Raw genomic sequence first — 141,923 nt, forward strand, 5'->3', positions numbered from 1 at the left:
TCCATAAAAGAAATTCAGATGGCCAAAATGCATATGAAAAGATGCTCCACATTGCTAATCATCAGAGAAATGCAAATTAAAACCACAATGAGATATCACCTCACACCAGTTAGGATGACCAACACCCAAAACACAAACAACAACAGATGTTGGCGAGCATGTGGAGAAAGGGGAACCCTCCTACACTGCTGGTGGGAATGTAAATTAGTTCAACCATTGTGGAAAGCAGTATGGAGGTTCCTCAAAAAACTCAAAATAGAAATACCATTTGACCCAGGAATTCCACTTCTAGGAATTTTCCCTAAGAATGCAGGAGCACTGTTTGAAAAAGACATATTCACCCCATGTTTATCGCAGTACTATTTATAATAGCCAAGATATGGAAGCAACCTAAGTGTCCATCAGTAGATGAATGGATAAAGAAGATGTGGCACATATGCACAATGGAATATTATTCAGCCATAAGTAGAAAACAAATCCTACCATTTGCAACAACATGGATAGAGCTAGAGTGCTTTATGCTCAGTGAAATAAGCCAGGCAGAGAAAGACAAGTACCAAATGATTTCACTCATCTGTGGATATAAGAACAAAGAAAAAAACGGAAGGAACAAAATGGCAGCAGACTCACAGAACCCAAGAATGGACTAACAGTTACCAAAGGGAAAGGGTCTGGGGAGGATGGGGGGAAGGGAGGGATAGGGGAAAAAAATGGGGGGCATTACTATTAGCAGATATAATGTAGGGGGGCCGCATGGGGAGGGTTGTACAACACAGAGAAGACAAGTAATGATTCTATAGCATCTTACTACACTGATGGACAGTGACTGTAATGGGGTATGTGTTGGGGACTTGATAATGGGGGGAGTCTGGTAACCATTATGTTGTTCATTAATGATAGCAAAATAATAAAAAAATATATGTCCATTTAAAAAAAGTATTAAAGATAATGAAACTGAGATGTGGAGAAGGGAAAACAACTTGTCCAAGGTCACACAGTTACATAGCAGGACATGGGGACACTCACACACTCTAACTAGACAAATGGTCAAGTCGTAAGGGATTCTGGGTAACTTCAGAATTGATTTTCTCATATTATATGATGGTATACACCACTTACAAGAGTGGCAGAAAAACTATGAGGAATTCTTTTATATATACAGAGGACTATGTATAATGTGTATTGCATCAAGAATGATATAGCAAAGATCACACATGGGACATTTATTCAGAAATGATGAAAATTTACTTGGAGTACATTTGTTTGAAATCTCATTTACAATGGTTTTTTAAGTTGATAGAAATTTATTGATAGAAATTTATTGAATATGTGTGATGTAAACCAGTAGATACTAAACTTTTTCACCTTTAATGGGCCTTTGGGTCTATATATATGTGCTTGGAATGATTATGTTAACCTTAAGAAAATTTTAGCAAATGCATTTCTGATCAAAACCAAAAGCAGACATTTCAGAATCACTTTCTTTTAGGAAACTGAATTTTTTGTTCATGTAATTAATTAATTAAAAATTTAAAAAACAACTGATCATATTGAATTGCAATCCCTTCTATGGGAGCTATCAAGGAAGGGTCAGAGGTGTGTATCACTGCCCATGGCATTTCAAAGGTAGCTACACTGCTCAGTTTGTATGTTTATATTGATCCCTTTGCTTAACTATTAAATATCTTCATATTTGAGTTCTGTTTTATTTCTAAGAAATAAGCATAGTCTCTAAAGGATTTCCTCATCAGAGTAAATCTTGAGTAAAAAAATTATAGGACTGTTATTTGGTCTATTTATCTTTTTTCCCCTACCTTTCCTGATAAATAATTGACCTTTTTTTTCTACTCAGCTAATCCTTAGGTTTGGAGCTTGAAAATATACAAACCTATAAATTGGTTTAATTTTTTCTGAAAACATGGAAGTACCATATATAGCATACAATAAACTTTCAGAAATTAATTTAAAGCAAAAGAACCCTGTGTCCTTGGTTTAACGGTGTATTTCCCATCAATTTCTATCATAAGGTTAGAACATTCTAATTGCTGCTCAATGCATCTTGTTAGGAAAGACTTTTTAATAAAGAAAATTAATGTTAAAAGTAATGTTTCAGTTCACTTGTAAGTTTTCCACACTTCTGACTCCAGGATTGTGTATTTTAAGTCTTTACCAGGAATATTCCAAAGTGGAATCTTCCATACTCTGCTTTAGATGTAACAATTATGTAAGATAAATTTTAGCCAAAATAAGCAGGTGAAGAGAGGCAACAAAGAGCCAGGTAGTTTATTTGAGTGCAACTCCTGGGTGATGTTCCGCGGACTGGATATTACAGGCCGGGGAAGTCGCACTCGGTCAGGGAGGTGGGGGCTTATAAGGGATTAGGAGGGGGAGGAGTGGGCAAGCTATCCTAGGGGGCGTGGAGAGGTATGATTGGCTATAGGTGACATAATAGACAACTAGAAACTTTTTTCCTTCCAAGAGGGAGGAGGCTGACATCCGGGTCTTAGTTGGCACATCAGAAGGATAGAATTCAGGAAAAGCTGTCCTCTTTCCATAAGGCATGGATCTTGGGGTCTGGTCTGTTCTCCCCCTATGGCATCTCTCTGTTCTGTTTGCAGGTCCTTGTTTTTCCTTCCTCCAGCCTAACAAATTACAGTTGAACTGCCACTAATTTTGAAGTAACATTAAAGCTGCTGCTTTAGCGAGTCTCAGTCCAGTACCACCTCCCATCAGCGAGAAAGCCCCAAACCCACTTCCTGTGTGGAGCTATTGGTCTGTCAGTGGCTCCTGGGAGTGATAAAGCCTATCAATGCCCAGTAGCATCCCAAAGCCCGCCTCCACTGCATTACCATTGGCTAATCTTAATGCCTGTCAGGGGTCTGGAGGGTAGAGTGGCTCCTCACAGACTGCTGCTGCGGTCTAGAGGAACCAATATTTGGGTTCCTTGAGTCCACCCTGTGGGGCGACAAGCTAAATCTCAGTCTGTCCTTCAGTGAAATGTGTATGCGGTCATGTCTTTCGAAATGGGTGGCAGAGAGGGAGGCAGTGTGACGGGGTCTAGAGTGGATCCAAGATTCCTTAAGGATGTGCTCCTGTCCTGCACCATTGTTCAGTTTGTCAAACTTGAATTTCTGGAGCTCTCACTCCTCTTTCCCTAGGGTTACAATTAACTGAAACCTCAGTTTGCTCAGCTGTAAAATGGGCTGCATTATAACAGAACGCGGCAAACACTTAAGAGTTTGTACAAAGATCAAGGACAAAGAAAGAGTTTTAAAGGCAGCTAGAGAGAAAAAGGTCACCTATAAAGTGAAACCCATCAGGCTAACATCAGACTTCTCGACAGAAACCCTACAGGCCAGAAGAGAATGGCATGATATATTTAATACAATGAAACAGAAGGGCCTTGAACCAAGGATACTGTATCCAGCACGACTATCATTCAAATATGACGGTGGGATTAAACAATTCCCAGACAAACAAAAGCTGAGGGAATTTGCTTCCCACAAACCACTTCTACAGAACATCTTACAGGGACTGCTCTAGATGGGAGCACTCCTAGAAAGAGCACAGCACAAAACACCCAACATATGAAGAATCGAGGAGGAGGAATAAGAAGGGAGAGAAGAAAAGAATCTCTAGACAGTGTATATAACAGTTCAATAAGCGAGCTAAGTTAGGCAGTAAGATACTAAAGAGGCTAACCTTGAACCTTTGGTAACCACAGATTTAAAGCCTGCAATGGCAATAAGTACATATCTTTCAATAGTCACCCTAAATGTTAATGGACTGAAAGCACCAATCAAAAGACATAGAGTAATAGAATGGATAAAAAAGCAAGATCCATCTATATGCTGCTTACAAGAAACTCACCTCAAACCCAAAGACATGTACAGACTAAAAGTCAAGGGATGGAAAAACATATTTCAAGCAAACAACAGCAAGAAGAAAGCAGGGGTTGCAGTACTAATATCAGACAAAATAGACTTCAAAACAAAGAAAGTAACAAGAGATAAAGAAGGACACTACATAATGATAAAGGGCTCAGTCCAAAAAGAGGATATAACCATTCTAAATATATATGCACCCAACACAGGAGCACCAGCATATGTGAAACAAATACTAACAGAACTAAAGGGGGAAATAGACTGCAATGCATTCATTCTAGGAGACTTCAACACAGCACTCACACCAAAGGATAGACCCACTGGGCAGAAAATAAGTAAGGACACGGAAGCACTGAACAACACAGTAGAGCAGATGGACCTAATAGACATCTATAGAGCTCTACATCCAAAAGCAACAGGATATACATTCTTCTCAAGTGCACATGGAACATTCTCCAGAATAGACCACATACTGGGCCACAAAAAGAGCCTCAGAAAATTCCAAAAGATTGAAATCCTACCAACCAACTTTTCAGACCACAAAGGCATAAAACTAGAAATAAACTGTACAAAGAAAGCAAAGAGGCTCACAAACACATGGAGGCTTAACAACATGCTCCTAAATAATCAATGGATCAATGACCAAATCAAAATGGAGATCCAGCAATATATGGAAACAAATGACAACAACAACACTAAGCCCCAACTTCTGTGCGACGCAGCAAAAGCAGTCTTAAGAGGAGGGTATATAGCAATCCAAGCATATTTAAAATGGAAGAACAATCCCAAATGAATGATCTAATGTCACAATTATCGAAATTGGAAAAAAAAGAACAAATGAGGCCTAAGGTCAGCAGAAGGAGGGACATAATAAAGATCAGAGAAGAAATAAATAAAATTGAGAAGAATAAAACAATAGCAAAAATCAATGAAACCAAAAGCTGGTTCTTCAAGAAAATAAACAAAATAGACAAGCCTCTAGCCAGAATTATTAAGAAGAAAAGAGAGTCAACACAAATCAATAGTATCAGAAACGAGAAAGGAAAAATCACGACAGATCCCACAGAAATACAAAGAATTATTAGAGAATACTATGAAAACCTATAAGCTAACAAGCTGGGAAACCTAGGAGAAATGGATAACTTCCTAGAAAAATACAACCTTCCACGACTGACCCAGAAAGAAACAGAAAATCTAAACAGACCAATTACCAGCAACGAAATTGAAGGGGTAATCAAAAAACTACCAAAGAACAAAACCCCCGGGCCAGAAGGATTTACCTCGGAATTTTATCAGACATACAGGGAAGACATAATACCAATTCTCCTTAGAGTTTTCCAAAAAATAGAGGAGGAGGGGATACTCCCAAACTCATTCTATGAAGCTAACATCACCCTAATATCAAAACCAGGCAAAGACCCCACCAAAAAAGAAAACTACAGACCAATATCCCTGATGAACGTAGATGCAAAAATACTCAACAAAATATTAGCAAACCGAATTCAAAAATACATCAAAAGGATCATACACCATGACCAAGTGGGATTCCTCCCAGGGATGCAAGGATGGTACAACATTCAAAAGTCCATCAACATCATCCACCACATCAACAAAAAGAAAGACAAAAACCACATGATAATCTCCATAGATGCTGAAAAGGCATTTGACAAAGTTCAACATCCATTCATGATAAAAACTCTCAGCAAAATGGGAATAGAGGGCAAGTACCTCAACATAATAAAGGCCATCTATGATAAACCCACAGCCAACATTATATTGAACAGCGAGAAGCTGAAAGCATTTCCTCTGAGATCGGGAACTAGACAGGGATGCCCACTCTCTCCACTGTTATTTAACATAGTACTGGAGGTCCTAGCCTCGGCAATCAGACAAAACAAAGAAATACAAGGAATCCAGATTGGTAAAGAAGAAGTTAAACTGTCACTATTTGCAGATGACATGATACTGTACATAAAAAACCCTAAAGACTCCACCCCAAAACTACTAGAACTGATATCGGAAAACAGCAAAGTTGCAGGATACAAAATCAACACACAGAAATCTGTGGCTTTCCTATACACTAACAATGAACCAACAGAAAGAGAAATCAGGAAAACAACTCCATTCACAAATGCAACAAAAAAAATAAAATACCTAGGAATAAACCTAACCAAGGAAGTGAAAGACTTATACTCTGAAAACTACAAGTCACTCTTAAGAGAAATTAAAGGGGACACTAACAGATGGAAACTCATCCCATGCTCATGGCTAGGAAGAATTAATACCGTCAAAATGTCCATCCTGCCCAAAGCAATATACAGATTTGATGCAATCACTATGAAACTACCAGCAACATTCTTCAATGAACTGGAACAAATAATTCAAAAATTCATATGGAAACACCAAAGACCCCGAATAGCCAAAGCAATCTTGAGAAAGAAGAATAAAGTAGGGGGGATCTCACTCCCCAACTTCAAGCTCTACTATAAAGCCATAGAAATCAAGACAATTTGGTACTGGCACAAGAGCAGAGCCACAGACCAATGGAACAGACTAGAGAATCCAGACATTAACCCAGACATATATGGTCAATTAATATTTGATAAAGGAGCCATGGACATACAATGGCGAAATGACAGTCTCTTCAACAGATGGTGCTGGCAAAACTGGACAGCTACATGTAGGAGAATGAAACTGGACCATTGTCTAACCCCATATACAAAAGTAAACTCAAAATGGATCAAAGACCTGAATGTAAGTCATGAAACCATTAAACTCTTGGAAGAAAACATAGGCAAAAAGCTCTTAGACATAAACACGAGTGACCTCTTCTTGAACATATCTCCCCGGGCAAGGAAAACAACAGCAAAAATGAATAAGTGGGACTATATTAAGCTGAAACGCTTCTGTACAGCAAAAGACACCATCAATAGAACAAAAAGGAACCCTACAGAATGGGAGAATATATTTGAAAATGACACATCCGATAAAGGCTTGACATCCAGAATATATAAAGAGCTCACATGCCTCAACAAACAAAAAACAAATAACCCAATTAAAAAATGGGCAGGGGAACTGAACAGACAGTTCTCCAAAAAGGAAATACAGATGGCCAACAGACACATGAAAAGATGCTCCACATCGCTAATTATCAGAGAAATGCAAATTAAAACTACAATGAGGTATCACCTCACACCAGTAAGGATGGCTGCCATCCAAAAGACAGAGAACAACAAATGTTGGCAAGGCTGTGGAGAAAGGGGAACCCTCCTACACTGCTGGTGGGAATGTAAGTTAGTTCAACCATTGTGGAAAGCAGTATGGAGGTACATCAAAATGCTCAAAACAGACCTACCATTTGACCCAGGAATTGCACTCCTAGGAATTTACCCTAAGAATGCAGCAATCAAGTATGAGAAAGATCAGTGCACCCCTATGTTTATCGCAGCACTATTTACAATAGCCAAGAATTGGAAGCAACCTAAATGTCGATCGATAGATGAATGGATAAAGAAGATGTGGTACATATACACAATGGAATACTACTCAGCCATAAGAAAAGGGCAAATCCAACCATTTGCAGCAACATGGATGGAGCTGGAGGGTATTATGCTCAGTGAAACAAGCCAAGTGGAGAAAGAGAAATACCAAATGATTTCACTTATCTGTGGAATATAAGAACAAAGGAAAAACTGAAGGAACAAAACAGCACCAGAATCACAGAACTCAAGAATGGACTTACAGGTACCAAAGGGAAAGGGACTGGGGAGGATGGGTGGGTAGGGAGGGATAAGGGGGAGGAAAAGTAGGGGGATATTAAGATTAACATGCATGGGGGGGTAGGACAAAAAGGGAGGGCTGTACAACACAGAGAAGGCAAGTAGGGATTCTACAACATTTTGCTATGCTGATGGACAGTGACTGTAAAGGGGTTTATAGGGGGGACCTTGTATAGGGGAGAGCCTAGTAAACATAATATTTGTCATGTAAGTGTAGATTAGTGATACCAAAAAAAAAAAAAGGGCAGTTCCTGTGTGGTAACCTCCAATGAGTTCTACACAAGGGTATAAAGGGCATATAAAAGTGTAGGCAAAGGGTCTGTTTGTGTTTATACAGAGGATCAAAGCCTAATTGGGCTACCCCGAAAATGAACTAAGATACGATATGAAAAAGAACTTCAAACATCAGCACTCTCTGGAAGACTCATGCGAGAAGATGATCATCAAAAAACCCCAACAAAGATCCACGCACTGCTACAGCTGTAGATGCACTCAACCCACCAGTTCCTGGACTTGCCATGGGAATGAGGAAGGAGATATCTAAGTTGGCCTGTGCATACAGTAAAACAACAAATTTGACTGGATCTATACTGTTGGAACTCAACCAAGAATTAGGAGAAGTGCAAATTGTAGCGCTCCAAAGTATTACAACTACAGACTATTTACTGTTAAAAGAACATATGGCATGTGAACAGCCCCCAGGAATGGGTTGTTTTAATTTGTCTGATTTCTCTCAGACTGTTCAAGTTCAGTTGGACAATATCCACCATATCATAGATAAGTTTTCACAAATGCCTAAGGTGCCTAACTGGTTTTCTTGGTTTCACTGGAGATGGCTGGTAATTACAGGTATGCTTTGGTTATGTAACTATACTCCTATTATGTTAATGTGTGTGCGCAATTTAAGTAGTAGCTTAAAACCTATACATGCTGAAGTTACTCTACAAGAAGATATGTCAAAAAATAACCAATCTTCCCATGTTTTCTGCCATCTGCTACTTTATAGCTTTTCTTCTTCCTTCCTAATTACAACTCTTAAATAGAAATCGTGCCTCATATCAAATTTACCGAGTATCATAATTCTTCCAAGTGGTAAAGTTACCTCAAGACAAATGCTGGGCATAGAAGCTACAGGGCATAAATATGCAAAGAAATAAAAAGCCAACCATTTCAAACAATAAGGCTTCTCTCTCACTTACCAACTTTACATTTCCCTGTATGGCCCCGGAAGATGACTGGTTAGCCAGAGACGGGTAAGATTCCTCAAGGGAGGAACAACCTAAGACAGGCACAGTCGCAGGGGGGTCATCAGGTGAGAAATTGGGGATCAACAGAGGTGAGGCTTAGAACCTCACCCCCCCTGTTCTGAGAGAAATCTTCTGCATACGTGGATGTTTTATTGCCCTTGCCTAGCTTGGATTAACACATAGTCTACAGGCACACACCTGATCATCTACATTTGCTCTCTTACAACACTAAACTATGTTTTCCACCTTTATCTTGTATCTACCTACCACTTCAGCATTTTATTAAAAATAATAATAATAGAGAAATGTGGTATCCACATATAAATCAAGTATAAAAATCAAATGTGTATTCATATTTGAACCGACTGTTTATAGTTCATAATGCATGAGCAAAACCGAAGGTTTTTGTGATGGCTGCCCTTGTACTCTTCACCATGTAAGAACTTATTCACTATGTAAGAATTTGTTCTCCATGTAAGAACTTGTTTGTTATGCCTCAGAAGATTGGAGACTGATGAAAATTAGGCTTGGGGTGGATTAATGATTGTGCATTGAGCATTGACCCCCCCATACAGAATTTTATTGTTGTTAACAACCATTTGATCAATAAATATGAGAGATGCCCTCACAAACAACAACAAAAAAAAAAGTACACACTTCCAATGGTAAAATAATAAGTAACCGGGATGTAATGAATATAGTCAAGATATTGTAACAGCTTGGTATGGTGATAGCTGGTACCTAGAATTGTCATGTATATAAATTTTTAATCACTATGTTGTACACCTCAAACTAATGTAATGTAATACTGTGTGTCAACTACCCTTCAATAAAAAAATAATTATCTATCTAAAAAAAAAAAAAGAGTTTGTATTTTTTTTCATTCCTGTTTCTAAGAATTTGAAGTCAGCAATAAAAAAAAACCAACAGCCACTTAAAAAATCTCTTAAAATTTCTAGGTGGATAATTTTGAGGGGGAGGTCAGAAAACCATAACCAGCTAGTTCGGGTTTTAATTTTTGTTGTAATACATGGTGCTTCTGATACATGGTTTTAGCGTGATGATGATGATAAAAACCCAAATCACTTTAAAGACCATCAGGGCTTGTCAGGTACCTGTTAGGTTCTTGGCTCAGGACATGCCAGTTGAGATGGGTTTGGAGTCAATCTGAGTCTTTGGGAGAGAAAGGATTGCCCTTGAGTGGGCAGCAACCTGCCCTCCGTCCCGTCTCTTCCCTGCACAGTACATGTGCAGTGAGTTTACACGAGGATTTTACCCTTTCTGTAAATGTTGTGAAAAGCAGCCAGAACTCTTGTCTTCAAACACTGCCTAGAAATTAAGGTTTTGAAAGTAAATTAAATAATATTTAGAGGAATTGAAATTAAAAATGCACTCCCCCCCACCCTTGAAATTATTCTTGTGAGCGGGCATTTTGGAGCTCACGGAGCTCCAGCAGTAGTTATTTCTGACCCCATGTGGCACTGAGGATACCACCAGGGCTCCTGCACTGAGAAATGAGGTTGCGGGGTCCAAGGATTCAATTTCAGAAGATAATTTTTAAAAATTTATCTAACCAGTAAGAATATGTCAAAATATTTAGAATTATGTTTCTAGCCATTTCTTTTTTGAGAGAGCATCTCTCATATTTATTGATCATATGGTTGTTAACAACAATAAAATTCCTTATAGGGGACTCAATGCACAATCATTAATCAACCCTAAGCCTAATTCTCAACAGTCTCCAATCTTCTGAAGCATAACGAACAAGTTTTTACATGGTGAACAAGTTCTTACATAGTGAATTAGTTCTTACATGGTGAACAGTGCAAGGGCAGTCATATCACAGAAACTTTCGGTTTTGATCACGCATCATGAACTATAAACAATCAGGTCAAATATGATTATTCGTTTGATTTTTATACTTGATTTATATGTGAATCCCACATTTCTCCCTTATTATTATTATTATTATTATTTTCAATAAAATGCTGAAGTGGTAGGTAGATGCAAGATAAACGTGGAAAACATAGTTTAGTGCTGTAAGAGTGAAAATGTAGATGATCAGGCGTGTGCCTATAGACTAAGTATTAATCCAAGCTAGACAGGGGCAACAAAACATCCACGGATGCAGAAGATTTCTCTCAAAACAGGGGGGTGAGGTTCTAAGCCTCACCTCTGTTGATCCCCAATTTCTCACCTGATGACCCCCCTGCGACTGTGCCTGTCTTAGGTTGTTCCTCCCTTGAGGAATCTTACCCATCTCTGGCTAACCAGTCATCTTCCGGGGCCATACAGGGAAATGTAAAGTTGGTAAGTGATAGAGAAGCAATATTGTTTGAAAAGGTTAGCTTTTTACTTCTTTGCAGATTTATGCCCTGTGGCTTTTATGCCCAGCATTTGTCTTGAGGTATCTTTACCACTTGGTCGAATTATGATACACGGTAATTTCGATATGAGGCACGAATTCTACTTAAGGGTTGTAATTAGGAAGGAAGAAGAAAAGCTATAGAAGTAGCAGATGGAAGAAAACATGGGAAGATTGATTATTTCTTTGACATATCTTCTTGTAGTGTAACATAAGCATGTATAGGTTTTAAACTACTAATTAAATTGCGTGCACTCATTAACATAATAGGAAAACAGCTACATAACCAAAGCAGACCTACAATTACCAGCCATATCCAGTGAAACCAAGAAAACCAGTTCGGCACCCTAGGCATTTGTGAAAACTTATCAATGATATGATGGATATTGTCTAACTGAATTTGAATAGTTTGAGAAAAATCAGACAAATTAAAACAACACATTCCTGGGAACTGTTCCCACCCCATGTATTCTTTTAACAGTAGCTAGTCTATAGTCGCAAGATTTTGGAGCACTGCAACTTGCACTTCTCCTAATTCTTGGTTGAATTCCGACAGTAGAGATCCAGTCAAATTTGTTGTTTTACTGTATGCACAGGCCAGCTTAGATATCTCCTTCTTCATTCCAATGGCAAGTCCAGGAACCGGTGGGATGAATGCAGCTACAACTGCAACAGCGCCAGGATCTTTGTTGAAGTTTTTTGATGATCATCTTCTGGAATGACTCTTCCAGAGGATGTTGATGTTGGAAGTTCTTCTTCATATCGTATCTTAACTCGTTTTCTGGGTAGCCAAATTAGGCTTTGATCCTCTGTATAAACACAAACAAACCCTTTGCCCACACTTCGATATGCCCTTTATACCATCGTGAAGAACTTATTGGAGATCACCACACAGGAACTGCTTTTTTTTTTAAGAGAAAGGAATATTATCAGAAAAATGTACTTCCATAGCTGATCATCTGACACTCTTTAAATGATCAAAATTAAGGTTATTTAAAGCATGCATTAATTGGTGATTTGCAGTTAGTTTTATCCTATCAGGGAATAATCCCCCTTTACTTTCTTTTTTTTTGTTATCATTAATCTACAATTACATGAAGAATATTATGTTTACTAGGCTCTCCCCTATACCAGGTACCCCCCACAAACCGCTTTACAGTCACTGTCAATCAGCATAGCAAAATGTTGTAGAATCACTACTTGTCTTCTCTGTGTTGTACAGCACTCCCCTTTCTCACACCCCCCCATTATGCACGCTAATCATAATACCCCTTTTCTTCTTCACCCCCCTTATCCCTCCCTACCCAACCATCCTCCCCAGTCCCTTTCCCTTTGGTACCTGTTAGTCCATTCTTGGGTTCTGTGATTCTGGTGCTGTTTTGTTCCTTCAGTTTTTCCTTTGTTCTTATACTCCACAGATGAGTGAAATCATTTGGTATTTGACTTTCTCCGCTTGGCTTATTTCACTGAGCATAATACCCTCTAGCTCCATCCATGTTGTTGCAAATGGTAGGATTTGTTTTCTTCTTATGGCTGAATAAAATTCCATTGTGTATATGTACCACATCTTCTTTATCCATTCATCTACTGATGGACACTTAGGTTGCTTCCATTTCTTGGCTATTGTAAATAGTGCTGCGATAAACATAGGGGTGCATCTGTCTTTTTCAAACTTGAGTGCTCCGTTCTTAGGGTAAATTCCTAGGAGAAGAATTCCTGGGTCAAATGGTAAGACTATTTTGAGCATTTTGAGGAACCTCCATACTGCTTTCCACAGTGGTTGAACTAATTTACATTCCCACCAGCAGTGTAGGAGGGTTCTCCTTTCTCCACATCCTTGCCAACATTTGTTGTTGTTTGTGTTTTGGATGATAGCCATCCTTACTGGTGTGAGGTGATATCTCATTGTGGTTTTAATTTGCATTTTCTGATAGTTAGCGATGCGCAGCATCTTTTCATGTGTCTGTTTTTCATCTGTGTTTCTTTTTTGGAGAACTGTCTGTTCAGTTCCTCGGCAAATTTTTAAACTGGATTATTTGTTTTTTGTTTGTTGAGGTGGGTGAGCTCTTTATATATTTTGGATGTCAAGCCTTTATTGGATCTGTCATTTACAAATATATTCTCCCATACTGTAGGGTTCCTTTTTGTTCTATTGATGGTGTCTTTTGCTGTACAGAAGCTTTTCAGCTTAATATAGTCCAACTTGTTCATTTTTGCTATTGTTTTCCTTGCCCGGGGAGAAATGTTCAAGAAGAGGTCACTCATGTTTATGTCTAAGAGATTTTTGCCTATGTTTTTTTCTAAGAGTTTTATGGTTTCATGACTTACATTCAGGTCTTTGATCCATTTTGAATTTACTTTTGTATATGGGGTTAGACAATGGTCCAGTTTCATTCTCCTACATGTAGCTGTCCAGTTTTGCCAGCACCATCTGTTGAAGAGACTGTCATTTCGCCATTGTATGTCCATGGCTCCTTTATCAAATATTAATTGACCATATATGTTTGGTTTAATGTCTGGAGTCTCTAATCTGTTCCACTGGTCTGTGGCTCTGTTCTTGTGTCAGTACCAAATTGTCTTGATTACTATGGTTTTGTAGTAGAGCTTGAAGTTGGGGAGTGAGATCCCCCCTACTTTATTCTTCTTTCTCAGGATTGCTTTGGCTATTCAGGGTCTTTGGTGTTTCCATATGAATTTTTGAACTATTTGTTCCAGTTCGTTGAAGAATGTTGCTGGTAATTTGATAGTGATTGCAACAAATCTGTATATTGCTTTGGGCAGGATGGCCATTTTGACTATATTAATTCTTCCAAGCCACCAACATGGGATGAGTTTCCATTTGTTTGTGTCCCCTTTAATTTCTCTTAAGAGTGACTTGTAGTTTTCAGAGTATAAGTCTTTCACTTCCTTGGTTAGGTTTATTGCTAGGTATTTTATTTTTTTTGTTGCATTTGTGAATGGAGTTGTTTTCCTGATTTCTCTTTCTGTTGGTTCATTGTTAGTGTATAGGAAAGCCACAGATTTCTGTGTGTTAATTTTGTATCCTACAACTTTGCTGTATTCTGATATCAGTTCTAGTAGTTTTGGAGTGGAGTCTTCAGGGTTTTTTTATGTACAATATCATGTCGTCTGCAAATAGTGACAGTTTGACTTCTTCTTTACCAATCTGGATTCCTTGTATTTGTTTGTTTTGTCTGATTGCCATGGCTAGGACTTCCAGTACTATGTTAAATAACAGTGGGGAGAGTGGGCATCACTGTCTTGTTCCCGATCTCAGAGGAAAAGCTTTCAGCTTCTCGCTGTTCAGTATGATGTTGGCTGTGGGTTAATCATATATGGCCTTTATTATATTGAGGTACTTGCCCTCTATACCCATTTTGCTGAGAGTTTTTATCATGAATGGATGTTGAATTTTGTCAAATGCTTTTTCAGCATCTATGGAGACGATCATGTGGTTTTTGTCTTTCTTTTTGTTGATGTGGTGGATTATGTTGATGGATTTTCTAATGTTGTACCATCCTGGCATCCCTGGGATGAATCCCATTTGGTCATGGTGTATGATTGTTTTGATATATTTTTGAATTCGGTTTGCTAATATTTTATTGATTATTTTTGCTTCTACATTCATCAGGCATATTGGTCTGTAATTTTATTTTTTGGTGGGGTCTTTGCCTGGTTTTGGTATTAGGGTGATGTTGGCTCCATAGAATGAGTTTGGGAGTATTCCCTCCTCTTCTATTTTTTGGAAAACTTTAAGGAGAATGTGTATTATGTCTTCTCTGTGTGTCTGATAAAATTCCAAGGTAAATCCGTCTGGCCTGGGGGTTTTGTTCTTGGGTAGTTTTTTGATTACCGTTTCAATTTCTTTCCTCGTAATTGGTTTGTTTAACTTTTGTGTTTCTTCCTTGGTCTGTCTTGGAAGGTTGTATTTTTATAGGAAGTTGTCCATTTCTTCTAGTTTTTCCAGCTTGTTGGCATATAGGTTTTCATAGTAGTCTTTAATAGTTCTTTGTATTTCTGTGGAGTCTGTCGTGATTTTTCCATTCTCATTTCTGATTCTATTGATTTGTGTTGATTCTCTTTTTCTCTTAATAAGTTTTGCTAGAGGCTTATTTATTTTGTTTATTTTCTCAGAGAACCAGCTTTGGTTTCATTGATTTTTGCTATTGTTTTATTCTTCTCAATTTTATTTCTTCTCTGATCTTTATTATGTCCCTCCTTCTGCTGACTTTAGGCCTCATTTGTTCTTCTTTTTCAAGTTTCGATAATTGTGATGTTAGACTATTCATTTGGGATTGTTCTTCCTTCTTCAAGTGTGCCTGGATCACTATATACTTTCCTCTTAAGATTGCTTTCGCTGTGTTCCACAGAAGTTGGGGTTTTGTGTTGTTGTAGTCATTTGTTTCCATATATTCCTTGATCTCTATTTTAATTTGTTCGTTGATCCATTGATTATTTAGGAGCATGTTGTTAAGCCTCCATGTGTTTGTGGGCCTTTTTGTTTTCTTTGTAGAATTTATTTCTAGTTGAATACCTCTGTGGTCTGAAAAGTTGGTTGGTAGGATTTCAATCTTTTGGAATTTTCTGAGGCTCTTTTTGTGAGCTAGTATGTGGTCTATTCTGGAGAATGTTCCATGTGCACTTGAGAAGAATGTATATCCTGTTGCTTTTGGATGTAGATTTCTATAGATGTCTATTAGGTCCATCTGCTCTACTGTGTTGTTCAGTGCTTCCTTGTCCTTACTTATTTTCTGCCCAGTAGATCTATCCTTTGGGGTGAGTGGCGTGTTGAAGTCTCGTAAAAAGAATGCATTGCAGTCTATTTCCTCCTTTAGTTCTGTTAGTATTTGTTTCACATATGTTGGTGCTCCCGTGTTGGGTGCATATATATTTAGAGTGGTTATATCCTCTTGTTGGACTGAGCTGTTTATCATTATGTAATGTCCTTCTTTATCTCTTGTTACTTTCTTTGTTTTGAAGTCTATTTTGTCTGATATTAGTACTGCAACCCCTGCTTTCTTCTCTCTGTTGTTTGCCTGAAATATGTTTTTCCATCCCTTGACTTTTAGTCTGTGCATCTCTTTGGGTTTGAGGTGAGTTTCTTGTAAGCAGCATATAGATGGGCCTTGCTTTTTTATCCATTCTATTACTCTGTGTCTTTTGATTGGTGCATTCAGTCCATTTACATTTAGGGTGACTATTGAAAGATATGTACTTAGTGCCATTGCAGGCTTTAGATTCGTGGTTACCAAAGGTTCAAAGTTAGCCTCTTTAGTATCTTACTGCCTAACGTAGCTCGCTTATTGAGCTGTTATATACACTGTCTGGAGATTCTTTCCTTCTCTCCCTTCTTATTCCTCCTCCTTCATTCTTTATATGTTAGTTGTTTTATTCTGTGCTCTTTCGTGTTTCCTTTAACTGCTTTTAGTGGGTAGTTGATTTTATTTTTTTTGCCTTTAGTTAGTATTTGGTTGGTCTGCTTTCTTTGCTGTGATTTTATTTTCTCTGGTGACATCTGTTTAGTTTTAGGAGTTCTCCTGTCTAGAACAGTCCCTCTAAAATACCCTGTAGAGGTCGTTTGTGGGAGGCAAATTCCCTCAACTTTGGCTTGTCTGGGAATTGTTTAATCCCTCCATCATATTTAAATGATAATCGTGCTGGATACAGTATCATTGGTTCAAGGCCTTCTGTTTCATTGCATTAAATATGTCATGCCATTCTCTTCTGGCCTGTAAGGTTTCTGTCAAGAAGTCTGATGATAGCCTGATGGATTTTCCTTTATAGGTGACCTTTTTCTCTCTAGCTGCCTGTAAAACTCTTTCCTTGTCCTTGATCTTTGCCATTTTAATTATTATGTGTCTTGGTGTTGTCCTCCTTGGATCCTTTGTGTTGGGGGTTCTGTGTATTTCCGTGGTCTGTTCGATTATTTCCTCCCCCATTTTGGGGAAGTTTTCAGCAATTATTTCTTCAAAGACACTTTCTGTCCCTTTTTCTCTCTTCTTCTTCTCCTGGTACCCCTATAATATGGATATTGTTCCTTTTGGATTGGTCACACAGTTCTCTTAGTATTGTTTTATTCCTGGAGATCCTTTTATCTCTCTCTATGTCAGCTTCAATGTGTTCCTGTTCTCTGGTTTGTAGTCCATCAATGGCCTCTTGCGTCTTATCCATTCTGCTCATAAATCCTTCCAGAGTTTGTTTCACTTCTGTAATGTCCTTCCGTGCACCTGTAATCTCCCTCTGGACTTCATCCCTTAGCTCTTGTATATTTCTCTGCATCTCCGTCAGCATGTTTATGATTTTTATTTTGCATTCTTTTTCAGGATGACTGGTTAGGTCTGTCTCCTTCTCAGGTGTTGTCTCTGTGATCTTTGTCTGCCTCTAATTTTGCCTTTTCATGGTGATGGAGAGAGTTTGCAGAGCTGGCACGAGTGACGGCTGGAAGAGCTTTCCTTCTTGTTGGTTTGTGGCCTTCCTCTCCTGGGAGAGCAGCGACCTCTAGTGGTTTGTGCTGGGCAGCTGCGCGCAGACAGGGCTTCTGATTCCTGCCCTGCTGCTATGGATTTTATCTCCGCTGTTGCTGTGGGCGTGGCTTGCCTCGGGCCTCTGTTCTGATATGGTGGAGCTGCGTTGGAGGGGGAGCGGCCGGGAGGCTATTTATCTCTGTGAGGTTCCTCCGTGCTCCCTGCTGCCCAGGGGGTTAGAGTGCCCAGAGTTCCCCCGATTCCCTGCTGCTCTACTAAGTGTCGCAGGATGTTTCCGTCCGGTTTTGGGGTCCCTGTCCCTTTAAGACTTCCAAATAGCACTCGCAAAAAAAAAAAAAAAAAGCCGCTAGCTTTCCTTTGTCCCCGAGTGCCGGCCTCAGGGACCCGCTCACAGGCCTTGCTGTCCTGTTTCCCTAGTATCCAGGACCCCACGCATGCACTGTGTCTGTGCTCTTGTGTGGATGGCTGGGGCTGGGTGTTTAGCAGTCCTGGGCTCCCTCTCCCTCCCCGCTCTGGCTCCTCTCCTTCTGCTGGGAGCTGGGGTGAAGGGTGCTTGGGTCTCGCCTGGCTGGGGCTTGTATCTTACCCCCTTCGCAGGGTGCTGGTTTCTTGCAGGTGTGGATGTGGTCTGAATGTTGTCCTGTGTCCTCTGCTCTCTATTCTAGGAAGAGTTGTCTTTTGATATTTTCATAAATATATGTGGTTTTGGGAGGAGATTTCCGGTGCTCTACTCACGCCGCTATCTTGGCTCCACCCCCCTGTAGCCATTTTTTTGCCATGCATTTTTTATTGAGGCATATTGCAACATATAATGAAATGTACCCATTTTCAGTATAGAGTTCAATGTGTTTTGACAAATGCATACCGAACAGTTCAACCACCTCTAAAAGTTCCTTCATGTCCTTTCCATTCTCCCCAAGACAACAACTAGTCTGATTTCCTTCACTATAGATTAGTTTTGCCTGGCTTAGAATATCTTTCAAATGGAATAATGCAGTATTTCTCTTTTGTCGGGCTTCTTTCACTCAACTTATGTCTATGGGATTCATAGATATATTATGTAGTTTGTCCCCTTTCATTACTGAGTATTATTCCATGATCCCACTGTTGTTTGTGTCAATTCTTCTCTTGTTGCACACCTGGACTCAACATTTACCAGCACCCCATTGGACATACGTTTTCATTTCTTTGGAGTAAATACCTAGGAGTGAGATTGCTGAATTTAGCTTGGTATGTCTATGTTTATATGAAACTGCCAAACTGTTTCCAAAGTGATTGTACCATTTTACACCCCCAATAGCAATGCATGAAAGTTCCAGTTGTTCCACAGTCTCATCAATGTGTGATATTTATTGTCAGTCTTGAGTTTTAACCATTGAATGAAGATGAAACAGGGCAATGTGAAATGGAGGTTATATGACAGCCCAGAAGGCAGAAATTTTGTCTTTCTCCTAGGCAGAGAAGGCACTTAATAAACATGAGTTGAAGCATGTTGAGTCTTCACCGCCCTCCCCGTCCCCGTCCCCCCGCCCACCTCAGTTAGTGAACTTTCTCTGATCTTTCCCGCTTCATCACAGAAGGATGCTGAGGCTCCAAACAGGGGAATGTAGTCATTTCAAACACAACAAGCTGTTCATACTGTTGGGGCAATAATTAAAAATAAAATCTTCTGTCAACCCAGTGAATCCTCTCCACAAAGGTAGGAAAAAATGAAATAGTTTTATTATCAAATAAGCATTAAATCCAACTCTGATGCCATCACGAGGAATTTGCTAAAGAAATTGCAAAAGACAGAAAAAAACCTCATCATTTTTTATAGCCAGGCAGATACAACCCATTACATACATGTTCTCAAGAAAGATGATAAGTTGTCTTCAAGTAAGAGAACTTGACAGCACCATTTGCTACATATAGTTCCGTCTCAAATTCACCTGGTAATTGGGGTACCCTTCCACCTTTATCCAAAGTAAAAATAAGACACTTAATCTGTAGCATCTTACTACACTGATGGACAGTGACTGCATTGGGGTATGAGTGGGGACTTGATAATATGGGTAAATGTAGTAACCATATTGTTTCTTCATGTGAAACCTTCATAAGAGTGTATATCAATAATACCTTAATAAAAAATTAAAAAAATAAGACACTTGGAGGGGGCGGAAGATGGCGGCGTGAGTAGAGCAGCGGAAATCTCCTCCCAAAACAACATATATCTATGAAAATATAACAAAGACAACCCTTCCTAGAATAAAGACCAGAGGACACAGGACAATATCCAGACCACATCCACACCTGAGAGAACCCAGCGCCTCGCGAAGGGGGTAAGATACAAGCCCCGGCCCCGCGGGAGCCGAGCGCCCCTCCCCCCAGCTCCCGGCGGGAGAAGAGCAGGCAGAGCGGGAGGGAGACGGAGCCCAGGGCTGCCGAACACCCAGCCCCAGCCATCCGGGCCAGAGTGTAGGGCCCTCGATACTGGGAAAACAGGGCAGCAAGAACAGTGAGCAGGCACTGGAGGCTGGGCGACAGAGGACATAAGAAAAGCGCGCGACCATTTTTTTTTTTTTTTGCTTTTTTGCTGCTTTGTTTTGGCGAGCGCTGTTTGGAAGTCTTAAAGGGACAGGGACCCCAATATTAGGGAAACAGGGCAGAAAGACCGGTGAGCAGAGGCCTGAGGCTGGCACCGGAGAATAAAGAAAAACGAACGACCACCTTTTTTTTTTTAAATAAAAATTTTTTTTTTTTTTTTAATTAAAAAAATTTTTTTTCTTGTTTTTTTTTGTGGTCGTTGTTTTGTTTTGGCGGGTGCTTTTTGGAAGTCTTAAAGGGGCAGGGCGGGCCACTTAATCCAGAGGTAGGGAATCCGGGATCTCTGGGCACCCTAACCCCTGGGCTGCAGGGAGCAGGGAGGCCCCTTACGGAGATAAATAGCCTCCCAGCAGCTCCTGCTCCAACGCGACTCCACCATTTTGGAGTAGCTGCCCGAGCCAGGCCACGCCCACAGCAACAGCGGAGATTAACTCCATAGCAGCCGGGCAGGAAGCAGAAACCCTGTCTGCGCGCAGCTGCGCAGCACAAGCCACTAGAGGCCGCTGTTCTCCCAGGAGAGGAGGGCCACAAACCAACAAGAAAGGAAGTCCTTCCAGCCGTCACTCGTCCCAGTTCTGCAGACTATTCCTATCACCATGAAAAGGCAAAGCTACAGGCAGACAAAGATCACAGAGACAACACCAGAGAAGGAGACAGACCTAACCAGTCTTCCTGACAAAGAATTCAAAATAAGAATCATAAACATGCTGACAGAGATGCAGAGAAATACGCAAGAAAAATGGGATGAAGTCCGGAAAGAGATCACAGATGCCAGAAAGGAGATTGCAGAAATGAAACAAACTCTGGAAGGGTTTATAAGCAGAATGGATAGAATGCAAGAGGCCATTGATGGAATTGAAATCAGAGAACAGGAACGCATGGAAGCTGACATAGAGAGAGACAAAAGGATCTCCAGGAATGAAACAATATTAAGAGAACTGTGTGACCAATCTAAAAGGAGCAATATCCGTATTATAGGGGTCCCAGAAGAAGAAGAGAGAGGCAAAGAGATGGAAAGTATCTTAGAAGAAATAATTGCTGAAAACTTCCCCACACTGGGGGAGGAAGTAATCAAACAGACCACGGAAATACACAGAACCCCCAACAGAAAGGATCCAAGAAGGGCAACACCAAGACACATAATAATTAAAATGGCAAAGATCAAGGACAAGGAAAGAGTGTTAAAGGCAGCTAGAGAGAAAAAGGTCACCTATAAAGGGAAACCCATCAGGCTAACGTCAGATTTCTCAACAGAAACCCTACAAGCCAGAAGAGAATGGCATGATATATTTAATACAATGAAACAGAAGGGCCTTGAACCAAGGATACTGTATCCAGCACGACTATCATTCAAATATGACGGTGGGATTAAACAATTCCCAGACAAACAAAAGCTGAGGGAATTTGCTTTCCACAAACCACCTCTACAGAACATCTTACAGGGACTGCTCTAGATGGGAGCACTCCTAGAAGGAGCACAGCACAAAACACCCAACATATGAAGAATCGAGGAGGAGGAACAAGAAGGGAGAGAAGAAAAGAATCTCCAGATAGTGTATATAACAGCTCAATAAGCAAGCTAAGTTAGGCAGTAAGATACTAAAGAGGCTAACCTTGAACCTTTGGTAACCACGAATTTAAAGCCTGCAATGGCAATAAGTACATATCTTTCAATAGTCACCCTAAATGTTAATGGGTTGAATGCACCAATGAAAAGACACAGAGTAACAGAATGGATAAAAAAGCAAGACCCATCTATATGCTGCTTACAAGAAACTCACCTCAAACCCAAAGACATGTACAGACTAAAAGTCAAGGGATGGAAAAACATATTTCAAGCAAACAACAGTGAGAAGAAAGCAGGGGTTGCAGTACTAATATCAGACAAAATAGACTTCAAAACAAAGAAAGTAACAAGAGATAAAGAAGGACACTACATAATGATAAAGGGCTCAGTCAAACAAGAGGATATAACCATTCTAAATATATATGCACCCAACACAGGAGCACCAGCATATGTGAAACAAATACTAACAGAACTAAAGGGGGATATAGACTGCAATGCATTCATTCTAGGAGACTTCAACACACCACTCACCCCAAAGGATAGATCCACTGGGCAGAAAATAAGTAAGGACACGGAAGCACTGAACAACACAGTAGAGCAGATGGACCTAATAGACATCTATAGAACTCTACATCCAAAAGCAGCGGGATATACATTCTTCTCAAGTGCACATGGAACATTCTCCAGAATAGACCACATACTAGGCCACAAAAAGAGCCTCAGAAAATTCCAAAAGATTGAAATCCTACCAACCAACTTTTCAGACCACAAAGGCATAAAACTAGAAATAAACTGTACAAAGAAAGCAAAGAGGCTCACGAACACATGGAGGCTTAACAACACGCTCCTAAATAATCAATGGATCAATGACCAAATCAAAATGGAGATCCAGCAATATATGGAAACAAATGACAACAACAACACTAAGCCCCAACTTCTGTGGGACACAGCAAAAGCAGTCTTAAGAGGAAAGTATATAGCAATCCAAGCATATTTAAAAAAGGAAGAGCAATCCCAAATGAATGGTCTAATGTCACAATTATCGAAATTGGAAAAAGAAGAACAGATGAGGCCTAAGGTCAGCAGAAGGAGGGACATAATAAAGATCAGAGAAGAAATAAATAAAATTGAGAAGAATAAAACAATAGCAAAAATCAATGAAACCAAGAGCTGGTTCTTCGAGAAAATAAACAAAATAGATAAGCCTCTAGCCAGACTTATTAAGAAGAAAAGAGTGTCAACACAAATCAACAGTATCAGAAACGAGAAAGGAAAAATCACGACGGACCCCACGGAAATGCAAAGAATTATTGGAGAATACTATGAAAACCTATATGCTAACAAGCTGGGAAACCTAGGAGAAATGGACAACTTCCTAGAAAAATATAACCTTCCAAGATTGACCCAGGAAGAAACAGAAAATCTAAACAGACCAATTACCAGCAATGAAATTGAAGAGGTAATCAAAAAACTACCAAAGAACAAAACCCCCGGGCCAGATGGATTTACCTCGGAATTTTATCAGACATACAGGGAAGACATAATACCCATTCTCCTTAAAGTCTTCCAAAAAATAGAGGAGGAGGGGATACTCCCAAACTCATTCTATGAAGCTAACATCACCCTAATACCAAAACCAGGCAAAGACCCCACCAAAAAAGAAAACTACAGACCAATATCCCTGATGAACGTAGATGCAAAAATACTCAACAAAATATTAGCAAACCGAATTCAAAAATACATCAAAAGGATCATACACCATGACCAAGTGGGATTCATCCCAGGGATGCAAGGATGGTACAACATTCGAAAGTCCATCAACATCATCCACCACATCAACAAAAAGAAAGACAAAAACCACATGATCATCTCCATAGATGCTGAAAAAGCATTTGACAAAGTTCAACATCCATTCATGTTAAAAACTCTCAGCAAAATGGGAATAGAGGGCAAGTACCTCAACATAATAAAGGCCATCTATGATAAACCCACAGCCAACATTATATTGAACAGCGAGAAGCTGAAAGCATTTCCTCTGAGATCGGGAACTAGACAGGGATGCCCACTCTCTCCACTGTTATTTAACATAGTACTGGAGGTCCTAGCCACGGCAATCAGACAAAATAAAGAAATACAAGGAATCCAGATTGGTAAAGAAGAAGTTAAACTGTCACTATTTGCAGATGACATGATACTGTACATAAAAAACCCTAAAGACTCCACCCCAAAACTACTAGAACTGATATCGGAATACAGCAAAGTTGCAGGATACAAAATCAACACACAGAAATCTGTGGCTTTCCTATATACTAACAATGAACCAACAGAAAGAGAAATCAGGAAAACAACTCCATTCACAATTGCATCAAAAAAAATAAAATACCTAGGAATAAACCTAACCAAAGAAGTGAAAGACTTATACTCTGAAAACTACAAGTCACTCTTAAGAGAAATTAAAGGGGACACTAACAGATGGAAACTCATCCCATGCTCGTGGCTAGGAAGAATTAATATCGTTAAAATGGCCATCCTGCCCAAAGCAATATACAGATTTGATGCAATCCCTATGAAACTACCAGCAACATTCTTCAATGAACTGGAACAAATAATTCAAAAATTCATATGGAAACACCAAAGACCCCGAATAGCCAAAGCAATCCTGAGAAAGAAGAATAAAGTAGGGGGGATCTCACTCCCCAACTTCAAGCTCTACTATAAAGCCATAGTAATCAAGACAATTTGGTACTGGCACAAGAGCAGAGCCACAGACCAATGGAACAGACTAGAGAATCCAGACATTAACCCAGACATATATGGTCAATTAATATTTGATAAAGGAGCCATGGACATACAATGGCGAAATGACAGTCTCTTCAACAGGTGGTGCTGGCAAAACTGGACAGCTACATGTAGGAGAATGAAACTGGACCATTGTCTAACCCCATATACAAAAGTAAACTCAAAATGGATCAAAGACCTGAATGTAAGCCATGAAACCATTAAACTCCTGGAAGAAAACATAGGAGAAAACCTCTTAGACATAAACATGAGTGACCTCTTCTTGAACATATCTCCCCGGGCAAGGAAAACAACAGCAAAAATGAGTAAGTGGGACTATATTAAGCTGAAAAGCTTCTGTACAGCAAAAGACACCATCAATAGAACAAGAAGGATCCCTACAGTATGGGAGAATATATTTGAAAATGACACATCCGATAAAGGCTTGACGTCCAGAATATATAAGGAGCTCTCACGCCTCAACAAACAAAAAACAAATAATGCAATTAAAAAATGGGCAGAGGAACTGAACAGACAGTTCTCCAAAAAAGAAATACAGATGGCCAACAGACACATGAAAAGATGCTCCACATCGCTAATTATCAGAGAAATGCAAATTAAAACTACAATGAGGTATCACCTCACACCAGTAAGGATGGCTGCCATCCAAAAGACAAACAACAACAAATGTTGGCAAGGCTGTGGAGAAAGGGGAACCCTCCTACACTGCTGGTGGGAATGTAAGTTAGTTCAACCATTGTGGAAAGCAGTATGGAGGTACATCAAAATGCTCAAAACAGACTTACCATTTGACCCAGGAATTGCACTCCTAGGAATTTACCCTAAGAATGCAGCAATCAAGTTTGAGAAAGACAGATGCACCCCTATGTTTATTGCAGCACTATTTACAATAGCCAAGAATTGGAAGCAACCTAAATGTCCATCAATAGATGAATGGATAAAGAAGATGTGGTACATATACACAATGGAATACTACTCAGCTATAAGAAAAGGGCAAATCCAATCATTTGCAGCAACATGGATGGAGCTGGAGGGTATTATGCTCAGTGAAACAAGCCAAGCGGAGAAAGAGAAATACCAAATGATTTCACTTATCTGTGGAATATAAGAACAAAGGAAAAACTGAAGGAACAAAACAGCAGCAGAATCACAGAACTCAAGAATGGACTAACAGGTACCAAAGGGAAAGGGACTGGGGAGGATGGGTGGGTAGGGAGGGATAAGGGGGGGAGAAGTAGGGGGGTATTAAGATTAACATGCATGGGGGGGTAGGAGAAAAGGGAGGGCTGTACAACACAGAGAAGGCAAGTAGTGATTCTACAACATTTTGCTATGCTGATGGACACTGACTGTAAAGGGGTTTATAGGGGAGACCTGGTATAGGGGAGAGCCTAGTAAACATAATATTCGTCATGTAAGTGTAGATTAGTGATAGCAAAAAAAAAAAAAAAAAAAAAAAAAGGGCAGTTCCTGTGTGGTAACCTCCAACGAGTTCTACACAAGGGTATAAAGGGCATATAAAAGTGTAGGCAAAGGGTCTGTTTGTGTTTATACAGAGGATCAAAGCCTAATTGGGCTACCCCGAAAATGAACTAAGATATGATATGAAAAAGAACTTCCAACATCTGCACCCTCTGGAAGACTCATGCCAGAAGATGATCATCAAAAAACCCCAACAAAGATCCACGCACTGCTACAGCTGTAGATGCACTCATCCCACCAGTTCCTGGACCTGCCATGGGAATGAGGAAGGAGATATCTAAGCTGGCCTGTGCATACAGTAAAACAACAAAATTGGACTGGATCTATACTGTTGGAACTCAACCAAGAATTTGGAGAAGTGCAAATTGTAGCGCTCCAAAGTCTTACAACTACAAACTATTTATTGTTAAAAGAACATATGGCATGTGAACAGTCCCCAGGAATGGGTTGTTTTAATTTGTCTGATTTCTCTCAGACTGTTCAAGTTCATTTGGACAATATCCACCATATCATAGATAAGTTTTCACAAATGCCTAAGGTGCCTAACTGGTTTTCTTGGTTTCACTGCAGATGGCTGGTAATTACAGATATGCTTTGGTTATGTAACTATACTCCTATTATGTTAATGTGTGTGTGCAATTTAAGTATTAGCTTAAAACCTATACATGCTGAAGTTACTCTACAAGAAGATATATCAAAGAAATAATCAATCTTCCCATGTTTTCTTCCGCCTGCTACTTCTATAGCTTTTCTTCTTCCTTCCTAATTACAACCCTTAAATAGAATTCGTGCCTCATATCAAATTTACCGAGTATCATAATTCTTCCAAGTGGTAAAGATACCTCAAGACAAATGCTGGGCATAGAAGCCACAGGGCATAAATATGCAAAGAAGTAAAAAGCTAACTTTTTCAAACAATAAGGCTTCTCTCTCACTTACCAACTTCACATTTCCCTGTATGGCCCCGGAAGATGACTGGTTAGCCAGAGACGGGTAAGATTCCTCAAGGGAGGAACAACCTAAGACAGGCACAGTCGCAGGGGGGCATCAGGTGAGAAATTGGGGATCAACAGAGGTGAGGCTTAGAACCTCACCCCCCCGTTCTGAGAGAAATCTTCTGCATACGTGGATGTTTTATTGCCCTAGTCTAGCTTGGATTAACACATAGTCTACAGGCACACACCTGATCATCTACATGTGCTCTCTTACAACACTAAACTATGTTTTCTACCTTTATCTTGTATCTACCTACCACTTCAGCATTTTATTAAAAATAATAATAATAAAGAGAGAAATGTGGTATCCACATATAAATCAAGTATAAAAACCAAATGAGTATTCATATTTGAACTGACTGTTTAGAGTTCATAATGCATGAGCAAAACCAAAAGTTTCTGTGATGACTGCCCTTGTACTGTTCACTATGTAACTTATTCATTATGTAAGAATTTGTTCTACATGTAAAAACTTGTTTGTTATGCCTCAGAAGATTGGAGACTGACAAAAATTAGGCTTGGGGTGGAATAATGATTGTGCATTGAGCATTGACTTCCCTATACAGAATTTTATTGTCGTTAACAACCATTTGATCAATAAATATGAGAGATGCCCTCACAAAAAAAAAAAAAAAAAGGACAGACTTCCAATGGTAAAATAAATTAGTAACCGGGATGTAATGTATAGCATAAGGAATATAGTCAAGATATTGTAACAGCCTGGTAGGGTGATAGCTGGAACCTAGAATTATGTATATAAATGTTCTACCACTGTGTTGTACACTTGAAACTCATGTAATGTAATACTGTGTGTCAACTACCCTTCAATAAAAAATAATTATTAAAAAAAAAAAAAAAAAAAAAATAAGACACTTATCTCTGACAAGTGGCTAATAACTTGGAGGCAGTTCAGGTTGCCTAGGTCAAATTCCAATGGTGACTTGGAGACAGGGGTGTTATTTTCCTTCATCGATGCATTTCAAAGAGATGGCTCCAATGCCCTTATGAACAACATTCCTGTGTTGTAAAACTGTCAGGAAGCCTATTTCAGTTTTTTAAAAAATTACATACATCTCAAAGGGACAGAGACAAAAATTTACAATTACAACCTTTCTGAAAGAAATGCTCTAGACCCAGTAATTCCACTCCTAGGAATTTACCAGAAAAAAACAAAATCTCTGATTCAAAAAGATACATGCACCCCTATGTTTATTGCTGCACTGTTTGCAATAGCCAAGATATAAAAGCAACGTAAGTGTTCATCAATAGATGTCTGGATAAAGAAGAGGTGGTACATATACACAATGCAATATTATTCAGCCATAAAAAGAAAAGAAATCCTGTCATTTGCGACAACATGGATGGGTCTAGAGGGTATTATGCTCAGTGAAGTAAGCCAGGCGAAGGAAGACAAATACCAAATGATTTCACTTATTTGTGAAATATAAAAACAAAGCAAAACAGAAGGAACAAAACAACATTAAACTCATTGACACTGAGAAGTGACTAGTGGTTGCCAAGGGGGAGGGGAGTGAGCAGCAGCAGGGGGAGAGGGTGTGGGAATGTTGAACTACTGTGATGTACATTTGATTAAAAAAAATTGAAATCCCACCACACACACACAGAAACAACATGACAGTGAATAACTATGTATATGTCATTTAGTGTATGAGTAAACCTCTAGGATAAATTCCTAAAAACAGAATTGCTAGGCTAACAGGTATGGAAATTTTAAATTTAATGAATGGTGCCAAAGTCTTTTGTGTGTAGAGTTGCATTAGTTTATATTCATATGAACAATTTATGAGACTGCTCATTTTCTGACATAAATTCTGACAGTGGATTGTCAAACTTTGTGATTTTTGTTAATCAGATGGGGAAAATGATATCTCATTTCACTTAAGCGTGAAATTGAGCATCTTTTTAAACCTTTAAGAGCTATTTGTTTTTCTTCCTCTGTGAATGATCCTTTTTGCCCATTTTCCCACTAAGTTGTTCATCTTTTTTTTTTTCAATTTGTCAGAACACTGTGATTAGTCCAAATTATCCCAATGTCTTGTGGCATTTAATTTAGTAAGGTAATTTTTAGCCATAAAGATTGTTTTAAACATTTTTATGTTGTCAAATTTATTTCTTTCATTTTAGGACATTTGGCTTTGTCTCATTATTAAAAATGTCTTCGATAGTCTGAAGTTATAAAGGACTTAAAAAAGAAAAGAAATGCTCTAAGAAAAGGGGGGAGTGAGGTGGAAAGTCTCTTTCACTTTTGGCACCAGGGAAAATTCAACTTCTAACAAAATTAACCCTACAATATTTATACATTTCCCTGCACTGTGCTCTGTTCCAGGTCCACACTTCCCTCCCCTCTTCACCCGGCCATCTACGACTGGTCTTTCAAAATCCTTATCTACTTCATTCCTAACGGAAGCGTTCCAGAACAGCAGGCAGCCCCTCCTAGGGCCAGACCCTCCATCCCTGGCCACACTAGAGACCCAAGGTTATCAAAGGCTATGACTAATCTCTTAGAATTGGGAAACGTTGCTGATGTCTGGATTCCAACCCATTTCAGAGACGGTAAAATTGAGACACAGGAAAATGGATTCTTAGAGCTTTGGGTCACTGGCCCAGAGAGGGCTCTTAAGGACTCCCCGCCCGGATTCAGGAACCCTTAAAGTCAGCCCCTAAGTAACCGAAAAACAGCCCAGTTTCACTCTGTCACGGCATTATTGGAGTTAAAGCCCACGGCACGCAGGTCTATTCCCGACTGCGCCTGCGCGAGCCTGGCTGTGCGAATTTGCCCCAAACCCTGACGTTTCGGGCAGCCCCTCCGGATCCGGAACACGACCCACATTCCGCCGGTCTTGCCTTGACAGGCATGACTCCAATCCAATAAGGATGGAGGGCTGAGTCCGGCAGAGCCAATGGCGACAGTCTTGAGAGACAGTGGAGGCAGACTCTGGAAGGAAACTAGAAGACGGGCCCAAGATGGAGGCAGCGGCGGCCGTAGCGGTGTGACAGGTGAGGGCGGGCCCGGCAGGTTTAGGTTTCTGGAGCGACCGCCAGGCACCAGCAGGAAGCCGGGACCGAAAACTCACCTCCAGGATGGCTGCGCCTGGACCCCGGCGCCCCCCGCCCGGAACCGGAGGAGTGGTTTGACCTGGGGCGAGACCATCGTCGACAGTTTGTGGGGGGGAGGGTTGGTGGATAGGACTAGGGGTGCAAAGTTGTGGGGGATGGTTTCGCCCGCTGTGTGTGGCCGCGCGCCGGCGCAGAGCTGGCTCTCCGTAGGCGGGGCTAGGCGGAATGGGGCCTGGATTGGGGTGTGTTGTGCCGGGATTCCCTCCTAACCTCCCTGGGGTATCTGATGACACTCCCTTACCAGCAACGGGGAGTGTGTGGAGACGTGGCTCACTCTGTGTTTTCCTTATTCTGGATCAGTGTTTGGCCCACTTAGGGGAATGTTTGAGCATCCTCCTTTACCCTCATTAACCGTCCCCAGCCTCCTTCCGTTATCACCAGTGATGTCTGTGACCCCTTCCGTTAGTTGTTAAGGAGGATTTCAGAATCTTCCCCAACCCCGCTTTACCCTCAATTATCTCAGCAGTGTAGGGTAATGCATCATGAGCCTCCCTTTTCCCACGACAATGTCTGGTGACCCCTATTATCCACTCTTACCATTAGAATCTCTTTGGCATAGGGCCTGCTGAGTCCCTGTAAACTCCCCATCACAAGTCTAGTGACTGCCATTAGCCACCTAACGAGTGTCTGTGAGCCTACCGTCTTTACAGTCCAGGGATTAGGGGTGCCCACAGTGCCCTTAAGAACACTGGTGCAATTCCCATTTACTCCAGTAATGGGGTAACAGACTGAAGGCAGTATCTGATGATCTGCCGTTTGCTCCCCATCACCCTGTCTGTGACTCCTCCCTCGCCACAGTATCTGGTAACCTCCCTTCTCCATTAAATTCCAGGACAGCCTGTTCATGTCCATATGTACCTGACACACCCCAGTGCAGTGTGTCCTGACTTCCCCCTTATCCCGCAGCACAGAGACTTGTGTGCTGCCTCTCATTGTATTGTTCCCCACCTCCCATCCCCACCCATGCAGTGAATCCTAGACGGCATTTAAGAGTCCAACAAACATGAGGAGGGTCTGAGCAGAGGAGGGACTGGATGACTTCAAAGTGTTAACAGGATCCCTGGGGCTGTTGTGTGGAAATTAGGCTGCAGGGGGTGATGTTGGAGCCTGGAGACTAAAGTTTTTTTGTCTCCTGCCACTTTTTTTCCAAACTATCGTTATTGGGCCTCTGAATTCCTCCTTTGTCTTCTAGGAGCCCCATGGCACCTGCTCAGCCCCGCCTCAGCCCGTCTTGACAACGTCCTAGGCTCCATGGAGCCACTACGGGGCCCCCCTGCTAACGGGGCCGAGCCGTCCCGAGCAGTGGGCACCGTCAAAGTGTACCTGCCCAACAAGCAACGCACAGTGGTGAGTCTGACGGGGCAAAATTGGCAGGGGAGGCAATGGTCCCAGTTGCAAGTTTTAGATAAAAAAGGCTGGGAGGAGTCTTTCGCAGGGGGATGGGAGAGTCAGCTGGGGCCCACGTTGGGCAGTGACCCCTGTATCTGCACATGCACACACACACACAGGTGACTGTCCGGGATGGCATGAGTGTCTATGACTCTCTAGACAAGGCCCTCAAGGTACGGGGTCTCAATCAGGATTGCTGCGTGGTCTACCGGCTCATCAAGGGGTAAGTGTGCCCCCTCCCCCCATGCTGAGTACTCAGCTTACCATCCCCTCCCCAGAATCATCTGACTCTTTCTTCACTCTGTAATAGAGTTTCCATTAGTCTTCCCTTCCTTCAGTGATTCCATGAGTCTGCCCATCTTTTGCTTCATTACTTCTTTAATTCATTGACCTGTCGGGTTATCAACTCATTCTGTCCCTGGCCCACAAGTCTTCACCTTCATCTCCCAGAGTTCATCAATTTTGTTCTTTCACTGTTTCACCAATTTGTCATCTCACTTCTTCCTCTGTTTCCCCATTCTCGGTTGAGTTAGGCCTTGCTGACCTTCCATTGTTCCACTGTTCTGGGGTTCCTTAATTTTTTATTCAGTTCACACATGCTTTTGATTTGTTTCAGGGCCTCATCAGCCACTTTTTTAGGGGCTTGCTTAGCACTTCTGAGATTTAGTTGTTTATTCACTGTCTCATTTGCTCCTCACCTTGTGGTTAAGAACATGGACTCTTCACACTGTCCTGCCACTCACAGTCCCTGTGGCTTTGGGCAAGTCATTTTTTCCCTCTGAGCCTCAGTTTCCCCATCTGTAAAATGGTGGTGAGGATAGAAACTAGTTCCTAGAGTTGCCATGATGATAATTAAACATGCCAGATATGACTCCATGGATAGTAGGCTTGGAGGGACTTATGGGGATTCCCTGCCTCCCCATGGTCCCTGTCCACCCTTCCACTCACACCCTTCCATGCCTCCTGCAGGCGAAAGACAGTCACTGCCTGGGACACAGCCATTGCCCCCCTGGATGGCGAGGAGCTCATTGTGGAGGTCCTTGAAGATGTCCCACTAACCATGCACAATTTTGTGAGTGCAGGTTGGATAGCGGGGGTAGACCCTGGGGATGGGGTGGGGGTTCTTGACCAGGCCTTAACCTCCATGCTCTGTGGTCTTAGGTACGGAAGACATTCTTCAGCCTGGTGTTCTGTGACTTTTGCCTTAAGTTTCTGTTCCATGGCTTCCGCTGCCAAACCTGTGGCTACAAGTTCCACCAGCATTGTTCCTCCAAGGTCCCCACCGTCTGTGTTGACATGAGTACCAACCGCCGACAGTGAGCCTGGCCTGGAGTGGGTGGGGGTATGGGGACGTCAGAGGCCACCAGGCTCTTACAGACAGCTGATCCATGTTTCCTTGCTTTACACCCTTAATTCCCTCAAGGTTCTATCACAGTGTCCAGGATTTGTCCGGAGGCTCCAGACAGCATGAGGCTCCATCAAACCGGCCCCTGAATGAGCCGCTAACCCCTCAGGGTCCCAGGTAGGGATGCCACAGCTGAAGGGCTGCTGTCAGGTGAAAAAAATCTAGATGCCCTTGTGGACGACAAGCCGTATTTCATTTGTTTACTTGACAACATTTATTGAGCACCTACAAGTGTGACTAAGGGCATGGAGCTGTGGTATCTTGGGCAAGTTACCTAATCTCTGAGCCTTAGTTTTTTGATCTGTAAAGAGGGAATAGTAATACTTTTTACCATATAGGGTTCTGGTGAGGATTGAATGAGTTTAAGACATGTCTAGTGCTTAAAACAAGATCTGGTATAGAATAAGTCCTCCTTATTAATTGCAAATATAAATATATATAAAAGCATCTATAATACATGTATAAGCATCTAACTACTTTGTTAATTATTCCAATATAACTATTTTGAAATACCTACTAGTTTATCATAAATTTCCTTTTAAGTTTTCTTTATGTTAAATATTATAATAATGTAGTTCCACATTAAAATATAGTATTGTTCTAATATAAATGTATAAAATATGCATTTTATATGTCATATATTTTATAATGTCTGTATACATTAATAGAGCATGTGTTATATTTGTAATATTTTTATAGAATGTAGAACATCATTTTTATATAATATGTAAAGTAGTAAACTTAAGGCATTATGTTATTTTTAATTATGGGTATATGTAGATGAATTACCTATGAATTTAATTTCTAGATAGTGAAGGGAACATTACTATTTTTGTAACATATTATATATAACATGCCATATGTATAACATGCACATATATGTATAATATATAACATACATGATCATATGTATTTCAAAACATTGCCATTTTAATATAGACATGTTGTATATTGTACAGTATATTTGAATAGTACATACAGTTATAAAATATATTACTCTTTCCCTTACTATCTGTGTTGCTTACTGTTCCTGTGAAGTCTTTGCTTAAATGTCAGCTCCTCAGAGAAGCCTTTCCTGACATCACCAGTGACACTTTCCGTCTACTTCTGTTTCTTTATTTTTTTTCTTTATTGCTCTGATAGTATTCTTTGTTTTTTTATTGTTCTCTTTCTCTACTGGAACATTGGCCCCACGAGGACAAGAACTTTTATTTTTTTGGCCCCCAGTTTTATTTGTACTACCTAGAATGGTTATATGGTACATGGCAGGCACTCAATAATAAATGTTTCTTGAAGAAATGAATAGTAAGAATAACAGTGGAGCTAAATGTACATGTATGATGGGGAGCCAGTTCTCACCTTCGTTCCACAGTGATTTCATAGCTTTCCCCCTGCCAGCTCCTGCACCCAGCGCTGTGACCCTGAGCATTTCCCCTTCCCTGCCCCGGCCAATGTCCCCCTCCAGCGCATCCGCTCCACATCCACCCCCAACGTCCACATGGTTAGCACCACAGCGCCCATGGACTCTGGTCTCATGCAGGTTGGTGTCAAGGGGGGGCAGTCACGGGGGAGCACCAGGCCAAGGGCAGAGCCATGTCTTCTCTCTGACTCCTGTCCCTCTTCTTCCAGCTCACTACCCAGAGTTTTGGCACTGACGGTGAGCCTGCCCCTGTGCCCTGGCCCAGCCCCCGACCCTGCCCCACTTGCCTCCACTCACATCCTCTCCACAACTGCAGCTGCTGGGGGTAGAGGTGGTGATGCAGCCTCCCGGGGGAGCCCCAGCCTAGCCAGCGTGTCCTCGGGGAGGAAGTCCCCACATTCCAAGTCCCCGTCAGAGCAGCGGGAGCGGAAGTCCTTGGCTGATGACAAGAAGAAAGTGGTAAGCTCCAGGGGGGCACCTTTGGTGGGGGTACCACAGGCTGAGTGATAAGGGATGCAGGCAGGCCCCTGAGATGCTGCACATGTGGCCCACAGAAGAATCTAGGGTACCGGGACTCAGGCTATTACTGGGAGGTGCCACCCAGTGAGGTGCAGCTGCTGAAGAGGATTGGGACAGGCTCATTCGGCACCGTGTTTCGAGGGCGGTGGCATGGCGATGTGGCTGTGAAGGTGCTCAAGGTGGCCCAACCCACAGCTGAGCAGGCCCAGGCCTTCAAGAATGAGATGCAGGTGCTCAGGTGAGAAGGCACGTTTGTGTGGATGGGGTGGGGGCAGGGCCATGGGCACCTCTCGGGGGAAGGGCCATGCCTGGGGCATTTTGTTCACGTCACTTGTTTTTGTGTTGTGTTATAACCACAATTGAAAGTTGTTTCTCTATCATACAAAGGATGTTCCTTTCCCATCTGGGAAATAGGTATGTTTAGAGGACCTCTGATGATGTTATTGTTTGGGTCTGGGTTAATATTGATATTAATTAACAGGTCTGCCTCCAAAGCGTGGGTCTTCTTGTTTGCCTGCTGTGAAATGGGGATGGTTGTACGACGTCACTGATGTCATTGTGTGCATGTACATTAATGGCATAACATTAGTTAACTACATTGCAGGAAGGCTTGTGTCCATCTTCCCCTCTGTTTATAGTACATTGTTAGTATTACATTAATGGTGGTGCATTCTTCTTGGTTATAATAAGGCCATAATTTTAAAAACAGTATTACCTGTAATCATAATTGTTCTCCATAATCTGCCATTAATACTGTATCAATTCATTCTTGCTGGGAAACCCCAGTGTTTCCTTAGGGCCACTCTAGCTATTACCACTCCTGGGGTTGCTGGTGTGGGCTCTCCCCTCTGACAAATGGGCACAATTGTGCTGGAGTTTATGTTACCATAATTCCCTATGCTGTTTTAACATTTATCCTCTTAATCGATGCCACAGTAAGAAAACTTTATTCTCTGTTCCTCCGTGAATTGGTGATGATTTGAACATGCTATGAATTTGCATTATATGTTAATGTTTTAACCATAATCTGACCACTGTGATGCTCATGTGCTGTTACTCTGACGTGAGCAAAACTGAAGAGCATTGTTGATGTTGTTTGCATGTGTGTTTACTGTTACAGCTGTAGTTAATACAGTTATGTATAAGGGATGAAAGTTTTCTTCTGCATTAGGGCAGACCTCTTCATACTTGCCAGAGTTTCTGTGAGGTAGACCCCAGTACCCACTAGCAGTAACAACAAGGACAGTGAGGTTTACAGAGAGCTTACTTGTGTCCGGCACTGTTCTAAGCACCTTACAAGTTAATCACTCACTTGTTTCTCCCAACGTCGCTATAAGGTAGCTAATATGATTGTCAGTTTTACAGCTGAGGAAAATGAGGCATAGAGAGGTTTAGTATCCTTCTCGAGGTTGCACAGTGAGTACTTGGGCAAGCCTGGATTTGGAACACAGTCTAACTTGAGTCCAAACCCCAAGCTCTTAACCTCTAAGCCCTTGGTGATTAACAGGATATAATCACACATCTCCAATATCTTTACCAACATTTATCAATATTATGCTGGTATATCAATGAAGAAGATTAACATCCCATTTTCTTGTCTGTAAAATGATCACAGGCAGGTCATGGTCAGGGTCAGAGATATGTCAGGTATTGGTGAGTAAGACACTACTGGTTGATAGAGGGTTGGGGGCGGTAATGCCTCCCTCTTGCCTTTTTTGGAAGACTCAGTTGAGAAAGGTCAGGACGTGAGCCCCCAGCATGGACTTGTAGCCCAGCAAACATCTCTCTCAAACCCATTGACTCTGGCTATAGTCTGGCCCTGAACCTTCTGAAAGACCGGGTAGAAATAGTGAAAGTAAGTGTCAGGGAACAGGGCCATTCCAGATGCTCAAAAAGTGAGTGACATTTACTGTTTTTCCTTCCTGCCCCGATATCACCCTCCCTGCATGCAGGAAGACACGTCACGTCAACATCTTGCTGTTCATGGGCTTCATGACCCGGCCGGGATTTGCCATCATTACACAGTGGTGTGAGGGCTCCAGCCTCTACCACCACCTACATGTGGCTGACACACGCTTTGACATGGTCCAGCTCATTGACGTGGCCCGGCAGACTGCCCAGGGCATGGAGTGAGCCTCCCGGCCTGGGGAGTAGGGATGAGTCTGAAGGCCTGGGGGTGGGGAGATGAGGTAGGTAGCCCCCAGCCAATTTACTACCTGCTTCTACCCCCACAGCTACCTCCATGCCAAGAACATCATTCACCGAGATCTCAAGTCTAACAGTATCTACCTGTCCCTGTCTAAGGGTTGGGGTGGGGTGAGGGCTTAGAGGGATGTCTCTTATTGGGGACCTTCTGTAGATGAATAGTGAGGGGCACATGTCACATGACCCCTTGCCAGGTGGCAGAGCTGTGGCTGGTGAGGGACCTTTAAAGGGGGTCTCTTGGTTAGGACTCAAAATAGTGGCTGGTTTAGGTGCTAGTCTTGGGGAAACTAGTTAGGGTCTGAGGTATGGCAGTTTGGAGGGCATTACAATGAGTTCCTGATCAGGGTCACAGGCATGGCAGATAAGGTGGCCATTAGAGGGGCATCCTGGTAAGGAGTCACAGGGGGCGCAAATATAGGGGACATTAATTGGAGCTCCCCACCCAAGTTAAGGTTGTGGGGGTTTATGTGACATTGGGGGGCTTCTGGTCAGGGTCAGAGGCATGAGTGGTATGGTGGCATTAATGGGAGCCTCCCAGTCAGGGTGAGAGACATGGCTGTTGGGAGTTCCTGTAGTGGCCCTTGACCGCGGCGGACATCTTCCTACACGAGGGGCTCACAGTGAAGATTGGTGACTTCGGCCTGGCCACAGTGAAGACAAGGTGGAGCGGGGCCCAGCCCTTGGAGCAGCCCTCGGGCTCTGTGCTATGGATGGTGAGTTGGGCCAGGCTGGACCAGGGGGCATATAGGGATATGGGCTGCTGGACTAGGACATGGGGGACTGAATGGGGATGGGGATACCTGTGTCAGGTGTGGGTATCTGGACTGCTCATGTTTCACTTGATGTGGGTGGCTCTGATTCATACCCTATGTGTCTAGTGGGATCTGGGACTGTAGGCCAGCTATTTGCTGACCTCCACTGTCCCCCTGCTTGGTCTGGCCTATCAAAGGCAGCTGAGGTGATCCGTATGCAGGACCCAAACCCCTACAGCTTCCAGTCTGATGTCTATGCCTATGGAGTTGTGCTCTATGAGCTCATGACCGGCTCGCTGCCTTACAGTCACATTGGCAGCCGTGACCAGGTGAGTCCCACACCTCACAATTTCCCAGGGTAAGGGATCCCCAAAACCCAAATTCCTTCTTTGCACAGACCAAGAATGCCATACTTTGCCCAGAAACCCTCTCCAGAATCCTCTGGGTCTTCCATACCTAGAATCCCTTCCTTCCCCCATATCCATAGTCCTCTGGTCCTCAAAGTCCAGAATTTTCTGACTCTCCTGTACCCAGAATCCCTTGTAGGCCCCCAAACACCCAGAAGCCCTCTGGACCCCTAGATACCTGCAGCCCCCACCTCCCCAAGTCCCCAGAGTCCAGAATTCCATTTATTCCAGCAGCAGAATCCCTTTGTACTTCTGGAATATGCAGATACCCACAATCACTCAGGCCTTGGGTATGTGGCAGGCTTTGGGGCCCTGGCACCCATGATTCTCTGGGCCCCAGACTCTCACAGTTCTCTGGGTTCAAGTTCCAGAATATCTCAGGCCTTCAGAAGCCCAGGATCCTTTAGGCTCCAAATAGCAATAGTTTTAAGCCCTGAACATTCACAATCCTCCAAGCCACATGGATCCATAGACCTCTAGTCCCCAGACCTCCACAGAAATACAAGTTCCTGAGAGCTAGACTCCTTAGCTCCCTCCAAACCCAGAACATGTTTCCCCCAACTCAGTACCTTCCAGGCACCTAAGTCCCCTAGAAACCTGTGGGCCCATAATCCTCTGAGCCCCAGAAACCTACAATCCTCGACTTCCCCCAAGCTTAAATCCCTCTATTCTATAAGCAGAGAATCCTTCCAAGTCCTCAGAGGCCCTGCACCCTTGGAGCCACAAGATACCCACAATCCTCTGGGCCCCAATAGTTCTCCATAAAGGAGCCTCCTAAGTCCTAGAAGACCCAGAATTCCCTCGGCTCCTAGCCCAGATCCCCAGATCACCCCATTCCTGCTTCCTTCCCCCGCAGATTATCTTTATGGTGGGCCGTGGCTATCTGTCCCCGGACCTCAGCAAAATCTCCAACAACTGCCCCAAGGCCATGCGGCGCCTGCTGTCTGACTGCCTCAAGTTCCAGCGTGAGGAGAGGCCCCTCTTCCCCCAGGTAGGATGGGTAGGAGGGCTAGACACCCTGAGGAGGGGGACTCTGAGAAAGAGGAAGACTCCGAGGTGTGAATGTGGACTGTGCCTGTTCAAGGCTCAGAGGTGTACGTGTGTGTGTGCATGTGCGCTTCCCTTCTAGGCTGGGGTCTGGGGGTGATGGGGTGCCCATGCAGCTCTGGACACCACTCCTCACCTGCCCCTGCCCCCAGATCCTGGCCACGATTGAGCTGCTGCAGCGGTCACTCCCCAAGATTGAGCGGAGTGCCTCCGAACCCTCCTTGCACCGAACCCAGGCTGATGAGTTGCCTGCCTGCCTCCTCAGCGCAGCCCGCCTTGTGCCTTAGGCCCCACCCCCAGCCACCAGGGAGCCAATCTCAGCCTGCCACGCCAAGGAGCCCTGGCCACCGACCAATCAATGTTCTGTCTCTGTCCTGATACTGCCTCAGGATCCCCCATCCCTACCCTGGGAGATGAGGGGGTCACCCTGTACTTTGCAAGTTCCACTGGAATTGTGGGGTCCCCCAAAGACCGAGACCCTTGCTTCCTCTATAACTTGGTTTCCTCTTGGCATTGGGGATACTTCTAAATTTGGGAGCTCCTCCATCTCCAATGGCTGGGATTTGTGGCAGGGATTCCACTTGGAACCTCTCTGGAGTTTGTGCCTGATGTGCCTTCCACTGGATTTTGGGGTCCCCAGCACCCCACGTGGATTTGGGGGCCCCTCTGCCTTCCCTGCAATTCAAGGGCCCCCTCTTCACCAAGAAGCACAGAATTCTGCTGGGCCTTTGCTTGTTTATTTTGCTTCCTGACTCCTCTCATGGGGTTCAGAGCCACTGAGGGGAGAGGGTGAGTCCAGGCAAGGAATGGAGGGTGGGGGGTAGGTGCGGACCACACAAACAGCGCCACTGCACGCATCACCACAGGCGGCACTATGAACGAGGACCACATATGCCAAGCACGGCACGAGAGGAGGCCATGTCAGTCACAGATACAGACATCACAGCAAAGGTGGGGATGTGGGGGACCACTGGTCTTCCATGTGCAAAGGATTCTGGGAGGATGGGTGGAGTTTGCATATTTAAAGATAGCTGTCAGAGGCAGGAAAGGGGTGGGGTCCCTGGGGAACTAAGGGGGTCCCGGCATAGAGAGGAGCTCCCAGTATGTTGAATGGGGTTGGCTGGAGGTGAAAGGAAATCCCGTGGGGCTGGGTGGTAGCATTTGAAGAGGGGGGTCTTCAGAGATGTGAGATCATGGAAAGAGGCCTATGGCAGGGGTTTCTTAAAGATTTGAGCAATTTTGATGGGGAACAAGGTGAACTTGAGAGATCTGGGACCAGGAGGAGGGTTTTCTAGGAATTTCAGGGCTCTAGGAGGAGACACAGTGGTGTTAAGGCCAGAACGAATTGCCTGGCGTTTGGGAGATTCTGGGCAGGAAAACACACTCGGCGGGGGGCTTCAGGAGTGGGAATTTGGGAATTAGGGAATTTGGAGGTTCTAAAACTGAGAGGGTCTTGAGGTAACTGGGAGTGGGATTTTAAAAGGACATGGGAATTCCAAACATGAGAACTGGATTTAGGACCAGGAGTGAGGTTTCCCCAGGGACTTGGGCATTCTGAGGTGTGAGAAGAGGGATCTTGGTGAACCAGGAGAGGGCTTCTCGAGGGATCTGGAGATTCCAAAAGTGAGAAATGGATTCAGGGCCCAGAGAGGGGTTGCCCAAAGACTTGGGGGTTCTCAGGGTGGGGTGTCAGTCGGAGAAGAGGCTGGCGAAAGACTTCCTCAGGCTGCGGATGGTCTCAGCTTTCACCTCGTCCTGGCTAAGGCTGGGCCTGGGCGGGGCTGGCTCTGGAAGGTTGAAGGCATTGGTCAGAGACTGGGATTTGCTAGAGAAAGACAAGTTGGAGGCATGGGAGGAAGGGGGGAAGAGGAAGGGAGGAAGGGGAGAGAAACACAATGTTACCCCAGGCCGGCCCCAGCCCTGCCTCTCTGGTTCTGGGGCTGTACCTGTGACTCTCCCGCCCACCAGCATGGGACTGGCCTGAAAGATTGTCAGGTGGAGGTGGAAGCCCTGGGCCAGGCTGGGAGGACTTAGATCTAAGGTGCAGAAGTCTGGGATTAATGGGCAGAGTCCTCTCCAAATTCTAAGCTAGCATGGGAGGAGTTTGATGTAAAGGTTAAGGTGGACAGGGAGGTTGCCAGTCTGAGGTGTGCAGAGTCCTGGAGGGAGGTGGGAGTGAGGGGCTTGGACCAAGGGAAGGCTGGGAGGACAGTTGGGTGGGGCAGGGAGGGACTTTTGAGCTAAGTTTGAGGGAGGTCTGGAATGGACCCGAAGAAAGGTGTGATGATCTGGGAAGAGACGGAGAGGGACCAGAAGGATTTGAGGATGGACCAGGAAGGAGTCTAGACTGTAGGATGAATATGAGAATGACTGGGCAGAGTACAAAGTGACATGGGAGGACTTCAAATTCTGGGATGCAGACTGGGGGTTTGGTTGGGAGGAGTCAGGTTGGGCAGGAGGAGGATGGGTTTGGCAGGGAAGGTTCCACGATGAGCTGCGAGGAGGATTTGGTGGGTGGGGAGGTACTGAAGGAGGTACAGTGAGGTGCCTGGGGTGGGTAAGAAGGGCTGGGGGAGAAGACTTGCCAATGGCATACTGGGAGGACTCTGAAATGGAAGTTGGGTTTCTTTGGGATTCTGGCACCAAATCTCGGGATGGAGGGAAAGGATCTGGAAAGGAGGACAGGAGCCTGTGTGAACAAGGAGGGCTGGCAGCCTGGGGGAGAGGTCTGGCTCCGATGGGAGCGAGCTCTCGGGATCCCTGTATAGGACCCAGGTCTGAGAAGCCTGGGAGCTGGGGCTGCCCTCCTGTTGTGGAGCCTGTTTCGTGAGCAGTAAGGCTGCTGTGGGGTCCTCTTACTTGAGCTGGGGGTGTGGGGGTCCCCCGGCAGTGGCGGTGGTGGGTGGTGGCACATCCTGGCTGGGTTTCTGGGCCAACTGTGGCTTGGTAGGACGTCCAGCAGGGCCCGGGCCGCTGGGCCGCGGCTGCTGCGTGGTGGGTGGCCCAGTGCGGGGCATGGGACCCACCTGGCTGGCCTGGCGTATGGGGCCTGAGGGACCTGGGGGTTTCTGGGGTGGGCCCTGGCGCTGCTGACCACCCGGTGGAGCTCCCGAGGCCTTTGGCGGAGCCTGACCGGAGACAGATGTCTGACGGGTAGTCTGTGAGGGGCCCGCCTGGCGCTGGGGAGATGGGGAAGCTGGTGGGCGGGCTGCTGGAGGTGCCCCAGGTCCTCCCGCCACTGGCCGGGATTGGCGGCCTTGACCCTGGGTCTGCGGTGGGACCTGGGACACAGGCTGCTGGGGTGCTGATGTAGGACTTGGTAGTCGCTGGGGTAGTGGGCTGCCAGCTGGGGGTCCAAGGCCTGAAAGGTGCTGCTGGCCCTGCGGGGGCGGGCGCTGCTGCAACGGGGGGCCCTGGCGTTGGGGGCCTGGGCCTGGCTGTGGAGGGCCGCCTGAGGGACAGAGAGAAAGAGTGTACAGGTGAGAGCAAGCAAGAGGAGGGGGGTTGCTGGGATGGTAGCGATCCAGGAAGTGTACCCCTCACTTACCTTGTGGCGGAGGTCGTTGCTGAGCCGGGGGTCCGGAGGGCTGCTGGGAGGTCTGGCGGCCCAAGGGCAGGGACCCTGGGGATGGAGTCTGCAGCAGAGGAGTGGAGCAGGAGAGGTTAAAAACAGTTACCAGCTGGAGGAGCATCAGCCAGTCAGAATGACATGGGTTCCCTGTGTGCCAGGTGTTACCACATCTGTGGCTGAGCTGAAGGGACCTCAGGTTGTGGGGGGGGCGAGGAACTGTTCCCAGGAGAGGGGTGGGGAGGCACTCAGGGAAGTCAGGGTAGCAACTGTATCCATTTTTAAAACCATTGGTAAATGCCGCTGATGCCCTTAACCTGCTGATTATCAGCTCTGTGACACAGCTTGACCAAGGGCTGGCCTGCTCCCCACTAGCCCCTGCGGGCCCACTTGGCCCTCACTCAGTGCCAGGGGCCTGACCTGGCTGTGGGAGGCCCTGCCGGGGGAGGCATCCCGCTGCCGCTGTCGGGGCAGGGCCTGGGCCATCTTGTTAACCACAAGCTCTACGATGAGTTGCTTGTCCTCATCCTGGTGGTCACCAATGAGCGGCATGGAGGAGCCCACCACCTGGGGGAGGAAAAGAGATCCAGTGAGATGAGACGCAGAGGCAGGAAGTGCATGTGAGGGTGACTGACAGTGCTTTAAGCTTGGAAAAGGCACTAATGCTGCCAAGAAAATGAGCTTCAGTCTGAGAGGCACTGATTGGAAGCATGAGGAAGGCCTGTCTTTGACAAGGTATTTTACAGCTAATGAGGTACCTCAAGTACAGGTCTACTTAAAAAAAAAAAGGTTTCATTTTCATGACAGGTGAAAATTACATGCAATTTAAATCTCTGTGTCCATTAACCAAGTTTTATGGGAACACAGCCAACTTATTTTTTAACATTGTGTATGACTGCTTTTGCAGAGTTAAGTAGCTGCAAAAGAGATGGTCCATAAAGCCTAAAATACACACTGAACCTTGACAGAAAACATTGGCCAATCCCTGCTTTATAGTTAAAAGTTTAATGGTTTAAAGGTGCTTTGTCCTTTACAAAAAACTTTGTGGTTTACGTGGTACTTTACAGTATACAATGCTCTTTGCCCTTTGTGAAGGACTATGGGATATGGGGTATGTTTAGACTTTAAAACTGCTTTGTAAAGGGCACTACTGTTTACAAAATGCTTTACCATGTATAAAGTGCTACTGTTTACCAAGCACTGAATTTTCAAGGCATTTTACTGTTTACAAATTGCTTCACAGTTTTACCAGGGGCACCACTTGTTACAAAGAGCTTTAGAATTTCGAAAGTGCTTTGCTTTAATAGCAAGGACTTCCAAGTTTAAAGCTCCTTTTTTATAGTTTTATAAAGCACTTCACTGTTCACCAAGCACTTCCTAACTCATAAGGTACTTTACAGTTTATAGAGTGCTTTAGTATCAGTCACCAGTCTTTATAACTTCTTTATAGTCTACAAAGTGCTTTTCTGTTTCCCAAGGTTATCTGCCAGTTCACAGAACACATTAAAGGTTACTAAGTGCTTTGCCATTTGTCAAGATGTCTCAGCTCATAGAGTGCTTTGTAGTTTAACAAATGTTTTGTGGGGGTCCAAGTTCACAGAGCAGTTTAGAGTTTACTAAGTATTTGGCCATTTTCCAGGATGTCCCAGTTCACAAGGCACTTCACAGTTTATTAAACATTTTGCCATTTGCTGAGGACCTTCTAGCCAAGGAGTGCTTCACAGTTTATGAAGTGTTGCTGCTTGGTGTGTACCTGATCCTTCCTCTGTGCCCCCACCAATCCCTGGATGCTCCCACCTCAATGATGTGATCTCTTCCGTCCTTGCCATGCAGCGCTTCCACTGCACAGATGTCCAGTCCCCCAAAAATCTCTGAGCATGTATCCACCCAAAGCTTGTACCTGCCGAGATGTGGGGCAAGGAAGCCTGTCAGTGCCTTGCCTGGGCAGCCAGATTTCCACCCTTACTTCCCCTCCCCTCTGTGTTCAGGCCCCCCACCTGTCAGACATGGCGATCTGTTCCAGCATCGCAGAGCCAGTGTTGGTTTTCCAGTTTCCTGATACTGATGTCCTCCTGGGGTACAAAAGGAGACAAGAGAGAGTCTCAGGGGGGCCTGGGCTGCACAGGGCATGGCAGGAGACCCCTGCCTAGGTCTTGGTCTCTACACTCACATGTAGGCCTTGTAGTTCTGCCCAATCTTCTGGACACGCACATCATATTTGGCATCAATGAAGGGCTCGGCAGTGGCATAGGTCTTGGTCAGTGCCACAACACTTGCGATGTCCTGGAAGTCATGCTGGTTGTCTACCTTGACCTGGGTTAGGGCAGGGAGGGTGTCAGCCTGGTGAGGATGGGACAGCAGTGGGCAGTGGGGGTGCCTTTGGGTGAAGGCCTGCATGCAAATGACACAGGTGAGCTGAGTACACAAAAGCCTGGTGGGCACACCAAGGCACTCAAGTATGCACAATTCTGGGTGGCTTGGTTTTTACATGTACACACAGAGACAAGGTTGGGTGTATACAACTCTGTGAACATACTGAAAATGAACTGTCTGCTTTAAATGAGTAAGCTGTATGTGAATTATATCAATAAAGCTGTGGAAAAATGGTGTGTATATACACTATATACATATTGGCACCCAGACACAAAATCAATGTATGTACTATATACAAACACACAGAAGCACAGACACTCAAAAGTACAAGTCTGCTTTCTGTGTACACAGAGACAAAAACTCGATGGATGGAAAGCATACAGGACTGCAAGACCCTTGAATGTAAAAGATTATGTACTGTGTGTTCAACTAAGAGACATGTATATACACAGACACAATGCTGGGAACACTAACAAAAGGACCGGTATAACTGACTGAATGCATAATCAAAAACTGGGCCCACAAAATCTAAGAATGTGAGGGGAAAACACAAGTAAAGACTCCCAGGACACAATTATACAGAATTACTGGTGTGCACTGAATACATATTAGACATCTACAAATGTATACACAATGCCAGGAACAGGCACCATTCACACACACACACGTATGCACCCCCCAACCCGCTGGCCCCGGGACTCACCTTGCCCATCCCAGAGTGTGCATGTCCCATCTTCACAACCACAGGGTATGTTGTGCTGCTGAGCTGGTAGGGTAGAACGGGAGAGCATGGTCAGGGCGTGAGGGCCAGTCACCAGGGGCAGGAGTGGTGCTGAGGGGAGCCCAGAGGGAGACACATGGAAGCATCTTCCAGAAGAGGTGGGGCAGAGACAAGAGAGCCGCTGGGGCTCACAGAGCACCCCAAGCCCAGAATTGAACTCACAGCCCTGCCTGCCTCTGTCCCTCCCTCCACCCTCCCCCATGTTCCAGACTCCCCGCCTCTGCTTTCCCGGGCAGAGGCCTGGGCTAAGGGTGGGGGACTTTTCCGGAAAAGGGAAAGTTTGTTTTTACAGTGAATGGATGATAGAGAAGTGAGTGTACATGTGTGTGCATGGGGGTGTGGTGGTGATCATGTAGCAACTGGGCCCCTCTGCCAGGCCTTCTCTGTATGTAAGCTTCATCCACACACTTAAACAACCTAGACACATACAAACCTTCAGAACTCAGATCTAATAGCCAAACCCAGAGATTCATGTTGAGGTCCATGAGAAGCAAGGACCCATAACCAACACAGGCTCCAGAACACCCCTTGATCTCCAGTTGCACAGAAACCACATGGCCAATCAGCCAGCCAGATGCCCTTGGTGTGCGGTGTGTGGCAGGAGCTGGTCGTCCCTGGCTAGCCTCCTTGCCCAGCAGCACACAACACAGCTGCTCTCTTCTTGCCCAACCGCACAGAACAGTTACAGGGTCACATGCAGTAGAACGCTGAAGCACAGTCACAGAATGCAGAGGCACCCACAAAAGAACGAGGTGCATATTCAACACACACGTGCAATACTCCTGGACATGCATACAACAAACAGAAGGACCCAGAGCGCACAGAAATGCACACGCTTCCAGGTAGTCACAAAACCACTGAGATCCAGGACACAGAGACCCACACTGCACTCCAGGGCACACAAGAAGTCTATCTAGAGACACACACAACATGCCTTGTCATCTATACAGATAGAGAGGCACACACAACCAGAGAGACCCACAACTCTCCTAAGTAAACAGACGATTCTGGATGTGTGCTTGCTCACACACACACACACACCTCCTCCTCCTCCTACTACACACCTGGGGATATCTCAAGACTCCCTTGACTCTGGGCAGGGTAGAGAGGACTGGGTTGGCTGACCCCAGCCCCACCAAAGCCAGGATGCAGGCCACCAGGCCTCCGCTGTGCAGACAGCTGACCCGCAGGGCAGAGATGGCATTCCTGGAGGGACTGCAGGGGCGGCTGTGGTTCCCGAAAGGCACAGGAAGCCCGCAGGCTCAGGGTGACCGATTGACCTTCAGGCCTCGCCCTCCCTCTGCATGCCCCAACCTCCCTCATTTCCCAAATGACTGGCATCATTCTGGGGCACTGAGAGGCACCGTGCTGGGGACAGGGGCTACAGGAATCCTTTAGTTACCATTCCAGGGAAGCAATGCAGAGGCGGCGCATGACGTACAACTCAGGCATACATGCAGCTCATGGAAGTGAACAACACATCCACAATTACATGTGCAACCTAGACCTGCTTTGCACAGGCAGACATACAATTCCAAGCAGCAGCACAAAACACACAGGGCTAGCCCAGATGCAACCCCCACACACAGAGGAGCACACACAACTCTCAGAGGTAGAGAAACAGCAGTGAGCTGCATGCACCCCCCCACACCCCTGCCCCATACTTTCTCTGCCCCTTTTTATAAACTCTCCTTGCTTCCTTTGGACCTGAGCCTGTACACAACCCTGTGTGTATGTGTATGTGTGTGCCCACACATGTGTGCATACAGGTCACTTTGCACTCTTGGATCCTCTGGAGAGCCCTAGGTTTGAATCCTAGCCTCTCCTCTTCCTAAGGCCATGTGGGACCCCAGGCAGGTCACTTAACCCCCTCTAGGCCTCAGTTTCCTGATCTGTACAAAAGGTGCAATCAGGCCAAAGCACATGGTGTTTTGTGGGGACTGTCTGGCGTCCACTCTGCACCCCCAGCTCGGTCCCATAGCCTCCACATCCATCCAGCTCCCCTGAGGGGCACACCCCCAGGCACCCCTCTGTGAAATCCCACCAGTTTCAAACCCTGCACAATGACCCGGATGAACAGAATCCCTTGCACATAGACAGTTGGCAGAAGTCTGTGCTGATTCAGGTTTGAGAGTCACAGCGCTGGCGTGAGAACTGGGTCAGCGAGGGGCCGCAGCAGGACTTTCCCTTCCTGCTTTTCTCCTTCTGGCCCCGCAGACTTACTAAGCCCGTCCAGCTCAGGCGCTCTCAACTCTTCACTTTCACAATCAGCTTCCCCAAATTCCTGCCTTCCTTCCCTTTCCCCCCTTTCTCTCCCTGCAAGTCATTTCTGCACTCTCATTCCTGGGCAGTTCACTCAACCCTGGCATGTGTCTCAGTTTCCTCATCTGTATAATGAGTTGTGAGCAGTGTCTAACTGGCAGCGATGTTGTGTGGAACTGATTAGTTATTTTGGGAAAAACGCAGTATCAGGCACATGGGAAACCTCCATCCTCAAAAAGTGTTGATACGTTTATTATATTGGTTTAACATCCCTTGGTTAGCCAACATTAGTTAACAAGGAGGTCCTTGGGACTGAGAGAGAAAGTACTTAAAAAAATTTTCAAGCAGCTCTTGATACCCAGTAAATGCTCCATAAATGCTGGCCATAGCATAAGAAGAAAAGAAATCCTACCATTTGCAACAACATGGATGGAGCCAGAGGGTATTATGCTCAGTGAAATAAGCCAGGCAGAGAAAGACAAGTACCAAATGATTTCACTCATCTGTGGAGAATAACAACAAAGCAAAACTAAAGGAACAAAACAGCAGCAGACTCACAGAATCCAAGGGACTAGCAGTTGCCAAAGGGAAAGGAACTTGGGAGAGTGGGTGGGAAGGGAGAGAGAAGGGGATTAAGGGGTATAATGATTTGTGCACATAATACAGGGGGGACACAGGGAACGAAGTATAGCACAGAGAAGACAAGTAGTGACTCTATAGCATCTTACTATGCTGATGGACAGTGACTGTGATGGGGTATGTGGTGGGGACTTGATAATAGGGGGGAATGTAGTAACCACAATGTTGCTCATGTGAAACCTGAGCATAAGATTGTAGATCAATGATACCTTAATAAAAAAAAATGCTGGCCATAGTTTTTGGTGGTGGTGGTGGTGGTGGTGATTGGGCTAACCTCCTGGAGTTTACCAAGCTTCAATAGCAAGGAGGTAACAGAGATTGAGTGGGAGAATTTATACAAAGGCTTTAGGGCACAGTAAGTGCTCAAAAAGTGGCTGCTATCATCACTACCATCATTATTATTGGTCTGTCCTCCCTGAATGAACAACAATGAAGTATGTGAATCAGCCCCCAGAGCCCTTTCCCAAGACTCCAGAGAAGATTCAGGCAGCATCTGAAGCTGGTGGGCAGGGATTGCCTCACCTCACCCTACCCTAGACCCCTCCCCATGGGAGTGGGAGGGTGGCAGGATGGGAGGGGATCAGTTTTCTACTGACTCACGGGCCTCTTTCACCACCCTGGAGCTCCCCCCAACCCCAATGCTCATGAATTCACCGGTGCCATCCCTGCTTTCCAGGACTGTACCACCACGCCTGGAGAAAGATCCTGGCGCCAGTTCTCCTAGGTTCAATTCCCAGCCATGCCCTGTGATCCTGGAAAAGTTCTTCCATCCCTTTAAGCCTCGTATTTCCTCATCTGTAAAATGGGAATAATACCAGTACCCATCTCAGGAACTTATTGTGAGGTTTAAGAGAGATACATTATGCAGAGCACCTGGTACACAGTTGGTGGTATATAAATGCTGACTATTTGCCAGTGTGTTTTGAAAGGGCTTAGCCTCAGGCTCTGGCTCCAGGCCACCTGAGTTCAAATCCCAGGTCTGCCACTTATTAACTGTGCTCTTGTATAAGTTACCTAACCATTCTGTGCCTCAGTTTTCCCACCTTGAATTCCTCCTCCATTTACCAGCCTTATCTCCCTCCACTTCTTCTACTTGCTTTGTTTTTTATCTGCTTCCCCAACCCTTCATTGGAATGTCAAATCTATCAGGAGAGGGATTTTTGTGTGTGCCTGGCACACAGCAAGGTGCGCAAGAAATGTTTATTGAAGAAATGAACTAATTGGGGCTTCAGCCCTGGGAAGTTTGGGTGACGTGAATGATGGGATAGACTTTGGACAGTTTGGAGACTTCAGGGAATTGCACTGGGGGTAATCCCTCCTATCAGCCCTCCATTGAAGCCCCCTGGAAGGACTGGTGCCTGACATGAAGATGGGGAATGGCGGTGGCCAGGGAGAGGCCAGGGGGAGGGTATATCTCTTCGGCAGGCCCTCAGCCTGCCCCTTGGCCTCCACTGATGGTGGGCGGATGAGTAATGCATCCAGGAAGCCTGGAGGCCTGCGGTTTCCGCACCACTGCCACCCCGCCCCTCCCGTGGACATTTATCCTCCGCGCTCCGACCCTGGCTCACACTGCTGCCACCACCGCAGACCCAACACCTAGAAGGCTACAACCAGAGGTAGGCAGCGGCCCTAACAGCCCTCAGGGTCTGGAGGTGGGTTGGAACTTCCCTGCTGAATGCTTGGCTGCTCTGTCTGTCTGGCGGGTTCTAGCACTCTGGGCCTGTCCAGGAGAGGAGGGTGGGGGATTGGAGCTGCTCCCTCAGTTGGGACACTCCCAACTCCTTCGAACCTCTGAATCCATCCCCAACCCCCCAAACCCATGTGCCTCTAATATCACAGATGCCTTCCAAGCCTTTGCTTCCCCTAAATTCCCTCATTGCCTCCAAATCCCTCATCCATACCCCTAAAGCCCTGAACTCCCCTCAACCCCTAAATTCCCCACTCCCTAAGCCTCAAAACTTTGTTCCCAATTCCCTTGGCACCCCATCACCTTAAGGTGCCAAACTCCCCCCAAGTCCGTAAGCCCCCAATCTGCTCCAGATCCCTCAATTCACCTCAACTCCCTGGCCTCCTCTATTTCCTAATATGCATGGCCCTGAAACCACCGTCCCACTCCCCAAACCCAAATTCCTCACCCCAGCTCCTCAACATCCTGACTTTTTCAAGGCCCCTACATGCTCAAACTCCACAACCCCATAATGCCCCCACTCTCCCAGTCCCCTAAAAATCTCAAATTCCACAACTCCTAAACTCTCTGGCCCTCTTCACCCCCTAAACTCCTAGGGGCCTTCAAATCCCCAGCCCCCTTAAAATCTCCAAACTCCCCAACCCCTCAAGCCTAAGTGCAGTGGCTTGATTCCCCTCCAGGCTGTTCTGGGTGAAGGTTGGGGACAGGATGGGGTGGGAGGCCTGGGCCTCTGACCCCTCCTTCTCACCTCCGCAGAAGCCACCATGGCCCCCTCTGCACGCCTGGCCTCTGGCATCCTGCTGCTGCTGTGGCTGACAGTCCCCAGCAAGGCCTGTACCTGTGCCCCACCCCACCCGCAGATGGCCTTCTGCAGCTCTGACATTGGTGAGTGTACCCCGTTCTGCCCACACGCTCTGTGCTTTGGTTTTCCTCTCAGCCCAGTGGGGTTCACAGTGGTGCCTGTCTCTAGAACAGTTCCACTCAGCCCCGCCCTGGCCCTGCTCTAGCCACACCTGGTGTCCTCAGGCTTCCTTCATTCCTCCAGGCACAATCTCACCTTAGGGCCTTATACTGGCTGCTCCCTCTGCCCGGTATGCCCTTACCCCCAGGTATTCACTTGGGTGGCTGCCTCAAATGTCACCTTCTCAGAGTGGCCTTCCCTGACCTCCCTGTTCCAAAGTTTAACACCTATCCCCTAAAACTCTTCTTCCCCCATCCCCAGCTCTGAAATTCCCCATCACACTTAATACTGTCTAATGTTCCATATATTTATTTATTTTGCTTGTGCTTAGTCTGTTTCTTCCTGGCTAGGATGTGAGCTCCATGAGGGAAGAGGTTTCTGTGTTTTGTTCACCATTGTGCCCTTAACACCCAGAACAGTGCCTGCCACACACCAGGTGCTGCATAATATTTGTTGGGTGAATGAATACAAGATGAATATAAGAAAAAGGCTTAAAACAGTGCCTGGCAAAGAGAAGGCACTCAATATACAGATGGCTCAATGGTTTCATGTGCTGTCTGGCACTTAGCAGTCCCTATTTAAGTATGTGCTTTGCTGGTATTATTATTGTTGCAATTATTTTATTGTATTAGCTCATGCAGGCCTTTTAACTCGTTTTCTCCCCTCCTCTCCTGCAGTCATCAGGGCCAAGTTCTTGGGGACTGCAGAAGTCAACCAGACCACCTTTTACCAGCGTTATGAGATCAAGATGACCAAGGTATCCCTCCTGCCCTTTCCCCAGCAGTTCCTAACATTTTCCTCCCATCAAAATAAAAGCCTCTGGGCCACCGGTTGGTGGAAGAAGTTAGCTGTGAGCTGCGGATGCTGTACGACTTCAGGGAAGAACGTGGAGTGGGAGGATTATAACAGTAAAAGAGTCTTCCCCTCATCCGTCGACAGATGTTCAAAGGGTTCAGCGTCTCGGGGGATGCGTCTGATATTCGCTACGTCTACACCCCAGCCATGGAGAGTCTCTGCGGATACTTCCACCGGTCCCAAAACAGCAGCGAGGAGTTTCTCATCGCGGGTGAGGCCACGCCCCCTCGTCCTGTGCCACGCCGACCCGTCCCTTAGACCCTGCCGGGCCTTCGGGAAGGGGCGAGGTTCTGAGCGACGATCCCCGCTGAAATGGGGCCGCCCCAATTTCAGCCTATCAGAAGGCAGGGGCTTTGCCTAGAGGGGTCCGGGCTCCAGGGACGCCTATCAGGCGCCGCCCTACTCCTCAGCCCAGCCAATCAGAAGTTGCCTATTGCCTCCTCTACCCCTGCCCCGCAGGACGACTTTGGAATGGGCAACTGTACATCACTACCTGCAGTTTGGTGGTTCCCTGGCACAGTTTGAGCTTCGCTCAGCGCCGGGGCTTCACCAGCGCCTACGCTGCTGGCTGTGAGGAATGCACAGTGAGTGCCCGGGCCCTGCCCGCCACCTGCAGAGCAGTCCTAGGGCTCCTCCTTAAACCATAGCTTGTTTCTTGCTACCTCTGGCTATTCCTTGCCCCTGTGGCTGCTCTCCAAACCCTAGGGCTGTCCCTGATCTCTCTTGCTGGTCTCCGCCCCCTTCAACCAGAGACTGTTTTCCTGGAAATTCTGGTTGTTCCTTTGCGATGTGTCGGATACCAGAGGGCTCACTGTTCTCGGGACTTTCTGGCTGCTTCCTGTCCCTCTAACTCCCCCTTGTGACTATTCTGTAGTCACGCTGTCTATTCCTGACGGGTTTGTTTCTTGGTTGCCTAGGATGTTCTCCAAGAACCCAAAGTGCTGTTGCCCAAACCCACTTACCCCAGCACATCTGGCTGTTGCTCTGAGCTCTGACTGTTCCACACATGAGGGTGTGTTAACATTGCTCTCTGACTATTCCAAGACTGTTCCCTGATGGCCCTCAATATCCTCTGACCCCAGTGACTGTCTCTGAGCCCCATGGCTCTTTCCTGTGCCTAAGAAGTTTCTCACCTGCCAGTTGTCCCCTATCCACAGGACAGTCCCCCAGGAGACCTGACTGACCCCCCCTTGACTATTCCCCAACCACCATTCCAGGAAATCCTTTTGCTGGATTACTGTCACCTTGCTGAGCCCCATGGCTGTTCCCCCAAAGGGAGGGGCTGTTCTTGAGTCTGTACTCAGGTGGTCGACACCAGGTATCCCTAGCAGCTCAATGTTGAAAGCTGAGGAGGGGAAAGTTCTGCTCTGTAGGGGAAGTAGGGGCAGGAGGAGAAGCCCTCAGAGATGTACCTCCCTTCTCTCTCCAGGTGTTTCCCTGTTCATTCATCCCCTGCAAACTGCAGAGTGACACTCACTGCTTGTGGACGGACCAGCTCCTTGAAGGCTCTGAAAGGGGTTTCCAGAGCCGCTACCTTGCCTGCCTGCCACGGGAGCCAGGGCTGTGCACCTGGCAGTCCCTGAGGCCCCGAACAGCCTGAATCCTGCCCCCATCAGAAACTGTTCACTGTTCACCCCTTTTCCCACTCCTGTCTTTCTTTCTTCAAGACAATGAAATAAAGAACTACCACTTGGCAGGCAGTGTCTCTGTGTATTATCTGGGAACAGACCCTTGTCACTGAGACTGGGCGGGAACATCCTGGGACCAATGCTGAAGGGGTAAGGGGTGCAAAATGTTGGCTTTATATTTTACGTAAATGTTCAGGTATTGGTAGGAATTCTCTATATTGGCACTAGTATTGGTGATCGGTGACATCGGTAATGGTAATTTCATTTGTATTATCAACCACAACTTATTGGATAATCTCTACTCAATAGTTTAAAATATTTTACTAGACTGACTTACAATTCCTATTTACACAAGGCTCTCTAGTTCATGAATTGTCCCACTGCTGACAAATCACTACCTTATTGGCAAATTCCCCAATTCACAAGTTCCTCCAGTTGACAAGCTTGCTGGCAAATACCCTATCAGTTGGCAAACAATTCGCCTCAGGCATTGTCCTGCTGTCATCCAGTAAGGATGTCCAGGCCCATCCATACCTGTGGGTGTTACTATCCCCACCCTTAGATTTTGCACTGTGAGTTTGAGTGAAAAGAGGGGAACCCCCAGGGACCCCCAGCCTCCCCCCCAACATAATCCAGGAGGGACTCTGGAAGAAGGGGTAGCCTTGGTTCCCCACCTATGGCCTGTGGGAGATTCCTTGGAAATGGTTTGGGGAGTCGGAGGGGCGGAGAGAAGGTGTGACCTGGAAATTTTCCAGCTTCCTCATTCCCCTACCTCTCCTCCCCTCACTCCTCTGAACAACTTTGGAAGAAAATGCTGACAGCAGTGAAGCTGCAGTAGGGCTCAAAAGCAGGACCAGCTGGATTTCTCAGCAACCTCCCACACCATATACAGTGGTCCCTTCATGCAAGCTGGGGCCTCCAGGCTTGAGCCTCATGTTTCTGGTTCATCTTCCCCTCTAAAATCTGAGTGGGAGCCCCTGTAAACACTGCTTTCCTTAGGCCTTCCTACTCTCCTAGTACTTCCCAGGCCCTTCCCTTCCCAGTCCCAGCACCTACTCCTTACCCTCCAGTGAGGCCCCTGGAACCAGAATTTCAGATTGGTGTCAACATTCAATGGAACACTCAAGTGTCCTGATGACCAGAATCTGCTTGAAAAAAGGCTCCAATCTCTCTTCATTGGTGGAGCAAAGGAGCCCCCTCAATTCCTTCCCATCAGACTACCCACTGCTCTTACCAAAAAGAACCCAGGTTTCCTCCAGGGCATTCTGGGTCACCAAGTATGGCCCCCTGGATCCTCTGTGGCCCTGTCCTTTTGCATTCCTGGGATGTTCCCCCAGGGCCCAAGGTATGTCCCAGATTGGGATGGGTCGATTTTGAGCACCCAGTGCTTATCTGGCTGCTCAGGGGACACACACTTCACTAATGGGTACAACTGAAAGGGAAGGGCCCAGGCTTGGGTTTGGCCCTGGTGGCCTTGCACCTTTTGGCTTAGCTACCTGCAAGAGTTTGGCAGTTCCTGACAGTCCACTAAACCCTAGTACCAGCTCTCCACACTCTTTTACATCATTCCTTGACCCCAGGGCCCATTCCTGGAGCCCTCAGCTCTTTTAACCCTTGGGAGGAAGGGGAGATAGACAGTGGCAGTGAAAGGATGGAGCCCATTGTGGAGGCCATTCTCCTGCAGATCAAGACATCAGTGCTGCTCCTGGCAGGATATCTGTAGTCCTGGGATCACTCCATCCCCCCATCACTCTTCTAGAAAATCCATTAAATTGAGCAAAGTGAGTCCCCTGCCTCAGCACACCCTATGTCTGTGTGTGAATTACTGCTGGAGTGAGACTGATGGCTGAGAAGCAGCACATGGAGGTCACAGCCCTGTGGCACATGCAGCATGGGATCCAGCTCAATGGATAGCCTAGGGGTTGGCTCTTCCTTCACTCCCAGTCTCAGTACTTCTCCCTAAAAAATGGGCCTCACAGTCCCTACCTAGAATCCTTCTGAGGGTTGTAGGACGGTAATGGGTGTTTTTGCCCCTTGGGTATTTTTTCAGCTCAGAAAACATGAACCTCTCACAATAATAACTTCATGTGTAATATTACTGACAGTGATTTAATTTCTACATAGGCAGTGTGGTGTAGTAGCTAAGAATATGATTGGTGGAGCCAAGTCATTTGCATTCAAATCCTGCCCCTCCCATGTCCTAGCTCTGCGTCCTTGGGGAAATCACATTCCCTCTTTGTGCCTCAGTTTTCACATCTGTAAAACAGGGATAAAAAGAATGTCTAATCGTAGGGACAATATGAACATTAAATAAGGCTGTATATGCGAAGTGCTTAGAACAGTGTTAGGCATATAGCACTTGTAAGTATTAGTTTTAGTAGTAGTAGTATGATAAATACAATTTAATGTATAACTTTAGTAGTGGTCATTCTTACCAGTAATGATCATTTGCAATATTGCAAATAATGTTAAATATTGCTAGTAATAATTTAATGCACCCTGGAAACCTTAGTTTAGCTGGTAATCCTGATAATCTCCCCTAGAGATGTTGCAAATATTTAATGTGTGCTCATTTGTAATGTTTTGATTACTATGATAATTGTACATGGCTTCCCACTGTGCAAATCCCCCCACTGAAAAATACTAGCACTTTCAAAGACTTCTGAGGACAACCCCTTCTGTCAGTTACAATGTTCCCCGCTATGAAGTCCTCACTGGCACTGATGAATCACCACATTTATGAATCTCTACTGTCACCAAGACAACAGGTGACAAATCTCTAAGCCCTTGGTAAATCCTTCCTTTGAAAAGTCCCCTCTCCTCACTGTAAAAATACCTTTTCACAAATTCTTCACTAACAAATACCTCTGTTGAGCTACATCCTTATTCATAAATATCCCTTTGACATTTCCCCATTGGTGACCCCCACTTACAAATCTCTCCATTCACAGCCAGCCAGCTGCAATCTATCACTTACTGATGGACCTCTACATAATCACCTAGCCATTGGCATATCTCCTACTGACCATCCAGTGACAAATCTCTCCAGTCACAAGTATCTTCTATGACATACTTCCCATTGACAATCTTGATTAACAACTCTCCCCATTTATACATCTCAACGCATGGGTGTATCTCCCCATTCAGGCGTGCCCATCAAACTGCTCTCATTGACGGATCCCTTTGTCAAATCTTTCCATTCAGAAATATCCACCATCTCAATGATCTCATTGATAAACCCATTTGAAAAATCTTTCCGTTCATAAAACCCCAACTATTCAGAGAGCCCCTATTGATTGATACCTATTGACATATTTCTCCATCTTAAGATATATTCAGTTGGAAAATCAAGTCAAAATATAAAAAGGCATACACAGATAAAATTTAAAACCTAGATGAAATGGATAATTTCCTAGGGAAACACAGTTTACCAAAACTAACCCCATTAGAGCTTAACAGATCAGTTTCCATAAAATAATTGGAGAAAGGCTGTATTTTTCTAGGAAGTTGTCCATTTCTTCTAGGTTTTCTAGCTTGTTAGTGTATAGGTTTTCATAGTATTCTCTAATAATTCTTTGCATTTCTGTGGGGTCCATTGTGATTTTTCTTTTCTCATTTCTGATTCTGTTCATGTGTGTAGATTCTCTTTCTTAATAAGTCTGGCTAGGGATTTATCTATTTTGTTTATTTTCTCAAAGAACCAGCTCTTGGTTTCATTGATTTTTTCTATTGTTTTATTCTTCTCAATTTATTTATTTTCCATTTACCCATTCTTACATCTGTAATTGTTTTTCTTAGTCTAATTGCATTGGTCTAATAGCTCCAAGTGCAAGGTTGAAAAGGGGTGGAGACAGTGGGCATTTGCCTTGTTCCTGATCCTAGCAGAAATGCCTTCAATGCTGTCCCATTAAGTCGATGATAACTTTAGGACTGAGGTATACAAATTTTATTATGTTAAGGAGGTATCAGTTGATTGCTATTTTTGGAATCATGCTAATGTTTTACATTTAAAATATAAAATTAAATCAACATAGGCAGGGAAGAAACTAAAATTTAATGCAAAGAGAAACAAAGTGTATTTGAAATTAAATGAATAACATAACCATTCTAAATGAGAAATAAAAGGAACTAAACCAAGTAACTTTTGACTATAGTACTTCGACTGTGTAACCTTATCTAAAGACATAAAAAGGACAAACAAACCTCAAGCTCTACCTTATTAGGTTTGTTTTTCACAGTGGTATGAGTGTGGAAATTCTAAAAATACTTACTGTGTATTGTAGGATTGAGCAAATGAGTAAATATATTGATGATGTTGGAGGCTAGGGTTCTCACTGTTATAGAAAAGAAATATAAGTATGGAATGGGAAGGCTAGAAGAAACCTGTGATGTGCTGGATTAAAATTGAAGGTATCAGTATGAAAATATAAAATTTCATATATACATATATATATATATGTATATATGAAATTTCCTATCTCTGTATAATGAGACAGGCTAGAAGAGCAAGAACATTCCAGTAGTAATGAGTACATCTAGCTCCCAGATCCTGGCTTTGAAGTCCCATTATCCTAGGGCTGGGCCTGGAAAAGAACAAGATATGCCTGGAGACAATGTCATGGAAATGCCAGAGTAAGGGTGTATAAAAATCATTTCCTCCATAAAAGCAATGAGGATATTGTCAAAAATTGTTGAAATCAATTTTGTAAAACTCTGCAAATTGATCAAAGGTTGATAACAAATCAGGAATAACCTATTCAAGAAAAATGGCTGAGTTTCAGTAAGAACAGTAAGCTTTGTGGCATTTGAACTTTTCCTGTTATCCTCTTCTCCCCACCTCCACAACAGCGTTGAAATCAACAGCCTTGCACTCCTGATGAAAACCAGCAGCCTAGCAAACACAGGAGGCAGAATAGGGTTGGAGTTCCTCCAAAGTCCCATTCCCAGAGAACTATTTTTATTTGACCTATCTGGCACTTTCCTAGAAAACTCCATTCACAAGACTTGTCTAGTTGATGTGACTCAGAGTTCTCCTAGTATGACCAGCACTTCCTGGGGGTGCTTTTCAAAAACTATCAGTAGCAATTGTTTAACATAGCAGATGCTTGAGGTGGTGATTAGTTAGGACAAACAACAAGCTGACCAAAAAACATAACAAGAAAAGTTGGGTAATGAGATCATCATAGGAGGCTCTGAAAAGCTCTAACATATTTCTAGGAATCTAGGAAGCCACAAATTTGCATAAGGCTGTGTGCATACTCAGGATCTCTGGCTGACCTTGAGGCTCTGCACAAGCAGAAAATGAAGGATAAAGCGAAGTTGTACACAGCCTGCCTCAGTACTGAAGGCGTGACCCAACATGTACACAGGCTGCATCAACAAAGACTTGGAGACTTACTGGTTCTAAGTGTTTAAAGAAATATCTGTCTAATCAGAGGCCTGTGACACACCATCAAACATATCAGCACACACACAATGGGAGTCCCAAAAGGAGAGAGGGGAGAGAAAGGTGCAATAAAGATATTTGATGCAGTAATGGCTGAAAACCTCCTAAATTTGATTTAAAAATTATTAATCTATACATCCAAGAAGTTCACTGAACTTCAAGTAGGATAAACCCATACATATTTACATCTAGACGCATGGTAAACAAACTGATGAAAGCCAAAGACACAGGTGGAATCTTGAAAATAATAATAGAGAAGTGACTCATCATGAACAAGGGATCCTCAGTAAGATTAATAGCTGATTTCTCATCAGAAACCTTGGAGGTCAAAAGGCAGTGGGAAAACATATTCAAAGCACTGAAAGAAAATGACTGTCAACTAAGAATTCTATATCTTTCAATATTACATTTCAAAGATGAAGGAGAAATTAAGACATTCACAGATATACAAACTGAGATAATTAATCACTAGCTCACTTTCATAAGAAATACTAAGAGAGTTCTTCAGGCTGAAGTAAAATGACACTAGACAGTAACTTGAATGAAGCTACCAAATGAAGAAATAAAGAGCACCTGTAAAGGTAACTACATAAATATAAAAGATAGTATGAATGCATTTTTTGTTTGCAACTCTTTTTTCCTCTATCTAGTTTAAAAGACAATTGCATCAAGCAATAATTTTAAGTCTATATTCATGGGCAAATGATGTGTGAAGATGTAAGACTGTATGTCAAGCTACAAAACAAATCTCAATAAATGTAAAAGAACTGACATCATACAAAGTATGTTTTCTGACCACAGTTGAATGAAATGAGAAACCAATAACAGAAGGAAACTTGGGGCATTAACAAATATGTGGAAAGTGAAACATGCTCCTAAATAACCAATGGATCAAAGGGGAAATCACCAGGGAAATTAGAAGATACTTTGAGATGAATGAAAAAGAAAACACAACATACCAAGACTTAAGGGATATAGCTAAAGTGGTGCTTATAAGCAAAATCATAGTTGTAAATGTGTATATTTAAAAAGAAGAGAGATATCAAATCATAACCTATTCTCCCATTTTAAGAAGTTAGAAAAAGAAGAAAAAACTAAGCCCAGAGCAAGCAGAAGGAAGTAATAGATTAGAATGGAAATAAATGAAATAGAGAATAGAAAAACCATAGAAATAATTTAAAAAACCAAAAGTTGAGAAGATCAACAAAATTGACAAACCTCTAGATTAAGATAAAAAAAACTCAGAAAACTAATTAAAATCTGAAGTGAAAGAGGAGACATAACTACTAACCTCACAGAAATAAAAAGGATTATAAAAGAGTACTATGAACTGTATGCCAACAAATAAGAAAACCTAGATGAAATAGACAAATTCTTAGAAAGACACAAACTACCAAAACTGAATTAAGAAGAAATGGAAAATATGAATAGAGCCATAATAAATGAAGAGATTGAATTAGTAATACAAAAAATGCCCATAAAGGAATGTCCAGGATCAGAAGTCTTTGCTAGTGAATACTACCAAACATTTCAAAAGAATTAACACCAATCTTTCACAACTCTTCCCCAAAATAGAAGAGGACAGAACACTGTTCATCTCATTCTATGAAGCTACTATTACCCAGATACCAAAACCAGACAAAAACATCATAAGAAAACTACAGACCAATATCCCTTATGATTATAGATGCCACAATTCTCAACAAATACTAACAAACTGAATCCCACAACATATAAAAAGGATTATACATCCGATCAAGTGGGATTTGGCCCAGGAAGGCAAGGGTGACTCAGCTTCATGAAGATCAATTAACATAATACACCATATTCATAGAATAAAGGAAAAACCCACACGATCATATCAATAAATATGGAAAAAGCGTTTGACAAAGTTCAACATCCTTTCATGAGAAAAACACTCAACAAACTAGGACTAGAACAGAATTTCATCAACACTTAGGTAGCAGTTAATATATGCCAGATGCACTGTTCTAACCACTTTATGTTCATTACATAATTTAATTCTCACACCAACTCTATGAGGCAGAAGCTACTATTACCCATATTATGCAGATGGGTAAATTGAGGTAAAGAGCATTTAAGCAACATTTTCTATGCTAGGAAGCTAATAAGTTGTAGAGCTAGGATTCCAATACAGAAATTCTGTAACAGAGTCTATGCTCTTAACCAGTCAGCTATACTGTCTCTCAAAGAATGTGCAATAATAATAATATCAACTGGCTTTCTTAAGAAGTAATGATTTGATCTCCATCTGTAAGTTAACTTAATTCATAACACTGTTAACTTCTATCAATGACCATAATTTGTAATATTGGTTAAGAATTTTTAATATTAGTACTGATGTTTATTTAACCACGTTGGTAATGTTAAGTCCATACTGATATTTAATAGTAATTTAATTAATAAAATGGTGATTTTTTATATAAGTAAACATAATTTATAACATTGTTAAAAATTTGTAAAATTACTTGTAAAAATTTGATGGCATAAGTAATGGTAATTCAATTTCTATTTGTAACTAAAATTTGATTCATAACTGTGATATTCATAATTTACATTCATAATCATAAGTTTAACATTAGTAGTTACTTATAATACCAATTGGAATGTTAATCATATTAATAATGATTTCTATTAGTAACTATAAGATAATTCAAAACACTGTTACTTGTAATTTATATCAGTAATCTTAATTTGTAACACTGGTGGTGATTTGTAACAATATTTTACAACATTTATACTAATAGCTTCATTTCATCTAGTAATTGTAATTCACAACATAGGCACTAATCACTTACAATGAGAATCTTAATTTGTAATATGGGTAATAAATTATAATATCAGTTATAATATTTGTGATATATATAAGTAATGATAATATGACTTTGATTAAGTATGATATAATTTAAAATAGGGACTTATTTATATTAGAGCATAATTTGTAATATTGATAATAACTTACAATAATTGTTAAAATCTTTGATGATACTCGTAATGATCATTTAATTTTTATTAGGAATTATAATTTAATTCATAACACTGGCACTCAAAATTTACACCAGTAATAATAATTTGTAGTACTGGTGATAATTTGTAACAATGATTTTATATGAAACACTGGTAACATTTCTATCAGGAGGAATATTTGATAATGTTAGTAATAATGACTTTGATTTCTATATGTAATATAATCTGATTCATTACATTGGTTCTGTTAATTTACATTAGAAATCAATTTTTAATACTGGTGAGTATCGGGGTCAATGATTTAAATCACACTTGTAACCACATAAATAAATTCGTGGTACTACTAATAAACTAATAATAAACCCTATCATGAAGCAACTTAAACCTCCACATGCACACGCTGGCTGTCCTCTCTGAAAGCATACCATTAAGAACACATCTATCATAACGTTTTTCCCTCCTGCCCACTCTACTTCCCCCAGACTCACCATCTCTTTGTGATTGGGGTAGAAGGTCTGATCGATTAGAGGGAATTCCTCTGTCCCCAGTTTCTTGTGCAGCCGAACCATCTGGGCAAACTATGAGAGCCAGGAGAGAGAGGTCAGGGAGTCCTTCACCCAGAGGCGGTCTCCAAGCGGGGGCTGCAGGCTTCCAAGCTTCCTCAGCTGCCCCAAGTCACAGGGATTTCGAGTTCCCACATGCATTCATGAGATAGTCCCGCTGGCAGGAGCACCCTTCCTGTTACTTACCACCCAGGGCTTGTCACAGAAGTTGTAGACAGAATGCAAAGAGTTCACGCTGGGGACGCCGGCATACTGCAGCCCGATGACCAAGCTGCGGTAGTCCCCGTTCCGAGCCATGCTGAAGGCGTGCTGGCGGATCAGCACAAAATCCGGCTTCAGAGACCTGAGGTGGCATGAGCAGGCGTGCTGAGGCCTCCCCCACCTCCAGAAGCTTCCCACCACCCTTAGAACAAAGACCAAGTTTTCTAAATCTCCACAGCTCCTAGAAATCGCAAAGTGGTTTTTCACCTCAGCACACATGCACACACTGCTCCTGCTGCCTCGAGCACCCTCTCTACCCTTTCCCCATCTGGTGACCCCTTTAAGCCTTTCCTGCCTGCTCTCCTCGCCAAGGTCAGCTTGCAGCTTCCCTACTCAGCTCTAACAGCTCCTAGTCACAGTCTTTCAGACTACTGGCCATCCTCAAATGATGCTGCCCAGAATAAATTCCAGCCTCAGGACCTCGGCAGGGGCTGTTCCCTCTGCCTGAGACATTTTCTCCTAAATATCTGCATGTGATTCTCCTTCACCTCCTTCAGGTCTTTCCTCAAATGTCTCTCACACTACCAGGCTACCTTATCCAAACTAAAGATACCTCCATCATCGAACAATCCCTACATCCCTTTGCTGCTACGTACTTTTTTCTGAGCACTTTTACATTTTATTATTTATTTTTTGTGTATATTCCACAATAGAATGTGAGCTTCATGAAGGCAGAGGGGTTCTGTTTGTGTGTTTTAGGGTCTGTTTGGTTCACTGCCAGGTCCTCAGCTCTTACCTGGCATACAATCGGTTGTCAACAACTATTTGTTGAATGCAAAATGCTGAGAGCAGCATCTGGCATGCAGTAGATGCTCAAGAAATGTTTGTTGAATTAATAACTGAAAAGTTTGGGTTGTGATCTGCTGGGATCCTTGGCTCTTCTTCAGAAGAGAAGCTATCTCCCCACATTCTGTACCTAAGTTCGTTTTTTTAAAAATTGAAATGTATTTCACATATAACATGGTGTAAATTTAAGGTGTAAAACACGTTGATTTGACACATTTATATACTGTAATCTGACTGTCACTGTAGCATTACTTAACACCTCTATCATGTCACATAATTATCAATTATTTTTTTGTGGTGGGAATAATTAAGATTTAGTCTCTTAGCAAGTTTGATGATTATGATACAACATTGTTGTTTATATTCACTATACTGTGCATTAGATTTCTAGGACTTAATTATCTACCAGTTGCAAGTCTGTAACCTTAACACCATTCTTATTTCTCAAGCCCCTGGTAACCACCATTTTACTTTCTGTTTTTATGAGTTTGGCTTTTTAAGATTCCACATATAAGAGGTATCATACAGTATTTGTCTATGTCTGACTTATCTCATTTAACAATGTCCTCAAGGTCCATCCATATCGTCACAATGGCAGGATTTCTTTCTCTCTTATGGCTGAATAGTATTCCATTGTGTATATGTACCACATCTTCTTTATCCATTCACCTACTGATGGGCATGTAGGTGGTTTCCATATCTTGGCCATTTTAATGTGCCTTAAGTTTTTGCTCACGGAAGGATAGGTGGGGAGGTGGGGACCCTCCCTCAGCTCTAAGGGAGTCCCTATGCCTCTCCCATAACACCAATACACCCTTTTCATACTCACCGCATAACCTTCACCCCATTCCGAAGAACTTCCATGTCCACGGAGAACCCACCACTGGCATGAGCCACAAGGTTGAGATCAGAGAATTCAGCCTAGGAAGGAAAAAACATGGGTGATTCACATACATCACACCAAAATGACCCACTTAGTTTTCAGTCTGGACAGTTGACCCCCAGGTCCACCTGCTCCAACTAACCTGTTCTACTTTAATGTCAATTTCTCCATGGATCTTTTTCCCTTTGAAGTATTTCGCCCTGGAGAGGAAAAGCAGAGCACGAAGATCAATGTTAAAATCTCAGGAAGACAAAACCCAGGTGCGTCTTTTGACCTCTTCGTCTCTTCAGCGCCACTGGAGAACCCATTAAGGTGCTTTGTAATTGTTGAAACACTTTGAAAAACTCATCAGTGTATTGTGAACAATAAAGACTGTTGTAATCCTCATGAAGTGTGTAAATGTCAAAGGACATTGCAAACTGTAAAATAAGTCCTTAAACCACAGAGAGCAGGTGTTCCCCAAAGTAGAGTCTATTGTCAGTCTGCTATAGTAAAGGTTTTTGCAAAGCTATGCAAAATGAGCAGTGCTTTGCAAACTGTACCATGCTTTGAAATTGCATGGAAGTTCGTAAATGGTGAAGAACTTTAGAGTAACATAGATGTATGTCTCAGTCTCTATGTCCGCTTGTGTGCTGAAGCATCTCTGCTTTCCCAAGGAGGAGCACATTCACTCCTTGTGGTTGTGTGCCATGAGGGACAAAACAGCCATGGGTGGGCAGCTATATCAGAAAAGGAGCAGCAGAGAGAGCAGAGCAGGCTGGCAGTGCTTCTACAGAAGCCAGAGCCAGCAGTGATGGGGGTGAGAAATGCTGCTGAGGACAAGGGGAAGCCATAGGAGGGAAGGTGGCTAGGATCAGCAGCAGGTACATTATGAATTGCTTGTCACTGTCCCTGGGCCCACCCCAGCTGTGCTCGGTTTCTGGCGGCCTCTCCCCTAGGCCCAGGATTCCTATCTGACAGGCTTCTCCACAGACAGAAGTTCGTCCCCAGTCAGGTTTCTCATAGAAAGGGGGTGAGGGGAGGAACCACTCCAGGGCCACCTACATGCACACAGTCAGGGTCTCTGACACATACACACAGCACAAATGGGCCCTGGTGACTTCCCTGGCATGCCCCAAAGGCCCCAAGCACAGCTAGTCTATTCTTGCTCTCGCTCTCTCTCACACACACTCTGCTACTGACACTGTCCCCTCACAAGTGTTGGAAGGTAATCTTAGCCCTTCACATTTTTCATTTATTAAATGATGATGTGTGTAGGCTATATTACTATTTTTCACACTTTTTTGACCACATGGTGGTCAAAATACTGCCATGCTCTCCGCAGATCTCCTCCTCAGATTAGTGCACTCTGAATATCAGCTGTTGACAGCTCATGGCCTTGTCCCACTGGGGCACTGTCTTCTGTCACAGAGAACTACCTTGGCTAAGGTTACACCTACTTCAGGTAGCTCATGGCTTATATCTGGTCTATGGGTGAGTACAAAGGCCAGTCTCTTTGCCTCAGTATAGGCTGACTCTGAAGGACCATCTCAGCCGCAGAGGCTTCCCTGCTCAGAGAAGGCCTCTGATGCAGCTGCATTGTGAACCAGCTTCTCCCTCTGCCCAACCATGCCCTCCTCACAGGTACTGATCCCAAAGGTGCTCCTCAGTAAGCCTCCTGCATGCAAATCTCTGTCTCAAAATCTGTTTTCAAAGAACCCAACTTAAAACAGTGGGCTGAAGAAGTCAAACTACAAGAAGACTCTAATGCCATTCTGGAGCTGGGTCACTCAGCAGCCAGCAGGCAATGAGGAGCCATCATTTGTGGGGGGTGGAGCACAGACAGCAACACAAAGTGCTCTGCAGCAGGTCCAGGCCGTGGCACAAGCAGGATGTCAGTTGGACTGTGTGATCTGGCAGATCCTATGACACTGGAGGTGTCAGTAGTGGGAAAAGATGCAATGTGGAGTTTATTGTCCTGAGTAGGAGAATTACAGTGCAGGCCCCTGGGGTTTTTGAGCAGCAGTAAATTTTATTGATGGTGGAATGTCATGAGATACTGGTGGAAGGGAATGCACCAGCTGGGGAAATATCCCTGGTACTTGGGAGGTGTGAGGGAAATGGTAAGCAGATTTGGGTGACTATTCACTAAACACCATTGATTAGCTGAAGAAAGATTTGACATGCTTAGGGTGAATGATCACCAATTCAATGCAAAATGTGAAAGCCAGAGGATATTCTTAGCTGCATTTAAGGAGGGCATCTTCTGCAACCAGAGGGCAGATAAAGGCATGGACCAGGATTAGGACATAATTATAAGTGCATAACTTCAGAGAAGGTTGAATTCTCAGGCCCAGCACACCTTCCATGCCATGCTAAGGGTCCTAATAAGACAAGAGTGGAGCCCTGAGACTTGGGATGGGGACATCTGGGAAATGCATGCAAGACCTTGAATGTACAGATTTTCCTGATCCCACTGAACCTGCAAAAGTAGCCCACCACTCCTTGTTAGAATATAGACTTTCCCTCTGCTTAAAAACAATGCAGAGGCCTCTAATGAAGCAGGTGCCTCATAAAACAATGCTTGCTCATTTCAGAATCTAACCCCTTTCTCAGCAACTAGGTCAATAACCAGGGTCAAATCCTAGTATAACCTGACTGGAGAGGTTCTAAGCTTGCAAAGGAGGGAAAGGAATTAATACCCAGAAGCTGAGGAATCTGGCTAATATGCATTGGCAGGAACTGGGAAAGTATGCATGAGACTGGACCCTGAGGACAATGGATTGGGGGTGGGACATGTAGTTGAAGCACTCTCCCAGGGCATAGAACTTAAAACCTGGCAAACATCTAGGAGATGTTACTATACATTGTTGGATGGCTTATGGAAGCTTGGAGAAAACAACGGGCCACACCAACTGAAGCAGAAATGCCAGAAATTCCATGGCAGGTTGTGGAGGAAAGGATCAAAGGAGTCAGAGAAGACACGTTAGAGCAGATACACTACCTAAGTCTAGAAAACCTACCAGCTGACTATGTTCTATGGGAGGGCCCAGAAAATATACCCAACTTATACAATCAATAAGGAACATGCTGGTGAGAGTGGCACCAGCCATGTTGAGAAGAATGGGAGTGGTAAGATAACAAATGAGGTCCTGGTCTGGTCCTGTACACAGTGGGTCCATTGGGTCCACAGGTCCACAAATGCATAATTGGAATGGACATATCTGGGTTGTCAGAGCTCCTACGTGGTTTCCTTGGCCTGTGGGTTAAGAGCTATTATAGTGGGGAAATCCAAATGGATGCCTCTGAATTTACACCCCACCATCAAAACAGTAAATCAAAAACAATATCTAATCTAGGGGTGATGGTGGAAATCAGTGCTGCTCTAAAAGATCAAAAGGATGCAGAGGTGTTAGTCCCATCATATCTCACTGAATTAATCAGTTCAGTTCCTGAGGAGGCTGGATGGATCCTGAAGAATTTCTGTAGACTAGAGCAAGCTCAACCAAGACTGACGCTGCTGTACTAGACATGCTGTCGTTGCTGGGGCAGATTAAAAGACCTCAGGTATGGCCAGTGACCACTGATTTATTGAAATCATTCCTCTCTATTCTGATCAGAAAATCTTCATACTCACGTGGGACTGACAATAATATTTGTTGATGGTTTTGCCATAGGGTTATTTATCTTTCTCACTCTGTGTCATCATATAGTTTAAAGAGACCTGGACCATTTGGACATCCCACAGAATATCACAATGGATTACTGTATCTATTACATCAAGAGATAGTGAGCACATTGCCTTGATAAGACACATGCACTCTAGAGGGTGAAAGGTAAACCCTACAAAGTCTCAGGGGCCTGCCACATTAGTAAGACTTTCAGGGGTTTAGTGGCCCAAGGCAGCCCTGACAACCTCTCCAAACAGGGCAAAGCATTGCATCTCTCATCTCCCACCATGAAGTAAAAATCACAACACCTGGTAGGCTTCTTCAGGTTTTGGAGCAGCATATTCCACACCTGGAAATACTGCTCTGATCCATAGTTCTGGTGACACATAAGGCTGTCAACCCTGAATGGGGGCCAGAGCTAAAAGGGCTCTGAAGCAGGTCCAGGCTGTGGTGCAAGTAGTCCTGCCTCTCAGGCCGTATGATCCGATAGATCCTATGATATTGGAGATATCAGTAGTGGGAAAAGATGCAGTTATGGGAAGCCTAAGTGGGAGGCCCCTGGGGTTCTGGAGCAAGGCCATGCCATCTGCAGCAGAGAATCACACCTTTTGAAAAACAAATCCTGGTGTAACACTGGGCCATGTTAGAAACAGGAAACTTGACCGGGAGGTAGCAAATGACTGCTCATCTGGGTGCCCATTGCAATCTGGGTCCTGCCAGGCCACCAAGTAATAAAGAGAGATGGCACAGCAGCCATGACTGAGCCAGGGTAGGACCTAAAAAGCTGCCTGAGTGGGTAACCCAGATGCCATGTCACCCACAGCGTTGCATTAGTTCTTCCCTCAGCTCACTAATGGGAATCCTTACAACCAGCAGATGAAGGAAGAAAAGGAAGCCTAAGCTTGGTTCACAAATGGCTTGGTTTGGTATGTGGGTGGAAGCTAAAATGGACGGTGGCTGCCCTATAGCCCACCTTAGAGTGGGCTTCAAAGACAGTGCAGAGCTCCCTATGGGCAGGGCTTTGGGCTGTGTGCCTGTTCATCTACTCTGTGGGGAAAGAGAAGTGGCTGGAAATTAGAATTCATTGATGGGCAGTGGTGAATGGCCTAGCTGACTAGTCAGAGGCTTTTAAGGAAAAATATCGGAAGATCAGGACAAGGAGGGTCTGGGACACACAAATGTGGGTCGACATATGTGAGTGGGCAAAAAGTGAGGACTAAAGATCTTTGTATCGTGTGTTAACACCCACCAGACAGCATCCACCATGGAAGTGGCACTAAGCAACCAGGTACACAGAATGAGTCAGCCAGATGATGTCAGCCAGCCTCCTGAATCAGCCACCCCAGTGCTAGCAGATGGGCACATGAAGTGACGCTCTTAGCAGAGATAGAGGCTATGTGTGGGGCTTACAGCATTATTGCTTAATGTCCAACCTGCCAGCAACAGAGACCAACATTGAGTCCCTGACATGGCACAATCCTCCAAGACGACCAAGCAGCCACTTTGTGGTAAGCTGACTACACTGGGACCCTTCCACCCTGTAAAGAGTAATGACTCATTTTGACTGGAATATTCTATAAATGGGTTTTGCCTTTCCTGATGGCAAGACTATAGCCATACTCACTGTCCAAGGGCTTAGACAATGTTTGATCTGCCAGTATGGGATCCCACGTAATGCTGCATCAAACTGAAGGACACACTTAACAGCAAAGGTGGTACAAAAGTGGGCCTATGACCATGAAATCAACTGATGAGATTATATACCACACCACCCAGAAGCTGCTGGTCTGACAGAGTGATGGAACAACTTGTTGCAGCCACAGCTAAGACCCCAGCTTGGCGGTGATACTGCGTGAGAATAGGACAACATCCTCCAAAACACAGTGTACACTCTAGATCAATGACCACTGTTTGTGCTGCATTCCTGATAGGTAGACTACATGGGTCTGGGGAATTCAGAGAGAAAAGTAGGAGTGGCCCTGCTTACCATCAATCCCAGTGATCCACTTTTGGAGTGTGTGCTTCCTGTTCTCTCAGGGCTCTGCAAAGTTAGAGGTCCTGGTTCTCCAAGGGGGGGCACTGCTACCAGGGGACACAGCAAGAATCCCATTACATTCTAAGCTATGGCTGCCACCTGGACACTTCAGGTTTTGTATGCCAACAGACATGAAGGGGAATCACTGTCTTGACATGGCAGGGGTACATGACCCTGATCATCAGGAGGAGGTAGGGCTGCTGTTACAAGTAGGGTCAGGGAGGAGTATGTTTGGCACCCAGGTTATCTGCTTGGCCATCCATTGGTATTCCTTGCTTAACTTTGATGGCAAACGAGCAAAAATAGCAGCCAAAGCCTAGAAAGGGCATGGGGACCAAGGGCTCAGGGATCCTTCAAGGATGAAAGAATGGATCACTTACCAAGTAAGCCACTGAGGCCAAGAGAGGGGCTAGCTGACAGGGGGAGGGAATCTAAAATGTACAGTAGAAGAAGGAGACAATGTATATAATTTATTTATGCTGCATTTAACAACTGTAGCTGTGGAGGCTATAGTTCATCCCACTAGCCATGCTTTTTCAACTTTCCCAAAGGAAACAAGATCAATTACAATCCTGGAAATGCTGTTCCCAGATGGGGTGAACTTACTCTAAGAGGCAAGTGAATTTGAGCAGTACAAGGGCTATACTGTGTGCTCCACCCCTGCCCTGCCATCAAGCCTTCACATTAATCCCCCAGCTTCTGAGAATATCTGCTGTTGAAGGCTCACAGTGCTGCCCCTCGCTGGGATTTGCCTCTGCAGCAGGGATTTGCCTTCCCCAAGATTATGCCTCCTCCTAGAGGGCAGCCTGTGGCCCACAACCGACTGATGTAAGAATACAAAAACCTGGCCACCCCCTTCAGATGGGATAACTCTGAAGGGTCATCCAGCGCCAGAGCTCTGAAGATGATTGGCTGAGCCTCTGTTATGGCTGCATCACAGCTCAACCTTTCCCTCTGCCAAGCCTGCTTCCCCCGCTCTTCCCCAGCTCTTCCCCCACAACAGGTGTTGTTCCCAAGAGCTGTCCTTAATAAATCTGCACACAAATCTCAGAGTCTTGGGGTCTGCATCCAGGGAAGTCTAAGAAAAGGAGCCCCAGTAAGACATATAATTTATATAACCCACTATATACATATTTATATAATAAACCACCCTATATATATAAAAAACATATATTATATAAGACATATATAACATGTTATACAGCAAATATAATACAGGATTTTTATATAATATATAACATATATTGTATATTACATATTATATGTGGATGTATCTAGAATGGATAGTTGCATGTATATAAATATATATGTATATAATTGGAATGAAAATTTCAATAAATAATTATCTTTACTATGGGCAATGGAGTCTGATATTTCCTATTCTATTTCACTTCATGAAGAAAAACATACACATATATGTGTATTATATACTATAAGCCCATTATATAACAAATGTATTATATAGTATATGTATATATAATTATGATAGACATTGATTGTATTTCTTATTGGAATAACAGTTTCACTAAATAATAATTCCATTTGCTATATTGCAATATACTCTGTTATTTTCTATTTTCACTTATCCTACTTCATGAAGTAAATGAAATGCTGGTCACAAGCCAATAGGTGACCCACAATATGAGAAACACTGAACTAAGTTATCTCTAAAAAGGGGAGATGAGTCTCAACTTGGCATTTGCAACTTTAAACCACAGAAGACTCAAGACCCAGGAAGGAATGAGGTGGTAAGGTTTGGTGGGAAAGGTGTCAGACTGTACTTAGGTGTACAGTCCATTACAAAGTTTGCACAACTCCTCCTTTATTCCAGGCTGAAATCCCTAAAGCTTGCATGGCTCTGAATGTCTGCAAGTTGGTGATGCAGAGGTCTCTATTCCCCACACTGAGCCTGGAGTGCATAGGCTCTCTCCATTTGTCCATCCCAACCTACCTGCAGTAGACATTAAGTAAATATTTGCTAGATTGACTGGCAGAAAAAACTGGAATAGCTGCTGGAGTAAAGGGGGGCTTCTGGGATGCAGAAGGGGAAGCAAAGAATCTTTCACTGAATCCAGCAGATGCTCAGTAAATGCTTGCTGGACAACTTCGAAGGAAAAACGGAAAACACTGGAGTTACAGGTATGGAAAGGGGACGGTCTTCTCAGCATCCAGTAGATAATTAATAAATGTTTGATGGAATGAAGGGAAAAGCAGCAAAGAATCTGCCTGGAGGGTCGGAGTGGAGAAGGTAAGTCTAAAAGAAGATGCTTACCAACACACAACAAGGGCCTCACTAAGGTTTGCTGACTTCAATGGTGCTCAAATTTAGCCAAGAAAATGGCTCCTGAGTGAATGGGTGTTGGTGCAGGAATTATATAGCATGTGTTCAATAAATGCTTCATGAATTAATGGAGAAAAGAGGGATGTGGCTGTTTGAGCAGAATTATTAAGAGATTAATAAATGCTTTTTCAGACTAATTGGGGGAAAAAGGCAGTTGGAAGATGGCTACTAATGGTCTGGGGAGGGGACCTAGGCAGAACACAGTAGGTGCATAAGGTGAGCTTTCAGGATTGTGTAGTGTGGAAGAAGGCTGTGGGAGGGGGAATTAGAGCTATAAGAGGTGGAGGAGAGGCTTTGAATATGGGGTTCTTCATATATAATAAGAGCTCATTGAAAGATGGTGGGGTTGAATGGAGAAAAGGTATAGAGCATTAAGCTGGTGGTTGGGTTCGAAGAAAGGAGAACTGAAGAAGGCTTCCTAATATATAGTAATGCTTAATAAATGCCTCCCCTACTCTGACACATGAAAAGTATCCAATAAATACCTGTAGAATGAATAAATGGCTCTAAAGAAAGAGAAAGGCTTCTGGGTAAGTGCTCCTGTGAGGAGGGGTGATCTAACCAGTAAAGAGCTGGTACTCAATAAATTTAGGCTGAAGTAGTCCCCTGGAGAGAGCTCTTGAGACAGGGGCTGGAACTTCCAGATTTCAAAAGAGGAAGTTGAGACTGGCTCTTACATAATAGGGAGATGCTTTATGATTGGTGCAGGTTCTCCTAGGGGTAATGAAGGAGCATCTACCCCCTATACACAATAGGTACTATATACATACTCACTGGATCCACTGAAAGAAAAGGATTTGGGGGAGATGGTGTGAACATATTGCACGCAGAAGGCACTCCATAAATGCTCACAGGGCCACTGGAGCGAAAGGCCTTTCGGGGAAGGTGATTAGAATTGAGCACCTGGTAGACAATGAATAAATGCTCAATGGATCTATTAAAAGAAAAAGTCTGGGGAGGGGGCCCTAGGGATGGGCAAACAATCACTGTATCCATTGAAGGAAAAGTCTTTTGATGAAAGGGAATGGGGATGTAGAACTTGATCTATGTAAGCTTGATTCTCTGTTGAGGAAAGGAAATGCTTTTATGGAGAAGGCACAGAATCAGGCACACAGCAGGTGCTCCACAAATGCTGCCAGGAGTGATGAAAAACAAAAGGTCTTTGGGAAGAGGGATTGGAACGGTGCACACAGCAAGTACTAGATATCTGATCATTGTGCAAAGGCCTTTATGGAGAAGGTCTAAGGTTGAGTCATGCAGAAGGTGCTCAAAGTATGTAGACTGAAGCCACCGGAGGGCTTGGAGATGGGGTAAACATCAGGCACTCAGTAATGTTTGGTGAATATGTTGGAGAAAAAAACCCTTTGAGAAGCCTTACAGCAGGCAGGTGATAAATACTAGGTGAGTCCATCAAAGGAAAAGCCTTTGAAGAAGTAGCTTGAAAATGAGGAATAAGGGAGGCACTCAATAAATGCCTTTTAGATCCACTGTAGGTAAAGGATTTGGGGGAAAGTCTGAAGATGAGTCATACACACAAGATTTTTTAAAATGCTCATGGAACTCATTTGAGGAAAAGAGTATGTTTGAGAAAGGGGCTGGGGGATGCGGCATACATCAGGTACTTAATAAATGCTTCTTAGATCCTTTGGAGAAATAGTCCCTTGGAGAGGGGTCCTGATTGGGGTACACAGAAAGCATTCAATAAAGTCTCACAGGATCCATTAAAGGCAACACTTTTGGTGAGAAGCTGGGATGGGATACACAGCGGGCACTCGACCAATGTTCACTGAATAGTTTAAAAGGTCTTTGAGGAGAGGGCTGGGGTGGGGCACATGGCACATTCTGGATACATACTCACAGGTCTCTTAGTGAAAAAGATTTAGGGCAAGGGTTGAGGGTGACAAGACACATATTAAGCTCTCAATGAGTGCTCACAAAATTCATGGAAGCCAAAGGCCTTGGGGAAGGGCTCTCCGATGAGGCACACTGCATGTACATGATAAATGCTCACAAGATCCATTAGAGGACAAGGCCTTTGGGGCAACGATTGGGGGGACAGGGAACATTAGGCTCTTGAATGCTCACAGAATATATTGAAGCCAAGGTTTTTGAGGGAAGGAGGTACATAGCAGGCGCCCCATAACTGCCCCGTATGGATCGGGAAGGCGGGAGTGGGGGTGGGTAGCAAGGGAGGGTCAGATAGGAAGCGCCCAGCATAACAATTTAAAGGAAATGGGTTTGGGCTAGGGGGCCAGGTGCCTGGCACACAAGTGGCGCTTGATAATTACTCGTCACAAAACGACGTGGGGACCCAAGCCGCGGGAAGACGTCCAGTCGGTGGCTTACCAGTCGGTGTGGAGCTCGTCGATGACCAGTAGCACCCTGGCGGCGGCGCCCCCACGGCCTGCGCCCCCAGAGCCACCGCCCACCTGCTCGCTGAAGGTGGCGGCCGCTGCCGCGGTGGTCTGCTTGACCGCGTTGGACAGCGACGAGAAGAAGCCACCGCCTCCCGAGGACCCAGGGCTAGGGGCGGCTGGGGAGGCCACGGGGGCAGCCGCGGAGGCCCTCTCGGCAGCGGCGGTCGCGGGACCGGGTGTGGCTCCGGGGCTGGGGGCAGCAGGCGGCGGCGGGGGCGGTTGCGGGCGCTGCAGGTCTGTCATGTACCCATTTGGCAGATTGGCCATAAAGTTGCTGTCCGACAGGCGGCGCCGCAGGTAGTTCATGGCTGCGGTGTGGGGAAGGGGGTCCCAGGAGCAGTCTGGTCAGGAGCCGCGGGGGCGGACCGCGCGGGGCCCGGGAGCACAGCTGCGCTCTCAGGCACGACGCTACTCTTTCCGTTGCCCGCTGCAGACTGAAGCAGCGCTGAGTTTCGCCGCCGCCGCAGCGCGGATGGTCGCGCCCATAACCCCTATCTGGCCCCTCGCATGGTGCAGTCCAGCTGGGCCGGTGACTGGGCGGACGCGACCAAGGAGACCGGGAAGGGGAGTTTGAGAAGGAACGGCGAGTGACGTCAACTCGCCTTCAGGGTTGGGGCGGCGGTGGCGCGCGCTGGCAGGCAGGGGTGAAGACGCTGTCCGCGGTGCTGAAGACGGCAGTGCGCACGCGCCACGCCGCATCCTGTCTCCCTTCCCCCTTCTGCGATTGGGGATGCGCAATTTGGAGAGTGGGGGTGGGGTGGGTGCTGGTCCGGAGGGTCCAGGTGGTTGGTCAGGCAAGTCCCCCACGCTGCTTCACTCTGGTCTTCACACCCAGTCGTACCCACACGCAGGACCCTCCGCAGATATTTGGTTTCCAGTGTTAGCATTCCCCACAGAAGGCTCGTAGAGGGGTGGGAATGGAGACACACCCAGAGACACAAAAGTAGAGAAATAACCCTCTTACAGCGAGGGGTGACGGTCATACGCAGTACCCCGATGGGAGATCAATTTCCTACGTCCACATAGGCTCTGCTAAGCAGAGAGAGGGTGAGGGGGTGGCGTAGACAGCATCAGACAAGCGAAGGTGGACAGCTGGGTGGAGTACACACCCTTGCCTGGTGGGGGTGGGGGCTGGAGGCACACTGGGAATGACACGGACGTGGAGATACATATGGACACACACAAAAGTAGGGAAACACATGAAGGCATGTACAGAGAGAACAGACCAATCTGGATATCTGTATAGACACATGTACAAGCTCAGGATAACTCACATGGCTATGCATGCACACACGCACGCAGACACCACACTGCCACACGGAGACCCAGAGAAACTCACACAAGCAAGCACGCCCAGACAAAACACATACCCACGGACAATCATGAACAAACCTAGATCTGCTATACAGACATGTGACCTGAAGCTCTAGCCCTGATGTTTGTCCATCTTCCCTGCTCTACACACACATTCGGATAATACACACCCATCCCTCTGCCCTGAACACAGCCCAAAACCATCTGGTATCATTAGTGCCCGTGGCTATTTCCCCCTGCACCAGAGAACTTTCCAGAGGCAGACCCATCCTAGGGTATGCACACAGTAGGTGCCAAGTAATGTTTGCCACATGAGCAAATGACCTTTATAGTTCCAGGCAGAGGTGGACTGTGAAAGCCATCCTGTCAACTATTATAAGATCCTGACAATGAAAGCATAAATCCATTGAAAAATAATCATTTGTCGACTGATTGTACCTAATGCTTAACTAAACTGTTTATAGGTCCAACCCTCAAAACAATACTGTGGGGTAATATCATTTCCATTTTACAGAAAAGGAATCTCAGAACTCCAATTCATTTCTAAGGGGTCATGTTCACTCTGTGATCCATACTTTTTTTTCTTTTAAGAATGTGCCAGAAAGAGGTACCAGTGTAGCTGGAACAAAGTGAATGAGGGGGATTGTGGCAGGAAAAGTCAGAGAGGTTAGCAGGGACCAGACTGAGCAGGGCCTGGTGGGCCATAGTGAATGTGCCAGAAAGAGGTACCAGTGTAGCTGGAACAAAGTGAATGAGGGGGATTGTGGCAGGAAAAGTCAGAGAGGTTAGCAGGGACCAGATTGAGCAGGGCCTGGTGGGCCATAGTGAGCAATGATGGTGGACCAGGTAAGGTAGAAGATACAGGCAGATTTGGAGTCTCCTCTGCCTGCAGGATTTTCAGGTGAACCATCCACTTAATCATTTGCTCATTCTTAATTCATTAAATCCTTGGCCTGTTTAAACAAGGTAGTAATGGTGTAGGGTCTGGAGTCAGGGTACCTGAGTTCAAACTGGGCCTCCACCATACCCTTGGGAAAGTGATGTAACCCCTCTGAGACTTGGTTTCCTCATCTGTAAAAATGATCTCCTGACCGACCTCTAAGTGGATGGTGGGGGGAGACAACCTCTATATCTTTGCATGTTCTGTGACTTCTGCCAGGAATGTCCTTTCCCCTCTTTCTCAAAGGTCATCCTGGCCAAGGTCTCCAGGAGGTGCCCTCCACCAGGACTCAAGATTTCACCCCCTCTTCCCCTAGGCACCCATAGTCCTCAAGTCAAATACTTCCAAAACATCCTCTACTCCCTCCTCCATCCCAGCCAGCTTCAGTTCCATTCTTTCCTGCTCTCTCGTTGACGCTCCCTCTGGTATTCCATATATCCCAGTGTTTCCCATATTAGAAACTCCCCACAAATCGGGTATTTGCCAACATTTCAAAGTATGCATGCCTCAGTGTTTTGCTCAGTAACTGTAGCAAACAAGCTGTGCCGGCCCCATGGTGCCCTCTCTGGGGGACAGGAGCAACTGCATGTCTACAGATCTTTCTGGTGCCTCTGCAAGCAGAAGTTATGCTCCTTAGGAATCTGTCTGCAGACTGTCTCTTCCCAGGGGCCCTATTTCCAGATTCCTAGTACTCATGGCCTCCAGAGTCATTCTGTCTCTCCAATGTCCAGAAATTAGTTTTTTTTTTTTGGTAGATGTTCTGAATTACAAAAATGAGGATTCCCCTCCGGAGTGCCTCAACTCCCTGAGGCAGAGGTAAGGCTCTTCTGTACTGTCTCCATCTTCTCCAGTAGGAATAAGCGTAAGGAAGGGGCTCCAAGAATGATTTTCTTTGTTGTGCATTGGTAAGCAACGACTCTGATATACACCTCCCTGACATATGCTCATAATCAGTATTGTACCCATGTTTACACCTCACATATCTATGCAACCTTAATGCACATGTGCGTGTACACACACACACAAACCTAACCTATAACTCGTGTTATGGTGCACACAGCACCTTACATTACATCCTTCATTCTTGCACGGATTCACAGGTCTGCATATTACATATACACAAATATATGTGCCTCATAATGCACACACAGAGCCAAACTTCCACTGTCTTGTAAATACTTACATCTCTCATACTTTTTAGCAGCAACCAGAGCCCCTCATTTCAGCTCATTCCTCCAAAAATGACTAAATATTCATCGACTTCATTGTCACTTCAACCCATCAACTGACCCATTGCACACAAGGGGTAATCGTCCCAGAGAAGTGAGCATGCTGATACTCTCTGGGTGTCACACATCTCCCATCTAAACCTTCCCACACAGAGCACCACCTTCACTTACAGCACAGAGTCCTAAACTCTGCCACTGATATGGTGCTTCAAACATCTAGCTCACTACCTTTCTGTGCCCATTTCCTCCTTTGTAAATAGGGATTATGATAATCCACACGGCAAGTACTATTAACTATTACCATACTTACGATTCTTATGATTTGTCTCATCACAGGGGCCCAGTATTCAGTTAAGTGCTAATTAGTGGTAAATGAATGAGCAAATGCTAAGGTAATTAGTGTCTGGGTTTGTTCCCTTCACTGTGAAGATCCGTGCTGCTGACTCCTCTTCTTCCCTATCCCCCATGATGTTCAGCACTATTGCTAGTATAGAGTAGGCGCTGAAGTGTTGAATAGATGTTCAAACGGAAGGATTACCTATTTTGGATCTGTTCCCTCGCTCAGATGTCCTCTCCTACCAGCCTTCCTCCACCCCAGATGCCCAGACATCTCTAGTATACAGTAGACGCTAATAAATGTTGAACGAATGAGCAAACACTGAAGGAATCTGTCTGAGCTTTTCCCGGGGGTCCTTCAGGCAGATGCTGATCCTAGCTTCTCTGACCCCTCGCCCTCCCACCCAGCTCAAAGCACTTTTTAGGCACCTCCGGGGTCCTCCCCCAAGTTCAGCGGAGCTATTTGTCGCGGTTAATTGCTGCCCTGGAGCTGGGCTGTTACGAGCGGGTGCAAGGTGTTCGCGCAGCGGGGCATCACCCCTAGCCACGCCCCTGCCGTGGTTCAACGCAGGATCGACGCGGAATCCGCCAGCGGAGAGGCTCGCGGGGGTGGGAATTTAGGGAGCTTTAGGAGATAGGCAGATGGACATGCAAGCCGGCCAATCGGAAAATGCCTGCGTGGGCAAGCAGCCAACCAGGAAAACCCGGAACGCGGAGCTCTGCAGAGGGACGTGCAGCGCGACACCAGGGCACTGCAGGAGGGGCTAGGACTGGGGAGCCGCGTCAGGTAGACATTGGTGCTGCTGAAGCGAAGGGACGCGCACTCGCCTTCACTCCTACCAAACTGTGGCCACCGCGGAAAACTTTTCTACAACAGACCACTGTAACTTTGGTCTCCATTCACTCCCACCTGGATTCCCTCAACCAGTCTTTTCTCCATTCCCCGTGCTCTCTCCTTTGGCTTAGAGCATGCTATTGTCCTACTCCTGGGGAAGTGGCTGGTTTATTGAGGTTGGGGAGGTCAGGGGGTCAGAGTAGGGGGGTTGAGATGTTAGCGCTTCTCATCTTCAGGGTCTTTGCAAGCAGGCACGTGTAGACACGGCCGTTTCTCCTCCACCACCGCCTTCTGCCCCTGCAGCATTTCACACACCGTCGAAGGTTTCCCCCAAAAGGTCACGTTCTTCTCGCCCTGACCTTCGACCATGGTGACAGTGGGCCTGGGGTATTAGAGCAGGAATGGAGGGGAGAAGCTCAGGAAAGGCAAGAATGCATTCAACAAACTCATTAGTGCCCTTGTACCCAACACTACTTTTTAGCTGTGATATTGGACAATTTCTTTAGCTTCCCTATGCCTCCATTTCCCTCATCTGACTAATGGGAATAATAGTATGCACCTCACTAGGTGAGAATGAGTTAATTCTGGTAAAGTGTTCAGAGTGGTGTCTGGTACACAGTAAGTGTTCAATATATGCTGGTAATTGTTCCTTGTTGACATGAGCTATCTTCTCTTACCTCCAAAACCCTTTATATTTCTCCCCATTGCCCACTGGAAGAAAAACACAAACCTTGTCCTGCATTCAAGACCTTGTTGTTGGGCCCAAATCCCTGCCCCTAGCCAATCTCTCTCTCTTCCACTTTATCCAGACCCAGACCCATGTCCAGAATGGTCTTTGCCAGGCTTCTTGCCACTAGGCGAGCCCTCCATTCACTCCCACCTGGATTCCCTCAACCAGTCTTTTCTCCATTCATTCCCTCATTCTGTCAAGTCCTTCCTGCTTCCACTCAACACCCCTAACTCATCTTCAGAACCCTCTCAAAACCTCACAGCCGGAGACCACTTCCCAGATGGCAGGTCTTCCATGACTTGAAAACCGCCCACTGAATTGAGTAGTTCAATGTATGTGGAAATATGGAAGGGATGAGTGTTTTAACTCTAACACTGGGGCACCCTGGCTACCCAGGAACACTTTGGGGGGCTGATCACCTGTGTCCAGGACTCTGCTCACAGTCTTGATGCCAGGCCTCCCCTGACAGGAAGGGGCCAGTAAAGGCATCTGTTCACAGTCTTGATGCCAGGAATGCCTTTACTGGCCCCTTACTGCCAGGGGAGGTCTGATAGCTTCCTGGACCCTGTTGAGGTGGCAGTCCCTTTTCCATGCTCCATATGCCTTCTTTCAGGGCCCTGCTGACCTGGATCCCTTGTGGGATCCATGGGATCTGGTGGGTTCTGTGTGCCTGCAACTGTTTCTGAAAAGGCCTTAGAGTGCCTTGGGACCATAAGATGTTGAGTGAGACATCAAGCCACCCATGGAGGTATGGGTGACTGGAGGGACAAGTAAGTGAATGGAGCCTGGCTAACTGAGAGAGCAGAACAAACCCACACAGAAGGGCTGACTGAAGGGAGAACAGTGGAGTGACTAAATGAGAGCCTGAAGGGCACAGAGGCTAGTAGTTCTGCACTCAAAGTCGTCTTTCTCAGCTGCTGCTTTAGTTGCTCTCCTCTTCCTGCAGCTGGGAGAGGGCACTCAGCAAGGCAGGCACCCTAGACCCTGTGATGGAGGGCCATGTGGGGATGGCTGACTCTCTAGCCCTGCGTACTGGGACAGCAGTATCATGCCTCCTCCTAGGCCCCCTCTGCCCCTCACTCACGAGAACTTGGGGAGTGGGGCCGTGCAGAGGCGCTGGCGGGTGCGCACGGGGTTGGGTCCACAGGGGGGCATGCACAGCCCCCAGGTACTCCACTCTGCCCACGAGCCTTTCCCTGCAGTGAGGAGAGGGAGTTCCCATGTCAGAATCAGGTCTCAGTGGGGAGGTGAGAATGGCTCTGGGGACCTGGGGTCCATGGCAGAGTCAGAAACCCCTGTGCTACGTGGGCTGCCCTGCCTGGTATAGTCTGCGGGGGGCACTCACAGGGGCAGCGCTGGATGTTGTAGCAGTGCCGGATATCCTGCTGGTCCCCGACACATCGATGTCCATCAAACTTGCGGCCTTTGCAGCTCCTCGAGCGTGTCTGCTGCCCTGGGATCTCCTCACAGCTGATGTATTTCATGTTCCGGCGGATGCAGATGCTCCACTCCCCCCAGAGCCCCCACTCCCCATTCACTGCAGAGACAGCGGGCAGCAGGGACTTGTACCAAAGAAGGGAGCCAATGTGAGGGTTCAGAAGGAGGAATGATGGCTGGGGGACAGTGTGGGGGTGATCTGAGGTGGAAATGGGAGATCAGAGGTGGAACCAAGGCACCAGGGCCAGGAATGGTGGAATTAGAGGCAGGAGCAAGGCATCAGCAGCAGGAACTGGGCAGAAGAGGTGGGTGGGGAGCTTAGGCATGGAAATGGTGCATCTCAAGGTGCTGACCAGGGCAGGGCACAGCCGTGTTGCAGATGTGAGTCCGGGAGGCATCACCAGCACAGAAGGGGCCCCCACGCTGGGGCACAGGCTGATCACATGTCCGCTGTTCCATGGTTTGTCCCAGGCCGCAGGTCACAGAGCAGGGGCTTGCAGGGCTCCATGGTCCCCAGCCACCAGCCACTGTTGGGAAGTTGGAGGTGTGAGGAGAAAGACGGCCTCAATCTTCCCCCAACCCAGTCCCTAGGCCCTCCAGGCAGACTGCCCCCAAATGAAGAACTCCATGGTCACATGGTCTATGACCTTTATCCCCTGAAATGGCACAGCATCTGTGCCCGAATCAATAGCAGGGTGTCAGAGACCTTATCCTGTGTACCTGGGCAGGCTGGCAGGCCAGTGCAGCCCCGCTGCTCACTGGCTGGCCCTGGGCAGGGCCTCCCAGGAGGCTTCATGGAGGGCTCCGGTGCAGAACACGTGCGGCTTCGTCTCTCCATAGGTGCATTGTTTCCCCCATGGCAGGAGCCTGAGCAGGGGCCCCAGGGGCCCCAAGCAGCCCAGGACCCGTGTGCTGTGGTGGAGTGGGGGTAGAGAGATTCGAAGTGTGGTCATGCATGAAGTCCTCCCACCCTGGTAGCTCCCTGCTGTCACCCCACACCCACCCTGGATGCCTACATCTGTGTCCTGTGGTTGCCCTCACTTACTGGGGCACACCTGCTTGGTGTCACAGGCCTCTGACTCCTGTGCCTTTCCTAGGCAGTGGCCCCCACACTTGGGGGTGGGATGGTCACATGCTCTATGACGGGTCCGGGTCCCTTTGGAGCACGTAGCAGAGCAAGGCATCCAGGGCCCCCAATTGGACCAGCCACCAATCTCTGTGGGAGAGATGAGAGGGAGCAGGATGGAGATTTTATTCAGGGGTCCTCATTCTTCATGTACCCCACATCAGCCAATTCTGTCCCCACATCCTCTGCCATACCTGGTCTACCATCACTGCTCTTCTGGACCATTCCAATAGCCTTCCCACTGGTCCCTCTGCTTTACTCCTTACCACATCCTGTCTGTCCTCCTCCTGACAGTGACAAGGATCTGTCACAACCCAAGTCACATCACAGTTCTCCTCTGCCTACAAACCGCATCATTCAGAATAAAAGCCAATGTCCTCACCGTGGCCCCAAGGACCAGGTCCCCTCCGATCTCATTTCCCACCACTCTCCTCCAGCCACAGCGGCTTCCTGAGCACCTCACAAACAGCAGGCACTGTCCCCCCATCAGGACCTCTGCCCTGACTGTTCCTAGTGCCAGGTAGTGGCAGTGCAGAGCTTCCTCACCAGGACAGCATGGCTGGTCCTCGCAGGCCTGCAGCTGCCACTGGAGGGACCCTGGCTCCACCTTCTCAGGGCACTGCCCACCCCGGCCTACACAGCGCCGGTGCCGCAGCTGGGAGCCCTCAGTGCATGTCACTGAGCAGGGGGCCCACGCGGACCATGGTGACCATCGCGGGAACCTGTAGAGAGGAGCACATATCCCATCCCAGTGCGAGCCAGCAAGACAGCGTACAGGATGGCAGGGCGGAGGCTGATGTAGGCAGGAATGCGGGATAAATGTATATGGAATGTTTTGATGAGAGCACCTATCATCTTAGGGATATTGGGGGACCGAATGGGAAGAGGTGAGCACACAGTGCTTAAGGACACCCTTTACCTTAATGACCAGGACATTCTTTGAAGTCCCCCAAGGACAGTACCATGGAACACAGTAAGCAAATAAAGGACCAGGGATCTAGAACTGTTGTCAGAAACCCACCAGGTCACCACTGTGAACAGTAGCAGGCAAATAGGAAGTGCTTAATAAAGAGAAGCCATCATCCCAATGAGCTCAGAGACCCTGTCAGAAATATCCCAGCTCTATCCCCAACCCCCTGCAAAATAATGCTAAACAGATGTGAACTGTAGGCATGACTAGGGGCCTGGGGCTGCCTTTAAAGATCCCCAAGCTCCCTATCCCTATGGTGTATATGGGACATACAGTAGGCAGGTAGAAAATATGCCTTGTATCTATTAAGGGCTCAATACATGTAACCTGGCATGACTAGGAGACCAAGCTACCCTCACAGGTCCTTCAACTACCTGTGACCTCTGCAATGCCTCTGGTATGCCGGAAGTGCTCAATGAATGTGAAGTGTCATTGTAACTGGGGACCTGGAGCTTCCCTCAGAATTCCCCAAACTCTCCCACCCCGACAAGGCACCTGTATACAGTAAGTACCCCATATGAGCTGTCATCATTATTAGGGGACTTGAGCTACCTTCAGAAATACCCAAGTCACACCCCACCCAGGTCTCAGTATGCAGGAAGTACTCCATAAATGTTTAGCTACGGCAGTGATTCTCAACCAGGGGTGATTTTGCCTCCAGGGGACATTTGGCAATGCCTAGTGACGTTCTGGTTGTTGCAACTGGTTGAGGGGGTTGCTGCTGGCACCTAGTAGGAGGCCAGGGATGCTACAAAACACCGTGCAATGCACAGGTCTACTCCCCACAACAAAGAATTTTCTGGACCCAAATGTTAACAGAGCTGAGGCTGAGAAGGCTCAAGGTATGGTCATGAATCAGGGCCTTGGAGCCACCCTTGGAAATCCCAGAGAAGCAAAGAGCCCAGTTCTGGGTCACCTTGTAGAAGGTAGTTTCTGCGTCCGCCCAACCCCAGGCTCCCCCTAACCTGCATGCCTGGCAGAGCTTGCTGCCGGGCTCCTGATAGGCGTAGGCAGCATTGAGACAACAGTCTCCCACACTGACACCTTCCCCAAGGAGGCCCTTGCACTTGCCCGAGGATTCCTCATATTGGGTGAAGCAGAGTACAGGGTCTGAGCCTGTAACAGGGTGAGGGGCATGGTCAGGGGTGTGGTGGGCCCACCATTCCTGGGGGCCAGATGGGCCCTCATCCACTCACCTGTTGTTGGCAGGGTGAGCAGCAGCAGCGGCAGCAAAAGCAACTGAGGGGCCTGTACTGGGGCGGCCATGTTGGACACTGCACCCCTGCAGCCTCGCTAGAGAGGCCTGGCGTTGTGTGGCTGACCTGCTCCTGGAGTCAGTGGGAAAGAGGAACCAGGGGCAGGAGGAACTGGGAGGGTGAGGGTAGAGGGCGGGAGGGGAGGACGTCATGCAGATCTCTTCAGCTCTGACCTCTCCCGTCACCTCTGCCAGAGCCTCCTCCTCTATTTCCCCCTCCCTACTTCCTGTTTCATTCTTGGTCCCCTTCTGTTTATGGTGATAAATCCAGCACCCCACGCCCCACCCAGCAACCGTTTAGTACTGTCAATGCTACTGAGACAAATTATTACTGAGGGGAAATGGAGCACAGAGGTTTGGAGCAAGATGAACTTCCTAGCTGTGTGACCCTGGGCAAGTCACTTGAAGCTCTCTGAGCCTGTTTCTCCACCTCAAAAATGCATAATCTCAACCACAACGACAGGGCCAACCTCATGGGGGTACTGAGAAAGGGTGAAATGAGCATGTCCCTCCTCATGGGGTGGAGAGGCATTGAGGTAATTACTTCCCCCTCCCTCCTGACTTAACCACTGCCCTCCTCTTTCCTGAAAGTGAGGTTTCCTGTGGTCAGCAGAACGGAAATGAGAAGGGGAAGTGACAGGAGTGTGGGGAGAATAATTCAGGAGTGAACTGGGGATATCCACTGCCCCAGCGGCCCAGCTGGGGACACCTTTAGGGCCTGGGAAGGGGAGTGGTTGGGAGGGAAATCAGCTTGGCCATGTTCCATCAGAGTAACCAGGCTAGGTGACACCTCTCCTTCCTGACTCCACCATGGGGTTTGTTGTGGAGACTGGGGTTTAAGATTTTTCAAAGTCCTTACTGCAGTGCCTGGCATAAAGTAGACGTTCTGTTTGTTAAGTACATTCATTCAGCATTTTTGAGCATCTATTGAGTGCCAGATGCTGTTCTCCATAGAGCACAGAACAAGACAGCCCCCAATCCTGGCCCTCAAAGGGCTTACACTCTGAGAGAGCAAGTAAATGTCACCTCCCTCATAGAGGCCTTTCCCAGCTATCCTTTTGATATGGCACCCCTCTCACTCTCCAGCCCATGGGCTCTCAAATCTTAGTGTGCAGGAGAATCACCTGGGAAGTTTCTTAAATCACAGACTGCTGGGACCCACCCATTTCTGATTCTGGGCTGGGGCTCTAAAATGTGCCTAACAGGCTCCCAGGTGACACTGAAGCTTCTGGTCTAGGGACCACACTTTAAGAAACATTATTCCAGTCCCTGACCCCTTTCTCTTTGTAGGTCTCACCCAGAAAAACTATTCTACGTACTCCTTATTTTACTGTTAAGAATTAATTCCTCTTCAGCCCATTTTCCATGGAGGTAAAACTGAGCCTCCACAGACCTGCTATTTTTATTTCTAAGTAACTCCTAATGAGTGAAACTCCACAGCATGTTTTAAAAACAGGAATCCTTTTAATTAGCAAAAAGGAGTCTAAGAAAGAGAGAAAGGCAATGTCTCATTTCCCCTGCATTCAACGAGAGAAACACCATTCTGCAAATGAAACAGTAAATGAGTGATTTGGTCAGGTGTTACAACAGAACTTTCTCAAGAAATTGGGTCTTGTTTTATGGGTGATAAGGTGTGTTGGCTTTTGTATCCATTACAGATGTACTCTGTTTCCTGACAATATAAGCCTGTCTTTCCAAGTGTGCTTTGAACAAAGGGGTCTTGTTATGGTTCTAAGACTTTAGACATCAGCGCTCTGTTATCCTGTGAAAACAAACTCCCCGAGAAACCGGTAATTCTGGTTGGCTGCTTTATCTAATCAACCTTTGCCTTGGGAATAATGTTATAATCAATATTTCCCTTTGCTCCTAAACTGTACAAATACTCATAGGAGCACCTGTGGAAGAAGTCTGTCGGTGCTTTCATCTCCTCCCACAAGTTTGGGCAATAAAATGACTCTGTAGATTTCTTCTTTAAACAAAGAATAAGAGTTTTGTCTCAGTACCTGATATGATGTATTTATCTGCTTCTTGTCCTTTGTCCTGATTACACTACCAGCTCCACAAGGGCATGTTGTGTCTGGTTTGTTAATGGCTGTGGGTGCAGGCTTCAACAAGCATATGCTGAATGAGGAAATAAATGAAATAAAACTGCAGAGTTTCTGACTAAGTGCTAAGAGGAAGAGTCTGAATTGGGGGTAAAAATGTGAGCATCAGTGGGGAGATACTGGACCAGATTGCCTGGAAATGAGGAGAGAAGGGAAGTGCGTGTGGGCTGGCAAAGACAGGGGGAACTCCAGTATTTCAAATTTTGGAGAACTGGAAGAAGCCAGCCCAGGGGACTGAGGAGGAGGGACCTTCAGGGGAAGAGGTCAAGCAGAAGAGGGCTTTCTCCTAGGCCTGGACCAGTGAATCTGTGGTCTTTCATACAGTCTCATTCGGTCTTGGTCATTTTTCTCTCACTTTTTAAAAAAAGTCATACACACACTTCTGGATTAGCAGCCTCTACTATGATGTCTTAGGGACAGACTCACCTACTCAGTCACACAGCCTCTTGGACATACCGTCACTCACTCACAGAGTCCTTTTCTCAGTGTTACTGAGTTTTACTTCATTCTCCTACTAGCAATTTCACACACAGAATTGTGTCTTGTACCCTGTCTCATTCAGCTAGTATCACCAGTATTCACTCTCACTAGTGAGTTTTTCACATGCACATGAACACAGCCCCATCTCTTGATAAGACATTTCAACCAGTCAGGCTGTCATATTTTCACACAGTCACTTATTTACAGCCACCACTAGTCTCTCATGGTTTCTTGTACACACACATCACCATCTCTCCTACCTCTTCTCAGTCCAACCTTTGTTTCACACACCTGTAGTCCCTGATTAGAGTTTGACATAATCACACAGTTCTCAGACACTGTCTTAGGCATCTTGCCGTATTTCTTCTCAAGCAGCTTGCAGCATACCGTTTTTCATTTATAGCCTTTAATAAAGTCTCTTGCAGAGTTTTACACACACCCACATAATCAGTTTCTCAGATACTGTTACCCAGTGGGTGTTGCGGTCACTTACCCCCAGAAAGCCTAGGAGAAAGCCCTCTTTTGCTTGACCTCTTTCTCTTCTTCCATCTGTGGTTACTAATTCACGACTGTCCCTAGGTGCTTGGTAAGTGTCACACAGTTTCTTAGGCCCTGCCTTAGTCATTTATACCATAATTTTCTTCCTACAGCCAGCTCATCACATACACTCAAACACAATTACAGCCTCGCCAGGTTCTTGGGCTCACCAATCATGTGGTCTCTCAGCGTCTCATTTTCACAGTTTTTTTGCAAACATAGTCTCTGATTTAAAGTCTCTCATGAGATGTTTTGCATACCTACATGCTCTCATACACTGCTCAGTCATCTATGTTTTCTCACAGAGTGCTGAGTTCGTAATTGTTACTTACTGGCTCTCACTCACACTGATGTGCTCTCTTGCATTGTTTCAAGTCAGTCAGTCTCACCCTCATTTTCTCTCACCCATTCACAGTCCCTGAATCTGTGGGTGAGACTGGAGCAGTAACTGTAATCAATCTGCCACTAGTCTCAGGTGTGCACACACACACTTACAGTCTCTCACACTCTCCCACTCAGCCATTTTTTTCTGTTTCTCACACAGTCTTTGCTAGTCTCGCATGAAGGTGCAGCCATTCTTGTACGATGTGTCTCAGGCAGCCATTTGGCCTCACAGACATCTTCTCTCATACAGTCAACTTCTCACACATACACTCCCATTACTTTTGTTGATGTGACAGCCTCACGTTTCACACACAATCCATCTCCCAAACAGAGTCACTTGCTACATACAGTGAAGTTTCTCACACAGATCCTGACAATCCCTACAATGCTTTCATGCCCATAGAGGCTCTACACACTGTTTTGGTCAGTCAGTCTGCCTTGCTCACCATCAGCATGATTTTACAAATGCCACCAGTTTCTTGTGCAGTACCTTAATCACTCATCTGGTCTTAGTGATTTTCTGACCCATAGCCATTATTTCTCACACAGACACAATGTCAACTTTGTGGTTATGACTTCCATTCTTTGGCAGTTTCACACATGTACACACCCAATCATGGCTTTCCAGTTTATTTTTCACACACCTGGTGCCAATCTACAGTTTCTACTACTGTTTCTGATGCAGACCATCAGGCTTTCTCTCTCATAATCAATTGCACATCCCCACTGCCTTTCACGCAAAGTCATGCCTGTCACACTCAGTCCTGATGGCTTCAGGGAAGAAATGCTAGCAGCCTCCACCATCACCTTTAAAAATATATATTTACAGGAACAATTCTCCACTCTCTGGGACTCTTAGAAAAAAGATCCATTTGGGGGGAAGTAAAACAAACAGTGGAGACAGGTGTAGCACTGTTCCTCAGATCACCAACCCCCAGGTCCCCAGGCCCAGGCTCGGCCAGTGCTGACAGGAGGTGAGCCCAAGAGTCCTTTGAACCCACTCTCTCCAGTCTGGAATTCATATAGGACAGGCTTTATGTCCCCCATTCCTCCCTCCCAACTCCAGGGACACTTAAAGGGTCCTTTGTACCCGCCTGCAGGAAACTGGGGGGCTGGGAGGGAGCTGAAAATACATATTTGGTATCAAAAATAAACACCTGGGAGTGGCAGGAAGACTCACCCCTCCAAATCCCTTCCTTCCCACCCTCCCCATTTCAGATACAGGAAGAGATGCCCCTCTCTCCCCTATTGAAAAGCCCTGTTTAAAAATAGATTATACTATCAAAATGGCAAGGGGTGGGGGACAAGGAGACCTGGAGTACTAGCTGGAAAGGCCCCCCAGACGGGGACCACTCCTCAAAAAACCCTCCATTGGGAGGTAACAGGCAGGACCCCAGGAGTTTGGCAGACACAGGAATGGTTTCTCAGTGGGAGAAGAACAAAAGGGGCATTCCTCCCTGGACAAAAGTTCATGTCTGAGAGAAAGGCTGGGGAGGTGGACATTTCTGTTTCAAGGGTGTGAGTCTTCCTTGGCCAAGACTCCCAAACCATTAAATGGCACGAAGTCTTCTGGACTCTTGGTATGGCCAGGAATAATAAACTCTAATAAGCTAGCTCTTCTACTCATATCTCCAAATGGAGACAGGGCTCCCTCAGCTCCCCAAGGGCAGGCTGAGAAATAAATAAAGGTCCTTCTCAAGCCAGATCCTGACTGTCTCATCTTGAGGGTAAAGTGTGGAGATGGGGGAGATGCCCTCACTAACCCCCCAAAAAGGTTGGGCCAGGCTCCTCCCAGTGGCCTTCAAAAAATAAATAAATAAACTGCCCCCATCACAGCAGTAGGAGACGTGTAAGGGCGGCCACTGGGGGGCTGACCAGGAAAAGAGAAGTTGTATGTTTTCTGTGGAAGAATTACTGAGAGATCCTTCTTCCTAAGAATCCCCACCCCAACACAACCACAGCATGAGTCTGTCAGCTCAACTATGTTTCTCCTTGAGGCGGCTGGCATGGAAGGAGTGACCCCAGGGGGGTGGGTGGTGGTGGTGGTAGTAGTCATGGCTTCTGGGGCCCTGGGGAGAGCACCACGGGGGTTGAGAGTCCATCCACGCTGATGGAAGGGATGTGCACCTGGGCGCTGCCACTGGACGGAAACTGGGGACAGAAATGGGGAGAGGTCATGGATGGGGCCATGCTGTGGTCTCTCATCCTTTCTGAGATAGGCAGAAGGGATCCTACCTGGAAGGAGAGCTTGGCGGGGCTACGGGGTGCAATGGGACTCAGGGTGCTCCAGAAATGAATGCTGGGGGGCAGCGAGCTGGGCGTCAGCAGCACCGGGGTCTGTGGGGAAGGGGTGGTTGAAGGTCAGGTGAGCAGAGGACAGGTGTGGGAAAAAGACCAGGAACTTGGTTCCAGCCCCACTAGATTTCCCGCTCAGACTCCCGAGGTCAGTCCCTAAAAGTGCAGAGGCCTAGACCACAACTACGAAGGCCATGCCTGTGACACCTCTCCAACTTTACACAGAAAACCCCTCCCAACTCCTGAGAGCCCAGCCCCAGCCTCCTTGGGCAACACCACCTAAAAGACCCCCATCCATATGCTCCTTTCAAACCTCACAAGTCACCATCCCAACAGCAGGGCTAACCTCTAACTCTCAGGTCCCACCTATATACCATAGGAAACCCACTCAGCAAATCCCCCAAAAGGCCAAAAAGTCCCATGCAGCTTCCTCAAGCCATGCCCCAAACCAGAGGTAGTTCCCATAGAAGACCTCTCGGTCCCTCAGCCCCGGCCCACAGAACTGCCCAGCCCTGCCCTTGGTTCTGACGGCCATCTGTGGCACTGGAGACTGGCAGGCCTGCCCTTCATCAGTTCAGTGCTGACCCTCCAGCTGGGGACTCAGTGCAGCCAATCCCACTCCAAGGTTCACCCTCCCACTCCCTCGGAGATGACGGTATTGGCGGCACGGTCACTCACCAGTGTGTGTGTGGGTAGCAGGGATGGCGTCAGCGCCGGCCCTGGTGCCTGCATACCGGAGCTGGATCCTGATCCTGGAGTCCGTTCGGGTCCCGGCCCACCTAGCAGGCTTGGGCTGAGTGGAAGCTCTAGGTCCCGGGGCTTCCGGCCCTTCGCAGGCTGGGAGATCTCGGTTCTGGGAGCTGTGGAAGTTGCGAGAACACCCACGTGCGCAGCAGTCTCCATAACGACCAGGGGCAGTCGGGCGGCCACGCCCTCCACGGGAGGGCCTTCTCGCTCCACCTTAATGACTTCTGGTACAAACCCCGCCTCCCCACTGGCTGCAGCTTCCAACTCTTCCTTGGGCCCCTCCACTTTCACTTCTGGGGGCAGTGGCCGGCCCAACCCAGGCTCCACATTCAGCTCTTCTGATTTAATGTTCGGGACCTCGGGTGGGGTCAGGATGACCTGGGAGAGGAGAGGGTGCAGAGGGGGTGCCTAAGGATTGCTGGGGTAGCAAAGCCAATGGACTTTTCCTTGGACAGTGGGGCTTTGTATTGGACGTATGGCAGGACATTGGGATAGGTCCTCCAACAGGATGTAGGACTTTGCCAAGTTAGTGGAGCTGCTTCTGGGGGCACTGCACCCAGGGGCGGGACTCCCAGGGTACTGTCCTCATTCATGAAAGCAGTGGTTCTCAATAATTCACTTTGTGGATCAGCAGCATCTGCCTCACCTGGAAACTAGTTAAAAATGCAAATTTTTGAGCCTATCCCCAAACCCACATAATCAGAAACTCTGGAGATGGGCTCCAGCAATCTGTGGTTTGCAATGCCCTCCAGGTGATTGTGATTAGTGATAAAGTGAGAGAAGCAGTGTACTAAGCAAACAGGTTCAGGGCATCTACTACATGCTGGGTGTACTACTCTCCGAAGCACACCTAATCGCCTTCCCTCTCAGTACCTGAAGAGCTCTGCTCCTCAAACCCTTCTCCAAGGGGGCTTCTGTGTCCCTCCTTCCACCATATCTCCTTTAGAAGGATGTTTTTGCCTCGCTCCCCTCCTCATTTGAAAATTGTACTCCCCTCTTAACGAATTTCCATATTCCAGTTCTTACCTGCAGCGGCAGGCTGGCCTCCTCAGCCTCCAGGCAGGCCTCCAAGGGGCATGGGCTGGTGCTCCTGCTCCCCGAGGGGGGCACTGCTGCTCCTGCAGGGGTGGTGGTGGGGAGCACTGAGGCAGGACGAGGGTGAGAGGGTGGCTGCGGCTGTGGCTGCAGGGACTGGATGGTGAAGGTGGAATAGAGGCCTGAGCGCATGTATTCGTTCCGGCTGCTGCGTGCCAGGCTGCCTGGGCCTGCCATTCCTGTACCCTTGGGTGGGCCTGGTTTCCCAGAGACAGTGTCCCCAGAGATGGCATGCACAGCAGCAGGGGCCACATTTGCCACAGCGGAGGTGATGGACACCTCAGGCTGGGGCAGGCAGTCTTCAGTGGAGCACCCTGCAACCTCTGGGTAGGACACAAACTTGTAGACAAACTTCTGCCCACTCACTTTGCGGATGATGTTCTGGGAAGGGAGGAGACAGGATAGAGGACCTTAGAAGAAAGGGCCAGGGTGGAGGGAGGGTGTGGATTGGGGTGGGGGAGAAACGGGGGAAATGACTTACTTCCCTCCTGGCCCTCTTATCTTTATATACATACCACCCCACTTCTGTGTCTGCTTCCTCCCTCCCAGCCATTTCATATCTTACCCATCTCCTTCTCAATTTGGGGCTCCTTCCATCTCCTCCTTCAGTTTCTCCTCTTTCTTCCCCATCCCGATTTCCCTCTTTGTATTCTTCCCCAGTTTCTTCCCCTTCACTATTCTCCCATCCATATTTCTTCCTTTAGTCTACTGCCCTCCTCCCCTTTTCCTGTGTCCCCTCTGAGTCTCCCTCTGTCATTCTTTATTTCCATCTATCCGACTCCCCCATCCCCACTTCAGCTACACACTCCCGCAGGCAGTGGCTCCTCTCCACAATGCGGCCACCTGGGGGAGCAGGTGCACCAGCAGGCTTTCCTCCTGGCTCCAGCTCCAGGAACCAGGGTTATCTGTAGCTTAACAAGATAAGGCTTTGGGGGTGGCTGCCAGGACACAGTGTTGGAGTCTAGTTTTCAGTAAGACAGAAAAATAATATAAATATTGGAAAAGACTACATTCATATAGAAGAATGTGGTGATAAATTATTTATATAGAGAGGATTATTTAAAGCTACTGACACATATGTGGAACAGGGCAAAATCACTAGGGAGGACAGGGTGAGAAGCCTCATTCTTAATACTGTCGTGGAGGCTTAAACTAAGATAATTAGAAAATTAACTAACAGACAGCAAGACAAGAATATTAAAATATTGGTATAAATATGAGGACAATCTCAAGGCTGACTTCGGTGGGTCACAGAGCATGTTTGGGATATATCATGATAGGTATGGAGAGTCTCAGGGATGTTCTGGTGGTCTCAGAGCACAGAGTAAGGCAATCTCATTATTAATATTGTTCTCGAGGTTTGAACTAAAGGAATAAAATATGAAAATGGAAAAAATGCTATAAATGATTAAAGGCATGCAGCATAGGTCCAGGGCTGTTCTGGGGGACAAGAGACATCAGGGGGCACTAGGGTTCCCTGGAGACATATTAATGCTCATCAGGTATATCACAGGGTGGGTTTGTGTCTCTGAGAAAAGGAATGAAAAGGGATATTAGTTAACAGTGTTTTGGAAGTTTCAGGTAAAGAAATAAGAAAATGAAATAACTGGTATAAATATTGGGGGGAGGGGAAATCCAATGCTGGTCTAGGAGTCTGAGGGGATGAGGAAAATTTTAAATGTTAGTTACAGGAATAAGATTATAAAATAATTGATTTAAGCATTGGGATGGAACAGTGTTGCTCTGGGAATGCAAGAGAATGGAGTGTAGAACTGGCATCGTACATGTTATTTTAGAGGTTTTAGCTAAAGGAATAAGAGAGGAAAATTGATAAAAATATTGACTATCCCAGAGGATTAGGTAAGGAAAGGTTAGTGTAATATTGCCATGGAGGTTTTGACTATAAGAATAAGAATACTCTAGAATTCTTATTCTGGAATAAGAATAGACTATGAAATAACTGGGGGACCCCAGGTCGGGTTCAGGGGTTCTAGAAGACAGGATTATTAATAGTGTTTTCAAAATGACAGAGGAAGAATCATTAATACTGTTTTAAAAAAGGGTGGCCAGAAGGCAAGAAAATGAAATGTGTCAGGCACATTGGGACAGCATGTATGACTTTGGGTATCTCATATAGTGGGCTGAGTAGGGGTCAGTATTAATATTGCTATGAAGGTTTTAGCCAAAACTCTAAGAAAATAACTGAGATAAATGTTTGGGGGTGCCCAACACTGATCTGAGAGTACCAGAAGGTAGGGTATGAAATGGTAAGTAATATTGTTTTCAAAGTTATAGCTATAACAATTAAGACCAAAAAAAAGAAATAACTAACATAAACGTTGGGATTCCCAGCCCTGGTTTCAGAGGTCTTACCTTGTCATAGTAGTACCGCAAGGCCCGGCTGAGCTTGTCGTAATTCATGTTGGTCTTATTCTTACGCAGCCCCCACAGCCGGGCAACCTCCTCAGCATCCACCAGCTTGAACTCACCACCATCCCGTGAGGTCCAAGAGATGATGTGACCATTGCCTTGCTCTCTCAGCAGCTGCAGCAGAAACTGCCACAGCGTCACAGAGGGGTCCATCGCTGGGGGAATGCTCATGCCATTCCAGGGGTACCTGGAGGACAGATGGCTCTGAGCTGAGAGGCTATAGACAACGGAGGGGATAGGGGTCAGCAGGAAAAGGAGTCCTTTCTTGCCATCTTGCCTCCAGCTCTGTCCCTAATCCCCACCATCACCCCCTAAGCACCCTCCAAATAAATTCTAAGCTCCTCAGCCTTGCTCTGGATGGCCAAACAATGGGATGAGACCTTTGAGGATGTTAGGATGGTGTGAACGTATTTTGCATGTGGGACAAATGTGAATCCTTGGGGGCTAGAGGCCGAACTGTGGTAAGCAGAATAGTACCCCCCTCAAAAATGTACACATCCTAATCTCTCAAACTTATGAGTATATTATCTTATATGGCAACAGAATGTTGCATATGAATTTAAGGTTATAGTAGGCACTCCTATCTATGGGGGATATGTTCCAAGACCCCCAGTGGTCTCCTGAAACTGGATAGTACCAAACCCTATATATACTATGTTTTTTCTTGTACGTATGTACCCTATGACAAAGTTTAATTTATAAATTAGGCACAGGAAGAGATTAACAACAATAGAATAAAACAATTATACTGTAATCAAAGTTATGTGAATGTGGTCACTCTCAAAATACTTTATTGTACCATACTTGCCCTTTTTCTTGTGATGATGTGAGATGATAAAACGCCTTTGTGATGAGATGATGTGAGGCAAATGATGTAGGCATCATGACGTAGCATTAGGTTACTACTGATCTTCTGACTATACGTCAGGAGGACCATCTGCTTCGGGACCTTGTGTGGGTAACTGACATCGTGCAAAGCGAAACCAGGGGTAATGGGGGACTACTGTTAAGGACATTAAGACATGGAGATTATTCTGGATTATTCTGATGAGCTCAATTTAATCACACGAGCTCTTAATAAAAGCAGGAAGCAGAAAGCTAGCTCTGAGAGACGTGATGACAGAAAAGGCAGGAGATTCAAAGCCTGAAGTAGACCCAACCTGCTGTTACTGGCTTTGAATACAGAAGAAGGGGGATCTGAGCCCAGGAATATGGTGGCCCATTACAGCTGGGAATGGCCCTCAGCTGAGAGCCAGTGAGGAAACAGGGGCCTTAATCCTACAACCTCAAGTAATTGAATTCTGCCAGCAACCTGAAAGAGCAGGAAACAGATCTTCCCCTAGAGCCTCCAGAAAGGAATGCAGCCCTGCCACCCCTGGAGTTTAGCTTGATGACACCTGTGCTGGACTTCTGACCTACACAACTCTAATAATTTGTGTTGTTTTAAGCAGCTAAATTTGCAATAATTTGTTACAGCAGGAGTAGGAAACTAGTATAATGCCCTTCGCTTGAATGTTTTAATTTGCATCTTTTATTACATCAAACATCAAGTTTTTCAGGAGGTTCCTTCTGATGGCCCCTCAAAAAGGCTGTTCATTCCATGTAGCACTCTTTCCTTTGCCTAGAAGTCTTCCTCATTGTTCAAGTCCCGGTATTAATAATAATACCAGGTTCATAGGGTTATTGTGCAGATTAAGTATAATGTGCATGGGGTATGATAAGCTCTTAATAAATACTAATTTCTAATTTGCTCCTAATTCTTTATCTGCTATTCCAAAATACAAGAAGCTCTAAAAACAGAAAGCTTCTTTGTATCCCTCTGGGCAGCAACACCTGATATGAAATGAAACAAGGCCCTTTCTGGTCTTTGTTGATCTTCAGTGTGACTGCTTCACTGCAGAAATCTCAATGTGACTAATTATGGAGGCCACTAAGGGTGTTATGTGACATCTTGTATGTGCACCTTGGTACCTTTCTAAACCTGGAAAATTCAAGATTCTGAAACACACTTGGCACCAATGGTTTTGGAGAAGGGCGTGTAGACCTGTACTGCTATTTTCACAGGTACTGACTCATTTATTCTTCATCACAACTTTGGAAGGTAGGTACTCTTTATTCTCACTAATTTACAGTGTAGTAAGCCAAGGCATAAAATGTCTAAATGATGCCTACAGGCTCAGGGCCTAGGTGGCAGAGCCAGAACTTGGACCCAGGTGGTTAGGTTCCAGTTGTCTAAGCTTTTAAACCATTAGGCTAACCTGCCTTTCACAATGACTGCTTCCTCAGCATGTCCTGCAGAGAACAGGACCTTCCCAGTGTCATCACAACTGCTCTCTTTGTTGAGAGTGAACTGGAAATAAACATGAGCTTCCTGTTCCATGAGGAATGAACTTTCATCAACCAACTGTTCACTGGCTGGGATTGTTGGGTTAAGAGTAAGGCCTTCCAAATGAGGTTTCAAAGAACCTTCCTCTATTATTTATGGCTTGGTTCTTTAATCTGTCATGAAATATATGGTATGATCTTCCTATGTCTGAGTTGTTTTGAAGTTTGCCAGACACAATTTTAGACAATGAGACAAGTCACAAAGTCACAGAGTCCAGATTAGAGTGTCCTGTCATTAGAGACCTCACAGAGTTTATTTTGAAAGCCTGCTTGTTTCAGAGGCACAGGGAGTTCAGTGTGACTCCTGGTGGTGAAGACAGGCAATTTTACCAGTTCCTCTTAAAGCTATAAGCAGAACCTACCAATTAAGGTGAAATCAGACAGTTTGCTTCAAGCCTCAACAGCACACAGTGTTTTTTATTTTGTTTAGCATCACATTCCCACTTGACCCCTAATAAGAGTTCTATTAATTTGCCTTACTCAGACATGTTTACTTCTCTACATCTCATTCATTTAGCAAGCATTTACTGAGTGCCTACTGTGACCAGGAGCTGAGGATACAGCCGTGAACAAGATAGACAAAAATCCCCACTCTAGTAGAATTCATGTTTTAGTGGGGAAGACAGATAAGAAACAAGATAAACAAGTAAAGAATACATAGATGGTGATAAGAAGTACAGAAAAAATGAAGCAGGGAAGGAGCTGTTATTTTTGGAAGAGTAGTCAAGGCAGGGTAAGCACTCAGAGGTGACAGTTGAGCAAAGACCTAAAAGAGGTGAAGAGGTCAGGTTTGCAACAACCTGACAAGCAGCGATCCAGGTACAGGCAACAGCCAGGTGAAAAGCCCTGGGGTTGGAGAGCATCAGGCAGGTCAGAGGAAGAGAAAGGAGTCTGGCACGGCTGGAAAGCAGGGAGTAAGGGGGAAAGTAGTAGGGAATGACAGAGGGGCAATGGGGACCCTGTAAAGACCTTGACTTTGACTCTGGGACAGGGCCCCAAGAACATTTCTAACAGAAGGGTGACAGGCTGTGACTTGGATTTTAACAGGATGCCTCTGGCTGTTGTGAGGAGGACTAACTGTAGGGGCTGGAAAGGCTACTGCAATAGTCGAAGTGAAAGATGGAGTGGTGGTGGTGGGGCAGCAGAACTAATGAGAAGTGGCTGAGTTCTGGATAAAACCTGAAGATAGAGTGAATGGGATTTGCTGACAAATAGGATGGGGGGGGGCAGTGTAAGAGAGATGTTAAGGGTGATTCTAGGTTTGTGGCCTGACCATCTATCTGCAAGGATGGAGCTGGGATCAACTGAAATAGGAGCACTTTGAGAGAGCATGTTTTGTGAGGAGATCAGGAGGTCAGTTTTGGAGATGGTCAGTCTCAGAGCTTGTTAGACACCTGTGAGTGTGCTAAGAATAAAAATATTAACTTAAAAAGAAGGAACCAGTCAGTCATACCGCCCTTACAGTGTGCTGTACACCATTTTAATGTTAACTCACTCAGTCCTCCAATCAACACTATTGGGGTGGGCATTATTATTATCTTCACATTTACCAGATGAGGAAATGGGAGGCGCAGAGACGTTAGGTAAATTGCCCAAAGCTGCACAGCTGGCAGTTGGCAGGGCTGGGGTCCAAACCCAGGCAGTGATTCTAGTAGTGGCTCGAGGTAGTGATCCTAGCCACCTTACAAATAAGAGGACCAGAAAGCTAAGATCCTAGAAGGTGACAGGGATGTTATTTTACACAGGATGATCAGGGAGGGCTTCCCTGAGGAAGTGACATTTGAGCAGAGAGCTGAAGGAGAGGAGGTAGCAAGCCATGCTGACATCTGTGGGAAGGATGCTTCAGGCAGAAGGAACAGCTTATACAAAGGCTTAGAGGTGGTCCCAATCTTGGCATGCTACATTATGGGCACCCTGAGTTCATTCAGTTCCTATTTCTGAGGATACATATGTGCTGTTCTGGCCAGTAGTGTTTTCCCTGCTACTCACACCTGATAAACCTTTTCTTACAAGATCATCAAGTTCTGAGATCACCCAGGCAGAAATAATTCTTCCACTGTGTGACCCAATGCACTGAATAACCTGTCTGCTCTTGCAGATCTGTTCTTCTCTCTGGGTCTTCAGCCTCATATTCCTCTGCCTTGTTCTAGCTATGACCTTGAACAAGTTACTCAACCTCTCTGGATCTGTTTCTGCATCTGTAAAAATCTCTCAAAATAAAATATCCCCCAAATACACATATTCTCAAAGGCTTCAGTAAGGATTAAATGTCAATATATGTAAAGGACTTAGAAAAGTATCTCTGGCACAAAAGTTATCTCTGGTGGACCCTCAACAAATGTTAGCTCTTAGCTAATGTGTCTTCCTTTTCTGTCCCCAAACCCCTTCCTCCCAACCTTATGTAGCACCATGGCCTACACCATCTGGCTCCCACCGCCTCTCTAACGTTACCTCCTCCCTCCACGCTGCACCAGCCACTGGCTTCCTTTATGTTCCTTGAACATGCCAGGCATAATCCCACCTAGGGGCCTTTGCACTGGCTGTTCCTTCTGCCTGGTACACTCTTCCCCTAGACACTATGGCTCCCTCCCTGACTTCCCTCAGGCCTTAAGTGTCACCTCCTAAGTGAGGACTGTGCCTAAGATTTCAACTACCCCAATACTCTATTCCTACCTTCCCTACTTCATTTTTCCTCCTTAGCACTTGTCTAATGTAGTATATAATATTACTTGTTTTATTTATATAGTGTATCTCTACCATTTTTAGCAAATGTCTGCTCCAAGAAGATTGTCTGCTGCTCAGTAGGTGCTCAGTCAGTGTTTGCTGAATGAACAGTCCCAACTAACTAGCCTCCTAACTAGCTCTCATATGCCCTATTAATCTCCATCTGCCCGCTTCCTGATTTGTCTGAAATTATATTTTTTCCATTCATCCATGCAATAAATTCTTATTGAGCACCTACTACATACTAGGTATATTTAGGCACTGGAGACCCAGCAGTGAATAAGCAAACAAAACTGTAAGGCCTCACAGGACTTCCATTCTTATGGGAAGAGACCAAAAAAACAACCATAAACTGGCAAACTACACAGTGTCCAATGGTGATAAAGGGCAAAAGAAAGCAGAGAAGGGTGTGCAAGTTCAGATGGTCAGTGACGGGCTGACATTTGAGCAGAGCACCAAAAGGAACCATACAGATGGAGATAGTGTGTTCCAGGCAGAAAATACAGCAAAGGTCCTGAGGCTGGATTGTGCCTGGTGTGTTTGTGGATGAGTGAGGTCAGTGTGGCTGGAACAGAGTTGGGGGTGGGGGCATTTGAAAGTATAGGAAGTAAAGCCAAAGAGGTTACTTGTTTTTTTAACTCACAGGTATTCTTTATTTATACTGGAGAGGATTCAGTGATGATTCCCCCATTTTACAAATGAGGAAATAGAAGCAGAGAGAAAATGGTTAAATCACTTAAGGTGACAAAGCTGCTGGGTTTGGGGTGGCTGGGTGCTGAGACAAGGTGTGGAATGCAGACACTCTGCAGGCAGAAAAAATAAAAGCTTCAAGATGGGAATTAATTTGGCATTTAAAGAGTGGGACCTCAAGTGGAATGGGATGAAGTGAGAGCCTCAAAAATGTCCTGTGTTCAGGGGAGCAATCTAACCTGGTACTTACTGGCTCACCTTTGAGTAAGGTATTTATAATCTCTCTATGGTGAAGTTTTCTCAGTATTTATCTCACAAGGTTGTGGTGAGGATTAAATGGACTCATTAATATAAAGCACTTTGCCTGGTACATAATAGGTGCTTGATAAATGTTAGCTCCTACTGGCATGGCAACCACTGATGTATTCATTTTTTGTAGTGAGGCAGAATGCCTTACTGGTTAACAGTGTGTGTGAGGGAGTGTTACAGAGTAAACAGACCTAGGTTTAACAAGAACACAGGTTGATGCACTAAGAAGGAGGGAGGGGGCAGGAAAAGCCACGGATCCGCCATTAGGAAAGGAGGGGAAAAATAAAAGCACACAGGCTGACCCTCCTGGAGGGATTACAAAGCACTGGACTCAGGGGAGGGAATGGGAATGTGAATGTAAGCACATGGGTAGCAGGAATGTGAAAGAACAGACCCACTGCAAAGAGGAGAGGGAGTGTAAAGGGCAAAAGGGAGGCAGAGAGGGAAAGCATCTGATTCCTGCACAACTGTGGAGGGAGAGAAAAGCCACCCCACAAACTGATTAAACGAGCAGGGGGCCAAAGCCATGGATTGGACTACTTAAAATGGGGAGATATAAAACACGAAACTGACCACTTTAAAAGGAAGGGAGAAGTCCAAGGATTGGAGTGACAGTCTACAAACAAGAGGGGATGGGCAACGGGCTGATAACTAAGGGGATGGGAATACTGATGTGTAGACTGATCCACTGTAAAATGGTTGTGTGTGTGTGTGTGTGTGTGTGAGAGAGAGAGAGAGATTGGGAGATAAAGTCATGGACTGATGCACTGGGGGACTGGAGGAGTCATGGATACAAAGTCACAGATAACTCACTGTTTAAGAGGGGTGGGGGGAGTACAATGTTACGGATTGATTCACTACAAGGAACGAGAGGGGTGGAACAAACATGGCCCCAGACGGGGCCCCAGAAAGTTGATAGGAGAAATATAAACACTCAGACGCACCTACTGTTAATGAGTTGGACAATGCCAGAGCCTGGTCCCCTCTAGGTGGGGGTGCGGGGCAAGACCATGGACGAGTCTACTATAAGGTGGGGTGGGGATAAATTGAAGCACGCCGACCGATCCATTATAAAACAGGAAGGGGGGTCAAGCCACGGTCTGATCTACTACAAGGGGCGAAGGGAGGGGAAAATGCCATAGGCATGTCCAGCAGCCATGGTGGTGTCGGTGGGGAGTCGAGCACCAGCAGGCCACCACGCCACATCCCCCGCGCGGGGGCGGGAAGGATACGTGGGGTCAGGGACCAGGCCTTCCACCCAGTAGGCCCCGGGCTCACCTGTGCGTAGAGCAGCGGCAGTGCTGGCAGCTCCGGGGGGCGGGGGCTCCATGCGCGGCCCCACCGCCCCCCAGGCCCGGGCTTTGAGGTGGCAACGACGGTGGCGGAGGCGCGGCGGCAGCACCTAGAAACCACCTCGGCCTGTCCTCACCGCTCACGTGGGCCCACGGAGGAGGAGCCGCGCATCCCGTAGTTCGCTGATTGGCCAAAGCGCCAAGGATCGACCGCGCGGCTTCCAGGCTTGGCGAGGCGGGCGCTGCCGCACGGGGCTCTGCCGCGACTGGCCCAAGGGGAACTGATGGAACGCAGATAGCTGCCTGGGTTCCGGTCGGGGCGTGCTCAGCCCCGCCAGGGCGCCAAGCTCATTGGCTTAAGAAAGACTGACTGACGGCAGGCAATTGCCATGGTTCTGGGGACGCCTGCCTCGAACTGATTGGCCTACACAGATTGGTGGAAGACCAACAGCCTCTGGCTAGAGGGGCGGATGAGACTCCTAGCCTGCTGCCAAAAAACCAACAGGGCGGTGCTGTACTCCACGCAGCTCAGCGGAAGCAGGACTTGTGTAGAAGCGGGCGGAGCAAGCCAGCAGGGAGGGCGTCAGACCAAGGCTGTACGGAGGCCGGAAGAATGGAGTAGAGGTAGGATGGCAGGGCAGTTGCCAGACAAACGAAGGTGCATCGAGTGGCAGAAACTAAATGCCTTTCAGGAGGGCAGGCTTGAGCTGCCGCTAGCTATGAAGGAACGGAACCTCACTCTGCACTGATTCGTGGAAGCTGCACTCAAGCAATACGGACGGGACGGGGGCGGGATCCGGCTCTGGGCCCATTGATGCTTGCTGGAATTTATTAGCAGGGGCGAGGCCAAAGTTGGGTAGAGAGAGGCGTGGGTGTGACTTAAGAAACCTAAGGAACGATTGGGGTGTGGGAGAGGGATAAATCTTAGGGGCAGGAATGAAAGGCTTATTGCCTTGGGAACAAACCTTCACCCTGAATCGGCCCACTCTCTATGGTAATTCAAAGAGTGGTGTCTAGGGAAACGAAGTGCAGGTGGGGGCCCAGGGTGCCAAGGAGACAAAGACGGCAGAGCAAAAAGTCAAGAGGCAAATGCAGCCAGGCTGGGGGCAGGACTTAAGGGGCTTTAAGGGTTTCACACGGAGACTTGATCTCTGGGTCTCCTATAACTTTGTGCTTTAGAAATAGGGTGCTTTAGCAAACAGTAGGGATTCAGGGGGAAAAGAAGGTCCATGTGACTCAATGGCATTCAGGCTCTTTAATATCTGGGGAGAGGGAGAAGTCAATAGTGAGGGTTCTCTGGGAAATTTTGCATACCTTGTAGTTCTCTAAGCCCCTGAAAAAGAGGACAGAAGAGATTAAACAGGGACTGAGTCCAGGCCCCACCCCAGGCTTGCTCTGACCTCCCCTCCCTCAGAGCTAGCTTGGCTCCAGTTTAGAGGGAAATATGGTCCTTCCCATCTCTGCTCTCTCCCTTCCTCAGATAGCCACCCTTAACACATTTGGAGGTAAGAGTCTGGGAGTTGGGTGAGCTGCTCTCACCTCTAGCAACATGCGGATATGGGCTTTGATATTCATGGAGTCCTTGGTGAGGCTGTTGCTGAGCCTGGAGAGAAAAAACAAGAAAGTGTAAAGTGGGCCCCACTTACAATCATGAGGATGATGCTTCCTCATCACTTCAAGAACTACCTGTGTCCTGGATGACTCCCACACGGCAAGTGGTAGGACATGCAAATACCCGACCTGCCCCTGTGCAGAGATGCCTGGTCATCGCCAGGACTGCACTGATTCAAAGAAATTTATTGAATCCCTGCTCTATGCCAGGCAGTTTTAGGTACTGAGGAGACAGCAGTAAACACAACAAACAAGAATCTTGGCCTCCTGGAGCTCAAATTCTCATGAAGAGGGACAAATGATGGAATGAAATACATAGAATGTCAGATGGTTATAGCGACAATGAAAAACAATAATAAGATAGGACAAGAAGTGGAGTAAGGCTGCAATTCTAATTACAGTGTTTAGAATGGCTTCACTGAGAAGCATTTGAGGAAAGACTTAAAATGAAGAAGTGAATTGTATGGATGGATATACAGAGGATGAGTGTTCCAGACACAATGGGGTGGGCAGCAAATGCAAAGGTGCTGAGGTAGGAGTGTATCTAGCACTTCTGAGGCATAGCAAAAGAGACCAGTGTGGCTGGAGAAGAGTAAGTGAAGGGGAAGTATACGAGGTGAGGTCAGAAAGGTAAGTGGGGAGCACAGATTGTGTAAAACCTACAAAGCCATGGAAATGACTTTTCTTCTGAGAGAGATAGGAGCCAAGGGAGGGTTGTGATCAAAATAGACTGCAGGGGTGATGTAAGTTCGGGGACAGGAAATCCCAGGACAAAATACCCCTAAAAACCGAAATCAAAGGGAGAAATAAAGTTTAAAACCCATTTATTGCTTACAAACTGCAGTCCAAGGCCTTCTCTCTCTCTGCTCCTGAAGAAGCAAGCAAGCAAGCAAGCAAGCAAGCCAGCCAGCCCCTCCCTTTAAACTCTCAGGTTCAGACACACCCTCCGTTGCCCAGGTAATTACCCATTGATATGGAGATGAACTTCTCTCCACCCCTGAGGATATGCAAATGCAATAAAGCCAGAAGAGATATTCTGGAAATGTTACAATTTTACCCACAGCCCACCCCTCCAGAAATCTCACCTTACAATGTACTCGTTCCCCCTTTTTTATAATTAAAGTATCACTGATATACAATCTTGTGAAGGTTTCACATGAACAACATTGGGTTTCAACATTCACCCATATTATCAAGTTCTCACCCCCCCCATTGCAGTCACTGTCCATCAGCATAGTAAGATGCTGTGGAGTCATTACTTGTCTTCTCTGTGCTGTGTCAATAGAGAAGAAAGCATTATCAAGGTCTGCTACATAATGATACGTCCTCAGTTCATGGCTGCTATAGAGGGGACAGCAGCATGCAAAGGGGGTGTGACTTTATTCAATTCTCTGTAGTCTACAGTCATATCCCAGGAGCTGTCTGGCTTTCTCACTGGCTACACTGGGGAATTAAAAGGACTGAGTGGGCTTTATGATGCCCACCCTCTCCAACTCCTGTAGAGTTTCTCCAATCTCCTTGTGCCCCCCAGGCAATTTATGCTGCTTAGTATTTGTCATCCGCCAAGGTACAGGCAGAGCTACAGATGGGTGTTAGCACGTCCCCTCAGAACTGCCTTTACCACACATACCCTCAGTCTGAACTCACCTGCAGTGGTCTCTAACAACAGGCTGTGCAGGATATCTACCCCCAAAATATATTCGGGGATGGGAAAAATGTACACAGTATACTCCTTTGGGGGTAAACGCCCAATCCCCAATGGGATTTGCCTTTCTTCACTCTAATTGCCTTACCCCCATAGCCATCTATCACAGCAGGAGTCCCAGGAAAACGCTCAAGGTTGCCATGAATCAAAGAACACTCAGCTCCTGTGTCCACCAGCGCCGGGACACGTTGTACATTGATGGGGGACCAATGAATTGCTAATTCTACATGTGGCCTCTGCTCCTTACCATGTCCCCCAAGGTGGGGACTTTGACCCCCCACCTCAGTCGAACCGTGATGCCCAATCATCTTCCTGTGGGGGTGAGGGCTCAGGTGAATCCTGAGAACTGTTTCCCATTAAATTTTGCAAGGACACAGGCCAGGCATGAGGCTTTGACTCTGGTTTCCATGTCCTGGACCTCAGCAGCTGGAACTGCTGCTCTGGCTTTAATTGGTGCCACAGTTCTAACAAGATCCCATTGGGCTGCCCATCAAGTTTTTCTTTCACTACCCCAGCCTTTATCAAATCAACCCACATCTGGGTCCTCGAGACCTTCATGGGGCCTTTTGCACGTCTCCTTTCAGTCGTGGCCCGTTCTTCCCTCCGTGCCCTTATTGTTTCAACCTCCCCCAGATCTGCTAAAGTATGAGTAGCCTCACTTATGGGTTGCACTAGGTGGGGGGCAAGAGTATTCACTAGGGACCCAAAGAGAGATGTGGGAGCTGTATGCAGCACCAGGTTTCTCATTCCTATAGTGAACACCTCCTCATCAGGGCCCTAGGGGTCCATATTATAGATGATGTTTTTCATACCCAATTCCTGCAGTACCCGTTGGAGCTCTGCATAAGATTAGGCCAAACTATCCTGATGGCAGCTGTCAGCCATTCCAGGCGTGTCTGATTCCCTGAGGCGTGATGGGCATTTTGCAACCACTGCCGGAGGGAAGGGTGAGTCGTCAGGGAAGCCATTCTACTCATCTCAGTACCCAACACAACAATGTTTTCCATCCCCATATCCCAGAGACACAAAAGCCATGTAGGCAGAGATTCCGATGTCCTCTGCCTATACCGGACGCCTATGTCCACCAGCTCATCCTGGGTATAGGGACAGAGCATGGAATGCTCCACAACCTAGGGAGGGTGCTGCTCCTCACCCTGAGGAGCCCGCAGTTGTTTCGTTTTTATTTTCTTAAGTACAGCCGGGCGAGCCTTTAAAACAGGAGAAGATGGTACCTCTGGTGGTGGCCTGGGTAGCAGATCTGTCAATGGCCCCGCCTCCTCCTCTTCTCCCTTGGGCTGCTCCACCCATGGCTCCTCCTCCACCATTTCCAGGGCTGAAGACACTACTTTCGTGAACACCCCCAAGGCCTCCTGCAACCTGGCTTTTCCTGCCATCTCCCCCCTCGCTGCTGCTAAGGAATCTTCTAGGAGTGTGAGCTGCCTTTTCAGTAACTGTCTCTCTTTAACAGCATCCCATAGGTTATCGCCCAGCTCCTCCAAGCGATGCTGAAGTGTGTCTCTCTCCCGCCTACATCCCTCGATAAAACTCTCTTTCTCCTGTGTAACATTTTCCACTATCTTGATGAAAAGAGACCCTACAATGCCAGCCGCTACACGGCTCCTGAAGGTCTCCACACAGTCTTCCAACTTACCAAGGGCTAATTCTGCAGCTTCCGGTGCTTCCACCCTTCCCCAGTTCTGGGGAAAGCCCCACCCCTCTTAGTGGTACTTTACCCTAGACCAATTCCCCACTAGGGGTTCCCAACTTGGAAGCTCCACAGCTGGGGGGATAATAACAGGTGAAGCGGCACCCTATGCTGCTGCATCCACTGGGGCCTCCCCATCATCCACAGGAGCAGCCCTCCCAAAGGTCCCACCCATGACAGATTTTGGGTTCAGAGGCAACGTGCTGACTGCCGCCAGATGTAAGTCCAGGGTGAGGAAATCCCGGGACAAAATACCTCTAAAAACCAAAATCAGTCAAAGGGAGAAATAAAGTTTAAAACCCATTTATTGCTTACAAACTGCAGTCCAGGGCCTTCTCTCTCTGCTCCTGAAGAAGCCAGCCAGCCAGCCCGCCACTCCCTTTGAACTCTCAGGTTCAGACACACCCTCCTGTTGCCCAGGTAATTACCCATTGATATGGAGATGGACTTCTTTCCACCCCTGAGGATATGCAAATACACTAAAGCCAGGCGAGATATTCTGGAAATATTACAATTTTACCCACAGGTGTGAAATGGCTAGGGGTTACAGGATCCATCTGGCTGTTGGGTGGAGAATTGACTGGGGGTGAGGAGAGCTACTATGGAAGCAAGAAGTGTAGTGAGGTGGCTGTTGCAATAGTCAGGTGAGCAACGGAGACTCAGACCACAGTGGCAGCAGTTGAGGTGATACGAAATGATTGGATTTGGGGTCTGTTTTGAAGGTAGAGTCAACAGGATTTACCAAAGGGTTGAACATCAGGTGTAAAAGCAAACTCAAGGAAGACCCCAAGTGCCAGAGAGCAACAGGGAAACTAGAGATGTCTAAAACCACTCTGGACCCAGGCTGTTGGATCACGTAAACCAGTAAATTCCTTCTAGCTAAGCCAATCGGGATCAGTTGTACCCAGAATCCTAACTGCTACAAAGGGTCAAGGATGGCCTTTCTGAAGACTAAGAGTGAGTAACAGTTAAATAGTATGAGGGTCTTTTCTCTACAAATCCAAGAGGCAGGGAAGCTTTTTGAGGAGCAGGTAGGAGGCCAGAGTGTTAGAAATTAAGTGAATGGTGGAAGGAAAGCAGTACAAGGTAAGGTCCAAGAGGTAGGAAGGGGCGAGATCACACAGAATCTTGGAATCATGGTAAGAAATGTGGATTTCAATGTGCTGAGCTATCTGTTAATAAAGAAGTCAGTTTTAAGGAAACCAAATACAGTAAGAGTAGTCGAAGGCAACCACATAGAATGTTAAATTGGAAAAAAAAATCAGTATGAACCCACTTACATATCAGTATCTACCAAATTTGTATTTTCAGTCCAGACTTCTCTCTCAAACTCCAGCCTTGGGAGTTTTAACATAAAAAAATCCACCTCACAATGTCTAATAAGCCCCTCACACTTAACAGGTCCTAGGCTGAATAATCCCCTCCAAATCTGCTCCTCCCCTATCTTTTCCATCTCAGATAATGTCAATTCTGTCCTTCCAGCTGTTCAGCCAAAAAGTGGACTCTTCTATTTCTCTCATCCAATAAAGCATTCTAGTTAAAACTGCAACTGCCCCTTCCCAATGTTTGTCTTTTCTTGATTTTTTTATTATTGACATATAATTGATATATAATGTTGTATTAGTTTCAGGGGCACATTATACTGATTCAGTATTTGTACACATTGTGAAATGATCACAGTAAGACTAGTTACCATCTGTCACCATATAGTTACAATTTTCCCCCCAGGCAATGTTTACCTCCATTTCACACTGCTCTCTATAACACAGTCAACCGGTGACACACTACATCATTTACTTAATTGTTCATTGTCTGCCTCTCCTGACTCGAATGTAAGCTGTGTAAGAGCAGAGATTTGGTCTGCTTTGTTCCCTGCTGTATCCCCAGGAACCAAAACAGCGTGTGGCACATAGTAGGCACCCAGTGTATGCTGGATGAATAAATGAATGACTACTCCACTCAATGGAAACTGAAGTCATCAAACAATGGCTAAGTCTATGTTTAAGGATATAAACGGAGCATGGTGGTATTGCCAGAGAGCAAGAATACGTCCAAGAATATCTGGAACAGTACTCAAAGAACAGAGGAATGAACTCGATCAGCTTCTAAGGGACAATGTGAACATCAAAAGAGAACAAAACTAGTCAATGGTATAAGCTTAGTCTATGAAAGTTGATGAGTTCACACTTTAAAAAAAGGAGAAAAATAAGTTCATCAAATGTTAGCTGTAACACAAAAGGGATATGTTTAATTTATTGCTACTTATTTAATATGTAAGGCAGTGTTAATAGTCATATGGTTATTCTGTTTGTTCTATAATGACATGTCTGTTCATGACTGTGGATGTGTGTACTCCTTTCTGTGTAATCAGGAAAGAAGACTGACAGAGACCTGCTCCTCCCACTCCCCAAACAAAGAAATATGCAAACAATAGGAAGGACTGATAGGCTGTTTTGGTTACATAATATAAGGAAAGAAAGTTAAAGTATGTACCAAGCTACAAAGTATTTTAAAGAGGACAATGAGCTACCCAGACTCAAATCCTCATCTCCTAGAATAAATAAACTTTCAGGAAGTCTTACTGATTATAACAAAGCAATAAGAGATTCTATTACATTTCTCATCACACAAACAGAACCAGCTCAACATATCCATAAGAACAGACAAGGAGGCAGGCACTGACAACTTAAATAATTCATTTTTGGGAAACAACTAAGCCTCAAAAAATTAAAACCTGTTTGAAAGGTGCAGGAATCCTGTGACATAACAAGGAAAGCTTTGTTATAAAAAATGGACTTGGTCTAAATGACCACCAGTTCAGAATTTCATAGGCCCATGAAAGCAGGCCCCTTGACTAAACTCTTCACCAGTTGGTCTGATCAATAAGATTTAGAAATATCAGGTCTGAGGCTCTTTTGGGTCTACTACCACTGAAATCATGGGAAGTCCTGAAAAGAGAATTACTGAAACAGAAGGGAGGCAACTCTGAAAGAACTGAATGTAGGAATAAAGATAAATATAACCCAGAAGGAATTTTAGGTCAGTGGTATTCACTCTTGTGAGATGCTGTTAACCTAAGTGTATTGCTCAGCATCTCCTCACTCACTCCAGCTGAGCTATGCTCACCTCTTGGCAGTTCCTCTAACTAGTCAGGCATGCTGGTCCCCCTGCCAGGAATGCTCTTCCCCGGATAGCCCCATGGCTTGCTCACCCAACCAAGTGCTTCAAATGTTACTTCCTCTGGAATGCCTTCCCTAGCTCCATTTCAAAACTCTTATCCACTTCCCAATTCCCCTTCTCTGCACAAGACCTTAAACTCAACTGGAGCCCATACTTTCTCCCCACATTCCCTCCCCATCACCACCAACACAGATTTGCTTCAATCCCCACTTCAATCTGTATCCAGCATAGCCTTTTAAATTCATTCTACAAACACGGAGTGCCTACTATGTGCTAGGTACTATTCTAGTCACTTGGGATATAAACAAAGTATCTCCTTTTGTAAGCTTATATCCTAATAGGAGCAAGCAATGGACACTAGAAAGAAATACATTACACAGTAACATTAGGAGGTCATACATGCCAAGGAAAAAAGAAAAGTAGAACAAGTGGGGAATCAGGAGTACCCAGGGTTGTGATTTTAAAGAAGACCTCGTTGAGGAAGTGACATAAGACTAAATTGAGTTAGGAGAAAGGAAGCCATGCAGCTACCTGGGGGAAAGAATGCTGCTGGCAGAGAGAACTGCAATTGCCCTGAGGTGGGGTCATTCTGGGGGTGTTTAAGTGGCCGGGGAAGGTCAGTGTGGGGGGAGCACAGCGAAGGAGCAGGAAAATTAGCAGGAGGTGAAGTCAGAGGTAACTTGTTTTACTGTTACTGATTTATAGGCTGAGACATCCCGGATCTGGTCAGTTGTGCCTATGTGTGACAGCATAGTCCTAAAATGTAAGCCTTCCAGGAACCCTTCTGCCTTGTTCACTGCTGCCTCCCCACTGCCAAGCACACAGCCTGGAATACAGCTGATACCCAATAAATGTTGTGAATGAACAATACAAAGACCTTTTACTGAGTGCTTATTATGTGCTACACCTGTGGGGCTGGGCTTTGCATCTCTACTTTCCTCAGACCTAGCCCTGAGGACGAGGGGAGATGGGTCCCTAAGATCACCCCAAGCAGCTGTGGGCAAAGGGAGAAGAGTGTTGCAAATGGTGGTGTTTTTAGACACTATCCTCATGGATTGGACTTACTCTGTGAGGAGATTGCTCTTACGATCAATGAACTTGAGAGCTTCTGCTAATGTCAACTCCAGGAAAAACCCATATCCAAGGGCCACATAGATTCGTGAAGTGTCTGGGCTGAGGAAACAGTGGTTAGAGGAAGTGAGGGAAGTCCTTATCACTGTTTAGCATACCACAGAGTTTACTTAAGATCTTTTGTTCTACTCCCCTCCCCTTCCCTTTCCCAATTGAAGTTCTGGGAGAGCAAGGATTTTGTCCTGTTTTATTCACTGTCATATCCCCAGCACAACATCTGGTACATAGTAAATACTCAAAAGAAATATCTGCTGAATGAAGGAAAGGGGGAAGCTGAACCCTAATGGGCTCAGAGGGCAGGCAGACACTTACACCAGTGTGTCAACGAAGAAGTTATAGCCCAAATCCACCTGCATATATAACTCCGAGTGCTTAGCTTCCTGTAGGGCCACGGAAAAAGAGGTAGGGGTCAGTGGTCAACTTTTAGGTCAGGTGACCGGTATTGGTTTGGGCTATCTCCTCTTGCCCCCCACCCTTGACCCCTCCTGCCCACCTACAAAAGGTATCTAACCCTGGCATCTTCACCTGAAGTTGCTCAATGACATTTCTCAGTTGAAGGTATGTGGCCAGTTGCTCATATACCTTGTCGCGATGGTCCAGCACCTTTCTGATGAAAAAGGATGGAACAAGAATAAAATGGTAACCGACATGAAGTCCTCTCCCTCTTGGAATACCTCATATCATGACCCTCTGAGGCTCTCATGTCACCGTGCCCTAAAAAAGCACTTAAGTGAAGAAGATTTAGACCCCAAGTCTGATTGCTTGTGTTTAAATCTAGGCTCTTCTTTTTACTAGCTGTGTAACTTTGGCAATTAAGTAACCTCTTTTGGACTCAATTTCCCCATCTATAAAATAGGGATGACAAGTATTACCTCACAGAGTCATTAAGAGGATTAAATAAGTGCTTTCTATAAAGCACTCAGAATAGTGCCTGCCAAATAGTAACTCTCTACATGTGTTAGCTATAATTTATTAGTATTACTGTTATGCTCTACTTCCAAAGCCTCCCTCCAATCACACTGTCCCATTCTCACCGTAGAAAAAATCTCCATCCGTTTTAGGATGCTCACAATCCCAGTTCTGAACACTCTACTTCCTGCTCAGATTAATGATGATAGTAATAAAAATATTTCATATTCATTGAGCCTCTAGTATCCACATTAAATCTTTTACAAGAACTCAATTTATTTAAAATCCAATCACTGCATGAGGAAGGTTCCATCAACTTCCCCATTTCATAGATGAGAAAACTGAGGCGTGGTATAACGTGTTCACACGTATGGTCACAAGTACGGCTAAAGCAGAATTTGAAACTGCACCTGCGGCTTCAGTAACTAGCTCTGAGCCATAAGAGCCATCAGAAGCCACGCATGCGCAGGCATACGCTCTACTAAGCCCGCCTGGTCCCAGCCAAGTCGCACCCCGATGTCGCCCCTCCTTCCCGCTTGAATGGCGCGTGGGCCGGGCTCGGGACGCCGCGCTCACCAATCAGAAAGCTAGGCCCCCAACTCAAAACGCCCCGCTCCCCACGGTAGAACGTTACAAATGCCCCGCCTCCCCCACCAGCTATCACTCACCGCAGGTTCCGCTGCAGCACGTCACTGATGAAGGCCTCATAGCGTAGCACTTTCTCCCCCGTGGCCTCCACAGCCCGCCGCTTAGGGGGTGTCGCCATGATGCGCTCCTGAGGAATGGGGAGGAGGAAGCCCACGTTGACCACTCAGTTTGGCCGCAAGTCCAGTACATCTGCACCCTCAAAATGTTGGGATGGGCTTGTCCGGCTCCTGCTGGGGGTTCCGCTTTGTGCCCCTCCCAACTCTGGGACCCCGCCACCCTGGGACACCCAACGCTGCCCTTACCTTAGAGCCGCCGGCAATAACAGTGGTCGGTATCAACCACGGCTTCCGGGTGGCCTGGGTGAATGACGTACAAGGGCGCTGGCCAACCAAATAGTCCGGTGGGGAGGGGCGGGCCTGAGCGGAAGAAAACGGCTTCAGCGGAGAAGGGCGGGGCTTTACGGAGTTACGCAAGACTTCAGAGCGTGGGAACTGGGACTGCTCGCGGAGCTAGTAGGGAACGTGCCCCCCTGGTGGGGGTTTAAAGGGATTTGGCGAGTTCTGGGGAGGTGCGACGTACAAGTGCAGGAAGAAAGGGTAAACCGTTTCGTATTTAAAAATCAGAACTTTGGAAGCTGACGGGCAAGTATTGATTAGGGTCTAAAGGGGAGTACATTCCTGTTCTCTATCGCCCTGGATTTTGATTTTTTCACACGGGTGGTTTGGGTTTGACTCCCAGTTGATGAGAATGAATGTTAGCATTAAAATGTTTTTTAAAACGGAGACGTGTTTTCTGAAATTCGTCGTTGATGACTCTGCTCTGTGGTCACAGTCCATAACGGGTTCAAGTAGAGATTGACAGCGCACTGTCTATTCATTTAATAGGGGTGACTAATGGCGGGTCGCTGAAGACCTGTGCTCAAGATTGGCTATCTTGTAGATAGAAATAGCTCCCTTGGTTTTACTTAAATGCGTAAGGTTTTTATTAATTTATTTTTATGCACTCAAATTACTGGATTAATTTATTTCCCTCGTTAGGATTTCAAATAATAGCACCCGGTAAATCCAGGTCTGAGCCTGAAAGAGAACCCAGAAGTCGGTTCACCCAAATGCTATTCCCACCTGCAGTACCTAGAGCCTCCACCCCCCCACCCAGGAAGTCTTCCAAGATAATTCGTGTGTTTCATGTGTAAAAGCAAGTTTTTTTTCCCCTCCAATACTCAGAACCTAAGCTCAAGTTTCTCTTTGTCCTTACAACAAGGTGATTGTAAAGGACATACTGTGGTTTACCAAAATTGCTTTTTGGTAAGTCTTATATGTTACATATAGCTAGAGTTACATTTAGTGTGATTGAAACAGACACTAGATAGTTAGACAAATATTACAGTTACTCTATACCATTTTCCTGTGAAGAAAGGGTGTTAGATTTATTATCTTTAACATGGAGAATAGAGTTTGATGAGCTGGAGATGGGTCTACACAAGTCTATTAACTTACATTTAAGCAAAAATTGTTTTTGCCTAAAAAAGTTCCTAACTTTATTTTTACACTTCAAACCTACAGAAAAGTTGGCAGTGAACCCCCACATAGTCTTCGCTTAAATTCAGCTAAATGTTTATATTTGACCACATTTGCTTTCCCTCTTTCCAGACCATACAATAATTGTTGACATGGCTGCATAACATTGCATCTTTTGGATGTCCTCAGCTTTTTGAGCCACTCCTCTGTTAATGGATGTTTGGATGTGTCTAGTTTTTTTTCATCGTTATAATCCAAGATGGGATAACAGTCTTTGCTTTCAAATTTTTGTGTGCAACCACGATTATTTCCTTGTGATAAATTTCTAGAAGTGGCATTTATTGATCTAAGGGAGGTCACTGCATTGTAAAGCAAATATTAGGTGACCACTGTACACATATTCCCCCAAACAAAATCCCTCATCTAAACTCTACATCAGGGGTCAGCTAAATGCAATGTGGTACCTGGACTGGTTTCTAGAACAGAGAAAGAACATGGTGGTTTTCTCTTTGTTTTTGTCTTTCAACAGATTAACTATGGTGTGTTTAGGTGTGAATCTGTTTGTGTTTTCCCTGCTTGGAGTTTGTTGAACCTGATGGATAAGTAGTTAATGTTTTCCATCAAATTTGGGAAGTGAGTGGACATTATTTTTCAAGTACTTTTTCTGCCCTATACAATCTCTTCTCTTTCTGAGATTTCTATAACAGGTATGTTGATACATTTGCTGTTGTCCCATAGGTCTCTGAGGCGCTCTTCATTTTTCCTCCTGTTCTTCAGATTATACAGTCTTTATTGCTCTATCTTCGAATTCACTGATTCTTTTGTCTAACAGGTCAAATATAGTGTTGAGAATTTATAGTGAATTTTTCATTTCAGTTATACTTTTCAACTCCAAAATTTCCATTTGGTACTTTAAAAAGTTTCTCTCTCCTTATGGATATTTTTTATTTGATGAGTTGTTGCCATCATACTTACCTTTAATTCTCTAAACATTATTTCTTTTATTTGTATTTATAATAGCTGTTTTGAAGTCTTTGTCTACTAAGTGAAACGTATGGGCCTCTTCATAGACAGTTTCTATTGAGTGCTTTTTCCTAAGGAGGTCACACTTTTCTGTTTTCTTGCACACCTTGTAACTTCTTGTTTGTTTGTTTTTGGTGCCTTTTTTGGGGAGGGATGAAAACAGGACATCTTAGATAATATATTATAGCAGCTCTGGATTCTGATTCTCACCCCATCATGCCCTGATGACCTGCTTGGACTAAGTCTGTTTCCTCACAGTGTCTGACTGCTTTGGTTTCTGCTCCATTTTTACAGACATTGTTTTTATATATTTAAGCCTGGGTTTGTTAGGGTAGGCCCTGGGTCAGCACAGCCTAGTTGTCAGTCAGTGATGGATCAGAGATTGTACTTAAACACCTTGAAGCAGTAAGGTATCTACCCTTTGCTGATGGATGTGTGTGTATAGTTTGGGGGAATACAAACTACCAAAACTGCAGCCATGTGCAAATATATCCTGGCTTTTTCTACATTCACGGTATTTTATGTTCAGCCAGGGCTGGGTAGCTTGTTAGGGCCTGTGCCAGTTCCATTTCAAAGTACAGTCATTTTCCAAATATATCCTGGCTTTTACTTTGTACGTTCACAGTGTTTTATGTTCAGGCAGGGTTGAGCAGCTTGTCGGGCCTGCTGCAGTTTCTCCTGAATACGCATGCAGATTTACTCATGTGCACAGCCTTCTGGACCACTTGGGATAAATAGGATCATATCAAGGGCCTTTCTTGTCTGTTTCATCCCCTGGATCTCCCTGTTAAATTTATGACTGCCTTGTTGCTTTATTGCTTGCCCCAATTAGTATTGAGATCTCAGGCTAGCTATGATGTTTCCTGATTGTTAGCTACTGAGAACACATTTGTTTTTGATAATCCCCTGGGCATGGAATTTTCCTCACTTTGCCCTAAATAAAGTCAGTCTCCTCTTGCAGCTTAACTGCTTATCCTGTGGGCCTGCTCTTTCCTGGTGAAACTTCTGTGTCTCAGACCTAGAAGGAAGAGGAGCAGCTCTGGGGTAACACACCATAGACTCCAACCATTGTTACTGAGATTTCAGTAGATTTTCTTGAATAAGCACTTCTCAATTTGTTATACGATTTTGGTCAGTTTCCAGAGTCTTTAACTGGTTGTTTTTGCCAGTTTTGTCCACTTTTGTAATTGCTCTTTTGGAAGAGGATTTGCCATGTTCCTTGCCTAGCTATTTTAGAAGTCTCTCCCTTCCTGCAGCTAGACATTTTTATCACATCATTTAAAAAGTATTAGTATGCTAATGAAAATTTGTGCCAGTATAAATTAAGTTTATATACAAGTGACTTATGCATGCTGTGATTTAGACTTTTGATTTATTCCAAAAACGCTTAGTCACCATGCAATGTTACTATTTTTGTATATTTATCCATATATATGTGACGATTGTGACACATAAAAATGAACTGCTATTGCGTTATTCCCAACAATGGAAAATAATAGTTTGAAGCATCAATAAATGAGCAATATTATTACTCTTCCTTATTAATGGTGCCTTTATTTCAGGGACTAGTTTCTTTGTCTTTTTTTCATGTTAATTCTGTTTAACATTCTTCTCTCGCTTCTAGGAAAAAAAAATGTGTTTCTCTCTTAATACTCCCCATGACAGATGAAATATTGTCTCCTTGCCATGGACATATGAGGTTAATACATTCATGTGCTCAATCGGATGGTTTAAAAAATATATTCATACTTGCAAAAAGAAAGTAGGTACCACTTTAAGCTTTGTTTTTGTTTCTTTTGTTCCTTCATTTTTAAAAATTTTGGTATCATTAATAAACAATTACAGAAGCAACATTATGGCTACTAGACTCCCCCCATCATCAAGTCCCCCCCACATACCCCATTACAGTTACTGTCCATCAGCGTAGTAAGATGGTATAGAATCACTACTTGTCTTCTCTGTGTTGTACTGCTCTCCCCCTGTGCCCCCTTCCATTATGTCTGCTAAAAGTAATGCCCCCTTTTTTCCCTTATCCTTCCCTTCCCACCCATCCTCCCCAGTCCCTTTCCCTTTGGTAACTGTTAGTCCACTCTTGGGTTCTGTGAGTCTGCTGCTGTATTGTTCCTTCAGTTTTTTCTTTGTTCTTATACTCCACATAAGAGTGAAATCATTTGGTACTTATCTTTCTCTGCCTGGCTTATTTCACTGAGCATAATACTATCTAGCTCCATCCATGTTGTTGCAAATGGTAGTATTTGTTTTCTTCTTATGGCTGAATAATATTCCATTGTGGATATGTACCACATCTTCTTTATCCATTCATCTACTGATTTCTTGGCTATTATAAATAGTGCTGTGGTAAACATAGGGGTGCATATGTCTTTTTCAAACTGGGCTGCTGCATTCTTAGGGTAAATTCCTAGGAGTGGAATTCCTGGGTCAAATGGTATTTCTATTTTTAGTGTTTTGAGGAACCTCCATACTGCTTTCCACAATTGTTGAACTAATTTTCATTCCCATGAGCAGTGTAGGAGTGTTCACCTATCTCCACATCCTCACCAGCATTTGTTGTTGTTTGTCTTTTGGATGGTGGCCATCCTTACTGGTGTGAGGTGATATCTCATTGTGGTTTAATTTCCATTTCTCTGATGATTAGTGATGTGAAGCATCTTTTCATGTGTCCATTGACCATCTGAATTTCTTCTTTGGAGAAGTGTCTGTTCAGATACTGTGCCCATTTTTTAATTGGATTATTTGCTTTTAGTTTGTTGAGGTACATGAGCTCTTTATATATTTTGGAAGTCAACCCTTTATTGAATCTGTCTTTTATGAATGTATTCTCCCATACTGTAGGATGCCTTTTTGTTCTGTTGATGGTGTCCTTTGCTGTATAGAAGTGTTTCAGCTTGATATAGTCCCACTTGTTCATTTTTGCTTTTGTTTCCCTGGCCCGGGGAGATATGTTCATGAAGAAATCGCTCATGTTTATGTCCAAGAGATTTTTGCCTATGCTTTTTTCTAAGAGTTTTATGGTTTCATGACTTATATTCAGGTCTTTGATCCATTTTGAATTTACTTTTGTGTATGGGTTAGACAATGGTCCAGTTTCATTCTCTTACGTGTAGCTGTCCAGTTTTGCCAACACCAACGATTGAAGAGGCTGTCATTTCCCCATTGTATGTCCATGGCTCCTTTATCATATATTAATTGACCATGTATGTTTGGGTTAATGTCTGGACTCTCTATTCTGTTCCACTGGTTTGTGGGTCTGTTCTTGTGCCAGTGCCAAATTGTCTTGATTACTGTAGCTTTGTAGTAGAATTTAAAGTTGGGAAGCGAGATCCCCCCTGCTTTATTCTTCCTTCTCAGGATTGCTTTGGCTATTCGGGGTCTTTTGTGGTTCCATATGAATTTTAGAACTATTTGTTCCAGTTCATTGAAGAATGCTGTTGCTATTTGGATAGGGATTACATTGAATCTGTGGATTGATTTAGGCAGGATGGCCATTTTGACAATATTAATTCTTCCTAGCCAAGAGAATGGGATGAGTTTCCATTTGTTAGTGTCCTCTTTAATGTCTCTTAAGAGTGTCTTGTAGTTTTCAGGGTATAGGTCTTTCACTTCCTTGGTTAGGTTTATTCCTAGGTATTTTACTCTTTTTGATGCAATTGTGAATGCAATTGTTTTCCTGATTTCTCCTTCTGCTAGTTCATTGTTAGTATATAGGAATGCAACAGATTTCTGTGTATTAAGTTTCTATCCTGAAACTTTCCTGAATTCAGGTATTAGTTCTAGTAGTTTTGGAGTGGAGTCTTTAGGGTTTTTTTATGTACAATATCATGTCATCTGCAAATAGTGAGTTTGACTTCTTCTTTACCAATCTAGATTCCTTGTATTTCTTTGTTTTGTCTGATTGCTGTGGCTAGGACCTCCAGTACTATGTTGAATAACAGTGGGGAGAGTGGGCATCCCTGTCTTCTTCCTGATCTTAGGTGAAAAGCTTTCAGCTTCTCACTGTTAAGTATGATGTTGGCTGTGGGTTTGTCATATATGGCCTTTATTAGGTTGAGGTACTTGCCCTCTCTACCCATTTTGTTGAGAGTTTTTATCATGAATGGATGTTGAAATTTGTTGAATGCTTTTTCAGCATCTATGTAGATGATCATGTGGTTTTTGTCCTTCTTTTTGTTTATGTGGTGGATGATGTTGATGGATTTTTGAATGTTGTACCATCCTTTCATCCCTGAGATGAATCCCACTTGACCATGGTGTATGATCCTCTTGATGTATTTTTGAATTCGGTTTGCTAATATTTTGTTGAGTATTTTTGCATCTATGTTCATCAGGGATATTGGTCTATAATTTTATTTTTTTGTGGGGTCTTTGCCTAGTTTTGGTATTAGAGTGATGCTGGCTTCATAGAATGAGTTTGGAAGTATTCCCTCCTCTTCTATTTTTTGGAAAACTTTAAGGAGAATGGGTATTATGTCTTCTCTATATGTCTGATAAAATTCAGCAGTGAATCTACCTGGTCCGGCGGTTTTGTTCTTGGGTAGTTTTTTGATTACCAATTCAATTTCATTGCTGGTAACTGGTCTGTTTAGATTTTCTGTTTCTTCCTGGGTCAGTCTTGGAAGGTTGTATTTTTCTAGAAAGTTGTCCATTTCTTCTAGGTTATCCAGTTTGTTAGTATATAGATTTTCATAGTATTCTCTAATAATTCTTTGTATTTCTGTATTATCCATCATGATTTTTCCTTTCTCAGTTCCAATTCTGTTTATGTGTGTAGATTCTCTTTTTCCCTTAAAAAGTCTGACTAGGGGTTTATCTATTTTGTTTATTTTCTCAAAGAACCAGCTTTTGGTTTCATTGATTTTTTTCAATTGTTTTAGTCTTCTCAATTTTATTTATTTCTTCTCTGATCTTTATTATGTCCTTCCTTCTGCTCACTTTGGGTCTCATTTGTTCTTCTTTTTCCAGTTTCAGTAATTGTGATGTTAAACTATTCATTTGGGATTGTTCTTCCTTCTTTAAATGGGCCTGGATTGCTATATACTTTCTCTTAGAACTGCCTTTGCTGTGTCCCACAGAAGTTGGGGAGTTGTGCTGTTGTTTTCATTTGTCTCTATGTATTGCTTGATCTCTGTTTTAATTAGGTCATTGATCCATTGATTATTTAGGAGCATGTTGTTATGCCTCCATGTGTTTGTGAGCCTTTTTGTTTTCTTTGTACAATTTATTTCTAGTTTTATACCTTTGTGATCTGAGAAGTTAGCTGGTAGAATTTCAATCTTTTTAATTTACTGGGGCTGTTTTTGTAGCCTAGTATGTGGTCTATTCTGGAAAATGTTCCATGTGCACTTGAGAAGAATGTGTATCCTGCTGCTTTTGGGTGTAGAGTTCTGTAGATGTCTGTTAGATCCATGTGTTCTAGTGTGTTGTTCAGTGCCTCTGTGTCCTTACTTATTTTCTGTCTGGTTGATCTGTCCTTTGGAGTGAGTGATGTGTTGAAGTCTCCTAAAATGAATGCATCATATTCTATTTCCCACTTTAATTCTGTTAGTATTTGTTTCACATATGTTGATGCTCTTGTGTTGGGTACATATATATTTATAATGGTGTAAGTCCGGGGAAAGGAAATTCTGGGGCAAAGTACCTCTAAAAACCAAAATCAGTCAAAAGGAGAAATAAAGTTTAAAACCCGTTTATTGCTTACAAACTGCAGTTCCAGGCCATCTTTCTTCTCTGCTCCAGCAGCAACCACACCGGCCCTGCCCCTCACCTCTCAGGTACAGATAAGCCCTCTGTAGCCCTGGTAATTACCCACTGATATGGAGATGAACTTCTCCACCCCTGGGGAAAGATGCAAATGAACTAAAGCCATACTTCTTTCCACCTCTGAATGCCTGTTGATATGCAGATGTACCAAAGCCAGGTGAGATATTCTGGAAATTTTTCAATTTTACCCACAAATGGTTATATCCTCTTGTTGGACTGTCCTATTTATCATTATGTAATGTCCTTCTTTATCTCTTGTTACTTTCTTTGTTTTGAAGTCTATTTTGTATGATACAAGTACTGCAACACCTGCTTTTTTCTCCCTATTGTTTGCATGCAATATCTTGTTCCATCCCTGCCAGAGTCAGGCTCCAGCCAAGGTGTGGGTCATGAAGGAAATGACAGGGTCGGCAAGTGAGGAAATGAATGAGGAAACGAAACACCCAATCAAGGTTGAAACATCTGCTGACATCAAGTGGCAGGGCCTTTATTTTTTATCTTTTTAAGGTTTACATGATGTTACACATTTTCTTTGATCATGAATGGTACAATGTTTTTTCCTTTCAGTTTTTGTATAATTCCAGCTCAGATGTTATCATTTCTTTGGACAGCTTCTTTGTAACATTTAATGTTTAACTTTCCCTTAACCTTTTTGGCCAGAGATGTAGGTTACGTGCTAGGTGCTAGACAGAAAAATGGCGTGTGGCAGCGTGTTGTTTATAATGTCTGCTTTTAAGCATAGAGTTTAAGATATGTGTCTAAGGCTATATAAAGTTTAAGCAGGTTATATAAAATGCAAGCTATATGTCTTCTGCTTATTGAGTGCAATGCTATATTATTAATTAAATCCTATCCTACACATGTGGGTTTAGGCTTACATCTGAAGTCTAAGGATGGTATTCCTATCACCCGTAAGTTTTGACATTTTTTATCATTCCTATGAATACAATAGGAACACCTTATTCTTTCATAATATTCATTCTACAATTTTAAATGTTTGCACCTTTCCTCCTGTATTCACAGGCACCAGGGCCTTGCAGTCCCCTTTAATCCTTCATATAATAATGCTAAATCTGCTCTTACTATCTTACCATTAATATAGTAATATTTTACCAATAAAGTTTTATATATGGGATATTTATAAATGTAAATCTTCCTATTTTGCTCATAAATTCTTTCTTTGAGGAGGGTACCAGAGGTGTGTTCTAATATTATAAGCAACATAAGGGGGGCCCTGGGCAGTGGGGACTATTAATCTCTTTTTATTACTTTGGTGTTTCATATACGTTTCTTGGGAGAATGGGTTTTTCCATGGCTAAGGTTCCCATAACTCCTTCTCTGCCAATATTCTAAAGAAATCCTGGTTACTCGTGTTTGAATTGTTACAAAAGGTAGGACAAACTGCATCTAGTTTTAAGAGAGGCCTGGGTTGTTCTGCCTCACTTATTCATGGCAATATGCCTGGAATGGTTGGTCCCATAACACTGCTTTCATTTCCAGAATTGCTGCTTTGATCAATCTTTTGGGTTATGTTATTTACTAAAGATGAACCAATCTTAGATCCATAAAATTTCCCATATATGAGCCCAATCACCAACATCATAACTGCAAAAATAAGTGCGGGAATTAGCAGGGGCCAGCTATGAGGTTTCCTGGCTTTCGGGATTCCTCCTCATGCCTGGACCTTGTCAAACAGCATGAGCAGCATGGCCCATGCCACATCCCTTCACTTTTGGTCTGTGTATATCTTTAGGTTTGAGGTGAGTCTCTTATAATCAGCATATAGATGGGTCTTGCTTTTTTTTATCCATTCTGTTACTCTATGTCTTTTCACTGGTGCATTCATTCCTTTTACATTTAGGGTGATTATCGTTAGATATGTACTTATTGCCATTGCAGGCTTTGGATTCTTGGTTACCAAAGGTTCAAGTGTAGCTTCTTTACTATCTAACCATCTCATTTTAACTCACTTATTATGCTATTATAAACACAGTCTGATGATTCTTTATTTCTCTCCCTTCTTATTCTTCCTCCTCCACTCTTTATATGTTAGGTGTTTTATTCTGTACTCCTTTGTGTTTCATTTGACTACTTTTGTGGATAGCTGTTTTTATTTTTTGCCTTTATTTAGTATTTGGTTGGTCTCCTTTCTTTGCTGTTATTTTTTTTCCCTGGTGATTTCTATTTAGCCTTAGGGATACTTCCATCTAGAGCAGTCCCTTTAAAATATCCTGTAGAGGTGGTTTGTGGGAGGTAAATTCCCTCAGCTTTTCTTATCTGGAAATTGTTCAATCTCTCCTTCAAATTTAAATGATAATCTTGCTGGATACATTATTCTTGGTTCAAGGCCCTTCTGTTTCATTGCATTAAATTTATCCTACCATTCTCTTCTGGCCTGTAAGGTTTCTGTTGAGAAGTCTGATGATAGCCTGATGGGTTTTCCTTTGTAGGTGATTTTTTTCTCTCTCTGGCTGCCTTTAATACTCTGTCCTTGTCTTTGATCTTTGCCATTTTAATTATTATATGTCTTGGTTTTGTCCTCCTTGGGTCCCTTGTGTTGGGAGATCTGTGGGCTTCCATGGTCTGAGAGACTATTTCCTTCCCCAGCTTGGGGCAGTTTTCAGCAATTATTTCTTCAAAGACACTTTCTATCCCTTTTTCTCTCTGTCTTCTTGTACCCCTATAATGTGAATATTGTTCTATTTGGATTGGTCACACAGTTCTCTTAATATTCTTTCATTCCTAAGGATCCTTTTATCTCTCTCTCTGCCTCAGCTTATCTGTACTCCTGTTCTCTTATTTCTATTTCATTAACAGTTTCTTGTACCTCATCCAGTCTATTAAGTCCTTCTATTGATTGTTTCATTTCTGTTATGTCCCTCTGGACTTCATCCCTTAGCTCTTGCATATTTCTCTGCAGCTTCATCAGCATGGTTATGACTTTTATTTTCAATTATTTTTTAGGAAGTTTGGTTATATCTATCTCGCCAGGCCCTCTCTCTGACATTCTTTGATTGATTTTGGACTGGACCAGGTTCTTCTGTCTTTTCATGGTGATAGAAGTGATCGCCGGCAAGTGGCATGTGTGTCAGCTAGAAGAACAAAGTCCTTCCTGCTTGCTGGTCACCTTGTCCTTCTCTGCTGCCTGTGCCAGTTACCCGCACACTATGAGAAGTCTCTGGGTATATTCCCTGAGCTGTCATGGGAGGGGCAGCCCTCAGGATGGCCTAGAGCACTGATTAGTGTTTAGGGCATGCCAGGTGTGTTCTCCTGCGAGAACGGTGCCCCTTGGTGCCTTCCGGACTTTGTGCTGGCCTCCTCTGTCTGTGCCAGGCAGCTGCGTGCTGGCGGCAGCCTCTGGGTCTGGTCTGGTTAGCTGTGCACTGGGAGAAGACTCTGTGTGGTTGCTGTGGGTGGGGCTACTCCCTGGCTGGTCCACAGCAATGGCAGGTCTGCTGGTTTGCTTGTAGTGCCAGCAGGGGGCAATGAATGGCAGGCTCCTTATTGCTGTGAGGGGTGTCGGAGCTGTGTTGCCACCTGGGGGGTTAGGGCACCTGAAGTTCCTTAAAATTCTCAGCATGCTAGGCTGAGTGTGCCAGGACGATTTTGTCCACCTGTTAAGCCCTTGTCCCTTTAAGACTTTTAAAGTGCCCACTTTTCTTTTGTCCCAGGGGAGCTGGCTTTGGGACCCACTCACAGTCTCCATCTCGGATTTTACTTTTCTGTTTCTCTAATATCCAGTACACCATGCAATGTGTGTCTGTGCTCCTGGTGCAGATTACTAGGGCTGGTTATTTAGAAGTCCTGTGTTTCCACTCCCTCTCCACTCTGATTCCTTTCCTCCCACTGGTGAGCTGAGGTGGGGGAGTGATCAGGTCCTGCCAGGTCACGGTTTTGTATCTTACTCTTTTCATGAGATGTTGAGTTCTTGCAGATGTAGATGTAGCCTGGTTGTTGTACTGTATCTTCTGGTCTCTCTTTAGGCATAGTTGTATTTGTTGTATTTTCAAAATATATATGGTTTTGGGAGGAGATTTCCATCGCCCTACTCACGCCACCATCTTGAGCACCTCCCCATGTCTGAAGTATTTTTGACAAAATTATAGTCTTTCTGTATACCCTTTGCCCAGTTTTTCCTATTATTAAGGCCTTACATTTCCATGGTATATTTGTCAAAAGTGAAGAAACCAACAGTGATACATTTCTATTAACTAAAACTCCAAACTTTATTTGGATTTCACCAGTTTTTCCCATTAATGTCCCTTCTCTGCTCTAGAGTGCAATGCAGATACCACATTGCATTTCATTGTCATGTCTCCCCCATCTCCTCTTTTCTGTGACATTCTCTCATACCTCCTTGTTTTTCATGACCTTGGAAGTCTTGAGGAGTACTGCCAGGTATCTTGTAAAATTTCCTCCAATCTGGGTGCATCTGATGTTTTTCTCTTGATTGCTGGATTATGGGTTTTGGGGCAGGGGAATGACAGTGGTAGGTGATTTTGGCATAGGGCTCTTTAGATACTTATTGTCTTGTCTGTCTCTATCTTGGTAGGAGACCCAAGTTCTGCCCTTTGCAGATGGAGAATGCCAAGAACTATTTGACTCCAGCACCTCCTGCTTAGGGTAAGTTGAAATAAACCAACATCAGAAATATCTCCTGGGATTTTGCAAAACCATGATGTTCAGGTTCTTTCTAATGCTGTGGGTTTTCAATAACAATTTTTGAGCAAGTAAGGTCTCAATTTATAGTACTTTTTGAAGTGGTTGTTTGTCTTTCCGCTCAGAAAGATAATTACTTATTTATCCTATTTGGCCTGCCTCTCAATACAAATACTCTTGGATGTGTGCTTGTCTTTGGTACCTCATTCTCCCTCAGCTTGTTTCACTTTTTTACAAATTTAATCCCAAATATATTTAATGACGTTAAAAGAAATAGACTGGTGTATCCACTATTAAGAGGTCAAGGAAAAGAAGAAGATCTGCAGAGAGACCAAGGAAGGTCCAGGGAGTTCCATGTTTGTCATAAAAATACAAAAATAAAAGCAGCAGTACTTGGATCTTAAAGGATCCTTTGGCAATAATAATGACATTCCAGATTTTCACCAACTTCCGGGAGAATAGTAACCATTCCTATACCTGGATGTTATTACAATTAATATTGTTGTTATGCCAAGATGGGAGCAGAGCTGGGCTTGAATACTCAAGATTTAGCAGCCACTTGGGGCAACAAGGCTGAAAAGAAACTTCTGGGTCTGGCGTGTCATCCCCTGCTTAGTCCACTTTCTTCTGTGGCTTTTGCTACCTGGCCACTGTCAACTCCTTCCTCCTCAACTCCACAGGAATGACTAAATTTAGAGATTCCAAGCTGATATTAGAATCTGATTACTACATGAATAAAGGCCACCATCTACAAGCTGGAAAGCGACTGTCCATCAAGTACATACTACCATCCTGAGTCTAGCAGGTTACCTGGAGTAAGAAAAGGAGGAAATAGCCCTAATAATTTTGTCAGTTTCTTATTTGTGGCATATGTAAAATATTATGTGCCCCTCCAAAAAATCTGGACTTGTTATAATCTTTTATTCATCTTACTGTATCTGTGGGCACATTGGGGACAACCTGAAGTTTTTGTTCTTTTGGGAAGTCACAAAGAAAACCTCATTTTTGGATCTAAAAGTAGCTTTAAAAAAATTCTAGCAGATATCAAGGAGAATATAAACCTTATGCTGGGGCATAACAATGAAGACCATTTACAGAAAGCTTACTATGCACCAGGTACTACTCTAAGTACTTCCCGTGTATTACCTCATTTGCTTCCCACAACTTTTTTAAAGATGAGGAAATGGAAGTTTAATGAAGTTAAACAATTTTCTCAAAGTCACCTAGTTACAACCAAGAGTTCAACCCAGGCTGTCTTTCAAAGCAAACTCATAACCCCCATGCTACCTCCTGCCCAATACTGCCTTGAAACAGATAAAGGGATACCAGCAATGTAGCCACAACTATTTGTCAATCCTCTTTAAGAGTGAAGAATCCATTTTAACTCCAGAGGACATCTCTAAACCTGATTATTATTAACTGACACAAAATCTGCAACACAGAGAACTGTTTTAACACTTCATTCTTGTCACCTGTCCTAACAGATACCTGATTATTGAATGCACCTGGAGGAAGTCACAATATCTAACAGACTCCTTTCAAAAAAGATCCATTTCAGGTCTTTTACATTCTCTCTGTGGTAGGCAACTTCTAAGATTGCTCCCAATGATCATGCCTCCAGTATTTGTGCCACTGTGTAATTATCTTCCTTCGTGGGTGGCACCCGATCACTTGCTTCAACAAACAGGAAACAGCAAAGGTGATGGGGTGTCACTTCTGAGATTAAGTTACAAAAAGACTGGCTTTTGTCTTGCTCACTCTGTCTTGCTCTCTCTGATGGAATCTAGCTGTCAGTCCCTGTGGTGAGCCCCACATGGAAGTAGGCCTTGCAAAGAAAACTGATATTCTTAATCTACAAGCCCAGGAAGAACTGAACTCTGTCAACAACCACTTAAGTCACCTCTGAAGTCGATCCTCCTCCAGCTGAGCCTTGAGATAACGGCACCCTCAGCTCACATCTTGATTGGAATCTTGTGAGAGACCCTGAAAACCTAGCTAAGTGACATCTACATCTACATTTCTGCCCCACAGAAACTGTGAAACAATAACATTGTTTTAAGCTACTACATTTGGGGACAATTTGTTACACAGCCCTAAATAATTAATACATCTTCCAATCTCAAACTGCTCTTCCCCAACACACACACACTTTTAATGTTTTGCCTGTTTCATTTTTCCCACAGAACTTACCACCACCAGATATATTACTATTATTAGTTTAATTTCTGCCTTCCACCAGTAGAATGTAAGTTCTCCATATGTACTGTGCTTTGTGATTGTTCGGTTGAATCCTCAGTGCCTCCATGTAGCAAATTGAGAATAAGCAGCTGAATGGATTTAATAAAATGAGTGAGCCAGACAAGAGGTAAGGGCCTGAATCCAGGCAGTAGTCCCCCAAACACAGGTGTTTCTCCAGCAGGAGGCACTCCAGGATATCTGAATGGAATGGAACATTTCACTTGTTAGTGCCTTATGGTGCCCAGCAGAGTTCCAGGCGAGCGCTTCTCCAATTCAACCATGCACCCAAAACCCCCGAGGATCTTGTTTATGATAATGCTCACTTTTTATTCAGGAGGTCTGGGTTGGGGCTCAAGATTCTTCATTTCCAACATTTCCAGGCAGGGCTGCTGGTCCTCATACCACACATGAATTAGTCGCATTGTATAACCATCTCCTAGGTATGTTAAGAAATAACAGCATCCCCAGTAATTCCCAAGTTTTAATTTTCTTCCTATAGAAATGTAGTGGTTGGGAGAGTTTAGACTTTGGAGACAGATGGACCTGCATTTAAATCCTCACTCAACCACTTTCCCACTGGGCACACTAACAACCCTGTCTGTCTTAGGTTAATAATCAACTCTGTGCTTAAGTTTGCTCAGCTATGAAGTGGGAGGAATAATGTGTATCTGGCAGAATTCTAGGGGTTAAACAGACAAATGCAGGTAAAGCTCTCAGGATGATCTCTAGCACATAGTGAGTCCTCAGTAAGTGGCACTTAAAAAATTAACATAAATATATTATAGTGTTTTACATTTGAAACATCTTTCCCATGTAGAGCCTCATCCATTGCCATGAGATATCTAATGCTTCAGGTCACATTAGGATTGTTTGATGGTTGGTGATGAACCAGGACTCCAGATTCCACTGGATTAAGGGGTAATGAGGTTGACCTGGCCAGCTATATTTTCAAACTGGAACTATTAGTCTCTTCTTCATGGTCAACAAATCCGGAGTCCTCTTCTGAATGTGGGTAGGACACAACTACCCTGAATCTTTATAATAGCAGTTTGTGAACGTGTACCGGGAGAGGAGAGGAGCTCAAAATTAGTGCGTGTAGCGACATCCTCGTTTGTGATTGTGAAATGTGGAAAGTTTTGATTCTCTTGGCTCCTCTCTCTCAGTAGCCTGCCTATCACCTGAAAGAGGCACAGGGGAGGAAATAATCGCTTCTGGGTTGATGATGCTTTTGTCATAGGTTAGTGGGAATTTGATCCTTCTCCAAAAGGTAGATGCCAGGTAGGCATTTCTCCTTTGCCTAGCTAGGAGTTTCCTCCAACAGATGGCAGTGTTTGCTTCCTGGATTCCTGATCACGTTTTGCCAGGTCTCTGGGCTGCCTGTGGGTAGGGAGAGACTGCACAGAAATGCTCCCATTCAGTTCCTCACCTGGGCTGACTACTCTCGCCAGGGCATCGCATTCTGCTGCATGCTGTGGTGGGCACTACAGAAGGAGATGAACATGTCCGTCTCAAGAAATCCATGTTCTCACTGGGGATATAATTTTTCAGTTATTGAATGTTTCACTCATGCCTATATTGTTTTGGGGACTCTGTTAAATGTTAGAAAAAGATAGGAATAAGCCTGGAAGAACTGAGAGCCCAGTACTGGAAAGATAACATTAGAGTTATGAGACTGGATATGGTAGATTGCCTTGGGAGTCAGTGTGGACACTGAGATTTAGGCTTGAAGACCCATTTTAATTACCTCTGGATTGGGTCTCCATACCATAGAGCTACCAACTTGCTCATCCTCCTATGAACATTAGAGGAGGCTGTATCTGTGGGGGAAGTTGGGGTACCTATGGTTAGGATCCTCACTGAACTTAAACCACCTGATGATGTAACTGGCCTGTTGCTAGGCTATTGCTTCCACACCTTTAGGCAATAAACTATTATTGCACTATATAGAGAGCTCAGACCAATGCTCTGGGTGGAGGCAGAGATGCTAGTGGTCGACCTACTGCTGGGAGAACAAGCCAGGTAATAAACACTTTCACCCCAAAGGAAGTTTTGCTGTCAATTTCTTTGGTCACATTGAATCCATAGCGAACTTTTCCATGGCTGAAACCCATTGGCAAGACAATTGGCAAAGTTGGCAGGGTTCATTGTTGACCAAGGAAAAAGACAGTCTGCCCTTATGGGAGAGGTGCTTTACCGGGTTGCCCCTGTGAATGGGGAGACAGTGGATTGTCCCCCAATGGGTATGTGCTCTGAGGCGGCATGCCTTCTAGAGGACTAGGCCCCACCCCAGGACTGGAGGCAAGTGGAGGTGATACCTGAGGCTGTAGGGGAGGCACTTGGCATGGTAAGTAGGTCTTTTGAAAGACAGAGTGCCCTTGAGGCAGCAGGCACTGTGGGTTGGCTGCTTCTTACAGTATTAAAAAATTCTACAGAAGAGAAGGACATGCTCCTGAAAAAGACCCAAGAAATGGCGGCACAAGAATGCGAGCTGCAAACTTCTGTGGATTCCCTGAAGAAGGAAATGGCATTGATGCGAGAGGAGGCAGCATGAGAATACTGGCAGCAATGTGCCATTGAAGAGGTAAAAGATTCCTTACAGAACGAGATGGCAGCACTGCCAGGTACTCTGAAGGAGGAAAAGACCATCAAGGAAAAAGATCAACTCCTGAGGGAAGCACAGGCAGAGGTAGCATGAGAACGCCAGCTGTGAAGCATTGAGGTGAAGGTAAGAGAGCTTCTGAAGACTGAGCTAGCATTGCTGCGAGGCACAGTAGGAAAGGTAAAGGCTGTAGCAGAGGAGGCACTCAGGGAAGGGGAGAGAAATGTGTCATCAGCCCCGGAAATGGAGGAGCCGGGGAAGGATGAAGGGATGGTGCTGGAGGCACTTACCCTGCCTGTATTGAAAGCACACCCAGTGGTGGTAAAGAAAATAAAGACCAGCAGCTGAATGTTCCCCAAAGAGAGGAGCAGCCCCCTCCCCAGGTCATAGAGCATTCTATGCTCTGACCCTATACTCAGGCTGAGCTGGTGGATTTGGGCTCCCGGTTTAGGCAGAAGCCCTTGGAGTCAATATCAGCTTGGCTCCTGAGTCTGTGGGGCTTAGGGGTGGATGGAATTGTTCTGTCGGGATCAGAGATGGGAAAGCTGTCTTCCCTGACAGTGCAGCCTGCCTTGAGGCAGTGATTACAAAATGCACATCAGACCCCAGGGAGTCACTCCCTCCTCAATATCCTTATGGATGCACTTTGTGCTGTGTGGCCCAATCAAGGTGATCTGCCATCCTCTCCTGTTAGATGGCACATGTATGCTGAGCTCCAACAGGTGCTACGAGAGCTAGGCATAAGAAATGCCATCTATAGTCCAGAGAATTATAAGCCAGATGAAGAGATTTTCACTACTGGGATGAGAAATATTGTGCCTCAAACGGCTCCCACATCCTTCTTTGGGTCTCTAGTGACCATTCTTTCCCCTCACTTAGGGCATTCCATAAGCGAGGTGATGTACCATAGCAGACTTAGGAGAGGCTGAAGCAATGAGAATCCTGAAAGAAATAAGGTCTGCTACTCACAAGAAGAATTTACAGGGTGCCATGAAGGTTACAAGGAACCAGGTGTGGGTTGACTTAATACAGGCAGGGGCAGATGGAAAGAAATTAGATAGGAAGTCAAATAGGATCTTACTAGAGCTACAGCAACAACTGAAACCAGAGCAGCAGTGTGGAGAAGTTGGGGTTCCTATGGCCAGGATCCTCACTGAAATTAAACCACCTGATGATTTAACTAGCCTGTTGCTGGGCTGCTGCTTCCACACCTGTAGGCAATAAGCTATTGCGCTATACAGAGAGCTCGGCCCAGTGCTCTGGACAGAGGCAGAGATGCTAGTGCTCCACCTACTGCTGGAGAACAAGCTGGGTAATAAACTCTTTCACCCCAAGAATGTTTTACTGTTGATTTCTTTGGTCACAGTGAATCCATAACAAACTTTCCCAGGGCTGAAATCCATTGGCAAGACAAGCATTTCCAGCCATTAAGACCAAAGAGGCAGAGATCAGAGACAGAGCCACAAGTCTGGCCTGTGTGTTGGCAAGATTCCTGCTGGAGAGCAAGCCAAAGTCGCTTGAGCCCACACAGGAAGATGATTGGGGAACACAGTTTGGGGAAGGTTGAGGTATCTTCCCTGAGGGACCAAGGGTGTACAAGAGGCCACATGTTGAAATAGCTATCCGTTTGTCCACAGTGAACATACAACGTGTCCTGGCTCTGGTGGATACAGGGGCTGAATGTTCACTGATTCATGGTAAACCTGAGCAGTTCCCCGGTAACCCCACTACCATAGATGGATACAGGGGTAAGGCTGTCAGAGTGAAATAAGCCCAAATCCCTTTGGGCATAGGGCGTCTACCCCCAAAAGAGTATACTGTGTATATATCTCCTACCCCTGAGTATATTTTGGGGATTGGTATCTTGCAGTGTCTATGGTTGCAGAACACTGCAGGTGAGTTCAGACTAAGAGTATGTGTGGTAAAGGCAGTTCTAAGGGGACATGCTAGGCACCCACCCATAGCTTTGCCTTGCCTTGGTGGGTGACAAATACCAAACAATACAAACTGCCTGGAGGGCATAAAGAGATTGGAGAAACCCTCCAGGAGCTGGAAAAGGTGGGTATTGTAAAGCCCACCCATAGTCCTTTCAATTCCCCAGTGTGGCCAGTAATAAAACCAGATAGCTCCTGGCATATGACTGTGGATTACAGAGAAGTGAATAAAGTCATACCCCCTATGCATGCTGCCATCCCCGCTATTGCAGGCCTGATGGATACCCTCAGCCATGAACTAGGTACATACCTTTATGGGGTAGATCTTGATAATGCCTTCTTTTTCATTGACATTGAGCAGGACAGTTTGCCTTCATGTGGGAAGGACAGCAATGGCCTTTTACTATCCTTCCACAGGGATACCTCCACAGCCAAACCATCTGTCATGGACTTGTAGCCCAGGACTTGGCTACATGAGACAAACCACCAATGGTGCGGCTGTACCATTATATTGAAGATGTCATGCTCATGTCCGATTCTCTTTCAGATCCAGAAGGTGCAGCACCTCGACTGCTGTAACATCTACAGGAGAAAGGATGGGCTGTGAACAGTACTAAGGTTCAGGGACCTGGTTTATCTTTCAAATACTTGGGGGCCATCTGGTCAGGTAAGACCAAAGTTATACCAGAAGCATTTATAGATAAAGTCCAGGCCTTTCTTACTCCTAGAACTGTAGCATTGCTATGGGAGTTTCTGGGTCTTCTAGGCTACTGGGGAGTGTTTATCCCACACTTCGCACAAATTCTGAAGCCCTTATACCGGTTGGTACAAAAGGGCATCAGGTGGGACTGGGATGAGACATGTGCATCTGCCTTTACTACAGCAAAATGGGCAGTCAAGGCTGTGCAGGCCTTGAATGTGAGACCCATCAAGGACCTGTGAGCTGCATGTTCATGTGACTTAAGATGGTTATGGCTGGGGTCTCTGGCAGCAGCTTGAACGAACTCATCAATGTATTGGATTTTGGTCACAACTCTGGAAAGGGGCAGAGGTATGATACACTTTTATAGAAAAATAACTGGCTGCCATGTATCATGCCTTGCTGGCTACAGAACCCATCACTGGAATGGCCCCGATAAAGGTAATAACCACCTATCCCATCTTGGGGTGTGTATGAGACTGGACCCAAAAGCCAAAGAGTGGTGTGGCACAAACGTCCACACTGGCCAAGTGGGGTGCTTGCCTATAGCAGCATAGTGCCCTCTCTAGTAGCCCCTTGAGTGAAGAACTCCAATGCTTTTTGGGGCCAGTGACATATACTAGTGAAAAGCAGGAAGAACTTGCTTTTGAACCATTAGTAGCAGAGAGTCCCTATCAGGTGGGAAGAGTCCCTATACCTGAAGATGCATGGTACACAGATGGCTCCAGCCTTGGGCAGCTCCCAAAATGGAGGGCCATAGCTTTCCATCCTAAGACTGAGACAATATGGATGGAAGATGGTGAGGGGAAGAGCAGCCAATGGGCAGAGTTGCAGGCTGTGTGACTTGTGATCAGCCAGGAGCCCTCCCCTATAGTTGTCTGCACTGAAAGCTGGGCTGTCTATTGGGGCTTGACCCTGTGGCTACCAACTTGCTACCATGCCGTCTGGCTGGTTGGTCACTGACCCCTTTGGGGGAAAAAACTGTGGCAAGACTTATGGGCCAGTGGTCAGATCAAAATAATTACAGTATACCATGTGACAGGTCATTTGCCACTGGCATCCCCAGGCAATGATGAAGCAGATAAATTGGCCCAGATACGTTGGTTAGAAGGAAAGCCTGCCTCTGATGTAGCCTAATGGTTACATCAGCGTTTGTTGTATGTGGGGCAAATGACAATGTGGGCTGTAGCCCGTCGGTGGGGCTTATCTTTCACCTTTGAAGAAGTTAGTAGAGCCTGGCAGGAGTGTGTCGTGTGCTCCAAAAGGGACTTAACCAAGTTTCACAGCAGCATGGGACAATAGCTAAGGGCCTATACCCCTTATCAGGTGGCAGATAGACTATATTGGGCCTCTACCTGTGTCAGAAGGATGTCAGTATGCCATGACTTGTGTGGACACAGCTACTGGACTTCTGGTTGCTTTTCCTACCCGTTGTGCAGACCAGCAGACAACCAAAAGAGACCTGGAGTGTCTCTTTGCAACCTATGGCCAACCACGGGATTGGGAGTGATCAGGGCACCCATTTTACTGGACATACACTGCAAGAATGGGTGCAATAGCTGGGAGTCAAATGGAAGTTTCATGTGCCATACAATCCTACCTCAGCAGTCATGATTGAGAAGCACAATGGCTTGTTAAAATCCAGACTAAAGTCAGATACCAATAGTCTGAGGGGATGGTCAGTCCACTTAAGGACTGTGCTTAGGCATTTGAACAAGAGACCCCGAAAGGGGGCCCTGAGCCCCATAGACATGTTAACACATATGGCCGCCTCCCCTATACAACTGCAAGTACAAACCAAGGAAGAATCACTGAAGCCAAGGTTCGGCCACCAGAATAATATCTTGCTGCCAGCACCAACTGCACTGAACCCCAGAGACTCCATTGAGTGGATGTGGCCTTGGACCTTTGGACACATGGACCAACGATGTCTGGTTCTCCTGGCACCTTGGGGACAAGGCCTGGAAGCTGGCCTCATGTGTATTCCTGGAATAACAGTAGAGTGGCCCCCAAATGGACTTTGGGACATCAGAGTATGACAGTAGTATATCCTGAATGGCCAGAAGGTAGGAACATCTTACCGGGGAGTTTTGTGTTATCACTGTGGCCAGTGCATGCACCTCCAGTAGCACTATATATAGACCCTTCAGTAACCCCCACAGGGAAAGGAGTAAAAGTATGGTATACTAGACCTGGAAGGGACCCCCTTCCTGCTACAGTCCTATCACAGGTCCACTCTCTTGCATGCATCCTACCTGATGGACAAGATTTCCCTATGTTGGTGTCATTAAAACATGTATGCTATTGCCCCTAAGGTCTTTGTGAATTGGGAACTTCCTCTGGCTTGAGGATTATTATAATTTTTGTTACCTGTATCAAAATCTTATTGTATCTTAATTTTTGGTATTATCTCTAAGTTATTTTTATCCTCTGTTGCTGTTGTGGTATGTATTTACTGTGCTCCAGCTTTCTTGCACAGGGACCATTGTGGAAGATTGAAAGCATGTAGATTGTAAGGTGAGAATCCTGGAGGGGTGGAGTATGGGGAAGTTGGGGTTCCTATGGATAGAATCCTCCTGATGATGTAACTGGCTTGTTGCTAGGCTACTGTTTGCACACCTTTAGGCAATAAGCTATTATTGTACTGTATAGAGAGCTTGGCCCAGTGCTCTGGGCAGAGGCAGAGATGCTAGTGCTTGACCTACCGCTGGGAGAACAAACCGAGTAGTAAACCATTTCACCCCAAAGAACGTTTTGCTGTCAATTTCCTTGGTCACATTGAATCCATAGCGAAATTGCCTGGGGCTGAAACCCATTTGCAAGACAGTATCCCACTGAGACAGAATCTGTGTGATTTCACTGGAATTAGTGACTTTCAGGTATGTGGCTGTAGACTTCCCCTGGGGAGGGGCAGGATCTTTTGGACCTCACTCAGAGGAGCCGGTAGAGAGATAAGATGCTGAAGAACTACAGCCATCTGGTGACAGTATGCACAAATGGCATCATTCTTTCACTTAGTCATTTATGGGGCAAGTATTTCTTATGCACCTATTATGTTTCAGGATGTGGACTGGGGACTTGGAAAACACTGGTATGTGGGTCTGAAATGATCCTTGCCATCATGGGGCTTGTTGCCCAGTAACTTCCCTATGAAAATGAAGACCTGTACTTTTCAATGACTTTTTGTTTCTTCCATGGTGAAAAGTCTTGATATTCCTTAGGTGTGTATCTAAGCTTGGATGTGAGTTTCAGAGAGCAATGATCCTCAGTATATTGGGGGCACATAATGAGATTTGAGTTTGGGATCCTTTTGAAAGACTTATGCTGGTGTGTCTTGCCAATGGGTTTCAGCCCTGGACAAGTTCACTATTGACTCAATGTGACCAAAGACATGACAGTAGAATGTTCTTGGGGTGAAAAGGTTATACCCAACTTTATTCCCACAGTGGCAGGTCAATCACTAGAATCCCATCCACTCAGAATCCTGTCCACTCAGAGTGAGTCTGCATGCAGCAAGCCGGTCTCTGCCTCTGGGCCTGTCTACCCCCACAGCCGTCTCAGTCTCTGTCCTCAGCAGTGCCACCACTCCAGTCTCATCTCTGCTCTCCTGCAGCCTTGCAGCCGTGCCACTGTGTCACCCAGGGCACTGGGTGGAGCTCTTTATATAGAGTCAATAACAACATATTGCCCACACATGTGCAGTGAGCTAGCCAACCAGGGCCAGGTGAGAATCCTGGCCACAGGAACCTTTGCTTTATCCACAGTTGGGTTGATGAGAACTTTGGTGTGCTCATGTACTGCTCTTACAGTCATATTTACCTGTTTTTTGAACCCCTGAGGGTAAAAATGCTGGCAGCTATTTCATGGAAGGTCTTATCCTCTGCACAATCATCCCACATTATGTACTCTTCCCCGTGAGCAGGACATCAGCTATGCAAATGCGGCTTAATCTCAGAGAAAGACCTATATATCTTCTTTAGATTTAACATTTTATATGGGTTCTTAAACAGTTTCTCCTCACTGAGGATTTCTGATAATAATTTCTTTTTGTCAACATTACTTAACTGTGATAGAATTAGTAGATTATCTAAAGTATCTACACCTTATCTCTGTAATTGCCCATATAGCCAAGGTTCTCAAAGTCTGGCTTTGCTCATGATTATATTATTTTCCAATTTAAGGTCTGTGTTTTTAATATGGAAGAAATTTACATTGGTCATACTGACTTTTTGGAGGGTACATTACCTCCCCGTGACTTAATTATTTTATAACAGGAAATTTGTACCTTTTGAACCCCATACTGACTTCTTAAACCTTTATGCTGGCATTTCTTCCTCCATATTTTAAATATTTGTCAAGTGTGTTTCCTTTATTGAAGTATCATTGATATATAATTTTACATTGGTTTCAAGTGTGTAACAAAGTGGTTCAACAATCACCCACATTATTAAATCCTCATCCCCACTAGTGCAGTTACTATCTGTCAACATAGGAGGATTTTACAGAATCATTGGCTATATTCTCCATACTGTACTACCATCCCTGTGACCAATTTATATTATGATTGAGAATTTTTGTGCCTTTTTATCCTTCCTCCCCCTTTCCACCCTCTCCCCCAACCCCTGTCCCATGGTAACTACTAGTCTGTCAAGTGTGTTTCAGATTGGAAGTCTCCTGAAACACCCAGGGTCAGCTTCTCATCAGGATGTATTTGGGGAGCAACCATGCAATGACCTGAGTATCGTAAGAGTCACAAAGGATGAGTTTTTGTCCTTCACATTACGATAATACTGGAAAGGCCCTAAATTAGAAAATCCATGGGTGGTAGGCTGAACAGTGGCCCTGAAGATATCCAGGTTCTAATCCTGTGAATGTACCTTACATGGCAAAAAAGGACTTTGAATAAGTGATTAAATTAAGGATGGTGAGATGGTGAGATGATGCCAGATTATCCAGGTGAGCCTTAAATGTAATCAGAAGTGTCATATGATGGAACATGAGGGAGATTTGATTACACAAAGAAGGCATTGTGATGTCAAAGGCAGGCATTGATGATGGAGTAAGGATCCACAAGCCAAGGAATACAGGCAGCCACCCACAAGCTGAAAAAGATGAGGAAACAGATTCTCCCTTAGAGCCTCCAGAAAGAACTAGCCCTGCCTTGACTTTACCCAATGAAATGGATTTCAGACTTTTGACTTCTAGAACTATAAGATAACAAATTTGTGTTATTTTAAGCCACTAAACTTGTGTCAACTTGCTAAAAAGGCAACAGGTAACTATACATCATCTAAGAACTGGGAAAGTCATTTAGACAAGTGGAATTCACTCAGGAGAGAGCAGTGTCTCAGGAAAGATACTATGAATATTATAAACTTAGCTCAAAAACATGTTTTTTCCCCCCACTGGGAGCTCACACATAAATATTTCCATTAATTTGACTCAAACGTTGAATGTTTATACAATAATTCAGTCTTAAACAATTATCATAAAATCTCTATATGAAAATAATGAGCATGATAGAGCCTTATTGCAGAGGAATCAGCCTTTCAACTGGAAAAAATACTTTGTATACATGCACAGGAAATCATTAAAAAATATAATGGCTGTCATAGACATAACAGAAGGGGAAAATTTCAGTAAAGGTAGTGAATGGGAAATTCTCTCCAGTCACCACTCAACTTTTCATCAATAGGAGAGACTGTATTCTTTTTTTTCAAGTCTTTTTTATTGAGATATATACAATAGAATGCACATATCTTAGTGTACAGCTCAATAGATTTTGACATGTACTTACATAGCCATTGTTCAGATCAAGACATCAAACTTTGTCACTAATTTTCCCTCTTCACCTATCCCTTCACCCCGCTCCCTTATGACAATCACAAGTCTGTTCTCTGTGTTTATGGAGAGACTGTATTTTGAAGAGAAACTCAGTGAAATAATATTTCTTTCAAAGTTGTCAACTTGAGAGTGACCCTTACTCAGCACCAGTGAATTCACACCAGGGTGAAGGTCTATGAATGCACTGACTTGGGGGAAGCCCTCAGGGATCTCTCTTTTCTTAGGAAGCATGTGGAAACTCACACTGGAGAGGTCATTTGGATGTGTTCAGTGTGTAAAGACCTTTAGCATATGCATATCCATTAAGGCATGCATGAGAATTCACAGCAGAGCAAAACGTTATGAATGAAATCAATGTGGAAAAGCCTCCAGCACAAACTCTTGTCTTAAAAAGCAGAAGTGAATGAATTAATGGGGAGAAACTATGAATGTTGGCTGAGAATGCCTCTAGTTGTCCCATGTCCCCTTAGGAATCACATGAAGATTTATTCTGGAGAAAAGCCTTGAGTATAATCAATGTGGAAAAGATTTCAGTCTGAGTATTCAGGATAATACATACAGGGGAGAAACCTTACTAATGCAAGGTTTGTGGAAAAGTCTTTGGTGATTCCTCTTTCCTTAGGAAACACCTGAGAAGTCATGCTGGAGGGAAACTATAGATGCTTTCACTTACTGTGCACAAGGGAAGTTGAAATGGGAGTGAGACTTTATAGAATGTTGTGTGTACCGTTGACCATTGAACAACAACATGAGTTCGAACTGCACGGATCCACTTATATGTGAACTTTTTTCAATAAATATGTTGGAAAATTTTTTGGAGAGTTGCAACAATTTGAAAAAACATTTTCTTTTCTCTAGCTTACTTTACTGTAGGGCTCAATATATAATTCACATAATTATATGAATATAACACATACAGAATACATGTTAAATCAACTGTTTATGTTATCGGTAAGGCTACTGCTCAACAGTAGGCTATTAGCAATTAGGTTTTTGATTTTAAAATTCAAAAATTGTAGACACATTTTAGACTGTGCAGGGGGTTGGTACCCCTAACCCCTGTACTGTTCAAGGGTCAACTGTAATTGCCTTTGTCATGTCTCAGTATCTCACCTTCAGAATGAACCACTAGCTCATTGATTTTTTAAAATTGAAGTATAGTTGATATATACAATATTATATTGATCTCAAGTGTACAACAGAGTGATTCAACAGTTATCTACATTATTAAATGCTCACCCTAATAAGTGTGGTTACTGTCAACATAGAAAGATGTTACACAATTATTCACTATATTCTCTATGCTGTACTTTCATCCCCATGACTAATCTATATAATGACTGAGATTTTGTGCCCCTTTACTCCTTAACCTATTTTACCACCCACCCCAATCCCTCCCCATGGTAACCACCAGCCACTTCTCCCTGTCTGTGAATCTATTGCTATTTTGTTTGTTTTATTTTATTTAGATTCCACATATAAGTGAAATCACATGGTATTTC

At 44.9% G+C, this 141,923-nt stretch overlaps 6 protein-coding genes across 19 annotated transcripts; 2 read left to right on the top strand and 4 right to left on the bottom strand.

Moving 5' to 3' along the window:
• Positions 1-30,051: 30,051 nt before the first annotated feature.
• On the top strand, positions 30,052-40,195 carry ARAF (A-Raf proto-oncogene, serine/threonine kinase). Of its 3 annotated transcripts, none has more exons than XM_057495722.1 (16): positions 30,052-30,207; positions 31,520-31,674; positions 31,836-31,939; positions 32,686-32,788; positions 32,878-33,032; positions 33,140-33,238; positions 34,505-34,661; positions 34,751-34,778; positions 34,858-35,000; positions 35,096-35,298; positions 37,013-37,189; positions 37,295-37,341; positions 37,860-37,978; positions 38,215-38,346; positions 39,281-39,415; positions 39,624-40,195. In XM_057495722.1, the coding sequence occupies exons 1-16, from the start codon at positions 30,111-30,113 to the stop codon at positions 39,756-39,758; spliced, it is 1,989 nt and encodes a 662-aa protein (XP_057351705.1). In that variant the 5' UTR covers positions 30,052-30,110; the 3' UTR covers positions 39,759-40,195. The 3 variants fall into 3 exon arrangements, with proteins under 3 accessions (XP_057351705.1, XP_057351706.1, XP_036750334.2); XM_057495723.1 differs by having other exon boundaries at positions 37,878-37,978; XM_036894439.2 differs by having other exon boundaries at positions 34,520-34,661.
• A 924-nt stretch (positions 40,196-41,119) lies between these two features.
• SYN1 (synapsin I) lies at positions 41,120-76,112 on the bottom strand. Of its 8 annotated transcripts, none has more exons than XM_057495721.1 (14): positions 75,525-76,112; positions 65,295-65,352; positions 65,099-65,190; positions 63,409-63,565; positions 63,148-63,237; positions 46,116-46,178; positions 45,210-45,352; positions 45,037-45,111; positions 44,837-44,939; positions 43,460-43,606; positions 43,019-43,106; positions 42,753-42,922; positions 42,498-42,599; positions 41,156-41,258 (listed from the first exon to the last, which is right to left on the bottom strand). In XM_057495721.1, the coding sequence occupies exons 1-14, from the start codon at positions 75,899-75,901 to the stop codon at positions 41,217-41,219; spliced, it is 1,707 nt and encodes a 568-aa protein (XP_057351704.1). In that variant the 5' UTR covers positions 75,902-76,112; the 3' UTR covers positions 41,156-41,216. The 8 variants fall into 8 exon arrangements, with proteins under 8 accessions (XP_036749769.2, XP_036750232.2, XP_057351704.1 ...); XM_036893951.2 differs by having other exon boundaries at positions 41,157-41,296; positions 42,331-42,599; positions 75,525-76,111; XM_036893874.2 differs by having other exon boundaries at positions 41,120-41,258; positions 42,331-42,922; positions 75,525-76,108.
• Positions 50,556-54,291, top strand: TIMP1 (TIMP metallopeptidase inhibitor 1). Of its 2 annotated transcripts, none has more exons than XM_036894561.2 (6): positions 50,556-50,710; positions 51,538-51,666; positions 52,420-52,499; positions 52,682-52,808; positions 53,057-53,181; positions 54,027-54,291. In XM_036894561.2, the coding sequence occupies exons 2-6, from the start codon at positions 51,546-51,548 to the stop codon at positions 54,195-54,197; spliced, it is 624 nt and encodes a 207-aa protein (XP_036750456.2). In that variant the 5' UTR covers positions 50,556-50,710; positions 51,538-51,545; the 3' UTR covers positions 54,198-54,291. The 2 variants fall into 2 exon arrangements, with proteins under 2 accessions (XP_036750456.2, XP_057351708.1); XM_057495725.1 differs by lacking the exon at positions 50,556-50,710 and adding an exon at positions 50,724-50,746.
• A 4,286-nt stretch (positions 76,113-80,398) lies between the features above and the next one.
• CFP (complement factor properdin) lies at positions 80,399-85,870 on the bottom strand. Its single transcript, XM_036894943.2, has 9 exons — positions 85,709-85,870; positions 85,478-85,628; positions 84,089-84,264; positions 83,462-83,632; positions 83,137-83,328; positions 82,770-82,943; positions 82,325-82,516; positions 82,064-82,175; positions 80,399-80,631 (listed from the first exon to the last, which is right to left on the bottom strand). The coding sequence occupies exons 1-9, from the start codon at positions 85,776-85,778 to the stop codon at positions 80,466-80,468; spliced, it is 1,404 nt and encodes a 467-aa protein (XP_036750838.2). The 5' UTR covers positions 85,779-85,870; the 3' UTR covers positions 80,399-80,465.
• Positions 85,871-90,076: 4,206 nt separating this feature from the next.
• ELK1 (ETS transcription factor ELK1) lies at positions 90,077-103,417 on the bottom strand. Of its 3 annotated transcripts, none has more exons than XM_036894810.2 (6): positions 103,227-103,417; positions 95,784-96,027; positions 93,342-93,791; positions 92,247-92,693; positions 91,509-91,610; positions 90,077-91,424 (listed from the first exon to the last, which is right to left on the bottom strand). In XM_036894810.2, the coding sequence occupies exons 2-6, from the start codon at positions 96,009-96,011 to the stop codon at positions 91,326-91,328; spliced, it is 1,326 nt and encodes a 441-aa protein (XP_036750705.2). In that variant the 5' UTR covers positions 96,012-96,027; positions 103,227-103,417; the 3' UTR covers positions 90,077-91,325. The 3 variants fall into 3 exon arrangements, with proteins under 3 accessions (XP_036750705.2, XP_036750629.2, XP_057351707.1); XM_036894734.2 differs by having other exon boundaries at positions 95,784-96,057; positions 103,227-103,412; XM_057495724.1 differs by lacking the exon at positions 103,227-103,417 and adding an exon at positions 96,649-96,795 and having other exon boundaries at positions 95,784-96,057.
• Positions 103,418-104,476: 1,059 nt separating this feature from the next.
• On the bottom strand, positions 104,477-114,542 carry UXT (ubiquitously expressed prefoldin like chaperone). 2 transcript variants are annotated; one of them, XM_036895060.2, is made up of 7 exons: positions 114,432-114,542; positions 114,150-114,256; positions 113,098-113,179; positions 112,885-112,952; positions 112,507-112,614; positions 104,780-104,843; positions 104,477-104,573 (listed from the first exon to the last, which is right to left on the bottom strand). In XM_036895060.2, exons 2-7 carry the CDS (start codon positions 114,245-114,247, stop codon positions 104,520-104,522), a joined length of 474 nt encoding a protein of 157 aa, XP_036750955.1. In that variant the 5' UTR covers positions 114,248-114,256; positions 114,432-114,542; the 3' UTR covers positions 104,477-104,519. The 2 variants fall into 2 exon arrangements, with proteins under 2 accessions (XP_036750955.1, XP_057351709.1); XM_057495726.1 differs by lacking the exons at positions 112,507-112,614; positions 112,885-112,952; positions 113,098-113,179; positions 114,150-114,256; positions 114,432-114,542 and adding an exon at positions 107,385-108,251.
• Positions 114,543-141,923: the final 27,381 nt, after the last annotated feature.

This window comes from Manis pentadactyla, chromosome X (genome assembly GCF_030020395.1).
Source record: "Manis pentadactyla isolate mManPen7 chromosome X, mManPen7.hap1, whole genome shotgun sequence".
Classification (NCBI taxonomy): Eukaryota; Metazoa; Chordata; class Mammalia; order Pholidota; family Manidae; genus Manis; species Manis pentadactyla.

Excerpts from the sequence above, each read along its gene's own strand:
- ARAF (XM_057495722.1), top strand. The coding sequence starts at position 30,111 with ATGGCGACAGTCTTGAGAGACAGTGGAGGCAGACTCTGGAAGGAAACT. Across the intron at positions 35,001-35,095 it reads CTGATGACAAGAAGAAAGTG|AAGAATCTAGGGTACCGGGA; the intron begins GTAAGCTCCAGG and ends TGTGGCCCACAG. Across the intron at positions 37,342-37,859 it reads CCGAGATCTCAAGTCTAACA|ACATCTTCCTACACGAGGGG; the intron begins GTATCTACCTGT and ends TGACCGCGGCGG.
- TIMP1 (XM_036894561.2), top strand. The coding sequence starts at position 51,546 with ATGGCCCCCTCTGCACGCCTGGCCTCTGGCATCCTGCTGCTGCTGTGG. Across the intron at positions 52,809-53,056 it reads CGAGGAGTTTCTCATCGCGG|GACGACTTTGGAATGGGCAA; the intron begins GTGAGGCCACGC and ends CCTGCCCCGCAG. Across the intron at positions 53,182-54,026 it reads CTGGCTGTGAGGAATGCACA|GTGTTTCCCTGTTCATTCAT; the intron begins GTGAGTGCCCGG and ends TTCTCTCTCCAG.
- SYN1 (XM_036893796.2), bottom strand. The coding sequence starts at position 75,901 with ATGAACTACCTGCGGCGCCGCCTGTCGGACAGCAACTTTATGGCCAAT. Across the intron at positions 65,191-65,294 it reads TTGACATTAAAGTAGAACAG|GCTGAATTCTCTGATCTCAA; the intron begins GTTAGTTGGAGC and ends TTTCCTTCCTAG. Across the intron at positions 63,566-65,098 it reads AATGGGGTGAAGGTTATGCG|GTCTCTGAAGCCGGATTTTG; the intron begins GTGAGTATGAAA and ends ATGCCACCTCAG.
- CFP (XM_036894943.2), bottom strand. The coding sequence starts at position 85,778 with ATGGCCGCCCCAGTACAGGCCCCTCAGTTGCTTTTGCTGCCGCTGCTG. Across the intron at positions 83,329-83,461 it reads CACCAAGCAGGTGTGCCCCA|CACACGGGTCCTGGGCTGCT; the intron begins GTAAGTGAGGGC and ends ACTCCACCACAG. Across the intron at positions 82,517-82,769 it reads CACGGCTGTGCCCTGCCCTG|TGAATGGGGAGTGGGGGCTC; the intron begins GTCAGCACCTTG and ends CTGTCTCTGCAG.
- ELK1 (XM_057495724.1), bottom strand. The coding sequence starts at position 96,725 with ATGATGCCTACATCATTTGCCTCACATCATCTCATCACAAAGGCGTTT. Across the intron at positions 96,058-96,648 it reads ACATCATCACAAGAAAAAGG|CCTCTCAGCTCAGAGCCATC; the intron begins GCAAGTATGGTA and ends CGTTGTCTATAG. Across the intron at positions 91,611-92,246 it reads TGCTACCCACACACACACTG|ACCCCGGTGCTGCTGACGCC; the intron begins GTGAGTGACCGT and ends CCTTCCCCACAG.
- UXT (XM_036895060.2), bottom strand. The coding sequence starts at position 114,247 with ATGGCGACACCCCCTAAGCGGCGGGCTGTGGAGGCCACGGGGGAGAAA. Across the intron at positions 112,953-113,097 it reads ATGTCATTGAGCAACTTCAG|GAAGCTAAGCACTCGGAGTT; the intron begins GTGAAGATGCCA and ends GTGGCCCTACAG. Across the intron at positions 112,615-112,884 it reads TTCTTCGTTGACACACTGGT|CCCAGACACTTCACGAATCT; the intron begins GTAAGTGTCTGC and ends CTGTTTCCTCAG.